The 141,776-nt window shown below is 39.8% G+C and overlaps 9 protein-coding genes and 6 non-coding genes across 16 annotated transcripts in view; 8 read left to right on the top strand and 7 right to left on the bottom strand.

The window, feature by feature from the left end:
* LOC140935881 (zinc finger C3H1 domain-containing protein-like) overlaps positions 1–5,859 on the bottom strand; it is a 33,891-nt gene extending 28,032 nt beyond the window's left edge. The window contains exons 1-2 of the mRNA XM_073385457.1: positions 5,352–5,859; positions 296–1,406 (exon numbers count right to left, since the gene is read on the bottom strand). Of these exons, the coding sequence (XP_073241558.1) occupies positions 296–1,406; positions 5,352–5,745 (1,505 nt within the window). The 5' untranslated portion in view covers positions 5,746–5,859. The remainder of the gene's footprint in view (positions 1–295; positions 1,407–5,351) is intronic.
* Positions 5,860–8,038: 2,179 nt separating this feature from the next.
* On the top strand, positions 8,039–8,151 carry Trnai-uau (transfer RNA isoleucine (anticodon UAU)). Its single transcript has 2 exons — positions 8,039–8,076; positions 8,116–8,151. It is a non-coding gene; the product is annotated as a tRNA-Ile (tRNA).
* A 16,137-nt stretch (positions 8,152–24,288) lies between these two features.
* Positions 24,289–43,481, top strand: LOC140935888 (spondin-2-like). Its single transcript, XM_073385463.1, has 9 exons — positions 24,289–24,571; positions 30,597–30,692; positions 32,129–32,333; positions 33,828–34,033; positions 34,613–34,831; positions 36,939–37,112; positions 38,438–38,641; positions 39,276–39,437; positions 42,213–43,481. Exons 1-9 carry the CDS (start codon positions 24,445–24,447, stop codon positions 42,215–42,217), a joined length of 1,398 nt encoding a protein of 465 aa, XP_073241564.1. The 5' UTR covers positions 24,289–24,444; the 3' UTR covers positions 42,218–43,481.
* Trnah-gug (transfer RNA histidin (anticodon GUG)) lies at positions 37,953–38,024 on the bottom strand. Its single transcript has one exon. It is a non-coding gene; the product is annotated as a tRNA-His (tRNA).
* On the bottom strand, positions 40,711–40,782 carry Trnah-gug (transfer RNA histidin (anticodon GUG)). Its single transcript has one exon. It is a non-coding gene; the product is annotated as a tRNA-His (tRNA).
* On the bottom strand, positions 41,176–41,247 carry Trnah-gug (transfer RNA histidin (anticodon GUG)). Its single transcript has one exon. It is a non-coding gene; the product is annotated as a tRNA-His (tRNA).
* Positions 43,482–46,261: 2,780 nt separating the features above from the next.
* On the top strand, positions 46,262–80,888 carry LOC140935890 (uncharacterized). Of its 2 annotated transcripts, none has more exons than XM_073385465.1 (16): positions 46,262–46,569; positions 47,176–47,306; positions 54,605–54,723; positions 59,764–59,868; positions 62,676–62,727; positions 63,161–63,305; positions 65,137–65,229; positions 66,721–66,779; positions 68,805–69,765; positions 75,014–75,433; positions 76,121–76,243; positions 76,807–76,835; positions 77,009–77,045; positions 77,530–77,640; positions 77,746–77,796; positions 79,031–80,888. In XM_073385465.1, the coding sequence occupies exons 1-16, from the start codon at positions 46,303–46,305 to the stop codon at positions 79,124–79,126; spliced, it is 2,799 nt and encodes a 932-aa protein (XP_073241566.1). In that variant the 5' UTR covers positions 46,262–46,302; the 3' UTR covers positions 79,127–80,888. The 2 variants fall into 2 exon arrangements, with proteins under 2 accessions (XP_073241566.1, XP_073241567.1); XM_073385466.1 differs by having other exon boundaries at positions 68,847–69,765.
* A 5,058-nt stretch (positions 80,889–85,946) lies between these two features.
* On the bottom strand, positions 85,947–91,844 carry LOC140935896 (uncharacterized). Its single transcript, XM_073385471.1, has one exon. It carries the CDS (start codon positions 91,656–91,658, stop codon positions 86,391–86,393), a length of 5,268 nt encoding a protein of 1,755 aa, XP_073241572.1. The 5' UTR covers positions 91,659–91,844; the 3' UTR covers positions 85,947–86,390.
* A 3,692-nt stretch (positions 91,845–95,536) lies between these two features.
* LOC140935898 (uncharacterized) lies at positions 95,537–104,334 on the top strand. Its single transcript, XM_073385473.1, has 6 exons — positions 95,537–96,238; positions 97,454–97,537; positions 99,550–99,569; positions 100,759–100,786; positions 101,728–101,832; positions 102,561–104,334. The coding sequence occupies exons 1-6, from the start codon at positions 95,789–95,791 to the stop codon at positions 102,648–102,650; spliced, it is 777 nt and encodes a 258-aa protein (XP_073241574.1). The 5' UTR covers positions 95,537–95,788; the 3' UTR covers positions 102,651–104,334.
* Positions 104,335–107,389: 3,055 nt separating this feature from the next.
* Positions 107,390–119,256, bottom strand: LOC140934871 (ras-related and estrogen-regulated growth inhibitor-like). Its single transcript, XM_073384434.1, has 5 exons — positions 119,091–119,256; positions 117,953–118,009; positions 116,192–116,265; positions 108,779–108,968; positions 107,390–107,826 (listed from the first exon to the last, which is right to left on the bottom strand). The coding sequence occupies exons 1-5, from the start codon at positions 119,158–119,160 to the stop codon at positions 107,558–107,560; spliced, it is 660 nt and encodes a 219-aa protein (XP_073240535.1). The 5' UTR covers positions 119,161–119,256; the 3' UTR covers positions 107,390–107,557.
* LOC140934870 (kelch-like protein 2) lies at positions 110,568–115,301 on the top strand. The gene is made up of 3 exons (XM_073384433.1): positions 110,568–112,019; positions 112,837–112,965; positions 114,314–115,301. Exons 1-3 carry the CDS (start codon positions 110,965–110,967, stop codon positions 114,885–114,887), a joined length of 1,758 nt encoding a protein of 585 aa, XP_073240534.1. The 5' UTR covers positions 110,568–110,964; the 3' UTR covers positions 114,888–115,301.
* Positions 119,257–120,594: 1,338 nt separating the features above from the next.
* Trnai-uau (transfer RNA isoleucine (anticodon UAU)) lies at positions 120,595–120,707 on the top strand. Its single transcript has 2 exons — positions 120,595–120,632; positions 120,672–120,707. It is a non-coding gene; the product is annotated as a tRNA-Ile (tRNA).
* Positions 120,708–122,867: 2,160 nt separating this feature from the next.
* On the bottom strand, positions 122,868–134,819 carry LOC140934906 (uncharacterized). Its single transcript, XM_073384465.1, has 8 exons — positions 134,636–134,819; positions 132,260–132,374; positions 131,259–131,582; positions 130,006–130,234; positions 127,887–128,145; positions 125,648–125,819; positions 123,926–124,131; positions 122,868–123,303 (listed from the first exon to the last, which is right to left on the bottom strand). Exons 2-8 carry the CDS (start codon positions 132,327–132,329, stop codon positions 122,953–122,955), a joined length of 1,611 nt encoding a protein of 536 aa, XP_073240566.1. The 5' UTR covers positions 132,330–132,374; positions 134,636–134,819; the 3' UTR covers positions 122,868–122,952.
* On the top strand, positions 126,845–126,940 carry Trnai-uau (transfer RNA isoleucine (anticodon UAU)). Its single transcript has 2 exons — positions 126,845–126,882; positions 126,905–126,940. It is a non-coding gene; the product is annotated as a tRNA-Ile (tRNA).
* A 2,373-nt stretch (positions 134,820–137,192) lies between the features above and the next one.
* LOC140934994 (uncharacterized) overlaps positions 137,193–141,776 on the top strand; it is a 7,090-nt gene continuing 2,506 nt past the window's right edge. The window contains exons 1-5 of the mRNA XM_073384543.1: positions 137,193–137,349; positions 139,300–139,467; positions 140,088–140,199; positions 141,309–141,412; positions 141,509–141,733. Coding sequence (XP_073240644.1) covers positions 137,292–137,349; positions 139,300–139,467; positions 140,088–140,199; positions 141,309–141,412; positions 141,509–141,733 — 667 coding nt within the window. The 5' untranslated portion in view covers positions 137,193–137,291. The remainder of the gene's footprint in view (positions 137,350–139,299; positions 139,468–140,087; positions 140,200–141,308; positions 141,413–141,508; positions 141,734–141,776) is intronic.

The raw sequence follows: 141,776 nt of genomic DNA on the forward strand, positions 1-141,776 counted from the left end.
ATTTAATACAATGTCAGAATGGTAGAACAAACACTAACAAACAGTTTTTTTGCATTTCCAGTGTTTACACTGTATTTATTTACAGTTGGGCAAGCTCCCATACGCAGCCTCTTAACCCTTACTTTTCTAGTGGCCTCTAATGAGAACCATTCTTGTAAGCAGCCAGCTCAAGTAACTGACAACTTTCTTGCGTGCCCAGGGTGTCTGCTTACGTGAGCTTCCACTGTATACATGTTAGAGCACCATATGAATCATAAATACTGAAGTAAAAACTTAAAATTTGCTCAGTACAAACCTGTTCTCATCGGTCCCTCCAAGATTTGGAACAGAGCTCCCTGCTAAACTCATCAATCTTGCCTCTAATTCATTATGAGGATCAACGTGTGAATTTTGATTGGAGCCAACTTTTTCCGAAGGTTGATTGTCTATTGCGCTGTTACTTTGATTTCCACCCTGAGAAAAATTTCTTTTTCTTCTCTTTCTATTTTTGCGACCTCTAGAGAGCTTTCCTCTAGTTCTGTTACGATGTTGTGAGGGGGCTTGACTGTTTTCTTTTAAAAGTTGATTCCCTTCATTGATACTGTCTGCGGCAGTTGGGGTGCCTTCCTTAGCTCCCCTCAGCTCCAAGTCTTTTTGGCTCAATTCTTTTATTGATGGAACGCCAGTGTAGCGAGGTTTAATTCTAAATGGCACAAATGGCTTTGGTGAGTTTGAGTTCTCTGGCTTTCCACTCATAAATAGATCATCAATTTGTTCAGAGTTTTCAAGTTCACCAATATTTACAACATTTGTGAGATTTTGATTCAGATTTGATTGCTGAGGATTCATAACCTCATCTCTTTCAGGACTTTCAACAACTGAATAAGTAAAACTTTCAAGGTTTCCTTCATTGACAACAGACTGATCTGGCTGTGTGTCTTCAACTGGAATATCTATAAAAGTGTCATCAATGATGTTTTCCTCTTCCAAAGTTGAACTCTCTTGTTTTTCAAGAGCAGCAAGCTGCTGCTGAATAAGACGATGGCGCTGCAGCAAAATCCGATAATCATCAACTTCTTCTTCATCTAAAGGTGACTCCATTCTTGCAGATTGTTGATCTGGTGCAGGAGCAATTGAATCTACACCTGTGTTATAAGAAGGCCATGACTTCTCATCCAACTCCATGAGAGGCAGCCTTTGTCTTTCGTTCAGAAGCGGATGGGGTAACCTCGGTCTCTCAGTATCAGGGTAGCCGTGACCATGCCACCTTTCATCAAGGTGGGGAGCTCTTGCTTTGTTTTCAGGTTGAGAAGAAGCTTGTCTTAATCTTTCATTGTCAGTATAACCTGGTCCTCGTTTCTGAGGATATGGTCCACGAGATCTCTCCACAGAAGGAGAATGAGGTAAGTTGGGTCTTTGTAAAAAATCTGTTATTAAGTTATTTATGTTAAGAACCATACAAATTACAACAGTATTCATATAATTATCATCAAGAAAAACAGCTTTGAGAATTATTAATATGTTAACCAAGGGGAAAATGCTTTTATCTGTTATCAACTTCTCAAATACCTCTTGAATGAAATGTATGTTGATGTGGGGCTTTAAGGGTCAATAAACCATTCTAAAGTTGGGTATAGTACTCCATCCTTTGGGCTACTGCAAGGCTAGGGCTTGCCTTCTCTTGATAATAACACTTCCCCTCTAGCAGAACTAAATGTACAAACAAAGGCAAGAAGGCAAACAGGAAAAAAACACTAGTCTTTGTTTCTTTCAAAAACTGAAAACCACAAGTTCACAAAAGGGAACTGACAAACACTAGAAAAGCAGGTAAGAGCAAAAAGAGGAAAAATCTTCGAAACTGAAAAACCAAATGTGCCCCTCCTAAACCAGATGTTATGGTAAGATGCTCTTCAAATAACTTTCACTTTTGATCAGTGAAACATGTCTATAATTAACTTTTCCTTTGGGTATACATGTACAGCTGTATGGGACAGAAAGTGATACATGTAGCTTGCTATAGTTTCATAGAGGTATAGAAATCCATGAACAGCAAAATGACGTTACAGTGCTAATTACATCATTTTATTTACAGCAGAACATCGATATAAAAAAAGGGCCAAGGGACTGGCAAAATATGTCTGCTATAACACGGTTTTGTTATTTCAAAGTTTTTTTTCATATATTTTACTATTACTGGGGTAAAGAATATCATTAGTTAGTAAAATCCAACTTGTGGTCTATTATCAATGCTACGTTCTGATTGGTTAAGCTACTACTAGGCTATATGTTATAGCCCATTAGTAGAGAAAACTGCCGGCTTTGAAAACAAAAACAATGGCGGCTGAATCGCATTTTACTAGCCAAAGTTGTTTTGTCTCTATATTTTTGACCAACTAGTTGGATTTTACAAAAAGAATTTTTCCTCGAGCCCCAATGGGCTCTGAGTCAAAAGCCCATGAGGCCGAAGGAATAATTGTTAATTATAAAATGTACTTAGTTATACAGAGGTTCATCAACTCAAGGTTCCACTGTAATACCATTTACAAAAGAAAAACAAAAATAAAAAGTTTTAAGTGACAGGATCTCTTGAGTAATCAAATAGAAGATGGCCAAACTTGAAAGGAGCACAGTGTGCTTTTGAGGAGTAAGGAGTAGCCGCACAATACATGTACCTGGCCACTCCACAACATTTCGTTTACATGTAAAAGAAATTGGTTGAAAAAGAAGGTATAAAATACTTGGCACATTTTATAGTCCTTATGCATGTTTACATCAGATGTGGAAATTTCACCACCAAGCCTGTTTGAAATTGCAAATTTGCAAAGTTTTACAAGAGTTAAAAAGAAACCCCCATGCACAAAGAATACAAATGCAAAGAATTTTGTTTACAAAGTTTGGTTGTGAAATTTGTTCATCTGTTGTAAAGATGCATATACAGCCAATCATGAGTTAAAGACATGTAAGAAAGTGGCTAGGGGTTCATAGCATAAATCTTAATGTAAGATAAAAATGGTCACCTCTAATGTTCAGCCCAAGGAAATTGTACATTGTTTCACACAACTGGCTCTGAGTATTCTGCAATGTGAATTGAAAACAAACTGGAGGAGTAATTCAGCATTGCTTTACCAGTTTTTATGTTGTAGGTCCAAAATTAAATTCAAATTAAAATATGTCAACCAGTTTAACCTACAGCAATAGTTTTGCTGGTTTCGCCCCCTTCACCTCCCTACGACTTCACCCTGTTTGAGTCTGCTCTGCAGCTTAAGTGGAACTGCAGGCTAATATGACCATCTCAGAATCGTGTGATTTTCTACCAGCTTGAAGCTAGCCAGTTCTTAACATTGTGTGCCAAGTTTCAGTTTAGGGTGATCTCATTGAAGCATGTTATAAAAATAAGCAACTAAAGTTTCTTTTCCAAGACCAATTTCGTGGGAAAAATGTGGTAAACTGAGAGCTATAAAAAACACTTGCGGCTAAGAAAATTGTTATATCCCGAAGCAGGCAAATTTGACAGTTTAAATATCCGGTTATGATTGCAAAACAATCAAGCATCACAAACTCTTCTGTTATACAAGCAATTTACTTTGTATTTGCATTTTACAGGACCGTGACTGTGAATGTCTGATGAATTCCTCTATCTAATACGTCATAAAAAAACACGTGCTAGCCATGTAATTAAATACATGATCGTGTTGTCTGACGCTTTGTACAGTTTTGCAAACTGCAGATTTTCCTTCTTTGATCATTTGCCATAACGTTAGTTATAGATGGAAAAGTTTTTCCTTGCCATAGAAAGGCAAATGTTTCCTTGTACTGTATAGAACTCAAGAAAAATTCCCTATTGAACAGAAACAAACTTGTCAGCACTTTACTCCACAACATTGTTGTGAATCAAAAGGTGTCATTGTTTATACCTGTGCCTGTGATTGGTTTTGCAGGAAAAATACCAGCCAAATAGCGCGATCATGACCGCATATAGGGTAGTATTTTGTGTTTTATGTTAGAAAAGTTTATTACGGGCCTTTCCAAGATGGCGACTAAGTCAACTAACACGAATTTCAGTTTGAGTGCATGTATATCAAAAGAAAACGCAGTTTTTTTCATAAAAAAACTCTTAATTGAAGCTTACTGCTGGCATTTTTGAATAGTTTCCTCTACAGGGATTCATTCAAATGCCACAAATCTTGGCGCATGTTATCTAGACAAGATACTGAAAATTTGCAGTGCAGTGCACCACAGTCCGCTTTGTATTTTGGAAGTGGCAAGGTATTGCATTCACACCAGGTATAACTTTTTTGGTTTTCCGCTAAAATTGTCCAAATTCAATATTTTTTGGTACACTGCAGCGTAAATCTTTCTTTTATGGTTTTGTTTATGTGTGTCTTTTCATTTTGAATATTATTTAATCCTTTTAAATTTAAAGGCAATTTTATTTTGACTGCGTCCTAAATTTTTATAAATTCCACAAATTCCTTAGTAGTAATCCAAAAGAAGATGCAATATTCCAAAACATATACACGTACCTTGCACTTGCATCCATAAAATTTCACTTATTTTTATTAAACCTTTCTAATATTTTCACAAGAATAAAATTTTCAAACAAATGCCCAAATTAGCCTTTGGTACCACATTAACTTTCAAACGGTGTCAAACCAAACAATGAATAAAAGCTTATCATTTTGAGTCATTGCTTAACATTATTTTCAGTACTTAACCCTACCCTAATCAAAATAGCGCTTTGCCCAATTACTATTTATAGACCAGAAACTCAGACAAATGAACTGAAATTAACATTAGCAAATTCCTCACTTTTGTCTGACTTTTGCCATTAACATGTAATATTTGTTTGTCTCTTGTCATTAAAATGAAAAAAAAAGCAAAACTCAGACAAAAATTGTAAATTTGTCACTCTGATGTCATTCGCTTCCTATGCTATTGAGAAAGGGTGCTCAACCTTGAATGCAGCAAGCCCAAAACCAGCTGTCAATCTGTTGAATACTCAGTTTCCTTTGAATCCTAAACCTAAATATTACCCATCATGAATATTACTCGAGTAAGGAGACAAAGACAGTTATGAATAAAACTAATGTAAGATAAAAACTTTAACTATATGCAACTATTACTTTGCTTTAGATTTTTAACTGTTACAGTGGATAACATTCTTGTTCTAGACACCTACAGAACCTAAAGAAATATGCCCGGAATTGCACTAAAACTGAAAGAAGAAAGCGTACGTCTTCCCTTTATTTGCTGAAGAAGCAAATAGTGTATCACTTTTTAAGTTTAATTGTCACGGTAATTTAATTTAATTTAACGCTCTCCACGCGAAAAAATGTTCCATTTTCGCACAGCTTAAAAGAACAAAAGGATACATTGACGTGTATTTTCTCTTTTGGCCGCAAAAGATTTGCCCCGGCCCATCACTTGCCGTCCATTTCCACGATAAGATGATTTTCCCCTTACTCCTCGCAGGACTCCCGGCGGAGTTGCTCGTCCTCTTGGAAATCTCCCCCGTGATGGAGTTATAGGACCACCGTGTGTTTCCCATCTTTCAGATGAAGGACCTAAATTATGATGTACAAAATCTCTCCTGATTGGTCCATAAGAATTAGAATTCTCGGGATATGCATGTTGACGTGGTTCCAAGCGAGAGAAGACATTGTTGTTCGATTCCGTGGGCAGAAGTATATCTTCGTCTATTTCGCCGTCCTCTAAATCATTTATTTCTCCATCTTCTAGTTCTAAGTCACACTCAGCGGACGCCATGACGTTCGTTAAAGGCGTAGAACTGAAGAAAATTCTCTATCTCTGTGGTCCACGAGTTGTGCATTCCTCCGCCGCCATTTTCAACACTCCTGCTACGTAATCCCGTAATGCTTAGCAGCAGTGCATTCAACAGTAAAATATTCGGTTCCAGTCTCCTGTTTGCGCATTGTTGGTCAATAACTGCTACACGGGGGACCCAGCTGTAACGCTACACGTGGGGACTCAAGTCCGGCCTCAACGTAACTCCAATTTCTCTCACCCCCAAAACACATAAATAACGACTGGGTACGAGTCTGGGGGGTGGGGTAGCTCTCTTACTTCGCACCCCAGCTCACTATCCGAATGCCTGGCCTGTAAAGAACCTAACATAGATTTTAGCTAAAACTTGGTACAATAGACCTTGTCACGGTTTTCGACGCCATCTTGACGAGTAGGCAAACGCGTGAGAAATTACAGTGTTTGTATGAGAATCTAATGTCGGATAATTTCCGTAAAACGGCTGTTCTGAAAAAAATATCAGTTGTCAACTAAAGCTACAGTGCAAAGGATTGTCCTAAAACATTTTTGGGGCATATCTGTGCTTAAACTTCTCAAGAGGCTTGCTTTAGATTTTCCATATATTTGTCTGTAATTTTCCCGGGACTTTCTTACAGACAAATGTATAGAAAATTTAAAAAAATGGTTCTAGGTCTTCAAGTGAATGTAACGCCCTCAAATTTTTTCAGGAGAATCCTTAGAAGTGAAGCTTTAGTTTACAAGTCATATTTTTTTCAGAATAGCCGTTCTACGGAAATTATTCGACATTAGATTCTCATACAATCACTGTAATTTTTCACGCGTTTGCCTACTCGTCAAGATGGCGTCGAAAACCGTGACAAGGTCTATGATGTAACAAGTCAAGAAGATGATCAAAAAGTAATAAAAAGCGGGGCTCACCGTGCTCGTTTTGACGTCACAATGCTGACAAATACGGCTATTTAGGACCCTTTTACAAAAACCGCGGGCAGCGCAAAACTAGACAAAAAGGAGAGATTTTTTCGATGATGCATGTGACATCACACAGAATTGACTTTAATGTATTGTTTATCCACTTACGTACCAGAAAAATGCCTTTTAATGCCCTTGTTTTTACTTTACGCTCCAAAGTAGAATTAAATTGGACGCGCGCTTTTCGACCCGTGATGGCTCAATCCGTACAATTTAGTAAAATTGCCAAAAAACTGAACATAGATTTGTGCCATTTTTTTTCTCATCGAAAGGAAGCACTGTCCTTATTAAAATCATGAAATAAAAAATGGGGGTCACCGTACTCGTTCTTGCGGTAGAGCTGCAGAAAGTGCGCACCAAACGCACTTTCTCCAATTTTTGAGAGAGGACTGGGGCGAGTTTCAAAATAGAATGTATGTGAAAGGCGGAAGAAAGTATTAAAAAATCCGTTTTTACAGAATTTACATCGAGATATCACATTTAGGACACAATGTGATAAAGAAAGTGTTTAAATGAAAATCAAAGTGAGTAAGCACAAGTTAAACATCCACTATCGAGGTTCTCCGAGAGGAGGTCGAACTCAGCAACACGCGTACTGCTTACGTTATGCACATTCGCAACACACTGAGTCTCGCCTCGGCAAGAAACAACAGCAAGCAAAAATTCCAATAGCGTTTCTCTTCAGTCAACTTCATTTTAATAATATTACTTCACATGCTCTTTTTTACGGCGGCCATCTTGTTATGCGCAGTAAGAGATGCGCAGTGCAAAACTAGGGAATCACCTTAAGAGCGATTTGTTAAAAAAGAACGAACGTATTTATCATAGCTCGGCGAAGTAACAAAATGTTGTTGAAGTTTTTATGGCGTGGGACACCTCCTTGCCCCCTACAAAACGTCAGTAAAATTTTCGCGACTTTGGAGTGCTAAAAAGTTCCCTCGCTTCCGACGTATGGGTACCCTATGGTCCTTAACGTTCCAGCCCCTTCTCCGTCAGATGACGACCGCAAGACGTAAACAAAGTAAATAATCGTACAGCAACAGGAAAAAGAATAGGAAAACAGTGGAAAAAAACTGAATCGCGATGGAAGGATAATAAATATGTACACCTGATATGAAATTAGACGCTTTTGACACTACCAAATTTGTATTGCTAAGTGTCTTTACTCTTAAAGAGACGATTTGCCCAAGAATTTGTTCAAAATCACGGACGAAGAGTGCAAGGAGCCCACTTCCGGTTGGCTTAAAAACGATTGAGCGTCAGCACAATGAATACGTCAAAACTGCAGTAAGAGCGTTTTCGTCTAGCTCCCGTAGCACAGTCGGTTAGAGCGTCGTACTTATAAGCAGTACCGGCCATATAGCCGCCGAGGGTGCTGAAGCAATGCGAAGGTCGCGGGTTCGAACCCCGCCGGGAGCAGCGCATTTTTTTGTTTTCTTTCTTTTCATGGCTCTGACTTCGGCAAGCTTGAGAGGATAGGTTTCATAGTTTTCAAGTGCGAGTTACGAGTCCTGGACGACTATTTTCCCCTTGCCTTGACTTGAACGCGTTCAAGGCTATTGTGCTGCTGTCACAAAACTAGACTGACTGAGATTTTTAGTTATATATTTTAATAACTTTATTATTTGATTAAATCAACTTAACAGAAATTTCAATAAGAAGAACGATGCTTCGAATCACTCAGTGAATTTCAAGTTTGTTTCCCTAAGACATGAATTGCGGGATCCTGCACGATCTCGAAATGAACGCTACAGCACTAGTCTTCGAGCCTTCCTATGCCAAAGCATAGCCACCTGCGAGCTATATAGGACATATATTAAGGGTTTTTTGTAAATTTTAATGGATTTTCATCCACTATGATACCATACCACATGCTCCGATCAGTATTTTGAACGAATTAATCCTTTCAGCCGATTAAGGAACGCATTTCAAGCATGATGTCCATAATACTCTTAGAAAGTTATTCGTCTCGCGACATTTTCAGTTAGACATTCTCAGTGAATATCAAAATATAAACAGCATCCTATTGAAAAAGTCAAGCCTAGCTTTATCAAGCCCCGAATTGTCAATTTTGAATTTCTGATTTCACTGAGAATCCTAATTTTCTCCCTCATGTGATATGATAGCCTGTGTACAGACGTCCCCCCTCCCTCAGAAAAATCTGAGAGAGGAGACGTCTGTACACAGGCTAGTGATGTGATGGTAATCCGACAATATGAGGCCTTTTTGCCCCGCAGATTTTAGACGGAAAGATGAATTAGGTGTCAGTGCAGTTAAGTGTGCTCACCACGTTTTTCCCCTTAGAGAGCATATCCGGCAAAAGAATTAACAAGTAGGCTGATCTCCGCTAACTTGCAACGTTGATAATATGTGCTTTACAACAAGTTTTATTCAACAATTTATTTTTTACTGAATTAGGATGGGAAACCCGACGTGATGAAAACAAGCTGAAACATGCATGTAATACCAACAAGACCCTCTGCAGGTGTTAAAAGGCTCCATCTAGGATGGTGCTTTTTGTGATGACAGAGGGCAAACAATATCGAAAAAAGTCGAAAGGATACCGTCGTTGGAGAGTTTTTCAAGTTTCAAGTTAAAACTTCGCAACGTGATAGGACAGATAAGCCTTGCGAAAATTTAAAAAAACAAACTATGTGCCGTAGACGTACCACTCAAAAGCGATGCAGTAGGTTTTCCTGTTAGGCTGTCTAGTTTCTGGGCCACCCTGAAGGCTCTTGAAAGAGAAACCAAATTACTCCACTAAATTGCTTTCAAAGTCTAGAAAAATTAAGCTATCATTAGCTCTCTCTACGAACTGATCTCCCAGGGAGCAAGCTTCAGTGACACCCCTGTCTTAATTAAGGACACTCAGAGCTATTCTAAGTATTAGTGGAACACGCAGGGAGGAAGATAGACCTCACACCCTCTACAATGCGGGCATAACTTTCGTTCTTTGTCCCGAAAATGACAGTAGAATTTCTGGGAAATAGTTTAGTCTGTTACCGTGGAACATCGGAGTACGTGCCTTGAAAACCATCATAGTTGAAAAGAAAAGGAAATTGTGGCAAGTAAAAGTGGGACACACAGAACTGAATATTGAATGTTTGACACAAGGTTTACAAACAGGATCTTCAGTTAATTTTTTTCCCAACTGATCCTGAGCATTACGGACCCATTCATCCGTACGCTGGCTCAATTAACCCACAATCGGCGTCAAAATTAGTTGAGACACTTTGTCCTAAAGAGCCTTTCTGTCGTTTTTCCGACTTATAAAGGGGGAAATGACGCTTTCCCTCCTCCCCTCCACAAAATGTTTTACCGCTGTTCGATCCTGTAGAAAACAACATACATGACAACTTTGAATGGATGAAGGGAGACCTTGGGGAGGGGTATGGATTGTTTTGTTCTCCAAAGATCATTTGAGGGCAATGTCTCAACAATTTTGACGCCGATTTTAGATATAGACATTGAGGATCCGATCACTAGATTAGCATGTTGAAGGTAAGACATAATAAACGCATAGAGGAATGACTCAGCAAGGCTTAATAAAACAATAGCTAACTTCACCCAAAACATCCACAATGCAAACACATATACCAGAAAAGATGAACTGCATCCTGATAATTACTCTCTTCTCTTTCTCTCTAGAATACTCAAAACTTCAATCTAAGACACAAATCAGTGCTACTATGTGAGAGTACTATCATGATATTAGAAAATTTTCACTTGAATGGCTATATCACTTGGTTTACCACAAAGGACTGCCGTCAAGGTTTCCCGTTTCCGAAAGGTGACCCCAGATGATTTGCCCACAGACCATTATAGGATCATACTTCCACGGCGTTTTTTAAACAGAGGAGGCAGCGTTGATGAGGGGTTAGAACGTTGGACTTGCAATTCGGAGGCCCGAGTTCAAGTCCCATGATAATTTTTCAAATTTACATAGTGTTCCAGTCAGCATCAATGGGAAAACCAAGATCGCTGAGTAACAGAGCAGCGATACCAATCAATGAACGTAAATGCAGTCCATGGTTGTAAGGATAGGTCAAATCCTGCGGGGAGATGTTGGATTTTAGAGATTGTGTCAGAGGTTGCTCGAGCTGGAGCTTACAGTGTAGCAGTTTTTAATCCACTGCAATAGAATTCTAAACGCTATAGCTTATAATCAGCTTTCTTGTTCCCTTAATGCTTCACCCTGTTTCCCTGTTTCTCACTGGATACAAAAACCTAACTATGTTCTCTTGTTACTCCATACTGCCAGTAGAACGACCTCTCAGTAATTTTCATTCGGAGGAGTTGGTAATATAATAATTCCGTTATTTACCCTTGGCAGTATTTATAGCACTAATGCTAGTGGGGCCAAGCAAACATCAAACATAACAGAGTTAAGAATCCCAATTGGGCGAAGGCAAACTAACGCTATTTATAGGCCCGGTAGAGGATTTGAACGCAGGACTACCGTCAAATCCAGCTAGCGGTCAGAGTAAACAGCCGTTGTGGAGATGTTACTAGAAGCCTTTCGATTCGTATCGACTGCGGCGACAAGATTCAACACTGAAATTTTTTTCTTTTGGGAAGCCTCAATGTGCTTTTTTTAAACCAAAAATGTTAGCACGCCGGTTATGTTATTGATCGCAAAATGAGAAAACTTCTAATATTCGATAACTTGCTTCCCCCTACTACGACATTCCCGCAGATTATAACCTGCGATCAGGCGGTTCTTCGAGCCATCGCAGGTGCTGCTGAATGAGTACAGAGTACATACCGGGGGTTCTAGCACGTGACAGTAACTCATTGTTGCTGTTATGAGGCATCGTAGACGGAAAGACTTCTAGCGGTGTTCCTGTCTCATGTAGGTAGTCCAAGTTTCACTGCTGTAGAGCAAGGTACCGAGAACGCATTCCTGGTAGATGTGCTTTTTGATACTTTCAGTGAGGTAAATGTTTTCCCAGGCTGTGTTGGTCAATTTGGACATGCCCGCCGGTGTGTTTGCCGATTCTTTTGGAGATTCTGTGTCAAGGCCCGAGTTCATGGAGATGGTGGAACCGAGGTAGGTAAATTCGTCGACTACCACGAGAGTGTGGTGGCTGATTTTGATTTCAGGGGCATGGCTGACATCTTGGGCACTCACATTGGTTTTCTCGAGGCTGATTTTGAGGCCAAAGTTTATACATGCGCTGGCGAGTTTGGTGATGAGCCTCTGCAATGCTGCCTCGAAATGCGTTGCGAAGGCAGTATCGTCAGCGAAGAGCAAGTCACGCACAAGTACAGTTTTGACTTTGGTTTTGGTGCGGAGGCGAACCACGTTGAAGAGTTTACCGTCGGGCAAGTATGGAGGTACACTCCGTCAGGAATCAAAGGCGTAGGACAGGAGGAGAGAGGAGAAGATTCCAAAAAGTGTCGGGGATAAGAGACAGCCCTGTTTCCCGCCGCTCGATCTTAAGTAAATCCTTCAAAGGACACGTTGCCTCTCACGCTTTCGTGGTGCTTGGGGGACATCCAATCAGTTCTCCAGGAGCTGGATCAGACCCTTTCCGGTCACGAGGTCAAACGCCTTGGTCAGGTCAAAAAAGGCTAGATAGAGCGGCTTGCCCTGTTCTCGTGACTTCTGGTGTAACTGACGCACAGTGAAAATCATGTCCGTGGTGGATCTCGCCGCCCGGAAACAGTGCTTGCCGTCTAGTGAGGAACAGGCGGGCGATCACCTCGATCACCTCGGGTGGGATGCTATCGCTGCTTGGACTTTAGCCGTTTAAGAGAGCGTCTATGGCCTGGCCGAACTCCTTAACGGTGGGCTCAGCGCTAAGCTCGTCCATGACTGGGAGAGGGATGATTGAGTTGAGGGCAGCGTTGGTAACAACTGTCTCTCGCAGATAGAATTCAGAGTCAAGTGTCCCACCAATCTTACCATTTGTTCCTTGGGATCTGTAATGGGATCGGCGGATTTTATTTTGAGGGTGGCAGTTTTCTTTTCAGAAGGACCTAAAGCTTTCTTGATAAGTCCGCGGCTAGCTGTATTTCGTTGCAAAGCTGACGCCAATAGTCTTTGGCACGTGCCAAAGATTTCTCCCCAGGAGCGTTTGTCAGGATCTCTATATCAAGGTCATTTTGCTCTCAGTGACCTATGGTCTTATACTGTGGAGTTCTTGCTGCAACTCTGACTGATTTCAATCTTTGGAACTGCTTCATTGCAGGGCAGCGAGACTTAATTTTAATTTTCCTAAAGGCATGGCATCCGATGAAGTCCTACAACAGGCCCGAATGGCCAATCCTCTCTTTTTATTATAAATTTTCTATTTCTGGTTGTTTTCAAGAAGTTTTTCATGAAAAGTTACCTGTCACACTGATAGGGCCACAAGTTGTTCAACCTGTGCATGCGTTTACCTTATAGTTCCGGGTTTCAACACTTGCTACATGAAAGACCCCGTCGCGTATAGAGGATCAGTCCTATAATTAGTGACCTATAATTATAGTGCCTTGGCAAAAGATATTCCATATCGTGACCTCGGGCTAAGGCTGAAATCTTTTATGAATTTAGCTTTAAGATAACATCCGCATCTACTTGTAGTTTTAGAAAAGATGATTTTGTATACACTGGACTTCATGTTAACAATCTCATAATTTGTAAATATTTCTATTGTACATTCTAAAATGTTTTTGTAAATATCGTAAGCTTTTAGTTTTTCTCATTCATTAGTTAGCTGTAAACGACCCCACAATATCTTAGAGCTTCAACACTCATCGTTTTCAAATAAAGGATTTAAAGGCTAAAGGCTATCTAACGTCTGGCAGAGTGTTGTCAGAGTTTCGTCAAGTGGTTCTTTTTGAAGTTCAAGAGGGCTTGTCGTTTGGCCTCAAAAAGGGGCTCCATGATCCAAAGGCTGGAGTTGAACTAGTCGCGACTTGGCCTCTCCTCTCTGCCGAAGGCCGACATGGCCGAAGGGTGGATGGCCTCCCTCAAGACGTACCACCCGGAAGTGGCATCTTGACCCAGGGGGTCCTCGAGGAATACCCCCAGATATTTTCGCTGACGCTCAGAGTCAAAAGGCCTGGCAGTGTTTATGCGTGGACGACGTTTTTAGTTTCTTTGCCTGCAGTCTGACTAGACTGCACACCAGGGTATGATCAGTATCGCAATCGGCGCTGTGGTAACTGAGAGTGGAAAGAACGTTGGGCTGGCTGCGTCGTCTGGTGATAACTTGATCAAGCTTGAGCGTACGTGGCGTGTCAAGTGGCATAATAGGGGCGTAGGGGATACAAGGAGAAAGCTGGTGAAAGGGTGGGGCTGATACGGCAGCCTAGCTGGTGCCATCTGCGGGACTGGTGGTGTTTGTATGAAACATGATGTCGCGGCTTGCCTTCAACGAAGGTGATAGTTATACATAAATTGCGCATGGAGAGAGTACCAAAATTAAAGTGGAAAGCACACAGACGGAATTAACTTAGAATTTACTTTTATTTATAATAGGATAAAGAGTGAACTATGCCTTTTTTACACGAACAACGGCGATGTCTCTCAATATGCAAGAAAACAATCTGATTAGAAAAGAAAGCACACCCATCACAATAATCAGGTAAGAAAAAAGATTGACGACAAAGTGTTCCACAGAAAACAAAACAAAACAAAAAACATCCAAGACCATCTAATTTCTCTAGAGTGACCTAACTAAAACAAAATGAACATTCTTTTCACAATGGTCTGCTATTTTTTATTGTTCTTCATGTTTATTACTCATAGCAAAAATAAGAGGAATTGAGTAAGTGTTCGGCTTTGCTATAATCGTCTCCCCTATACTCAGGGTGGCAAAGGGGGAGGGGGGAGGGAGTACCAATTACGCATCACGCCGATTATTTTTAAGCATTCACGCATCACGCGCATCACGGAAAAAAAAATTAACTACAATAACAAGTATCCTATTATCATTTGATCTGAGGAAATCAGAGGTGGAGGAACGAAAAAAAGGGTAGAAGTTGGTGTCATAGCTATGTATTTTTAATGTCTCTGCTTCTAGTTTCACATGATCTTAACCATTACGGAAATTTCAAAGGAAAATCATGAGTCACGCGCTGTGAAAATAGCAAATCACGCAACAAGCTGCTACGCCCAATCACGCCTCTCGCGGCTAATTTGGGCCCGATCACGCATCATGCTGATGGGTCCCATCAAGCGTCACGGAAAACCCCTTTACCACCCCTGTATACTATCATTTTGGGTAGGTTTGATGTTTTTTTTTTTCACTCTTACAGCTTATCATATGTTCAAACTAGGGGCAGCCTTTTTGTTCAGCCTTTCAGTGATTTCTTAGTACGAGCTGTAGGTTCAGGAGGAAAAAGCAATGACTGGCCACGTGTTGCGATATAGCTAAACTGATGTGCATGTTAGATGTAACTAGTATCAATTGAAAAGCGAACACCGTTTTATCTGTTCAGTTAGAAAAATCCTTCAGAGTATGGAGAAGTCTACGACCGCGACAACAAATTATCAAAATCGTGGCCGAATTAAAAAGGGTACAATCTGAAGAAATGGTATAAACCTGAATAATCAAATTTTTGCCGACGCTTTCTTTCGCGCATCAAAAAGGTGGAAAATCCGCCTCTCCAAAAGAAGAAACAAACAAAGCAAAACGAAGATAACAAAAACAATCGCGGGCCATGGTCAATTTAAACAGAAGACAAAGGGCAAGGCTATTTCCAGGATTTTTTCTGATGTAAGAAGATTACCTAAACTTGTGACTACAAATACTTAATGCGCCGATAGAGAAAGTTATGATGGGGATTATAATCGGGATTTACGGCAGTAAGTCCTTTTTGTCTTTTTTGGCAGATAAAACGTAACCAATTTTTCAAAACACACTGAAAACCGGAAACAGATTGAAAGAGGCAGGCTTCACATAATTTTCGCTGTAATTTATACGCTTGGTGAGGCACGAAAGGGCCACTGAACAACAGGAGGAGGTACGCGAATTAGTCTCGAGCAAACAATAATCTGTGAGGGATTCTCACAAATTCTACTTCCAAACTTGAAAAAGGCGACCCGTCATCTTCCGAAGTTTCAGCCCTCTAGCTCCTTTCCCAACAGACCTTGATGAAAGCAAAGAAACGTTTCAACATTTTTCATGGACAAGTATAGTTATTTTTGGCAAGACAAGGCCACTTAGTGGATCTTTACTGATACAGGTACTCATGTAGGATTTGCAAGTAGCACTTTGTCTTAGCGACATAAACTGCCTCTTTGAGAAAACAGCGGAAACGAGGAAACTACTGGAGAATGTCGGTCTGTTCAAATTGGGACAAGCATAGGCTCCCACGCAGACGTTCTTAGGGCAACGCGTGACGAACTCCTATGAACGTCTGGAGGCTAGGACAAGCACCCCTTCCGCTAACTACATGTACTAGAATATCTGCTTGTAAGCCGTGCAAGTGGGAGGAAATGAATGAAAATGCCCGTTGACCTTGTGACTTTTAGGAGGAAGTTATTGGTAGTGATAAACAATTAAAACACGATTTCTTGTAGGTTGTAACGATGTTAAACTTTCCTGCTCTATTTAAAGTCTTGTAAACTAAGTCACGTTCACACGAATGGCCAGTATTATACTTAGCTAGTGAATCTATCATTTTTTAAACTTTTGGCAAAAGGCCATATCGTAAGGAGCAAAGTAATGAATAAAAAAATTAAGGGCATTTGGCAATCACCAATTTAGTAGAGGTCACACAGTCTCTTAAGCCTGTGTTATTGGGAAGACTAAGAGCGACGTATGTACAAGAGCTGATAAGTGTTATCAGAAAAACCTTTGTCGTCCTTGAGTGAGATTCAAATTTCCCATTATCCATTATGGAAAGATCCTCATCTGGCAAACCCTCCTCTCTTCGGTATGCAAAGAACAGTAACTTCTTCACGCATTGGCGCATGATACAGATTAGCTTCGCTCGTAATTCAGTGAATGATTTGAAGTATGCTCTTGCAGCTTAAGAGGTAGGGGGGCGACAGTTTAATTTGTACGACAAATTGTCGGCTTAAGTAATTTTATTTGACTTCTGTTCGCTTCTACCTTTGCCAAATTTTATATATTAAATTTTTCGGCATTTTAAAGATGCAAAGATCTGAAGACGCCGAAAACTTGCTAAGAGGATAAGGAAGAACTAACTGATTCCAAGAGAGACATTAAATTAACTGGAGAAAAAAAATTGACGTTTGCATGATTATTTTTCGTTCTAGAGCTGTTAGATCTAGGGATTAGCATAAATCGGATTTATTTTAAATTAGTTCGTAATTTTTCTAAGGGTATGGTCAGAAGTTTAGCATTGCACTAATTCATGGACAACCGCAACATTTTGGCCTAAAGTAGTATTATACAAGACCCCAGGACGCCTTACTGAACAAACTGAAAGGAAAAGTTTTAGATGCCTGTATGGAAAGAATTCAGAACCGGTTGAATGGGTCGCAAAGCGTGCCATTGATTTAGAAGGGGGCCTTGTAACGAGAATATTGCAGTTTTAGGTCAATTCCTGTAGAGTTATGAAAAGATATCAAAACGAATTCCACCAGGGAGCACTAAACCATAATACAGTATTTTCTGGTGATTTTTGCAGACATAGCATTAAAAGTTGGCGCAACTTTTTCAAGTTTAAATGCATGTCCATCCTTGCCATCCGCAAAAGTATATTAGGCAACACGGGAAATAGTTGCAGTACCTAAATATAAGTAGTCTTATTAAACTAACAAACTGGACCATTATTTTTGGAAGTCAATTGATAAAATTAGGACACGTTTTAGTTTGCAAATGGCTTGACGTAGCTCCTTTAAGAGGCGACATTCTATGATGGACTTATACCAACTAAGGCCAACTGAAGTCTAACTGAACATTGAGGTCTCGTGAAAGGTGAACGGAGTTATGCTGCGGCCTTGTAAACACTCAACATCCTGTTCATCAGACAGTCTGCGCTGAAGCTGCTCCTTTAAGAGGGGACATTCTATGATGGACTTATACCAACTACAAGGCCAACTGAACATTGAGGTCTCGTGAAAGGTGAACGGAGATATGCTGTGGCCTTGTAAACACTCAACATCCCGCACTTAACTTTCATCAGACAGTCTGCGCTGAGGCTGTATGGATCAGTTTTTACCGATCTTCATGTGTTATACCCTTAATGTGTAAAAGGTTCTGAATGCTGCTTCTCTCGGACATGTACTAATTAAGACGTATAATTGTAGCGTAAGTGTGTTCTCTGTGATTCATGTCGACTGTTTTATAAATAACCGTAAATACGTGTCTCATAAAATCTCATAAATCTCGGGAGGGTGTCGAATTTTATAATAAAAGGTTGTTGTGGAGAAGACGGCTGTATTCAGATAGATTTAGACTGAAATTGATGCCATCATTCACTTTTGTGGTCGAAATTCGGACTCTACACGAAGTTAAACTATTTCAAAACTATGGGCCCTTCAGAGAAATCGGGCCAGGGCCAAGAACTAATCAATTGGCAAATGTAGGTGCTTAGAAACGACTTAAAATAACAAGAAGATTATGGCTAAGTATCGCCTACATTCTCCATTAAGTGATTTTAAAATATGTTCGTCCGCCATTTAGTCATTAATCCTCTGACACCTATTTCTCAACCCACACACGTTTGAATACTTTCTTACTTTCGATAATTTTAAGTATACACCCCCCATTTCTTTCATCCAAAGTAAATCAAAGATTGTTTTTGAAGAACATGTCAAACATTTATTGGTGTCAACGACCCGGCAAAACGTTATCAAAGAACACGGTTCATGTGGAATGGTATCTCAAAGAAACTTGAAGTAAAAACTACTATGGCATATCTCAAAAGTTGTACGTGGTTGTCTCAAACTAAAAAACGAGTCTTTTGCACCGGAATACCCCTGTTAATGACGCAAAGATGCAAAGTTAAATTGTTTTCCTTCAGAGCACTCAGCTCTCTTTTTAATTCTACGTTTCAGCTGACGTTTTAATCCCCGGCCGTCGGGTCGACCTCTCGTTAGCAGTTGCCACCCACATTTAGCAATTATTGGCAAGATATCCAAAATGTCGCAACTTGGAAACAAAGACGGTTCATATATCAATACAGTCAAAATAGAGATTTAGAGTTATAAGCCTTCTTAATGTGATTAAATGAAAATGGTTGTCCCAATACGTTGATTGTTCATTGCGACTAGAGACAGTGACAATGCTAGAATCTACGTTGTCTAAACCTATTTCGGAGACTGACATAACGTCATTCGAGTCATGCCAGCCCCCCATGTAAGAATTGTATACGGCGGATACTTATATCTTGCTTCCTGAAACTAGATCTTTCTCAGAATTCTCAGTTCTTGTGAATTGAGATTTCTGCATGCACCCATCTTCAAACCTGACGTACCATTTACCGTTTGTTCAATCTTCGTTGCAAATTCAGAAGAAAACCATGCCCAGCTCAACCTGAAACAAACTACCTATGCATGCAATTTATACTTGCAACCTTGGTCTTTCTTCCTGCTCTTTAGTGACGTCCATGAGAACATGCGGAGTGGGAAATTTTCTTTAACCGAAGTCCCAGTTTTCAGATTAAAGCTTATCGTCGAATCGACCCGCACTCGTCTGGGAGTTGAGTGGCGACCCCACACATAACTATATTTAATTCTTATTTTTTTAAGTCAAGAAACACTTGAAGTTTCGAATTCACTGTGCCATGGTTTGGAAGTTACCACGGCGCGCGAAAAAAGAAAAATACATATATTTTTTTTAATTGGGAAAAAAGGTATACTGTATGTTAGAACCAGATTTATTGAACACTCTTAGGAGCACTGAGCACTTAAAAGTTTTAGCCCATCACTCCCGAACTGGTTTTCCTTTTCCAGGGACGAGTGGAGTAATTTTTAACTGACTTAGTACATCACAGCAATACATGTGGCGTTCAGTACCCAGTCAACTCATGATCTCAACATTAGATGTTAGAAGACACGGCTAACATTAGGTCTCCATCCCCTTGAATTGATAGCCAGTTCCAGGCTCTCAGACAGCTGGGATGACGCGTCAGTGAAAGGCACCCGAAAATATCAGCGCGAGTTGTTCGCGCTTTCTCTCTTTGCATGCGGACCCGACTATCTCGGAACAGGCTAGTTGTTCGTAGGTCCATTATTGCGCTAAACCCCGAGTTGAATTTTAACCTGGGTTTATATTTCTTTTATTCAAAATCATTTTCTCACATAGTTTTCTCTATTCGTGTTCTTTTTACCCGGAGCATCCTACAATTATCAAATTGTACACAACAAGAATCCAACTTGATTTTCTATCAAAACTTGCATATCTGAATTCTAATTTCGCACTAACCTACCCTGGGTTATCATAACCCCGCTTTGAACAACCCGATCCATCATGAAAATATTTGGGGACAGTTTGTCTGCGTCGGAATAAAATTTAACTCTTATTTTTTGGATTTGTCATCTTTGAAATCTCCAAATACCACTAAAAATAGATGACATTTTTATTTTCCCTTTAAAACAAGAAAAGGCGTTTCTTTCCGCTTAGACGAAGTTATTAGGTTAAAAAAATCAAATTAATTGTCGCGGTTCGTTAACAGCGGCTTAGAACGTAAGAATTCTCTGCGGTTGTTTACACATGAAAATACGTTCCACCATGCCAGGCCAGCTATTAAAGACTAACCTTGAGAGTCAACAAGAAAAGTAAATTTAAGTCTCTCAGAAATTAATGTTTTCAGAAAGAGATAAATAAATAATATAATGTAAAACATCGCGCTTAGTGTTTTGCACACTTAGGTGCTGGGGTGGGGTAATGTTACTCTCCCTCAGTTAATAGTACTAGGGTTTTGTTCAATGTAAATGTGCTCTTTTAATTGCCAAGAATTTGTTAGCAATAAAATGGAAATTACTCATCATGTGTTAATAGTTGTGTGTAATCAGGGATTCATGAAAAGAAACTGATATTATTTGAATTATGTTCATTTATGTTCATGTTTCTGTAATTCTCAGACGCTCATTGATGGATCTTTTGTGGGATTTTGCCCTGGAAGAGCTCTGTCAGTTGACGGGATACAAAATTATGAAACATCCGTGTACGTGGGAACGGGTGTGGCCGTTTTTATAGCGGAGAAAATAGCGAAAACCCCACCAGTTGAACAATAAAATTATAACTGGGTAAAAGCGAGAGCAAAAACGCCATTCATTTCTTTAGAAAATCATCAGCGATACAGGCCTAGAGAACAAACTTGAAAATAGTATGGGGAATACAGAGAGAATTTCTCTTCTCTGATTTTCTGTCAACTAGTGCAGTTTTTATGGTAAAATCTCGGATTAACGAAAATCAGCTTACCGGTTCGGAAAAAGTTATTTGCGGACTTTTAATTGGGGTCAAAGCTCATACTGTCTAAAATCTTATGTTATTTTCCGACTTTTGAACAAAACAAAAGCCATGGATAATGTAAAACGTTAAGTCATTTATGATAATGATTTATAGGTGCTTATAACAACAACGAAATTTCTTTGTTCTCATTTTCACTACTCAACTGAACAATAAATAAATGAGCCATGAATCATTTGTTTTTCATCGTTCAGCTGAACGTTTGCCTTTTTGCTTTTTCCAGTTCGTGAAAGATGTGACTGGACCACGTATTCAATAATTTTTCATTATTTGTGGTTCCCACAGTAATTGGCTTTACGCTGCGCGCTCTTTTCTCTTAGACCATTTGCCTTACTTTGTTAATTTTATGTAGGTTTCATATAAAACTGTTTTATACGAAACCTACATAAATCACGGACAGTCATTGAGTAGTCTTATCTTACTAAGTTACACAACATGTATTTAATAGAAATTTAAACGAAAATGAAATATTTCTAGCTAAAAGCGGCGTGCCTGCAATTCTGCAAATGTTTGCCCTACGCCTGAAAAGAAAAGTGTTGACCGAAGAGACAGTCATTGCCAGGGTTTGCTAAGCATATTCATGTCAACTTGCACGATAATAACCTGCTTTCAGTTTCTCTCCATTTTCCATCCACTTATTCTGTTCTTAGGCAAGACCAAATCAGTTTCACTGCAATGCAAAATCGACACAGAACTAGCCGGCAAATACAGCCACCTCTCCTCGCTCCTCGTCCCGTAACGTCGTAACGAGAGACAGAGGAGAGAGGCTGTATTCGCACGCTACCTCAGAAGATCGGCACTTGTTCTATGACTGATACTGACTTCCAAACATACCGTTTGTTAATTTCGATGGCGTTACTTTTATTTATTTCTATTTCTTTCGCGAATGAGAACATTGCAGTTGTTGTTGCTGACTCAACGTAGCAGTACTAGTAGACAGGCGTCGAGGTTGAAGTCCCCCAGATTTTTCATTGCGTCATATCTTATGATTGTTCTAAAACTCTTGGGTCAAGTCTGATGACATTCTAAAGTTACAAATTGTCCATTTGCACGTTAGATTCGAAGAATATATTTGTACTTGTTTACTTTGTTTCTTTTAATCGTATTAACTCTAAAACTTCTCAAAACTTATGGCCATCCGGCTAAACTCGAGCTTTATATTTTGCGACAATCTGCACGTCGTGCCAAAATTTTTAGGTCAGGGTGGCAACCGGGAAAAAAACAACTTGAGTGAAGATTATGCATGTAGTCTAACGACGTTTTCAACCTCGGTAAAACACAGCTGGTGTCTCTCTACTTAACATTTTTTGAAAAAGATTGCGTACCACATCTAACTTGATTTAACAGTGGGTAATGTTAAGCAGCGAATCAAAGCAAGGCTGCTTAGCCGAATAAACTCAAAAGAGCTACAAGGAAATGGACGTCAGAGGGATTATATTTATGGGCTAACAGAAATTCCTGCTGCACGATGCATGCGATATAATAACAACATGTAACAAGCTTCTTATTATCATTTCCTTCCATTTCTTCTTTTATAAAGACTTTGCATAGATCCGCTAGAACGATTTTTGTGAACTCCAAATAGTTACTTAGTAGTTTCAGCAGAAAAAGCGTCTCAAAACATTTGCAACAACTTTTCCGACCACGGGCTATATTACCATGTATTACCACCATCAGAGGAAAGGAATTTTAAGAGCTCAAACCCTTTAATTTTTTAAGATCAAAACTATTTCATTACCTCTGTTTGAGAAAACTAAACGCCCTCGTGTTTAGGTTGATTTTTAGCTGCCTAAAAAACTACGTGAGCGATTTACGCCATTAGTTACCTCCTGAACAACAAGTTATGCCTGCGTTAATTTCAGCGCGATTTTTCGAACGCAATGTAAAATGGGTTAAGTCATATCCGGCGCTAATTAGCAATGCATTTAATTAGCGGGAAAGACATAAATCGCCCCCCAGAGGATTAACAGTATTATACAGTATATTCTACCCCTTCCCATTTCCGGATTTGCGGTTAATTTGTAACCAACCTGAGGTTGTGTTCTTGTTAGTTCTTCATCTTTCGGTTTAGCAACCCAAAAAGGGGTAAAATAATGGAATCTAATTATCTTGATCAAACAACGCTACAATGCCTTAATTTGTGCTTCTGTGCAAATTAAATTAAGTTTTGCTTAGTTTAAACTGATATAGGCGATGACAAAGACAGCGGTGAATGGCCGCATGCTTCGTTTTCTTTCTGGTAGGATTAACATTGAACTGTAAAGATTGTCTGACCGAGAAAAAGGTGCCTACGTGAAAATGTACCAAAAGCAGGAACTTGAGCCATGGTGGGTGGAAAAACGTCTATATGCTCTCAGGGATTTAGGTAAACCACATCTGAAAACACAACCCCTGTTTCGCTTGCCACTCGCTTCGAAAGATTTCCGCCGCACGAAGTTTTACACAACTCCTGCAACCCACCATTTTCTAATGAAATACACTGTCAGCTTATTGGGTTCTTGAGCGTTTTATAATAACGAAGACAATTCAAAAGCTCTTTAAAATTTACGACTTGCAATTTAACCTCCTGTCTTTCATCAGATCTTTAGCACTGCCGACACGAGCTAGCTTATCGAACAAAAATATTTTATTATTCACCCTTGCTTATCTTTACCTTCTTGACACACTTCATATTTTAAAAAATTATCAAAAAGAAAACAACAAAAATTTCTCGAATGAGATTTCCTGAATGCCATCGATCAAAAACTTGTACGAAATTTTGTAGTACAAAAATTCCAGATATTTTTGTTGGATTACGTTCACTCAGCTTGAAAACGTGCGTATTTTTTTCCTAGTAAAAATATTTACGCAAATGCTTGTATATTGTTGGCTGAGATTTTAAGAAAACCAAAACTATTGCCCTTGGTAAAACCTAATAACACTAAGTCACATCCGGTTCACTGTTCAATGTGTTGAAATTGCATTAAGGGTTTTTTGCTAATTTATTGCTTGGTGAAAGTGTTTTTTTTAAGTTTGCCGGTCTTTCAATACAAGCTCGCAAAATGACGCGGCACAGAGCTAGAGGAATGCGTCTAAAATCGATTCTTTAAGTTAAAGTGTGTATAGGGTATAAATAGCCTCTTCCGGTATGCATCTATGTAATTACTCAGATTTCCGTCACTGTGTTATAAAAACAGTTACGTTCGACCGGGAGAGCCATACATCAGGTCATTGCTTGTAAAGTTGACTGGCTCTGAGTCGTACAACTGCAATACCACGGCAAACTGCACTTCTATTTCAGTCCGTCATAATATCAGTACTCAGACTCCCTTGGGATTTATTCTGTACTGAGGCTATGAAGCCGATAGCAATATTTGTGCTGTACATTGAGATTTACGTAGGTCTTCGTGTCGTAGCCGAGACCAAGTGTGGAAATGCTAAGTGTTCCTCAGTTTCCTTGCAGCAGCAAGGAAAAAGCCTTGGTAAGTTTTATGACGTATTGTTATTCCTAAGAAAATATGCACTATACATAGGTCTGCGTACAACGTGTTGATCAGATGACTCTCAAGATTGGATGTGATTCGTAAAAAAGTATGTACTATAAAATCTTCGATGTCCACAAGCAAGAGCTTTAGTAAAATCATTCATAGGACAAACAATACAAGCCCGATATGATCTAAGATTAATGTATAAAATCCAAGGAGTCAAAAATCGCAATTAAAATGTAGCGACATGACCAAGTAATCTCATATCTATTCAATCATGCCACTTCATTCTGTAAACTTCTGAAGATACTGAAATTATCAATATGCAATAGACCCTAAGCAGTGACAGCAAAGGAAAAAGTTCCAGCTATAAACAGTTACGATATTTAAGCAAAATGTCGCAGCACAGAAATAAGTGAAAATGCTAAAAGTCCTGAGATGGCATCTTTGAATTGGTTCCGTATATTGCGGTGTAGAGAAGCGTCGAGTTCACGGGTCACAAGTGATCCCACTCCAAAATATCTTAAAGGAAAAAAATGTCTTTTCTCAATTCAGTCAGTGGCGATTGTTTAGAAAAAGCCAGTCGTCGAAGAGGAAAGGCCTTGAGCTAAAAATATTCTGCTGGAAAATTTTTTATATTGTTGCTACAGAAGTGAGAATAGCCATGCTGTTATCTGTCAACAGTTGTTGTCTTTGCTGTGATGTATTAAGCTCGCCTCCTCTTACCAGTTTATAAGCAAGCGTGCGGTTAGCCATGGTTATCTATGATGAGCTTTAAATGATCGATCGTTTACAAACTCTTTGATAAGTGCTTAAAATATTCTTTGGGCTACCTGGCGAGGAAATTGTGGTCTTACTGGGATCAAATACACACCATTTCAATCAGCACAATTCTACATCAAACCACTACGATCGGACCAACTGACTGTCGTTGGGCGGTTTACACAACTGGCCCAATAATGTATTATTTACGCAAGGAAGGTTTTGGAAATATAAGGTGGCACTTAATATTCAGGACATTTGATGTTAAAATTTTTTTAACCGGGAAAATTCCAACCTTAAGATTCTCCGCCATGATTTAATCTCAATTACGTTTGGTGTGTTTGGTTCAACTGGGTATGCCTTGGGGCATATTCAACCGTCATATTTTACAAGATGACGCAGAGAGAGCTCGCGTGCTTGGAGCTACCTGCTATTTGTTAGTCGAGAAATCGAGAAATATCGTGACCTCGTAAGTTTTAACCCATGAACATAACGCCTTGCGGCTCGTCTGTAGTGGTGAGCTCGTAAAGGCAACGAGCGAGAGAAACGTGCACAATGAAGTACCAACTTTAGATTTTAATGCAAGGTTGACAATTGTCGAAAAATTCGCTTTGAATTGCTTTTTAAGTCTCACCGTTTAGCACTTGAAAAAATAGTTTGATTATCCCAGATTAAACACGCGCTAGCCTTATCTCAGGATCGAAGGAAATGTTGGCTGTTTCATTTGCTGTTTTCGGGCAGCACATATTGGATAAGTCTTCATTTTCGGAGTTCTCGTATTACTGACTAGAAACAGGTAGGTCTTTCCGATAGCCGTTAACTTAAAAATGTTACGAAGACTTTAGAACAACACATGTGTACACATTTTACTTCCCTCGCTATGCAAGAGTACGCAATTCGATACAAGGTCGGCTTTTTTCACAACGGCGGGCGAGCTTTGAAAAGGTCTAAAGTTTCTAGTCCAATATTCCGCCTTTCGGATAACTTTGAGAGTGCTGCTCCACCTACCGCAGACAAAGGAATTGCGAACATTTCGGGTTGACATCCTTATACAAGATGATCTTACATTTAAACAGTAATATCTAAGATGATGTCATAAAACTGTTTTTTTCCTTTTCAGAGGAAACGTCTATACTATAAACGGAACTGGTTCATATGTTTTCTCAGCAGATTCTTGTCTTTCCTGCATATAGAAAAAAAGTACTAGTGGTCTCCAAGTTTTGAACACGCCATTTTTTCGTCCACGCGGAGACTTCCGACAAAACTAAGCCTTAAAAAGGGATTTGTTTGTTTTCTTAACCGCTTCTTTTCGTTACAAATTGGAACCTTGGTTGGTTTTAGCCGAAAAAATGCGCTTAGCGTTAAGAGTTTTTCTTGCTTTTGTTTGAAAAAAACAAAAACTGATTAACACATTTTTAATGGCAGATTTGAATTCTCACAGTAGGCGAGATTGTCATAACGTTCGTTGTTCAAAGGGAGTAGAACACATCCTAGCAACACTACTTCCTCTCCTCTCGAAAAAGGAGTATCGGCGACTTTTCAGGCAAATCTGATTAAAGCAAAACCTGTTTGACAGAAACAAAGGACCCTTCTATAAGCAAGTAACCAAGCATTATCGTAATTAATCAAATGTTTCGGACCATTACGAAGAATTCTCGGCAAAGTTTTTCTTTGGTTCGATTACAGTTGTCTTTTCTAGCCTGCTTAGATTTAATATCTTTTTGGAACAATTGTTGAAAAAGCTATGCCTGACTCATCTTTAAAAGAGGCCAGTTTTAGTATTACATTTGTTTTGTTTGCTAGTTTAATCCGCTGTTTGCGGCTACTGCTCAGCGGAAAATGGTACATATAGTTGATCCAGGTTCTATATATTCTTTGATTATTTACTCAGATTAAGTGTATTTAATCTATATTTAAAGTTCACTATGTGGATAATGGCCGATATCGCAGAGCAAACAAAAACCCTGACATCGTTGTCTTTTCTTAGTAATCACACATATATTAGATTAATCACATGAGGTGGTATCAATTTTTATTCCCCTCGTATCCTTAATGAATATTAGATGATAGATATATACTGATGGCCGAGGCGTCGAGAACCTTTGTTTATCACTAAAGACTATCTATACAGATCATCACGAAAAATATAAAATAAGGTCATGTGTGCGGAATGTTATGCTTTCAAGCAAAATCGATCTATCGTTCTCACTCATTCGCTTTAGATTCAGCACATGCAATGTTAAGTTTAACGTTTGAACAAGTCGGAAAGTAACTGAGAAATTTTCAAAACACCAGCCAGGTCTGCCTGTAGATCTCATCTTTTTTTGTCAGCTTTAAATTTCTTTGGCTACAAACAGGAAAAACGAAATGTGCACTCCCCGGCGAGAGTTCATTCAAGGATGGTTTGACCTTTATATATGAGCTCACATGGATTGAGGAAATGATTGAAGAAAGATAGGGACCAACTCAAGGTGTCTGTATTAGAGAGTTATCCGTTAAGAAAGAGTCGACGTTAAGATTAGAGACGCACTGGGCAACAGGGTGGAGTCGTTCTAGAGTTTTGATTGGTTATCTGGGCTGATAAGAAAAAGCTGTCTTTTCCGTTCGGAACTGCCCGCCTAATGTTACAGTATTGAAAATTTTTCACTCCGCGGTGGAGTCAATACTTTAAATACTTTATTAAACAAGTTTGTTCGTTCAAGTAAGTGTTAAATTTGGTGGTAAGAGCAAATCCTCGAAACCGTACACCTAGCGTTGGTCCCTAACTTTCTTCAGTCCTTTCCAAGACTTCTATGACGCAGACACCTTGAGACACCTCTTCAAAAGTGTCTAAGAGACAGCTAATTTCAGACTGTTCTTTGAATTTTGATTGTTGACGTTTTGTAGGGATAAAACAATCGCCATTAACCAAGTAATTTACATTGTGGCCCACAAACTAAGGACAGAAAAAATTGAAATAAACAAGTAAGAATCCGAGTTGCCTGGAGGCAAACCAGTCAGCTACTTACGAGCATGGACTATGAGTTAATTAAAACTGGGGACAACCCTGAACAAATCCAGCCATAGCGCTCAGTCCTAGACTTGAACTCAAAGCCTTGGGGTTGCCAGTCTAGCGCTCTAACGAACCTTTCCGTAAGCCACGTTGTCCCCCTTCGTGCCTGCAATGGAGTTGATTAAGAGTGTATAGACCACCGCAAAGAGCGGTTTCGATTGCAGACATTCCGAGCTCGTGGCCTTTGTTATTCTAACGCTACTCTTTTCAAAACGTATATTTACAACCTACAAAAAAGGACATCTCGTAATGTATTATGTTTAGAACGTATAGATAAGTTCATGGGTATATTTTAATGTACATATCTTCTTTTTGTGATCCCTATAATTTCTGAAGAAAATATTTCGTTGATTTTCTTCTTGCTATAATGAATGGCTGCTTTCCATATCCACCTACGCATTACACATTAGTTACAAACGTTTTTATCTCTTTGAAAGCTTTAAGTATTGGCCTGGTTCCTGTTTTTGTATTTTCATTGTCATTGGTAAAATGCGGATTTATATTTATTTAGGGCAATGATGACCGAATATCCATACGCCCTGACCTAATGTGCGGTTAATAACGCATGCATGTCGTCCTGGCCACTCCCTGTTTTGTATATCTCTTTTCGTGTCATGAGGCGTTGGAAAAGCAAATATCAGGTCTGTTGTCTTAAGTCTGGATAAGGTCTAATATTATCATACTAAATATATCGCTATTTAGTGTTTTTGTCAACAACCATCATCAACTCGAATAGACTGAAAAAAAAGGAAAAAAAAGAAAAGAAGAAAAAAAACAAGAGATCCTTTACCTGGGAGACATCGCAGACTCTTGGTATTTTCCTGCTTGGGAGATAACACACTGGAATAAATATTCATGTGGTAGAAACTGAGAGACTGAGAAGAAAATAGAGTGCTATAAGAAAGTAACGACAAGCTTTCGTTATTTAAATATCCCTGTGTACCTCAAAAGCTACATTGTAGTTCAAGTTAAATAATAATTCTCGTTATACGCACTTAAATCGTCGTCTCTAATACACGAAAAATTATCCCGCGGGCACTTTTTAAAAGTGTAAGCAATAAAGTTCTTGCTCGCAAGCTTCGCATTTTCAGCTTCATTTGAAGTTAACGAAGTCAAGCTTGAGTGTCAGATTCACGGTTTCATTTGCAACAGAATGAACAAAGATAGTAAAGTCGAAAAGAATTGTAGGTCGGAACATCAGTATAGGTAAACTAGATTAATTAATAGCTTTCCTGTTTACTTGGGAAAAAAGCGGGTTATTTGTAGTTTCGAACATTAGAAAAATAATGAAAAAAAGAAAAAAAAAGGTAACAAAATGCGGATTTCTCTTTGGAGAAAGTGATGTCGAAGGAACTGTCTTTACTTTCACTTTCAAAGCTCTTTTTTGTTTCATGGGTACCCCGCAACTTAAGCAAGTCTACTTATGTATAAGCCAACATAATCTAAGTATAAAAATTTTTTACATAACTTGGGTCTTTGTTAGTGTTGCGGAAACTTTTTTAAGCTAGCTATTGTGTTGTCGTGTGGGCATTCTTCAGATGTCTTTTAATTTCAATGTTTCATATTACGTCATTTGGTGATCGCACTCGTCCGCAATATCAATTAATTATTATCGGGCAGGCAAAACAAACAACCAACGAGCTTAATGTTCGCTCCCCAATAGGGTTCTTCAATCCCGTAATCCCGACCCAAAATTCCGTGCAATCCCGTAATCCCGATGGTTATTTTGACATCCAACTTCACGGGCATACTTTCAATCCCGAAACTTGCCTCGATTTTGCTTTATAATCCCGAATCTCGAGCCTCCAAAAGCGAAAGGGCTTGCTGGGGACATCTCATCATCGTGCATTTATTTAGAGTATATGCACATCGAACGTATGCACCTCAATGAATGTACAAGTTTACACGATGCAGTGAATGGGCTCTGAACATTACGTTAAATTCGCAAGGAGACATACTGTTTTCAACGCATTATTCTTTTTTGATCTCAAAACTCAAACGAAAAATTACCATAATTAAATCTTTTCTTGGGTACTTGTCTTTAATTCGGAACACCTGCTCTTTGTAAATAGATCGCAAAATTTGGACTTTTCCCGTCAATTTTGTGTCCATCAATTCAGCGCAGATGTAGAGCGTCACGAGGTGGCGCTACAGAGCCGTAAACTAAATTTGGAATTTTTAAGAATTTGTTATTGTGTTTCTTTCTAGATGAAGTAAAGAAACAGAAAGTAGCAGACCACCTGGAGGATGACAAGTATACTTGCTGTGCTTGTGGTGGAGCAACGTATGACATCACTTTCACTGGTAAAGTTATTATAGATGAATTTAGGTTTCTGGGAAACTGCCCACCTTCCCCTCCCCTAAGCCATCATTTTGCCCTAAGTGAAAAGTAATTGTTGATGTTGGCTCAGGGGTGGGGTGGGTTGGCAGTTTCCCAGAAACCTGATGATCTGTTTGAATGTATCCAACACCATTATTGAACAAATTAAATCTCGCTAATCGTGGAATAAATTTTATCCCACGATTAGATTCTGTTCCTGAAAGCACGATTAAGACTAATCTAGGAAAAAACTACGTGTTAAATTTAACCCACTTAGTAAGTCGATTAACTCACTAATCGGGGGAAAAAGTTTGTAAAAGCAAACAAAATGGCGGACTTTCCGTTGGCACAAATACGTGAAAAAAAGTTCCGACAGCAAGAAATTGATCTCGACCAATTCACTGACGAAAAGCTTCGCAGTAGATACAGGTTTGGCCAAGAGTCAAAAAAATGTTTGGTAGAAATCCTCAAGAACGACCTCGAGAGACAGACGAGGAGAAAACATAAGCTGTTCCCAACGTGGTTACTACTTCATGCAATAAATTTGGTCAGTATAAAACATGGACTGCGGACTGTGTTCTGAATAAGGACTATGTTATAAAAACTCTTTCTAGGTACCCATGAAACAAAAAAGAGCTTTGAAAGTGAAAGTAAAGACAGTTCCTTCGACATCACTTTCTCCAAAGAGAAATCCGCATTTTGTTACCTTTTTCTTTCTTTTTTTCATTATTTTTCTAATGTTCGAAACTACAAATAACCCGCTTTTTTCCCAAGTAAACAGGAAAACTATTAATTAATCCAGTTTACCTATACTGATGTTCCGACCTACAATTCTTTTCGACTTTACTATCTTTGTGTTCTGAATATAAGGACTATGTTATAAATACTCTTTCTAGGTAGATGAAGAATTTCGGTTTCCTCTTCTTCTCCTTTGGTTTAACCTCGACCACTTCATTTCCCGCCATTTTCCCTTTACTTAACCCGTGCTTAAACATGTTTCGCCCCATATTTTTTGAAAGCAATCACCCGGAAAACTAATTAAACCGGTCTATTTTAACACTAATCTCGGATTAGTTAATCGTGGGTTTATTTCGGTTTCAGGAACTCCTTTTTAACCCTCGATTATTTATCCGAGGAATAAAAAATTTAGTCGTGGATTTGACGCTAATCGGAGGATAGCTTAATCGGCTTTTCAGGAACCTGGGCCTGTAGAGATAGGCCACAGCTATTCAGTGATTACAGTTTCAAGCCTACACGGACCATTCATTTTTTATCTGTAAGCTAATGAGCGGCAGTCCAACTCCACCAAATTTTCCGCGACAGACTACATAAACTACTTTTCATAAACTCAGATAACTCAGAATTCTTAAAAGCGCACAAAAAAACACAACAATAATAACAAATTATTTTTTATTTAAAGGTAAATGGAGAGAATCCACACATCCTCGGCATTTTCCAGGGATTATGGCACGCTGGTCTCCATTGATTGGTGCTTCACACAGCAAAGATTACATCATTTGGGAGTATGGGGGAATGGCCTCCGCCGGAGTGACCATGGTCAGCGAGTGGGGAGCTGTTTATAAACTAATAAAGGAGATGAAAAGTCAGGGGGGAAATGTTTACAGGTATACATTACGAAAAAAGGCTTTTCACCAGCTCTGCTGGCGAAGACGATTATTAAAGAATTTCAAGACCCGGAGCAAAATTTGAGACGAAAACGAATATTTCGTCCAAATCGCTCGAACTTTATCAGCGATGGGAAGTGTCAAGCTGCGTTTTTTTCTCAAATTTTGCTCACCTGAGTCTTGAAATTTCTGTACTAAATACAGGTATATAGTTTTACACTAGAGCTAATCATTGATTACGGATCCGCGTTCGTCACTTACGGAAAAATTGCGGAAACGAAATTGAGTCGAAACGAGTCCAGTTTCCCGGCCGAGGTGCCCCTGATAAAATTAATAGGGGCAGCTAATTTGCAGTCACCCGTGATGTAGCTCGAAACTTTCTGCCTTAGTGCCACAGGAACACCAGATTAGGATGCGTTCTTAAGAACGCAAAAATGCTCAATGTTTTTTCACAGTGGATGCGCACTTGCTTTACTTACAGTACTGCTTACTGTACTCTAGCCACTTTAAGGGTACTCCTCTGAAATAATCAGTAAAACAAATAACCAATTTGAACATTGGAATATGGTTTAAAAACCCAACTGGTCGCAAGCAGTTTAAAATTGGCCATTTTCTTGTATGGTGGACGACTTGAGCGCGGTACTCAAACTCGCGGCTTCCTGAATCCAAATTTTATATGAAGTGTTCTAGGCACCAAATCCAAAGTAATAAATTTGACCAGTTACATTAGACTTAGTCCGTCCAAAGAACAAATTGGAACTAGAAGCAAACTTCGGCTGCATAAAAAGACTCGCAATCAAACTTAGAGAAAAGACACCTTGCTACTTGCGGTAACGCCTCTACCTTCTCCTTTTGGTGTTAAGAACACCACTTATAACCTGCGTCGCATATTTAACTTCTTCTTTTCTTGTTAAGACCCAAAAATACCCGGTGTAATATTGCCTGCAACATTACGCGCAACATCTTCTAAACAGCTACCAAGTCTGACGCACTATTCAGCGCAATAAGGCCAGGAAGACATGAAAAAGGAAATTCTACTGTTGCAATATTGTCAGCAATGCTGCGCACAACAATTTTAGGAATTGAGAAATGATGCAATTTAGCCATTGCACCCAACATAGCACTCTGTACGTTTGTTTTCTCCTCGTTTCAGTGTTCCTTAATTAGGCAATTAGGTCAGATAAAACCAGGGCCGGGTTTAAGCTGGGTCAAAGATAACCGAGAGAGTGCAAAATTTTAATTTAGATAGGAGAACCTAGAAAGCGAGTTCAGATTAATCCTTTTTGTCTCTAATTTTATGATTGGATGCACTGAAAATAAAAGAGAAAATTATCCGAGAAAATGCTTTTGAAGAAAAGAAAAAGAAACCCGGATTAAAATTTAACCCTGGGTTTGTGCTAATCGGGGTTCGAACAACTGGGTCGTATTTCTGTAAAAGTCTTTTTAGAGCGCTGACCTTAAGTTTATGGGCTAAGGTGTTTGCACTTATTCCAGCATCATCCAGACTCGAATGCTATACACAAGTCTTGGTCAGGTGTCCTCTACCTTCAAAGCAGACAACAGACGCAATCTTGTGTCGGTGCTGGCAAAGATAACACCAAGCCCGGACTGGAGCGTGGGCGTTGATCGAATTAATCTGTGCGACGGAAATTGCACTTGGAAAAAACAAATCGTTCAGGATCTCTACCCATGGGATGCAGGTAAAACATACAACAACAAAGCAATTATTTTACTGCGCAAAGTAACAATATGATATATATGAGCAGGTAAATTTGAGCAAGACGTGTCAGAGAGAGGGGGTCCCAATAGCTCATAATGCAATGTTTGCAGCTTAATTAGATTTTTCCACGGGGCGAGGGGGTTGTTAGAAAAGACTGGAAAAATAAATCTCTTCGCAGTGTTAAAAAAGGGTGAATTTGAGGAAAACAGGTTAGCGACAGTGGGGTGGGTCTTAACGACACAAAAATCTAATGCAGACTCGTGTATTAAGCTTAATTGTAATTTCCACGGGGTGAGGGAACTGTAACAAAGATCCCTTCTGTAGTGGCGAGGGGACATAAAACAAATCCCTTCAGTATGAACGGGGCATTATTTATGGATGTTTATTATCTCGTACTACACTATGCCTTATAACCCTTAAAGTCCTATCCAGCCCTTGGCGATAGCACACTAGGTCCAGAAATCGTAGCTTTCTACACGGATTCCAAGAAAGAGACCGACGATATAAGTACATATTTTCCCCGGCATCTGACATCTAATGTGTCAATCAATCACTATAGGTACCGATGACGGCATAACATTCATCTCCGCCAATAGGAAAACAAATCCTCAGCAACCGATACAGAAGATCACCAGATACACGCATAAGCATTCTCAAGGAACATTCCCTAACAATAAGGACGGCGATATTACTCGTCCCTTTGGTCAGATCAAACTACAGCTTATGCATACTTCCGGATCATGTGGTGAGCCGCAACCTCTGCCCTTTCCTGAAAAACGTGAGTAAATTTGGTATAATACATGTTGGCGTCCCTTTGAGAGATCTTGTAGTTATCCTCATCCGTTTATCCCCAGAATATAACTAAACAGGGGCACCCAAAAAGAATATAGTTCAAAACCACTAAAACATAGCATTGTTGAAAGTATTTTAGTATTTAAACGGTAGATATAGGTGTATTTTTATCCCCTAAAATTTTTTATCTGTTTGGATTTCCTAGCTGAAAGTCTAGTGATCCGAAAAATTGCCTTTTCGAAATTTTCAACCAGAAAAAAGGCTCCCGAAAATTCTGGGTGACCTTTTCAGCGTAAAAATCCTTTTAACAATGGGCAATTATACCATTTTTTCGATGTTCAAGAATCCTAGGAGAGGCAAGCAAGCAAGAAATTTTACAACAAAAATTCTAGATCTCAAATCTTCTTCCGAACAGATATTTTCCAAAAATTGACGTTGGGTGCCCCCTGGACTAAATAAAGTCAAACTCCGTTAATACGGACACTGGTGGAGGGGGGGGGGGGGGGGGGCATATAAAGTGTCCGTATTAAGGGGGTTGAATTTAGAGAACGTGTAAGAGCTTTCTTTCCCCAGGGATAAGCAAACTGTCTGCAATAATGAGGTGTCCGTATTTAGCGGGTGTCGGTAAATCGGGATTTGACTGTATATCTACAAAAACAGGCAGACCAAAGTTGATGTAACCCAAGTATTCGACGCGCTTTCCTTGCCGAAAAATGTCAGGCATGTCATAGTTTCCATAGTTTAGTTCAGTTCATTTGATAAATTCTTTATATTCAGTTCTTACAAAAAGGTGCACTTCATTAAGTCCCTGGAATAACCCATCGAGGAAATTGATTTTGTAATTTTCTTCAGTCTTCATGAATTAATCACCTGTATAACTGTATATGAATGAAAACAAGCTTGAGGAGTGTGAATGTATTAGATTTTTTAGGAAGTGATCATAATCAAAATAACAACCGATTTAGAGAAGTTCCAAACCAAGAATACTAGTAGAAACGAAGTTAGGAACTGCTTGAGATCTGTGGTCACAGAACTGCATTAAGTGGAGGGATGGTTTGGAAGAATTTGGATTTTGTTTTTGCAGATTTTGGAAGCTTGACCGCACACAGCTATGCCAAACAATAAATAGCCCTGGATAAGCCGCCTGTCCACAATCGTTCTTTTCTTTTCTATTCTTTTACGTTTTTTAAGAACTTTGCGTGCATTGCTGGAAGAAACTCGAGGCGCGCGAAAAAAAAAAAAAGGAAAAAGAAACCACCATCAACCCACCTCCTTGCGCTAGCAGTCAATAAACCGCTCGCAGTTTTAATTTTCATGCAGGCACGAGTGTCTGGGCGCTTTCAACGATCTCTAACGAGAAAATAGAGACCTTTAGATTCTAAGATGAGGACCAACTAATAAGACGAACTACGAGTACGAGGTTTTCTAGTGCGCGCGCGTGAACCAGTGTCATTTTGGCGGGAAAACGTGATAGCCGATGTCAATCTAATACGAGTTTTAGCCAGAATGTCGTAATGGCGGAAACAAGTTATCAAATATTAGAAGAGTTTCATCATTTCGGAGTCAGGAGAGGGCTTAACCTCCTTCAATAAAGATAACAGTGCTAACTTTTCTGGTGAAAAAAAAAAGTGCAATGAGCTTTTCGGTGTGTATATTTTTTGCAATACACGACAAAAACTTTCAGTCAAATTTCGTCTTCTTAGTCGTCCTAGTTCTTGAAAATTTTTTTAAAAAATTCTTAAGACTACTGCAAAGCTGACCAGAACAACGTGTATTGTTTTTTAATATGAAGAAGGCTGCCCAGCCGAAATATTGTTATGAAAAAACAATACAAGTTTTTCTGATCAGCTTTGCAGTAGTCTTCAGACTTTTTTGAAAATTCTTAACATTTTGGCTGATTAGATCTCTTTTCTAGACATCCAAAGTTTATAAAAAGCAGGATCTTCGTCCACGGTTTTTGCAGTTAATTTAATTCCAAGTTGAATCTAAAGGTCTCTAATAAATAGAACGTCTGAGCTGCCTAATTTGGGTACCTCTCAGCCGAGTATCGGTTGACATGTCGGCGACTCCTAATTTTTCTTTTTACGTTTTAGCGCAACGAGTACATTGTAAAGTATCTCGATGGACGAAATGGACTGCGTGCTCAGTCACATGCGGTCGAGGCATTCAGCTTAGGGGCCGAGCAATACTCAAGCAGCCAATGAATGACGGCTTACCGTGTCCAACATTGAGAGAATCCAGGTCTTGCTTTATCCGCAACTGTTCCAGTAAGTTGCTCATGAATTGACAATTTCCCAGTGCCAAAAACTCTCACTTTCAAACGAGGCTCAGTGCAAAACCTTTCTTGAAAAACTGAATTTTATTTGCATGAGAATAAGAACTCATTTTCGTATAAATGGCTTCGCACTTAGCCTGGCTTTGAAACAGAGGCCCAGAGTAACTCGAATGACCTATTGCCAACCCTATTGCCATGTTTTGATCAGGTTTTATGGTGAACGCGGAGGTGAAAAGTATGCAATGCGGCTAGGCTGCTAACCAGCCTTAACTTCTAATGGACTTTTTAAAGAGGAATAAAACCTAATCAAATTTCTCTCAGAAATTATTTCTTCGAACAAGTGGATCAATAAATGAACTTAAGTACCTCAAACGAACGTTTGCCATCAGTTTCATGCTTTTATATTTTCTATAAAAAATTCTTCCTTTACCATCTTCTCTTTCAAAAGCAAAATGATAATGATGATACTCCCAGTCTCCGAGTTGTGTTACGTTCACTTAATTTGCTGGTGCCGTTGTGGCACCGTTTTTGTACAAGAAACCTCGAGGTTGCAGCCTCACCGTTCTTGTTCGACCTTTGGCCAGCCCTGGCCCAAAGGGTTCTATTGATGACGAATGCATTGCTAGCGAGTGGCTGGCGACATCTTTGGTCATAATAAGAACAGCAGCACTGTTGACAACTTTTTCGAAGAAGAAAGCAGGCGCCTTTGCGGCCCTTGGTGTCTTAACCTATATTTCTGAAGCCCAAAATGACATTTTTCTCAAATCTTTTTAAACATAATTGAATGGAAATAGAAATTAAAAACAAATTAAAAACAAAAACAAAATAATACTGCCGAGACCAGGATTCGAACCTGGGTTACTGCGGCCACAACGCAGTGTCCTAACCACTAGACGATCACGGCGAGCCACGCCTCACGCGGGCTGAGATAAAGGGAAAATTTAAAAGGCTATCTCCGAGTTGCCTTAAACCGCTGTTTAAAACGAGGCTTAGTGCGAAGCCAATGGCAGGAATGAATGGGTTTCAATTGCTATTCAAGTCACATTTTCACAAGAAATGTTTTGCACTTGGCCTTGATTTGAAATTAAGTGAGGATTTTTGAAACTCGAAAGTAGACTGGAGACGAGTGAAAATAGACTGGAGATTAGTGAGAAGTCTTTGTAGACCTTATCATCTTAATTTTATCATCTTATAGCCCCTTTAGTAAAAAGAGCAAACACGAGTGATAAGATATCGATTTGATTAAGAAACCCTGTTTTTGTCTCGTATGTTTATACTCTTAGAATTGTGTTTTGTTGTCGATATTTCTCCCGCCAGATTTTCGCCCTCCGAAACGAAACTGCAGGCTGTCTTCATGGTCGTCCTGGACTGATTGTTGGGGCACTTGTACCCGAGGTGGCAAATTTCGGACGCGGACAATACTTCAAAAAGCAGGACCAGGAGGGAAATCTTGTAGAGACTTCGAGCTCATAAAATTCAGAAAGTGCAAACTTGAGAAATGCCCTTTAGAGAAAAGCAACGGTAAGGACATTATTTTTAAGTTTAAACACTGAACAAGTTAACAACTTATGGGTGTTCGCCATTTACATGAGTTCCATTGTACGTTTGCCCCTTCTCAAACCAAAACTGGTGGTAATGTTTTCAGTTTAAAACGCAAACGTTTCTTTATGTTCGCCCCCTGAGAATTCATTAATTGGAATTCTCTTGAGCATAGACTAGGTTTTGAAATTGGCCCGCACAATGGAAGACAGTAATGTGACTCTTGACTATTTGGTTTTAATAGCATGGTCCTTATTTATGGATGAATAGCTAGACAGATTCAGTGCCACGTGATTCTAAATCTCTCAAATATCGCTTTAAATAACCTCTAAAAAGACATTTATTGGTGTAAAAAATAAGCCACTCTGTAGTATTTCTAACATGTACTCCGCGCCACTTTTTTGAATGCAGAGAGGTTCTTGCTTGAAACTAGGCTGCTTTCTTTAATTTGCTCATTCTCTGCGAAATTATTTGAGGACAACCGTGCGGGTCGGATAGCTTTCTTTTTAACCCCAAAGCGCAAACGTTTGAATTGTTTGAGATACCAAACACAGTTACTCTTGAAGAAAAATCCAAGTAAAAAGTACATTGATTCGGCTTCATCTTATCTTTTCAGATTGCATTGTATCCGGTTGGTCGCCCTGGTCGCCATGTTCTAAGAAGTGTAACAGAGGTAGACAGCATCGACTAAGGAAAATAATAAAACGTGAAACGACTGGCGGGGCCAGCTGCCCTTCAAAGCTAAGAGAGAGGAGGAAATGTGCCAATAAATGTCCTGGTAAGATTTATGGTGTTTTGACTGTTTTTCACCAGAGGCCCATGCACTTGCGGAAGTTCTAATTTTGGTGCCTAATCCTCCACCTTAAACAACGGCGACGGCTACGAAAACGTCACTAAAAAAGTGAAGTCGCGGTGCATTAAAATTTATCGCGCTTATTCCATTCCGTTCAATTCATCAAATGTTAACAATTTTTTCTGGCGTTGAATTCTAAAACACTGTATCGAAGTTGACGTCACGCCCTCCACAAAACGTGAAAATAGGCATTTTCACGTCGTAGTCGTGCAGCTACGGCAAAGAAATGTACAAAAAAGCGTGATGCACGAGCAGAGTTGTTGTTTTGCCAATCTAAACCTATTGCTTTTTTCCCTTTCTTGTTGACTTCGTCGTCGTCTTTAATTTGCTTGAGCTCCCCACCAAACTGGTGACGCCCTTTAAAAAGATACTTTCCTCGCGGCATGGCTAGCTGGCAAGGACGGCCAGTCTTCATTCTATATGTAAATCCACATAAAGTAGCTTTGTCGGGAGCGCTGGAATTTCCCATTCCAGAAACTATGAGGCCCGGTTCAGATGCCGAACTTTTCGTTAGCTAAACCTAAGACATTGAATTAAGTACATGAAAAGTTCGGCATCTGAATCAATTAGGAACGTCTGTTTTAATTTGGGACGGCTTAGCCGTTCTTTCCGCCTAGCGGGGCCGGGAATTTCCACTTTTAATCGACTTTTGAACAGCTTACGCCGAACTTTTCATGAACCGAACCTAATGCATAAATTATTATAACGCATTTTGTACGCAATTTGACCGAAATGAGCATTTTTCTCCTGTTGAATTTAGTTCGGCTGGAATTAATATCGGCCTCTGAATCAATTCAACCGGTCTAAATAATTTGTGTCGGTCTTAATTCGAATTAGGTTCAGCTCAAAAAGTTCGGTGTCTGAACCGGGCCTAAGGGGAATGGCTAAAAGCGCAACGATTTCCGAGACTGTTTAGGTGGACAAGCGTTACGTACGATTGGTTAGTGGTTCCCTCGAATACCACTGACGAATCGTAAATAACGCATGTCCACCCAAGCGATCCCAGAAATCACTGCACGAAAAGCTTGAACACACGCCCTAGAGTTTGTGAAGTGGTGAACGTTTCAGAGAAAATTCCATGCGTTTGATTTCAAGAAGCGCAAATTAAATGATATTCACCTCAATTTTTTCTTTGAAAACATAAGTGGATGTCCGGAAAAAAAAAAAACAAAACAAAACAAAACAGCCAAAATTATTCTGCCGTAACCAGGATTCGAACCTGGGTTACTGCGGCCACAACGCAGTGTCCTAACCACTAGACGATCACGGCGAGCCACGCCTCACGCGGTATCAGAAAAACGAAAAAAATAATTTTTGGTGCTAATCCCCTTGAATGGTTTTCAGTTGAGACCCATGCACTTGCGGACGTTTTAATTTTCATTTCGCTTTCCTCTACCTAGTATTGTCAAATTCCGATCCATCAAACTAGTGACGCTTTTGAAAGAAATACTTTTCTCGCGGCATGGCCAGTATTGCCAGCTTACAGCTTATAAATAAATCTACTTGAAAGTTCTTCGTCAAGATCGCTGAAAATATTATTGACGAAATATTCTCATTCATCTGATCTCGTAGCACGAACATGACATTTACCTTAAATCTTTCCTTAAAAAAAATTAAGTAGATGCAAAATAAAATGAAACGTAAAAACAACAAAAGATAATAGTGCCGAGACCAGGATTCGAACCTGGGTTACTGCGGCCACAACGCAGTGTCCTAACCTCTAGACGATCACGGCGAGCCGCGCCTCAAGCGGTGTGAGTGATTGGGAAAATGTGATTTTTGTTGTTACTGTCTTGTACCCAAATCACCCTCTGAAGATGAGGCAAAAGGAATCTCACGAACCAACGGGAGTGAGATCTGGGTGCGAGATTGGTAAAGTTCGAGATTCCGAAATCCGGGAAAATTTTGCTTGTGAAATCCGGAATCCGCATAATTTTTGCTTGTAGAACCCGAATCCTGGGTTTTGGTATCCGAAATACAGGTCAAGGAATGCGAAATCCCTTGACGCCGGTCATCTCGGGCTAGATGCGGGTATCGAGTTAAATAAGAGGCTTCCTATCAACTTCATATATAGACCCTAGGGACGAGGTTGGCTACTCCGGTCGATCCATTTCCTAGGTGCAATGATTTGTCGCATCCTGTTTCGGCTGAGCAAGAGTGCTGGATACGACCAGGAAAAGAGAAAATGAGAGGCTAAGCTTAGCTCATTCTCTCTTGATTAGGATAAGTTTCCCTTTAATCATGCCGCCTCTCTCGTTCTTGAAACTGACTTGTCTCCCGACAGTTTCATCGATCATGAGATCAAACTTAAGTGTTTTACGCCTCCACCCTTTTAAGGCTTTTCGATAAGGAGGCGCATACTCCACCTGGAGGGATTTTATTTTACTAAGATCCTTACTTTCAGACTGTTTGCCCTCTGCCCGGTAGTGCCCGAACAAAACCTTTAATTCATTGTCTTTGGGGACAGCCCAAGGGATATACCGTTACTTCCTAGGTCCCTGGGATAACCTTTTGTTTTAAACGGCTGCGCCTTGGAAAGGTAGTTAGGTGACCGGTCAGAGCATAGAGATAAATTACCCCTGGCACCCGGCTCTTTAACATGTTCCCTGTCTTTTTTTCTTGACTAAGAAAGACATGAGGGCCTGTTTCAAGATCAATCTAGCTAAAGTTTTGCTGACCATAATTCTAATTTTCTTGCAGTGTGATGAGGGACTCGGTGAGACACTTAGCTGGACCCGCGGCAAAAGCTGTGTCAGCTGTAGCTCTGGCTAGTGAAGCAGCGATGACTATGACAGGCGGAAGATATTCATATAGTTTATTTATTATTGGTCGGTTTTTAAGCGAGTTAGGCTCTCCTAGCGTGCAGGACTTCAGTCTGTCTGACGATGTATATACTCTATAACATCTAGAAGCAGGACTTTGCGCAATGAGTTGTTTCTCTCTGTTTTTCTTCAAGGAATTTACAGCGAGACGGTGTGCTAAAAGATTCACGAATTTCGTTTTTACGTTCTGTCGTTGTGTGTGTTGCTATTTGACCCAAGTCTTTAATTTCCGGCTGCATTTACACGGCACCGGACGAATCATTTTCTACCGGCTGAAAAATTTGACCAGATACTCCGTCCACACGGGACTATTTGATATTTTAACTCTGTTCACATGGAAATTTGAGAGGCTTAGCGTCTAAATTTTGAGCCGTGTGAACGGAACGCCCAAACGAACGAATTTTGAACCAGTCGAAACTTCGTCCGGTTCCCTGTGAACGTAGCCTTAATAGAACGATTTTCTCATGACCTTGAAAAAAAAACGCGCGAACAAAGAAACAGAAACAACAAACGAACGGAAATAGAGCGATTTGATTGGTTTATCGAACGGATACAAACGCACGTGGCTTTTGGTTGGTTAATCGAACGCTCGGGTGAAAAAACTTCATGCCCAAGAACTTTCTAGAATTAAATCATTCGATACTTCGCTTTGACGTCATACTGCAACGCGACTGGCCTATCGAACAATGCCTTCTCCATATTAGGGTTTTCTTTGGCGGGAAAACGAAGAATCCATGTTTTGATCTTTTCATCCATTGGCTGATAAAACAAATAACGAACATTTACCGAAACCATTTTTCAAGGTCATACAAAAATCGCTCTAACCCCTCTTTGCTAGTAATCTCCTAGTATAAGGTGTCAGCCTGGCAGCCTCTCATGACTCTCATCCCCGAAGGTGTGTTTCCGCTAGAAAGAAAATAAAGGTAAAATGTCTCAGGGGCACATAATCGAACTTGAGTCGTGATAGTGACGACGACATACTAGATGTACAAATGGCGTCATTAAAACTGGACGTTGAAAAGTGTAATTGCAGAGTTCTTTTTGCCAAAGGTGACCTAATATATTGAATCGTTTTCGATTCTTGTCGTTCTTGATGAAAGTTGGCAATTCCTCCTGCTTATTTTTAATAAAGCGATTATTCTCTGTATGACTCGCGATTGTTGCATACAGTATAAGAACCCGCGACTAAGAATCGGGTTTTTAAGAACCTGTTAGGCTAAAATTTGTCAGTTAATTAGCCCCCCTCTGTACAAGAATTTGTTGGTATTAAATTTGAAGCAGGTAGTTAGTTTCTAAAATCAATTTAAAAAGTCTGTACACTTGGGCAAACAAGATAAGTCAACTTTCAGGATCGATCCTCTTTGGAGACGTGTCTTGTTCCTCCAACTGCAATGTAATGGTATGCGGATAACATGCAAGGAATGAGCTGGATACCCCTAAATACCCTTAGCTATAGACATGTATTTTTGCCTTCAGAGAAGAAGAACCTATTTAAGAACCTAAATATCCTAAATTTGTGCTATACCATTTATGTAACAACCCGTGTAGGCTAATGGGAAAACGCATGTTAGTTGTGGGTTTTTCTATGTAGTATAAGATGATTATAGCCAAGTCGGCGCTACAAGCACTTTGTTCGCTTGTGCCATTGTAACACGCTCCTTGGAATAATCGTTAATGATACTGAGACGGCAAACTGATAAGGCTGTTTGCCAGCCTGGTAGATAGAATGAATTGGTTAGTTATAGGTGAGTTTCCTCCTCCAATGAACTGTTTTGTTATGCGAACATTCGATTCGTTTAATATTGCTGAATGTTGTAATCATTTTCTCGGCATTAAAGACAGCAAAAAATGAAAATTTGTTAATCTTCGACGTCCTAATAAGTTTCCCAAGAACTACAACTGAATACTGAAAATGTTTACTTAGCAGATGGAAAACGGTAGTTTCGCTTAATTGTTGAAGAGAATGAGGAAAATGAACAGTAAAAACCCGCGACTAAAACTGCCCTGGCCTTCTTAGTCGCAGGTTTTTAAACAAACCTGTTAGGCTAAAGCCCACTCTATACAAGAACCTGTTAAGCCTAAAATTTGAAGCAGGTTCTTATTTTCTAAAATCTATATAAAAAACTGTATTATGTACTCTTGGGTAAATAAGTCAAGTTTAATTTCAGAATCCTCTTTGGAGACATGTAAAGGTGTGCAGTTTTTATTTAAAATAAGGAATAAGCTGAATATACCCTCTAAAATACTCTTAAGCTGCGCGCAAACGGACGCAACAACTCCCAACATTGTTGCGCCGACAATGTTGGGAGTTCAGGGTTCGTGTTGGCAGTGGTGTGCAAACGGATGCAACAACTCCCAACAATGTTAGGACCTGCAGTGCAACGTGGGAAGGATGCACCCCATAAGTCTTTGTAAACCATGCGTAATGGGCGTGCGTGGCCCCAACATTGTTGGAAGAGCTGTGCAAACGAATCCAACATTGTTGTGCTACGCTTCGGCGATCAAGGAACAAAAGAAATGTGGGTGTGTAAACGGACGCAACATGTAACATCCAACAATGTTGGGAGTTGTTGGCCAACAATGTTGCGTCCGTTTGCGCGGGGCTTAACACCCTCCTCGATCTCCATAATTTTTCATAAGATACTCAGCCTCATTCATTAATTGTTAAATAACAAATAGAAGAAATAAAGAATGTATTACACAAAAAGAGGTCTGCAGGCAGTTTGTAACTGGGTCTTGTTTGATCCTGCAGTCAGGAGGAAAAAAATTCCCCCCGTGATCTTACCATGGAACCAAATTTGTTTTAAAAAAGAACACGAATCAAAGAGCTACCAGGGAAACTCCCGTTTGTGACGTCGTGGTTGCTTCGGCTAGAAGTCCGCTGACCTAAGCTTGACAAGCATTTAAATGATTCCAAAAATGTGCCTCATTCACTACCAATAACTTCAGCAAACGAAGCTGTTTTTATGCTAGCCATTTCAAGCATTTTTTGCGAGAAAGACGGGTCACCGACACACGAATATTTGCGCTGTCAAACTTGCAAACCTTCACGCCAAAATATTTACTCTTACAGGAACGCGACCTTGTAAGGCGGTAGTGGTCACGACTGTTCCCGGATGAGGAGATGTTCTGTCCTTGAAATGGCTAATTCAGCTGGGCTGTGAATTTGCTAGAACGTCTACTTTGATAGGAGTATGTCTACCGCGAGTCATTCGCTGTGGCATTTGCAGAATGTAAACCGCAGTAGAGGGATAATTTTCTCATTAATTTTCATTGAAAGCTCGCTTCCAAGCGCAGAGAGCTCACAGAAGCAGCAGGCTTATGTTATGTTGTTCACACACTAAGCACTTTCCTTAAAAGGAGAACAATACACTTGACCCTGAAGGGCTTGCGGATTGACTAGATACTGGGCAATTCCCGCTGAAATGTGCGGAGAAAAATTAACGAGGGGGAGTGAGAAATGTGATGCAGCTTTCCGGTTAAAATTCTCTGGGTGCAACGTGTTTTACATACCAGTTTAAGGCAGAAAGAAAAGAGAACGCGTGAAATGTTAAAACAGGGTTCGCGAGCGTTGGTCTGCTTTGTATTTTTATTTTGTGGAATTTGTTTTACTAACTAGACTTAGAGGTTTAATTTTAATTGGATGAATAACGCTCTTCGTAACATGGAGGAATATTAAAATTTTGTATGATTCAATGATAGATTGCCACTATTTATTATGGCAAAGGAATAAATAATAATGACATTTGTCTTACAAAGATAACAAATCGCCGACCTACATCACGTTTTGTATGGAAAAAGGAAAAGCCTTTCGTAAATCTTTTTCCTTCTCAAAGTGACGTCACGGTTGCGTGGCAACGTTATTGACAATTCCTAGGGGTCGCCATTGGCTCTCGTTGCGCCTACGAGCTGGTCACGTGGTCTCATACTCGGTCCACGGGCTGGTCGCTCTGTAACGTCATGGGAAGATGGCGGACCCTTTTACGGGTGGCCAAGCATCCAGAGCAAGCAACGCTTTACAGAAGCGTCAAGAATCCCTAAAACGATGGACTAAGAGCGAGACAGCACTAGAGTCTGCGGACAGGTCAAGAAAGAAAACTAAAATTCAATTCTCCCTCGGAACTGTGTTCCTTTCAGCGGTATCGAGCGGTGACGTGGATGAGGTGAAGAAACTTCTGGCCAAAGGCGCTGATATAAATCACCAAAATGTCGATGGACTTACCGCCTTACATCAGGTACGGTATCTGGCATTCTTGCTGCAGATCGTAAAATTGTGTTGGAAGCGAGAGCAGTTTGTGCGAGAGCGTTTTGTGGACCAGGTCTGGGGTCCTAGCCAGAACCCAAAACAATAGCCTAATTAACGAATCACTCGCTCCTTAAAACATGGAGCGATTATAGAGCTTGCCCTCGTCAAGCTGAACTTTGAGGTCTCTCTTCCATTAAAGCGATACCTGGCTAGAGTTAGGTAGTAAGCTACCATCAATAGTGATGTAGATGCTTTGCTTTAGCAAGGCAATTCACCAACTGTTTGTTAACGCCTTGAACTATTTAGGCCTCGGCCAATGGATACAAGGAAATCTATGCCGGGTTTTGAGCTTAAATTATAACTTTGCTTTCAGCATTTCTTTTCGGATTTTCATTACTGTATATTATTGGGAAATAAAACCTTTCTGTAAGGAACATTGCTTGTAGTTTTCGAAATCTTATACCATCAAGAGAACAGTTTGGAAGCGAAGCTAGTATAGCGGCTGGGATGATTTTAGAAACTAATGCTTTCTAGCGTCTATATTTACATCTGTTGCCAGTAATGGAGGCTTTTAACCATTGTTTGTGTTCGACAGGCTTGCATCGACGAAAGTTATGATCTTGTTAAATTTTTGGTTGATCATGGGGCTCGAATGGACGTACGAGACAATGAAGGTTGGACGGCTTTACATGCTGCAGCTAGTTGCGGCAGCGTCGAAATAGCACAGTAAGTTCATGTTTGCTTTGCACATTTTATTGTAATCATTCCTCAAATCAGCCTTGCATTGATTTTGAACTATGCTGGCTAAAACAGTCGCCCTAGAAGCGGCATTTCATAGACATTTAACTCTTACTCACCTAAATTTCGATCCATAGTAGCCAGTTTGGATCGTGTTTCAAAACATGCAAGGAACTCAGGAGTCAATGTTGAAAGGCTTCTTCTTCAATGTGTGAATTTTAAGGGGTTTGTTATATAGGGTTACCTTTTTCTCTTTTTCCTCGGTGCTTTTTCTGCTCGAAATGAGGTAGTTAATTTGTTTTTCTAGCAGGGAAAAAAGGCCATTAAGTTGGCAACTCTTTAATCAAAATGCAATCTCTTGTCCATCGGAGATTTTTATATCAAATAACCGAGGCTGTGTAAAATGCCATTGAAGCGCTGTATCTCGGATCACGTTGTACATTCAAGAGTTTGAACGTTCCATTATTATTGGGCACTTTTCTGTAATTGTAAAGAAGGAAAATGTTTTGTTAAATCGATTTGTCAAACGGAGTTCGGTATCAGTTTTGAATGCCTTAAGAAATGTTTGGAAGTGGTATATGACATAAATTCATTGAAGTTAATTTGGTATGATTTTTCGCGTCTGAGTTTTTTCTTGCTTGTAGTTTGAAGAGATCAGGGTGTTGATACTCTTCAAAAGCATTGTTGTGTATCGGGAAGGTTTCACTTTAACCAAGTAATGTGTCAATTTTTTAGTGAATGTTGCAAGATATTAGGAGCGTGACTTGCTTCGAAAGTACCAAACGATGTACATATCATCGGTTTCTTGACGGTCATCAAAATCATACCGATCTTGAAACTACTGTTATTCATGTTGTCAATTTTTGAATCGTCTTTGATTTTTTCTCAGATCCATTACTTTGCTCGAGAGCTTCGAGTTCATCTTGAACTTTTATTTATGGTCAATGATTATCTGTGTGCAAAATCTTCTTGCATGAGTGACTTTCTGAGCCAAAAAACACCAAATACTAAGCTGTTTCCTTTGGCAAATCTATTGTCATATTATTAGCCAATCTTTCCAAAGAAGTTTACAGAGGAAATCTTGATTGTAATTTTGGTTATGATATATTTTTTCGGCAGAATTCCAATTGTGATTGTAACAGCATGTTCCCAAAGTGAAATTGTGTATATGAGAGCATATTGTCTTTCCCTATAAATTTTGATAAGCTGTGTTTCATTGTGTTTACTGTACCTCTACATTTTGCACCAGAGCTGTAGAAACAAATATTTGTCATGGACAGAACTAAATGTGGCTTTGATCGCTGTCCAAAAACAGACTGGATGACCTAAATACATGCACCTAATCAGCCATGTGTTTTTAGTTGATCTAGGAAATACCATAGTTAACTTGCTTGTCATTGGCTTCCTGCCTTTCGAGCTGCTTATTTGACCAAATTGCACTCTTCTTGGGGATTTATTCTCTGTTTTTTGCCTAATACTTATCCTTTTTGTTGGTAAACATACAGTTGTAAACATGTGAACTGCTTTTTGAGAAAATAAAATTATTATATCTTTTTAGTTTAGACTTACTTGGAAGCAGGTTTACCAATTTTGCATTCATGACAATATAGATGGCTAAAATAAATTTTTTGGAATTTGAGAAAAAAAATCTCTTAACTCAGTTGTAGCCATTTATCTGCTGTAGAAAAGATCATTATTGTCTTGTTGAAGTTTTCCTTCTTATTTTGTTTTTTTATAGCTTATGCAACAGTCATTCCTCATTTTCTGTACAGTTGCATAAGCTGGCATGACCTAAACTGAATATATGACCAACAGTGGACTCCTACAAACTCTTGAAATGTGAAATCTACAGGTGGTGATTATTATTGTTATTATTATTATTATTATTATTTGTATGAAAAATATAAGATTTTCTAGTTGCCCAAGAGCAAAAGTTTGGCACCAGGGGCCAACAGGCTCTGCTAGAGCATGGCCCTGATTCTTGTAGTTTTTTGTTTCTTTTTATAAAGATTGCTTTCAATGAAAAATCACATTGTTTTGTAGGTTAAGCTATCTCACACACTCTGGTATCATCCAAAGGGGATTTCTTCAGTCTTTGTTGATCTGATAACTGTCTGTTGTCAAGGTAGTCAGACATCCTCGTATGCAATGACCAGTGGCTTGTAATCTATATAATAGTGGATAATCCTTAGATACAATAGGCAAGGCTAGGGTCATTGCTTAAAATTCTTAAAGTTTATCTTACATCAGCAACTCCATACAGTACTTACAGCTGCATAATTATTATGAATGTTCATGTTGTGTGCAGAAGTCTGTTAACTATGTAGTTACATGTACACTGTAAGTGTGTTGAGGTACAATAACACTGAATATGAACCTTATTAACTTGGACGCTGAGATGACTGTGGACAGTGTCTGTATTAATTTTTTAAGGTTGTTCATACTAAGTATTATTTGGGGTGTCATGTTCATTAATTCATAAATATTTATACCTTTTATTGGAACAAAATACAAAGAAATATGAAAGAAATAAAACAGTGCATTCAAACAAACCTCTTCAACTCACAAGAAGCTATATATTATTCTGTGGACTATGTCCATAAAAACACTCAGAGGTTTCTCATTTACACTTTGACTCAACTTTGAATCAAGACTTGGCAGAACTCATTTGTTGCCGAAACTGAAGGAATTGATGTCTAGTCATTGTCATGTCTTGTCTAGTTAGTGCTATTAGGCTGATTTAACAACAGAATAGGAACATCATTTGACAAGGGGAAAGTGCACAGAAAGGACTAAACTCGACTTCTTGTGCCCAATTTGCTGCTCCGCCATTGGTCAAGCCAGTTGTTTGATCTGCGTGCGCCATCATCAACTGACGTTTCCTTTCTGTTGCTAAATCAGCCTATTAAAGGGACTGGTTCACGATAATGTGCATGTGTGAGTTCTGACAGTAGCTGATTGTTTTTCAACCAATGGGAAGCAAGTTAGATGCACGCAAGTAAATTTACAAAATTCAAATTAATTGTTCGCGACGCGAGAGTATTTCCGGGCATTTGGTTTGATTTTATTTATCCCCATAATTCAAGTTTGTTCTTTGCTACTCCTCAGATATATGTTGCTGCCGATAAGAATAAGATTTACAGCCCTGTCCTGCTTTGAAACAAACATTTACCAACGTGTATTTTTACGAGGTCGTACACACGCTAACAAAACAGTCACCGATCGGCAAACAAAATTTGTAAACAAACATCTTATTACTGTTCTCTCAGTTTGCCTTATATAAACCCAGAAATACCTACAAATAGCGCCTGACCGGTGACAAAAACACACAACGTATGAGTATACAGATTATCCTTAACTGAGGATAAAATTTCAATTGATTATCAGCAAATGAACAAATTCATTCGTGTTGCATCAGGTCAGTGTTCCGCAAAACAAATGTTATCGAGTAGCACACATTTCAAGTGTACCAGATCGGTGAAGATCGCGCGGCCTGTTGCGGTATAACTACAGGTCGGAGTCAAGAATCAAATCAAAGTTGAACGAACTCATGCCTTTAACCACTTTCCGAGTGTCGTGTATTCTTTTCGTATGCCACACAGTACTCCTAGAACCATACCAGATCGATAGGCTAAGCTTCTCTATCTCCAGGGACTCTTGAGAACGTCCTGTTGCTGGACGGCCACGATGCCCTTCTGAACCTCCATGATCAAAACATTATTTTTTGCGTCTTCTTAAAATGTAACCAGTCAAACGACACAACCACACGTTAATCACCACTACTGAAGTATAACTAGACCAGCCAAAGCGACAGATGTCCGAATAAAACGAAGGATTTTCAATGATTGTACCGGTAATGGCAATTTCGAATTAAGTGTTGACCCGACAAATTTATTCTGAAGAGACAAATGGCGCGCATGCGCATTATCGTGAACCAGTCCCTTTAACATCGATGCGCACTGTACTGACACCTGAAGGTTTGTTTTACCTTGAGAAAAAGTAAAGATTGTTACTGCAGGCAGTTAACAAAGAAGTGTACAAGAAAAATCTATCTGTTGTCTGCATAAACAAGTGTAGACCTATATTAAGCAGGTTTATTATGAAAGGGTTTTCCTCAGAGGGGATGAAAACTGTCTGTATCAACAAGATGTCAGTACAGTAAAGCAGTTGGCTGTGAAGCAGGGTTTTTCTGTATCCATGGCAATTTTATAGGTCCCCTGGAGTCTACAAATCTGTTTTTGTTTTGGGTACCACTAAGTTTTATTATGATGAACATGAATTAAATTTCTTGGAATGGCAGCATTGGCATTCTTATCAATGGCAATTTGGCTTCATCTTAGTATGAATAATAAACTCTTAAAGGAGGAGTTAGAATGAAGGCAGGAATCGTCAAGGCCAAAGTTTTTTACACAAAGTGTTCTTTTTTCTAGTGACCAGTATTTTTTGTCTGGCGACAGTTGCCCAAAGGTGACTTAAAAAAAAATTAAGCTTGGAGCACTGTGAGGCAATAACACAATAAGAGGCCACTAAATTTCTCCCTAAATCCACATTGTTAAGTTTTTATTAAGCAGCCACAGCAATGGTTTTCCATTGTTTTTTTGAATAACAAGAATGCTCTAAAAGCGTTTAAGTCTCGCTTGCTTGGAGATAGATGACAAGTGAGGAGGTGATTTATTCTACACAAAACAGGATTTCCTTGCTAAGAGTTTTTCACTTCCTTGGTGATGATTGAGTTGTGTATAAATAAACCAAAATCAAGAGAAATTACATAACTGCAATAGAGAAAAAATAGTCCTCTGGGAGGACATGAGCTTACTGGCAATGAATAGTCTGTACTAAGAAAAGGGCAATGCAATGATGGGTACCTATGGTGCGAAGCATAAATGCGTAATGTCATTTGCTATGAGGACAATTATTTTCTCAAGAGACAATTTGAATTATTCAATAGTTTGTATCACTTACAATCTTTACTTTGTATTACTCTGTGTACCTTGGTTTTTTCAACACCTTTGCCTTCTATTGCCAATATGTTTGCCTTGCGTTATCTGTGGAAAACATATGTAATGAAACATCGCGACAAGTGAGAATGGACGGAATGTCCATAAAAAAACCATGTGCTTGCAAAACAAAATCGTCATTCTTCAAGGCAGTCACATCGTGTAGTGACTGCTATATTGCATGTGCACTGTAGCACGTAAGGTTGATTCGGCGGCTGCAGGCAGAAATGTTCAAATTGAGTTTGGCCAGATTAATTTCTTTGCTATTTCTGTCCATTCATAATTGCTTTATGTGTTGATTGAGTTCTACTAGTAATGAATATTTTTTTAATTGTTTGTAGTATTAATTGTTGAAAGTCACAATGTGGGAAAATGCAAACATGAATCTGTCGTTTTTACTATGTAAACATTCAATTAAAATGTCACAAATTCGTGTAAATTCAAAACATTTCATCTTTGTTATGGTAGTATGGTAATTGCATGCTTAATCTTGGACAGAAATCACAATAGTCCCAGAACCGGCCAATTCTCACGAATGCAAACTAAACTAAGGGAGCATATTAAAATATCCCTAAGAATGATCAGTATCAAATTCCTCCTTGTCATAAAAATGCTTTATAAAACAAAGAATGGGAGACAGCAGGTATCAAACACAGTCCCTTCGGCGCTTTACCGCATGTATGGGAACAATAGAACATGGTGCATCATTTCAATCGTCGCAGAAAATAAACCGCATGCTTATCACGAAACTCATTTGCATACAATGAAAGTCGTGACGATTCTTATCCCCAGTTTTTATGGTCACTGCTAGGAATGCCTGGGACTGCAGCTGTTGTTTTGTGTACTAAATATGAAGAAAATAAAACAACTTGCAGATTATGAGTCTCGCTGCTTACTCCAGCGAGATTAATAAAGCATGATAAAGCCAGTTATTCTTGCTCAAAAATACCATGTAGCCTTTTGGAAAGAGATTGTACCAAGTATGACTTCTAACCTTTCTGTATTAAAGCAACACCCTTTCCTAGTCAATCCACTTTGTGGGTGTGAGAAAACTTGAACCGGGGCGAGTTCCAAACTGGGATGACTGCTTGATTTCTTATTGGATTTGCATTTTTTTTTCTGTATTCTTCTCATCCCACATCCAATATGATGAAAAATAACACAGTATGCATGTACGTGTACTACCTGTTCTTGTCCAGTAGGAGGCCAATTTGATATGGAAATGATTGTAAATGTTCGCTGGTATGATATGGTCTTTTTTACTTGATGCTGTCTTTTGTGAGGGTTTTTACTGGAATGTGTGGTTCTAGAAAATATCCATCCATATCCCTGCCACAGAAGATCATTGGAAATTCCTAGGTGGGGGGGGGGGGGGGGGTTCAAAGGCAGTAATTTCCGAGGAGAAGGGGGGGTTCATGGAAAACTAGTTTTTCAAAGGGTGACGAACAATGTACAAAACATTGAAAGCAACGTATGATCGATCTGAAGCAAAAAAACTTACTTAGGTTCCGGTATGTTGTTTTGCAACAAAAGTCAGTAATCCTGGCCATAGAGATGATGAATTCACAAGCGAGGCAGTTACGACATTTCTGCCAGCTCATTTCCCTGAATTTGATGTCAATGTCTTCTAAGAAATTTAATCCATTCAAAGATTTTCAGTCTGACCAAATATAGAGGAGTTCTTGTAAAATATTGTATTGTATTCATGGCTTGTTCCAGTATGATATTTTCTGGTGACATCATGTAAAGGAATACAAAGCCAAGAGGGGGAACTGGGGATTACGAAAGTCAACTGGTACTATGTACATTTGTAAAGTCCTCGTAACTTTGGACATCCTAAGTGCTAGTAGGGCTCTGTTCATGGCCATCACAGGGTTTGAATGGGTCATTTCCAGGCCTGGAAGGTCATGGAATTTAATTGTCAGTACTGGAAGGTCATGGAAACTTAAGGCTATGTTTGCTGTAGATTAGTTACTGCAGTTGTCAAGGCGGAGGCTGTGAGATAGTGACACATACAAGTAGTGTAGTTAAACAGTATGAACGGCAGGCATTTTGGTGAACACCAGAGTTGGTGTCTGTGAACTAAGTTAGGTCAAAAATTACCCTGAAGCAGGGAAAGTTTTGAAAAATTTTGAAAGTGACAGGACCATGGAAAAGTTGAAAAAGTTATGGAGTTTGATGAGCTCAAAAGAATATGAACCCTGCATCAGGGCTCTATGAATACACATGCCCAGACACAAAACCCTTTAGAACCATCTTCAACATGCTAATTTTTTTCTTCTTCTTCAGATATTTACTTGACAATGGAGCAGATGTTGCAGCTGTCAATAATGAGGGGGAATTGCCCCTGGATCTTGCAGAAGAAGAAGACATGGAAGATCTTTTAACAGATGAAATTGAGAGATTAGGTATGTTGACGTGCTTTTTACCATGATACGATACTAGCTCCCAATTGACTTGTGCTTTGTTTTGCTGGTAGTGTTGTTATAACACCATCCTGTAAATGCAAGAGAGCGAGTCTTGTTTGAGCTTCTTGCTGTCTATTAATTTTTACATGTACATTACTGAGCTGGGTTGAGAAGTTGGGAATTTTGTAGTATAATGTGGAACATCTGTAATTCAGGATTGAGGATTATTAGCAAAAGTGTTTTATATTTAATTTGTTCCTTTTGTCATCAGTGTTGTTTGAAAGCATGTTGACTTCTCATGTCTGGCATAAAACCAACTAGTTTTGCGTAGCATTACATCACAGACTAAAGAAAACAGGCTTTGGATTTTTTGTAATTTTAAGTGTCTTTTAGGAAATTTTCTTGAGTTTCTCACCATTGCACTATTTAAATGGAATTTCTGAGTTTATAAACTTTTCGTAGTGTTTGACTTTAAAAGATTTAACAACTATCTGTACAATTTACAGTTTTATTGAGATTGTGAATGAACAAACCACTGTAAAAAGAACCAAATATTCTGGGTTTTTACCATGTAAATCACTAGTGGCAAGTTTCTCCATAAAAAGGCCAGCCCCTCTTTAATGTGCGCAGTTATCAACATCGTATGTATTACAGAACTCTGCGTACAATCACAAAATAATGCCTAAGATTCATGAGTGGAAGTTTTCATGAATTTAACAAATTACAGTGGCCAAATAGGACAACAGTGGTTTTGCTGAAGTACAGTTTTAGCTTAATTAACAGCAAGCACATCACAAATTTGCAAGTGTCAAAACAAGGGTGAAGGCTACTTCTCAAGTATTTGCATGTCCATGAAAGATATGCTTTTTGGCATTTTGATCATTGCATTAAACTTTAAAAGCACTTCCTTCAACTCATAGGTTTCTAAATGTTCAATGTAAATTTTCATCCATTAGAGTTCACTGGCACATCCATTTATTGTCAAAAACTCAAGCCATGATAGTGCTTTGGAAAGCATTGCTGATTATTTAAATAATGTATACTACTTGCATGGGGCAGCCTGAAATAATGGTTTGTGTCAGCTTGAACATTTAACAAAATCTGCGGGCATGTATAAGCAAAGCTGTTACCTCTTACATTCTGTACTTTTTTTTAAAAAAAGGTAGGCATAGTGTTTGTAAAGTTTACGAATACAGTCAAACAAACAAAAATAACATTAGACTTGCTAAGTCACTCTCAATTCTGGCCTGATTTTCTTCGAGAACACACCCAGACAAACATATTTTTTGTTGGACCTCTCCAGTGAGACAAACTGGAGTCTCACTATGCCTTGTTTAATTCACACTGTAAAAATATCTCTGTGGCCCCCTCCACAAAAGCTCTTGTTTTTCTTCTAGCACACCTCTTGACCTTTTTAACTTTGATTGTCGACTCTTTGCTTGCACATTCAGTTGGCCTGGAAAACTTTGCATCTCCATTTGATCCAAGTAATCTCCATTTCTTAAAAACATTTGGGGGTCAATTAAGTTGAACTTTACAAGTGTAATTTACAAGTGTAGCTTTTGTTTCAGACTCTAAAACTATGGCCACACTTTTTTAATTACGCTTGGAAAAGTTTTACTTGACTTTGGATACTGCTTGTTGCAGTTGTTTTTACCAGTTATCCTGCCTTGTCGGTAAGGACATTGCAAACCTTTCTGCTTTTAGTCTCTCACTAATGGGCTGTCATTCTAGAAGAGCTGCTTGCTTCATCTGCAATAAGGGCTTCACTGCTTGAATGTGCATCAACTTTTCCACATTAAAGTATATGTATAACTAAGCCCTTGCATTCCCCCTTATGTCCTGAGGTATTTCATCTGCCGTTGTCATGCTAAGGATAACCAAATCCCAGTCCTGTTTTTCCTTGGTAACTTACAGACATTCATGCTCCTAAACAGATAAAGTGGAACCCCACTTTACGAACATCTGCTTCATACGCACACTCATATATAACAGACAATTTCTTTTGTCCTGGCGAAAGCTCATATAAGCTCATATATTTGCCCTAATCAACCCACTTAGTAGGGACACCAGTTACTGTGGACAACAGACACTTTTTGTGTCCCAAGTCACATACTCTTATATATCATCAACAGTACTTTACGGACTTTGGTTATCTGCGCATTGTGTATTTAAATTGTCACAATCATGTGCTAATTGTAGACATTGTACCCTGTTTAAATGATGACATATTTCTATGGGTTTATACAGTTTCACTACTTTAAAAAAGAAACAATAGCATGCCATGTTTGATTTTGATAAGTCCGTTTCTCTTCCTGTGTTTGGCCCTTGCACTATAACGCCCTTTAAGGTGATTCCATAGTAAAAGAACCTAACATAGATTGTAGCTGAAACTTGGTACACTGATGTAACAAGTCAAGAAGATGATAAAAAAGTAATAAAAAGTGGGGGTCACCGTGCTCATTTTGACGTCACAATGCTGACAAATACGGCTATTTAGGACCCTTTTACAAAAACCGCAGGCAGCCCAAAACTAGACAAAAAGGAGAGATTTTTTCGATGATGCATGTGGCATCACACAGAATTTGACTTTAATGTATTGTTTATCCACTTACGTACCAGAAAAATGCCTTTTAATGCTCTTGTTTTTACTTTACGCTCCAAAGTAGAATTAAATTGGACCCGCGCTTTTCGACCCGTGATGGCTCAATCCGTACAATTTAGTAAAATTGCCAAAAAACTGAACATAGATTTGTGCCAATTTTTTTCTCATCGAAAGGAAGCACTGTCCTTATTAAAATCATGAAATAAAAAATGGGGGTCACCGTACTCGTTTTTGCGGTAGAGCTGCAGAAAGTGCGCACCAAATGCATTTTCTCCGATTTTTGAGAGAGGACTGGGGCGAGTTTCAAAATAGAATGTATGCGAAAAGGGGGAGGAAAGTATTAAAAAATCCGTTTTTACAGAATTTATATCGAGATATCACATTTAGGACACAATGTAATAAACAAAGTGATTAAATGAAAATCAAAGTGAGTAAGCACAAGTTAAACATCCACTATCGAGGTTCTCTGAGAGGAAGTCGAACTCAACAACACGCGTGATGCTTACGTTACGCACATTCCCAACACATTGAGTCTCACCTCGGCAAGAAACAACAGCGAGCAAAAATTCCAATAGCTTTCTCTTCAGTCAGCTTCATTTTAATAATGTTACTTCACATGCTCTTTTTTACGGCGGCCATCTTGTTATGCGCAGTAAGAGATGCGCAGTGCAAAACTAGGGAATCACCTTAATAAAGTTTTGTGACTTCTTTGTCACAACTTCCGCCTCCTTGGCTTTCTGCTGCAGTGATTGTTCCTACCCTTCTTTCTCTTTGTCTGCTTTGTCTTTATATCATTAAATCATGTGTCTGTGACATTTTCCTGAGAGCTTGCTTAATATGGATGCTCAGATAATGTGGACATCCGGATAATGCAGACACTATGGCATGTCCCCTTGTTGTCGTATTAACCGGGTTCTACTGTATCAGGTTGGGGTCCTCGAAAACTCTGGTTCAAGCTCCTGACTCCCCGAGATGGACTGTCATTTGGAGCTGTCATGGTGCCAGGGGGCTGGACCCCAGGTTCTTGTAAAAAGTGTATCCACAGTCTCAGTAACAAGATGGTGTTTTTCTGGATTGGTTTGTTAACCCCATGCCTAATCCAGGCCTGTCATTAAGAGGTGGGGGCTGAGGATTTTCCCTAGCTACTAAGAACGTGGCCCCTGGCTACTTTTATAGGAAAATAGAAAAAAAATAGAACCAAAACAAATCCCTAGCTGTTTGATTCCCCGCCTACTTGTTGTATTTGCCCAGCAAATTGAAATCTTAGTGACAGCCCTGCCAATCCCCCAACTTATATAAGAGCAGGTGCCACTTTTCATCTGATCTCTCCCTGCTAACGTGCTGAGAGCTTCATCCTTTGTCACCATAGCGCATAGGGTTCTTGGGGCACATGTTCATTAACATGGTCTTTGAGGTGGCATTTGGTTTCCCCAATATATTGCAAATTACAAAGGACTGTTTTAATGAACATAGATGCCCTATACTTAACCCCTCTGGTAGTTACATCCAAATGGCAATTTCAGAACACTTTATCAGCAATAGCCACTCTGTCTCCCATATGTTACTTATCCCAATTGAAACACTCACATGTAGATATAAACATGATTGTCTTATAAGGAAAGCACAAGAGGCACACCTCATTCATAAAGCCAAAACCATCGAGCCTCTGGGAATGAGAAAACGTGACGAGCTATAATCATTATGTAATCTTTATCTTTTTCTCGGTTTATTTTTTTTAGCAGCCACACCTTACCACGTCATACCATGTAACTTCTTCAGTAGTACAGTATATATTCTGTTTATTTGTGGTTTTTCCTAATAAACCTGATGAAGACTGGTATTAGCCAGTCGAAATATTGTAAACCTCAGCCTTTTTCATGTTGTTTGATCAGTCTTTGCAGTAGTCTTTTAAAAATTAATTCTATTTTTCTCTTTTTCGACTGATCACAATCTTGTTTGATCCATTGTTGAGGTACATTGATTGTTCATGGTTTTTGCAGTGGCTCTTTAAGCCTTAGTTTACATTATTTGTAAACGTTAAGTTCCATAGTGCATAAACGGAAATGACTGAATTTACACAAATTAGCGCCGGAGGACTTATTAACTTTTTTTCCAAAAATGCGGCGCTTATTTGAGGGTAGTGCTCAATACCATAGTAATACTGCTTAGTACCGTATTTATGTGAATTAGCACTGCGGCACTTATCAACTTTTCTCTCCCAAATGTATAGCTTATTTGAGGGCAGGGCTTATTCGAGTAATTACTGTAATTGGCAACTTAAGAGTTTATTACATTTAAGGCAAATTGTTATTACATTTAGGACAAAATGTTATTGCATTTAGGACTGTATTACATTAGGGTCATTTATTACATTTAGGCCTTTTAGATATGGCAGTGTTAGGATTGTTCATGTTGTGTTTGTTTTTGTGTTTTAGGAATTGATGTAGAACTAGCAAGAAGTATAGAAGAAAGAATAATGTTAGAGGATGCACAGAGTTGGATGAATGGTAGAACAATACATGAAATAAAGGATAAATCAGGTATGGTGTATGTGGATGAGTTCACATGTCTTAAGGTGCGGAAAAATGGACAACAAAACACGTGCAACTTGTCTTGCAACATTCCAGCAAAACGAGTTGAATAGCGATGTTGCTTGTTTTACCGTTCACATTGAAACCTGTTAACAACCTGATTTGTTGCAAGACAGGTTTGATGTGGGTGGTAAAACGTGCAACATTACTATTCAACTTGAAGCAAAAGTGTTACTATCATTGCAAAACTGAAACGACATGTAACAACCCAGTCTTTGACAAGTATCTATTATGCACTTGTGCCAAAAGTGGAAACCCCTGGATACTACACGCACCCAACCTCCATTTAGCAATGCAGTCTTTAACCACATGACTTGTGTTACACCAGTTAACCAAAGAAGAGATTACACACAGGTATTAGAGGTATATCAGTGATCATTTGTGCGCGTGCCAGTGATGCTACACCAGTCTGCTTCAAAAAATTTTAACAGCCTTTCTTGTTAATTTTTTTTTACATTTGACAAAATTATGGCCCATATCCTTGTCATTTTTTAAAAATATTTTTGTCATGTTTGGTAACAATGAGAAAGTGCATGTGCAGTTGAACCCTACCTCATGGTTACCTTGTTCTCTCAGCCCACAAGGGGGCCATACATTTTCTTATAAAAAACTCTCATTAAAGCCGTCACTCTTTGATATGGCCAAAAGCCACATTTTATAATCCGAAACAGTGGAATCTTTTATATTAGTCCCCCCCCCCCCCCCCCCCGGCCACTTGTTTGAAATTTAGACAATTCATTAATATGCCTGTGGTGACACACGCGAGGCAAAACCAAGTTTTTAACAATGACTTTGAGGTGTCTGGAAATTGATTGAAACAGTTTCAAGTGTTAGATAGGGTTTCCAGAGTGTATAATTTAGTGCATAGAATTCATCTTGGCTCCCTCAACATTACCGGGCCAATGACAGGTATGCTTACCACAAAGATGTGTGTACATTGTTTGCCACAGTGTGTAAAGAAAGCCATTCGGGTAAGCAGTAGCTAGAGTGTACTAGCCCAAAAGTCATATCAACTAGCCCTCAAAAAATTTTTGATGAACAGGATTCATTCATTACAGTTCTTCTTTAAATATTTGAATTCCCCGAACAACTTCACATGCCCATCAGGCAAGTTAAGAACAGAATTCAGCAGCCCAATAGCAAAATCCACTAGCCCCCAGGCTTTTGGGCACTACTTTCTTTGCCTACTGAGCCAGTCGAAAGCAAGAACATGTATTTAAATTTCAATTTTGTTGGTGGCCCCAGTTGCATTTGTTGCGATGTTATTGTTTGTTTGAATTTATTCAAAGTTTGCTTGATAACAAGGTTCACATTTCAAGGTTTAAGCTTCTAAAAATAGATTATTTTCGTACTTAAACAAAAGGGTACCTTTTTCATTATCCTGGAGATGATGAATTAGTTTTCCTTTATCATAATATTATAGTCCTGCAAGTGGGCCAGATGAATCAATGCTGTGTTCTAGTTGGCTACCTGAGTAGACTGCCCTTGGGTAGCAGCATTGGCCTGAGAGCAACTTTTGTACAATTTGTTGGTTGAAGACTTGACTGATTGATGCCACTAAAACCTGATACTTGTATGCCATACGATTTCTCCTGATTTCACTGCCAAAAATGCCAGTGTTTTCCATGTTTAATTTGATTGTGTTAAGCCTGGTTTCCATATGATTTTCCTGATCTTCCTAATCGCCCAAGTAATCTCAAATAATGTTCAGGCTTTTGGGAGGATTATGTGGAAACACTAGCTGGATTATCGCGAAAGAGCCAGATGATTGGGACAACCTTGATCGTTTGAATAGAATTGAGTTATATCTGGACGATTGTGTATCGTGTATTATAAGGTACTGGGTACTGTGTGACACCGTGCTGCTGATATTTTTGTTGAAAGCTGGGATGTTTTTTAGTTATTCACTGGGAAATAGTGTTTAATATGATATTCCTGGCAAAGTAAAATTTTATATTGTTGATGTGTTACTGGAGTGGCTGTTAAGAATATACCAGGTTTTGTTGGTCGCCTTTCAGCGTACGCTACCATGAACATGCCATGCCACATTGAACGTGTCATTTCGTAACAAACTTGAAGCTCAATTTTGTAATAGGAGGATTGAATTCAATTCAATTTTATTTACACTTTTATAAAATATTTACATTACATATAGTAAGGTAGGAATACACGAGTAAAGGAGAAGAAGAGTGAAAAAAGAGAATTGATGGCTTGGATAGAACTGTACAGTGGTCAAAGAAGCTTGGCTTTTGAGTTAACTACCAAAATTTTATATTATGCAAATTGTGATGATTGGAACACTTCTAAACATAATGGAAAATTTTTGAACAACAACCACTCCAAGCCTAAAGACATGGTTAGATTGAAAAAAAATCAGTTTGGAGGGAATAAAAAACATCTGAATTAGGCAAGCAGCTCAAAAAATTTTGCTTGTCCGGGGCCAAATCTTGCTATACTTAGTTAATGATTTTGTTGCAGTTTGACTTGCCTGGACCCTAAAAATTACTTGCCCAGCAAGAAAATCTAGTTTTGCCTGGACTACCCAATGGGACGTTTTACAAGCCCTGTATGTTGACACATTGAAATTGTGATTCAAAAAGCTCCAGCTGTTGCTTCTTCTTGCATCTTCTTGAAGTACAGTATATATAGTAGATTTTACATACATTAAAGTACAATGTAATACTTTCTCTTATTACATTTTAGTGCAATTATAATGTTTGCATTCTGTGTATGTTTCTTTTGTATTAATTTTTTAGGTGCAACTGCATTACATGTTGCTGCATCAAAAGGTTATTTACAAGTTATAAGGTACGTTGTGAGGATTTGTGGATTAATTATGCAAACATAAGCACCAGTTTAGCACATGTTTCATCTAAAGGAGACTTTAGACGCACGTTTGAGGAAAGGTAAAATCTTTTTTCTTGTGTAGTTAATTTTTGTTCTTGTGTCAAACATCCAGTCACATAGATATTACTGTACTGTATGTAGATCATGCCCTGCTAGAATCAACTATTTTCTTTATTGGGAAAAACAAGTAATGAATAGTGTCCTAGTTGGCATCAGTGTCAACTGAAAGTTTGTCGGGACAAATGGTTATCTTGGCCAGACGTTGTCCATTGACTGGCCGTTATTTTGAGCCGTGCGTACTAGAACCACTTTGATATTAGCTACATTCTTATTACTTAAAAATTTGTAAGCGTTGTTGGTGACAATATTATTGGTGGCATTACTTTCTTCCTAGTCTTTTACTTCAACTTGGTGTCGACATCAATGCAAAAGATTCTGATGGCTGGACACCACTACACGCAGCAGTTCACTGGGGACAGAATGATGCCTGTGAAGTGCTAGCTGAGCATGGAGCTAACTTTAGTGCTAGGAATAGTACGGTAAGATTGCCCCCTCCTGTCATATGTAGTACCTGTTTGACACAAGTAGGAGGAAAGGGCTGTCTCTAAGAGCCGTGGGCTGGGGATTTCCCTTGCTGCTATGAGCGTGAACCCCAGCTACACTCATAGAAGGCAAAAGGAAAATAGAACCAAAACAACTTCCTAGCTGTACAATTCCCCTCCTACTAATCACATACCGTGTGGCACGAAATTTTTGCGGGTTCTAATTTTTGCGATTTTCCCAGTGATCTACAATAAATAAGTTCCTGCAAATAAAAACTACCACAAACATTTTTCCCGCAAACATTTACTCCAGAGTAAATATTCTCCAACGTAAATTTGCTACACAAAACTACAGTACTAAGAAATCGTGTCCGTTCAATTACAATTTGTCTCTTTCAATCAGAACAAAGCGGTATACAATGAAATACTGGTTTTACACTGGTTTTACATAGAATAGGGTATGCACACCGTAGTATTGTTTAAAAATATGTATCTGTATTGCATGTACTCAATAAATTCCAAAATATTATCAATACTGGGTACTGGGTACTTTCTGAAAATTGCAAACATTAATTGTTAGCAAGAAAAACCAATCTGTCCTAATCACAAAAACTAGCTCCCACAAAACACAAACAATCGCTAATCCGCAAAAATTTAGTGTCACACGGTATACCCGGCAACTTGAAATGTTAGTGACAGCCCTGGGAGGGTCTCAGTGGGGTTAACCATCGGCCATCAAGTGGCCTAAAATTTAACTCTCAGCTGTCAAAAAAAATAAATTTTTTACCATCAACTGTCTAAAATGCAGATTAATATCAACTGTCAAAAAGTTTCAAGTTGCTTCAAATCTGACTATTTTGTTTGGTCTTTGTGGAATTGTGGCTACTGGAGAATTTCAAAACTGGAAAAACCAGTTCCCATCTTCTCAGAAACGTTCTCTCTAGACATTACAAGACCTAACATTATGGTAGCCCACTTTTTCTGTTGTCCAAACTGAGATATGCTTTCTCTGCACAGAAATATCGTTGTATTTGATAACATCATCACTTCCTGTTTATAGTGGCTTGCCTCTGCAACAAGCAGAATGCCAGCCATTTTAAGTTGGCCATGCACCATTGTTCGTACAATCATGAAAAGGTCTTGAATTTTAGTAGTTGTCTTGAAATGTCCTTGAATTCGGTTAAGGTCCTTGAAAAGTACTTGATTTCTTTCTTAGGTGTTGAAAAGTCCTGGAAATTCACTACCTTGGTTATGCTACACCACTTTCTGTGAAATTAGATTATTTTGCCAAAGAAATTGTGGCTCATCCTCTGTGCAAAAACCTGTAAAACTCATGGGTAATGTAAAAAGATTTTTGGGCATGAACAATATTCTATTTCTGTATCTTTACATACCCAGTGACTGTTGACATTTTGTAAAGTGTTTTTGTGGAACCTAGTGTAAAACAATGTGATCAGCCATGGCTGAAGACGTAAAAATTGTGAATGGCTCCATTAAGTGTTTTAGCCAATAAGGTATTCAAGGGAAGGGGGGGGGGGGGAGGGGTTAAAGAATAAATCTTAGTCCTTGAAAACTGTAGTTTGTCGTTAAAAAGTCTTTGAAAAGTCCTTGAAATTTGTTTCTCTGAGGTCATACAAACCATGATGCACTTACTTTAGCCAAGCAGACATTATGTCAATCATCTATTGCATCACCCAGTCAAACAGGCAGTCAGCTATTCACTGGCCAGCAGCCCAATTGCCTTCTATTTATATTTTTAATGTGCAGTGTGATAGCTACCTTGATACCAGCAAAAGAAATAGTACTGACTGCAATATATTTGCTCTAGGGTTCAACGCCAATTGACATGGCAGAACCTGATATGGTTAAAATGCTCGAAGAGCTTAAGAAAAGGCAAAATGATAAGCCAAAGATCAATGCGGTGAGTATGTGCAGGTTGTTTTGGGTCTGGTTATTGTTCTTTGAAACACGTAGATAATTAAAACCCTTTCATGCCCAATAATGCAATATGCCACAAGATATAATCACATAATCAATATTTAATCCTTTTGTTTAAATTTCCCCAACTAAAAGGTCAGCCAATTGAAGGAATGCAGTAGTGTACCCTTCCTACACAAGACTTGATTTACACTTCATTGCAACTTCTGGAACTTTCTATATTTGTATTTTATTGGTCATGAATTAGGGTTATAGTTATATCCTAGAGAAAGAATCTTTATTTTGTACTTTGGACAATCTTTTCAGTGGCTTCCTTTACACCTGTTTGTGTTAGTTATAGGTTGCTCCAATATATACCGTTAAAAGGGAATATCATTTTGTTGTCTAATGGTTCATAGTTCTGACTGTAAGGAAACTTTTGCATTTAAGGGTTAAGGAGGCTACTATAAGGCGTTTTTGCATTGTCTCATGATAATAAAAATGAAGAATGCCTCACGTTTTCCACGGTTATCGCACCAAATCATTGTTACATTACACTTTATGGCCGATTCTTAACCCAACAGTGGTCATAATTTGTTGCATTGCTTCTGTTTCAAGTTATGTTGTGGACAATGCATCTCTCAAGTTGTTTTTAACCATAATATTATACAGGACCTTCCCAAAGTGCCATGCATGAATCCAAACCAAAAGACTTCAGGGTTCAATGATACAGTGATACAGAGAAAATTGGACCCCATCTTAGGGTGCCTTCCATTTGTCACAACCGACCGTCCAGGGCATTCCCGTCGTAATGAGAATTTTACTTTTAATCAAAGCTATCTAGCCAGATCAGTCAAACCCTGAATAGTTTGCATGAAGGAAGTAGTTTTGCATCGAAAACTCTGCTGATCACTCTTAGGGTTTAAAGGGTTAAATAAGATGGAAGGAAAGGTAAGAGTGGAGAGTATACCATATAATTATTATTCTTTCCAGGCACAAACATGTGCACTCCTTGATAAGGTGATAATATTGAAATACTAATTACTCCTGTCAAAGATGGGCTGGAGAAGTCCAAAACAGTTAGAGCTATGAGACTTGTTTGGAAGGCAGAGATGGGGTATGCGGCTTGTGGCTGCTTCTAGGGACGAGTTGTTGGCATGGTTACGAAGTGTAGATTTGCAGCAATTGGGGAGCTTGAGCAAAGACATTTTTTAGTGATGCACATCAACTGGACTCTTCGTATTCTTGGGCTGTGTTTTTGCCCAAATTTCGGGCAAATCGTCTCTGTAACAGTGAAAAGGCTTGGAAGTACGAATTTGGTACTGTCAAGGCATTAAACAGAAAAAGGCCTCAATTCTGATTGACGTACATTACTCAAAAACCCTTTTCTTAAGTTCCTTATTAACATGTACATCTCCACGACTTGGCGCAGGATGTGGCATACAGCTTTTTTTTGTTGAACTTGTTTTGTTTCCATATTTTTTGTCCCACTCAGTCAACAACACCAGTTATTAAAAGTAATATGGAGTCTGGGCCAGCCCCATTGAAAAGACGGTGAGTGCGGTTTTAAGGTTTTTTTTCCTCAGTTGTTTGATTTTTATTTGCCACAGTGTTGTGTGCAGTTTGTCCATTAGTGAGTATATCGGGCATGCTGTACAGAACAGCTAACGTGGTCACCACTTGAGGCAAGCTTGTCTTTGTTGATTTTTAAATATGTTGCATGCTATGTTTCTGCGATGTTCATCAACAAGCACCGAGCATATGCTACCTACCATGTTTCCTTGAATAGGTGTATGGGTTCCCATTTAAAACTTAGCCAAAAGTGGGGTCAGTTATTCAAAAAAAGTATGCATGACTAAGGGAAGTACTTAGTTTTTTTTTTTTACTTAGACAAACTAATGAAGAAAACGTGTTTTCCTTTATAATGATAGTGTAGTGGGTAAAACAATTATTATTGTCAGTATATTGAAAAAGTGAGGGGTTAAGGGGGGAGGGGAGGGGCACTCATTGAGTTGAGCTGCGGGGGATATTCATGTGCTATTTTGGCAATGGGATAAGTTGTTTCTTGGGGGGAGCGCACTTATCATTTTATTAGAACATGGGAACTTATTCAAGGAAATATGCTAAGCTTTTAATCATACAGACTCCGCATCACCACAGGAGAGTATTGCGTTGTCTCACTCTAAGATTTCACCAACAGACTTAGGTTATCACCACCACCAAGTTCATTAATTTAGCATTACTACAGGAAGAACTGCTCGGTAAGCGTTTTTGAAAGCTCACAAAGAACCACTTGATAAACTGAATCACAGGAAAGTGCTGCTTGGCAGCCTTCGCTCATTTCATCCTTGGACGCTCAAGTTGTAAGCACCTTGTACACAATAAACAGACAGCGTGGCAGTTAGCAGGGTATAGATGGATGTATTAGCAGACGCACTTAGGGTGTGTCCCACTGAGATGATCTTGATCAGCATAGCACATCACATAAACCGACAAATCCACTTGGAAAAGGATTCATCTGTTGATTTGATGTACCATGAACTGAGTGATCTCAGATCACTGCTCCTGATCCAGATCATCCCAAAGGAACACACCCTTAGTTCCACTCGTTTATTATACACGACTTTGCCTGCCTTAACCTTCTCACCTCATACGTACGTAGCGTTTGTGTTGAATGTTAAATTTTGTGGCCTTCTTCCAAAGTGCGTAACTGATTTGACTTGACCTAACAGCACGTGTTTGTGAAATAAGTGTTTTCTTGGTAATAAACTGAGTTTGCATTACATGTGTGTCAGTTCACAAGAGCTCTCGTGCGCTGTTAAAATTCATTCTTGCTGGTAAGGTGTTTATGTTCCCTTTTAACCTTCATTCTTCTTTCTTTTCAGTCTTTCTGGTTCATCTAGAGCTCGGTTGCTGCGTACTTTACCCTCTACTAACACTCCAGGACTTCTGTATGTAAAGTAAACTGATGCTAACAATGTATACTAACGCTTACATCTCATCCAACGCTAAGATCTCCCTCTCTTTCTCTCTTAATAAACGTACGCTCAAACTTGCTCGCACTTTCTGCTTTTCTTTTGTTCTTGCTGTGTAAATATCTTAATAATGTAAGACGCCCAACCCTCTGGTTGTCTAAAGGGGCTTCTCGGTTTTCCTGTTGTATCTTCTTTTCTTTTCCTTGCGGACTGGCACGCAACGGAACAAAAGCAAAACCAAAACAAACTAACTGATGACAGTTTCGTATCTTGGCGTGAACATAGCGTCGTCAAATTTCACCGCTCATTACCATGTTTTGAGACAATTGGTCAATCGTAACGTTTCAGCGTAACTCCGGTAGTTTGCCTGTGTTTGCAGCTGGCTCTCATGGCTCGTAGTGCCTTTTTAGGCTACAAGAGAAGCCTGAGAGCTGGCTTTAATCGCAGTCCGCATGAACACGGTTGTCGGTCGGACACTGAGCTTAAACTGATCCTTCTGTGAGCTCAGCAGAGGGATGAGTTGAATGCTCGGTGGGGGCTATGCCAGTGCCAGTCCTGCAACACTTCTATTCAATGCAACCTCTGTGGCTTCTTCATTTCTCAGGAGCTCCATAACCAGAATAAAGGACCAAAACCTTTTTCTCAGGGACATCAATCAGGAGAGGGCGCAGATGGAAGCAAGCAGGGAGCAGATATCCCCAAAGAGTAAGCTCTCCCGGCCACCAAGCTTCACTGAATCGCCCAAAGAGGACAAGGAAAACGAGAGGGAGAAGAGGGATGGCTACAGCAAGGAGGACAGCGGATCAGAGTCTGATACTGAGGACAGCTCTGAAGAGGACAGTGAAGAGGACTCGGAGGAGGAGGAGCAACCTTCTAAGCCGTCCGTGAACTCTGTTGCTCCCAGAGCAAATGTCACGGTCAATTCTCTACCCTCTAAACCTACGGTAAATTCAGTTAAAAAACAACCAGCGGATGAATCCGAGGAAGAATCCGAAGAGGAAACTGGTTCCGAAACTGAAGAGTCCTCCGAAGAGGAGGAGGAGGAGGAAGTAGAACCTGTCAAACCCGATACGCGAACAAGCGCAACCAGTTCAACAAGAACGCCTTTTTCACGTGATCAGACCGCGCCTGCTAGTGCGTCAAAACCAGGGGTAGGAAGCACGTCGAGGCTTCTAAAATCCCCATTTTTAGACAATGATAAGAAGGCAAATCCGCCTTCTTCACCTGTTTCAAAAACTGAATCCTCTTGGACTTCTAGTTTAGCTGGTAGGGAAGAAACCAGGGATGATGCAAAGTCACGGTTGGGAAATTATCCAACGCGTACGACGGCCTCTACAACGAGTAACTCCACCAGCACTACTACTACTAGCACGAGGGGTAGAATAAGCTCTACCCCGAGCGAGGACGCTCGAACTAGGACAACAAGAGCTAAGAGGGTCACTCAGAGAGCCGCTACATCCTATGTAGGGAGCAAGAGAGAAGGGGACGATGATCAAGAGGAGGAGGAAGACAGGAAAAGCAATGATATCACTCATCGGAGAACTGGTGGAGACGACGAACGAAAGGTAATACAGTGAAACCCCGCGTATAAGAACCTGGATTTTTTTAATTTAGCCTTAACAGGTTCTTATATAAATGGTACTTAAAGCAAATTTAGACCACCGAGATTCTTAAAACAGGTTCTTATATTTTCATATGAATTTCATGTAAGTGTATTATAAATATCATCTCATAATACAATATAAATCATTTATACCATAATGCCTAATGGCAGTATAGTGCAGGTATGTCCTTAACAAAACATAACAAACAAACTCATGGTCAGTTCTCTGAAATGCCATTTCAAAGTTGATACACTTTTACAGCAACTCCACTGATAAGAACCTAACTTAAAATTTTAACCTTAATAGGTTCTTATGGGGAGGGGGCTTTCGGCGTGGTTATGCCCAGCATTCTTGCATAGACGAGGCGAGATCTGCGATCTCCGAAGGCGCGAGTATAAAGGGAATTAGGGGCGTGCCTTTCTGAAAATGGCTGAAAGAACCCAGCACGAAGGAAAACTGAACGCGCCAATGAATCACATGATCGATGTTGCCAGCTACTGGGCATGCCCATGCCAAAGACTGCTGACCTCAGGCACTTAAGGCGCTCTTAGTTTTTAACTACTTTAAATTGCATTTAAATGCATAAAATTGTGACTCTGGGAGCTTGGAGACGCTATTTTCATTTCTTCCAAAAAAAAAAATAGATCTATTTTGTTCAACTAAGATGATAATTTTTTTCGAAATTGCGGGTTAAAATCTAAAGAAGGCAAGTGCCTTGTCATGCCTTTTGCCAGCTATGGCCTTACTTCAGCTTACTTAAGAACGCTTCGAGGCTAGGATGGGCCCAAATTTTCGTCTTTGGTACTGGTACCAGCGTGCGTACGCTGATTCCATGTCAGTGGTGGCCAAATGCTCATACTCTTTCTATGAGTGTATGGTGTCGATTCATATGGTGTTTATTTACCCTGTTGAGGTCCTGTTCAAAATCCCTTATTTGCCGTGTGATAGCTGTAATTTATGTTATATTTTTCTTCGAGACGTACGCTGTTTGGGCCAGTATGTCTACCAATTCTCCTTCCTAGACAGATTTCCGCCTCATAGAAAAATCTGATCAGGGCGCAAAGAAAGTCAGTTTTACAGCCTGCCATTCGGGCAAACTGTAGCTAACATGTACTAGCCCACAAGTCATTTCATCTAGTCCAAAACCCTTTTTGATTAGCAGGATTGTTTACAATCCTTCTGTAACTTGAATTTCTCCAAAAAACAGCAGTTGCCCGTTGGGCAAGTTAAGAACAAAAATCACTAGCCCGATAGCAAAATCCACTAGCCCTAGGCTATCGGACACGACTTTCTTTGCACGCTGCTGATAAAGGTAGGGGCAAGGATGGCAAGGCTCCTGGTGACCATTTTAGAGAGGTGTGCGTGAGAGAAGAGTTAGAGCCAAGACCACGGTCAAACGAGAGAAATTTGCTATACTATTGGTGCAAACTGCCAACAAAATTTTTCTCGGCCGCGAAGCGTTTTCAGCGAAAAAACGAAAAAAAAAAGCTCACTATGTTGAGAAAAGTGGAAAGCTATTGCAATGACTGTTTTATACATGTTTTTTCTTAACGTTGAATAAAACCCAACGAAATACTAAAGCACCTTAGGTGTCTCACCACCGAAGGGAGGTGTTCACCTACAGGTTGTTGCCCTCTCTAAACGGATACCTGGAGCAGTCAATTTTTTTTTGGCCGTTTATAAGACCAGCACCAGCCTTAAGTTGACTCTTACTGTGGGTGTCTTCAGTTCTTCATTCTGTTTTTGGCTTTCTAGTAGGGGGATGTATGGTGCCAGTCCCAATGGTAAGCTAACGGGCTGGCTGTCTTGTAGGGGAGCGAGCTGGAGTAGGTGGCGTATCCAGTGCGAAATCCGGCGAGAAGGCCCACTAACAACATGTGATCCTGCTCGCACGCTATAAGTCTAGTTTTTCAAAGTAATTACATCAAAATCCTTGAATGAAAAATAGATGGAAATATAAAACATTAGGAAATAAAAACCATTATATTCAGAAGATTTTTAACAAGATATTTACATCACAGCCTCCAATTCTTTCCGTTGCAAAGACAAATATAAGAAACCCTTAGGTACTTTTAAAAGTGATTCTTGAAACAAAATTGGGCCATTTTAAATTATTTTAATTGCCATGGCCAAAAAGCAACAACAAAACCAGTAGATTTTGTTCTGTACTGAAAGTGAAATTTGTTAAGTAAAAATCAATATGACATTAATAATCAATATGATATGAAATTATGCAAGAGAAAGTTATATTTTCCAATTTATGGGTTATCCCTCCAATCCTTTTATTTGGCTCCCTAACTTGAAAATCGGTTTTCCTTGTGAAATAGTTGTTTTGCCAGCTTTAATTGATATTGCCCTTGATATTGGCATTGTAGAGCTTTTGACAGTTTGTTTTGCATCTGCGTGAACTTTAACTCTAACACTTATTATTCTGTCTCGTTTTAATTATTTGAATCGAAAAGGGAGCACAAATGTCTTGAAAAACACAAGGGCGGTGTAAAAATAGGACGAAAATCGAAACAGATTAAGTTTCGGCACTGTTAACAAAGAATCGTGCAGCTGACCAAATCGTCCATAAATGTAATGTTCAGTCGAGCGAAGAGGATTATGACAGCTAGCAGTGTCAACTAAAGAAAAAACTGAATCGAATTGTCATAGTTTCATTACAGTCATGCAGGTATGCACACTGCTACAGATAACTGAGAGATTTACTAGCTGATTGTGTTGACAAGGTGTCTTTGAGGCAATTGTTCATTTTAATAGCGTCTGTGGAAATTCTAAAGGAGTCGCTTTGGGGAGGGAGGTTTGCTTCTGTAATTAGCCGTGCAAATCATTAATTATTCATTTGAGGGCCTGAGCACTGGGCCTGTTTCGTGGTTTGCTACACGCCATTAAAATAATAATAATAATAAAAAATGGCGAAACTGTAATCTGATCTAGGCCAAGAAGCTGTTGAACGCAATTTCTCTGTGAAGACCTGTTGTTTCGCAGTGGATGTTTTTCCACTAGTGTCTCGTTTCTGACACTGTGTTGTGCATGTGAAGCGGTTCTCAACTCATGTCGTACCTCGCACGCCGCTTCGATCAACCGAGTGATGGAGGTTACAAAAACTATACAGGGAGAACGCAGGTAACATATATGCGAAGGTTTTTGTAAGGTTAAACACAATAATAGTGGCGGGATTATAATGAAAATTCCTTGTTTGGACGTTTCCTTGATGTAATTAATCGACGCAGCTATCGGCAAAGCTGATTTACATTTTGCAGTGTCCGCACTCGTGGCTGTTTGTCAACACAACGCTGCTCTAACATATTCCGAGCTTGCTATCTAAAGCGTCAGCTTGGTTTGACGAGATATCGACTCGTCGCCCCTAAGTTCTATTAAATATCATTCGCATGAAAGTTCCTCGTGATGTGTGCGAATTCTATCGGGTCTGTAACACTAAAAACAAAGTTATCGAACTACCCGGCGGGGTCAAGCTGAAGTTAAACCCACGAGGATCAACTTCTTTGTGTATCGCGGTGCCGTGTTGCTTTTGAAAAAGTTACTTTATTTATTGACAACGAGTTTCATTATTCAATTCACCGATGTCATTTGCAATTGCATGGCTAGGTTTATGGGCTATTGAGAAACGGAAACTTTTATTTGAATTCCGAGGTAATCTCTTCAGGTCATAAACACCTTCTGCACAGCAGGGCGTAATAAAACACAGAGTGTGAGTCCGTTTAAACGTTTTATCTCGTGCGCTCTTCGTATCGGCAAAGTCTTGTTTTGCAGAACTTGACATCATTTTGTTAATGAAATAGCCTTGAAATGCCAACAATTGTTCACGGTCGGACAAGCTATTCATGCTCAAATGCTGAACGTAGATCTCTTGTATGATAGCGCGCGAGAATGAACACTTAAGTGGATAATTAGCTTATCGTGTTAAAATGGTGTAACGTGTTTCATTGACACCCATTTTGCAAGAAGCCCGGGGCGTCTGTTACACTTTGCTAAGATGAATTTCAATTATTTGCGCCTTTTGGATTCATCTAAATCCAAATTCAGTTTCCAGTAAGCTCTATGACGTCTCACAAGGGTACTGTTTGGCGAGTTTTGCTTGTTTTAACCATCAGACGTCAAGCCTTCTTCGTCACCTGAGGTTGATTTAAGTCAGCAAGATAATTACCTCAAGTCGCGTTGGGAATGTAAACTTGATAGCGCTTTACCTTAGCCTGTTTGGAAATGCGGCCCGTTAGAATAAGTAGAACTTAACTCCATAGTAAACAGATCATTCTACAGGATTTTATGTATGTTGTTATTCGCAAAGCGGCATCAACGAAGCAGGCCCACTGGCAGCACTCGAAACAGACACTTAGTTACAATAAACGCCCGTCGTGCATGCCAGAAAGATTTTCTTTAGGGCGTTCACGTAATTTGACGCTTACTCAGGGTTTTTAACCTCCAGAATATGCATCATGTTGCATCGTTTAGGTCCTTGCGTAACGTTGATGTTTTGGAAGCCAACTGTTTACTTTGCAGCACATTAAATTAATTAAACGCCAATGGAATGTTAAGTTGTCAATCAATCTGGGCTTCCTGTGCTAACAAATCCATTCCATGGAGATCTTGTTGTTCGGATTAACAGTGTGTAGTTTTATAGACAGCCCTTTTAGCTGTTCTTGCCACCAATTAATTTGAGGTGTTCAACGAATTTGTCCATCGAGTAATCAACCCTTAATTACCTGATCCCTAAGTAGTCCTTATTAGTACCCTTGAAGTTATTAGCTTAAATGGTAGGTTTGCTACCATTCCCTAAAATGCGTATTTATAAATAAAGTGGCGTGCTTTCAGCCAGTAAGAGCTATCCCAGTGAAAATGTAACAAGCCGGTGTTGGTTTCATCTGTAAAACACTGACAAAATTCTAGGGAGTAGCATCTTATGATATTTGACGTATTATGTGTAAGTACCGTTTTAGTGCTGTTGTGAATCATGGGGCAAAAAGAGGAGTTTGACTTCACTGATTTTTGGAGGTTGAAAGCAACTGTTAGACATCGCTTACTAGCCGGAATAAAACAGGCACCTTTCATCGGGAGGATCGTTTCATCTTCCGTTCAAGCGGTTTTATAGTAGAGTTACTTTGTACGAACAGTAAGTATAGAGTAAGACCATATCATTCCCTAGCAATCAATGGAGAGATTTTTCTTATTTTTGTTGCTTGTTTAGGACTCTTCGGGCGGCCGAAGCTCCCGAGACGAAACTAAATCGTCATCGACAAGACCCTCATCCACAACGGACTCCTTACTTAGTCGACGGAACAGGTTAAGCGGCACCGCCGACGACCGGAACGAATTGGACGGCAGGAAGGCTGGGCGCAACAAGGAGAACGAAGAGGCGGAGCTCCCTGCCTGGAAAAGGAGGCTACTAGAGCGAGAGAAGGAAAAAGAGAAAGAGAAGGAGAGGGAAAGACAGCGAGAACGGGAGAAGGAAAAAGAGAAGGAGAGTGAGATGCCCAGCTATCGTCGCTCCAGGTTTGACAAAGAAAAGGAAAAAGAGAAAGAGGAGAAGGAAAAAGAGGATGACGACTCATCATTAACAGCTGCAGCGCGTTTACGGAGGGCAAGGAGACTAAAACGCCGCGGAGGGGTGAGTACTTGAACCTCACTCGAGGGGTAGCGGGTAAAGTGGGGCAAGGAGCGGTAGCTTTTTAAGCCTGGAGATTGGGAGCTCCGTTTATCCGCCAGGGAAGTGGGAGAAGGGGGGGGGGGGGGGGTGGGGGTGTATAAAAGGCCCCAGCTTCTCGTCAGAAAAAGCCACAGGATGTTAGTCAGGGGTGGTAGCTTTTTCAGCTTTTAAAGCCCGTGGGTGCCCAGATAATTATCTCTATCTGCAAGGGAAGGGGGATGTTCATTTAAGCCCTAGCTACAATAGGTAGAGGATGGGCTAGCCAGAGAGCTCCACATGTACAGCATTCTACAGCATAAGTTCCAAAGGGATGTCGAGTTGAAGCAGAATCAAGCGAATAGACTATGCGGGCCTCCTTTTGTCAGCACCCATTCGTTGCCCAAATCTGAAAAATGACACTTACCCAGCTTCTCCCCCGAAGGTAAAGGGTAGGATAGCCAGAGAGCTCCACATATACAGCATTCTATAGCACAAGTTCCAAAGAGATGTCCAGGTGAAACTGGATCAAGTAACTAGACTATCTGGGCTTCCTCCTGTTCGCACTCAAGGCCATTCGTTGCTCAAAACTGTAAAACAAAACTAAACCCTCCAGTGAATATATAAATGCAACCTTTTCTTGGCTTGAATAGTTTGGTGTTTCCTTTTTAGAGCGACGAGGAAGAAACCGAGGAGGTCAAAGATACCAAGAAGAACACCAATCTAGACAATGATGAAAAAGGGCCTGTAAGCGGCAGACGAAGATCCCAGGAAACAAGACACGAAGATACAAAGGTAACGGGCGTCATCTTCATGCAGGAGTGCTGGTGTAATGACCCAGCTGCAGTATCCCTGTCGTTGTAAGATATTTAACCCATTTGTTCCTCCGACAGCACAAAGTCAATAAGAAGTCTAGGATGTCTTTTTTTGTAGAGTTTTTGATAAAGAAATAAAACCATTCTCAAGTGCTGCTATAAAGTTTAATTTGATTGGTCATAGCATAGCATTTCCATCCACAGACTCAAACAGTTGTCTTCTTTATTTGACTATGGGCGTTAACTGGTTAATTTTTTTTTTCATTGTTGTGAGTGCTTTGTAAAATGTCCAGAGTTAAAGGGTCATAGTAGACACTAACGTTCAGTTGGTTATTTTATTTTAGTGGTCATTCCTTTGTAAAGACTGCAGGGGATAGATTCTTGCATAAGTCGGTTTTTAAGATGAGTACTATAGGATAGAAGTATTGTCAAAAATTTCTGTAATAATTTGATTCCCCGGCTTTCGAAACGACCTTTTTCTCGCTGGCCTTGTACCGTACAAAGAATTTAACTGATGTGTATTTTGTTTCTTGCTTCTTGCAGAGTTCTACAGACAGAATAAGAAGTGGCAGGTTTGTTCAATTTCCTGGCGTTTAATATATTGTAGTTTGTTTGTCATCCTACTTTGTCTTGCAAGCGTCCATGATGGACGAGCGAGCGGTCTGTATTTCCACTGTGTTAACTTAAGAGCGTAGGCATTTGTCACTGATAAGTTTCTTAATATTACTTTGTCTTTCTTCCTTAGGACCAGTGACTCTAAAGGACCATTTGGTACCTCTAAGGTAGGTACAACGTTACTACATATCTCAGTTATCGTATTTCGTTCATTGCTGCCGGCCGCCTAGTTATCTCAGTTGGTTAGCCGCAGGCTTGCTGAGGAAGTTGCGGAATCACACCCGAGTGGGTCACTAGTAAACTGGTGCTGACCTTACACTGCACCTTTTGACGTTTTGACATTTGACGTTTTGAATCGAGAAACGGTTTTTCGGGAAGTGGGCGGATTTAAAAAGTTGTTTTGAGAAGGGCTCCCCCCGTCTCTCTTCCTGCCGTTTTTCTCTCGTTTTTTTATTTCATTGCTCGCGTGGTTAGTTCGCTTATCCGCACTGACCGAGAGCCTTGCACAGGCTACTAAATAGTCAGATGGCAGAACCGAGAAACCTGCGGTACCCTTTATGCTGACGTCCAAGCGCAGTGCAAATACGCAACGAGTTTCTATATTTCATCTCTGTTCATTCAAGGTTACTAACAATTTGTTTTGTGTTGCAGGCAAACGCAACTACGATAACAGAAACGGATCCACAGAAGTTGAAAGAAAGGCTACAAGAGGCACAATTAGAACTTCAAGAGTATAAGATTAAATTAGAAAAGGCCTTACAAGTACGTCACGATCATATTTTATTTAATCTGTAATTTGTTTTGCGCCTGTTCAAGGACGACACGTGGCAAATTCTCCCAGTCTAATTTTTCTCGTTTTCCTTCTAGGCAAAAGAGGAGCTTGAAAGAAAATACGCTAATGTAGATGACGATCTGAAGGTATGTCAGCCTGGTATTTATTCCACCGCGAAGTTAAAGATTTCATAGCCATCCTCCAGTGTTAGAACCACGCTGGGTTCTTCGGACTGAGAGCGATTTTTAGTGCAACACAGCAACATCGTTGCGACATTGTTTCGAATAGTTACAATATTGTTCCAACATTTTAACGCTGTGTTGCGCTCAAAATCGTCGTTGTCAATCGTCTCGTGTAACATCACCTTTTCTCTCTGTTGATTCAATTAACCATAAATCTTTGTCCGCGGTATTATTAACCTCTACGTATACGGAAATAGGGAGCTTAAACAACAAGGACGGCGACGGCTGTGAAAACGTTACTTAAAACGTGAATTCGCGCTGCCTCAAACTTTATCGCGTTTATTCCATCTCGTTCAATTCGTCAAATGATGGCAATTGTTTCTGGAGTTGAATTCTGTAAGGATATCGAAGTTCAGGAAAACAAAAAGTAAGTCGTTGTCTAGTGTTCACGTCCTCCAAAAAACGTGAAATTAGGCATTTTACGTCGTAGTCGTGCTGTGAAGGCAAAGAAATGTACAGTAAAGCGTGATGCACGTGCAAAGTTGTGTTTCGCTAATCTAAACCAATTGCTTTTTTGCCGTTCTCGTTGTTGTAGCCGTCGTAATTGCTTAAGCTCCCTACTAATGGACAGTAGTTACCGTGGAGTTGGCATCAGGGAAAGGCGACTGTCTTCTTGGCAACAAAGATCCGTTTTAACTCTTGACCACAGCTCATGTCCGTGCACCCCCTCTACCAGGGAAGGTGGAGAGAATGGCTATTTCCTTTAATTATAATAATAATAATAGTGATGATGATGATGACGTTGATGGTGCTATATTTTTTATTTTTATTATTATTATTTTTTTCATTTCCATTGATGTCCAATGGCGCTTTACAATAAATTTTTGATAACAAATATTGTTCATAAAAATATTACATTAATTGTGAAATAACATTACACTGAAACAAAATAAACAAATTAAATATAACAGAACTACTAGATTAAAAAAAAAAGCTTTTCATCAAAACGACTAAAACACAAAAGGACTAATTTGATAAAAACGCTTCCCTAAAAAGATAAGTCTTGAACTTTTTCTTGCCCTTGTCATTTTTTGTTAAGTGAGCAGGGCCTTCATGCGCACGTCCATTTTGTTTTATTTCTGATTTCATCACCCGAAGGAGAATTCGTGTAGACTGATCATCGTTTTGTATTCCACAGCAACTGTCGGACTTGAAAGCGGACAACCAGCGGCTTAAAGATGAGAACGGTGCGTTAATCCGCGTCATAAGCAAGTTATCGCGACCTCCAACTTGACCATCATCTCTGGGACATAATAGCAATGACTGAAAAAGATTACTTAGGTTAATATCCACAGCAAAGGCTATGGTAGCTGTTTTTCTTGGTCTTTAAAACTGTACCTATTTATCCAGTACGAGACCACTACCCAGAGGTTCGTAATAATTACATTAGGTGGAGGGGGTGGCAGGTCGCTGCGTACTTCTTCTTCTTCTTTTGTAGATATGTGTATGTTTTGTAATTGAGAGTAAGTGAAGTAGCCGAAGAAACAAAGTCAAAACTGTCGCTGGCAAAAGTGAACTAAGAAAGATAAAAAAGATTTTACAATTAAATAATTTGTGAATGTCTTCGAAAAGCTTTCGTTTTCTGCATATTATTTTGCAGTTTTCTATAGGTGTATATCCAGGGTTTTTCGAACCAAGTACCTTTCGTTAGCTATCCGCAGAATTTTCCTCTGCCGGGAGCTTTTCTATTTTGTTACATTGTTTAGGGTTTAGTGTTGTAATGATCAATAAAACGAATGGCGAAGATTCGACTTCTGTAGTAAAGTGTAGTTTTGTACAACTTTTTTGCATAGACGATTCAGTCAAAATAAAGCAGTTGCTTGATGTAGAAAGAAATGAATGAGTACGATTAAACCTTTTCCCTGTGTCGCGATTCAGTAATGATTGATTGATTGCAAATTGAATTTAGCAAATGAAAAAAGGAAGAAAAAAAGAGGAATTTAATAGCAGTCAAAGCAACTTGTTATCTCGAAATGGTCCGCGCCGTTGCAAATATAATTGTATTGAAATTAACATTTATTATATTGTATCTTTGTTATTGTGCTCATAAATTCCGATGATATGAAGTAGTTAGGGTTAGGTGTAGTTGCTGATTGGTTCTTTCAAAAGCAGTCGGGGACCCGAGCAACGTTGTCAGTCACAGAACACAGTTCTTGTCGGTCGTTGCTAAGTAACGTGTGGTAGAAACAGTTCTGATTGGTTAATAAGAAAAATAAATTCTAGTCGGGTCCTGAACGAGGATTTTACGAAGTCATTGCTCGAGTCCCTGAGACTGAAGGTACTGAAACCTTATACAATTAAAGCGAGGAGGTAGAGCCAAAATATCCTAATTGAAAAACGCCATTTAAGGCACTTCGACAAATTTTAGTCGCCTTGTAACTGTAAATCAGATGCATTTGAGAAAAAGAATTTGGGTGGTTTTTCTCCGGAGCGGAAACGTCATTCAGTTCTTTCCTTCTCAACAGTAAGCTGGTTTAGTTATACCTTTAGGAAAGCCATCCCTCATAGCGTGGTTTTTATTCACCTTTCAACGGCATAGAAACTTTCTCTTAGGTGATATATCTAGTACAAATACTGCGCTTACAAAACTCATTAATGTACACGTCATTCGTTAGCAATTGTGGTGTGCGCTGACGAATCATTGCCACCTATTTTTGATGTTGCAATCGTATTGAAATTACAAATTGAAATATTCCTTTCGCTGTTTAGTGGAATCCACTCGTAACAAAGGACTGCATTGGCTCTGCCCCAGATAGAAGCTTTTTGTTTCCTGTTGCCCAACGAGGCTGGTTTCTAAATGTGTATTTGACACTACGCAACTTTAATATATAACTTTACAAGTAGAAGGACTTGCTATGTCTTTGTATTTTAGTACATAATTAATGGACAAAACTAATAGCCTTGTATTAATTATTCTGTCCCATCTGTTGGTTCTGTGTTGATGAAGACACTGTTATGGAACCCTAACTGCTATAAATATACAAGTCTCCTTTAAATGTGTTATAGTGTGTTTTAGTATCTGATTTTACCAGTCCTTATTAAGAGAGATTTGAAAATGGGAGAGAGGGGGGAACGCCTAGTCTAGCCCTTGGGATATGTGAATTTCACCAGAGTTATTTCTAGGTCAATTACACGCTTGAAATTAATGGAAAGTTTGTTACCGCAGAGGTCCGCCAACTTTTATTCAGTTTTGTCAAAACGCCACTTGCACATCTCCCATAATGCACCTTATTAGCCCCCCCAAATTTTGCATAACCTTTGTTTTTCATTTCTCCTGGGTATTACAGCCGTCCCAAGAGAAATTGAAAAACAATGCTTATGCAAAATGTTTGGGGGGCAAATAAGGTGCATTATGGGAGATGTGCAAGTGGCTTAAAGAGAATTCAACAGTCGCCATTACAGTATTCTGCATTGTTTGCTTTAAATGCAGTCGCGCTTGGACTTGATGACGTTTCAAATTCAAATAAAATCTACGGAATAGTACTTCCGTTTAATAGACCATTCCCGAGTACCAAGAACTCACTTTCAAAACGAGGCTGAGTGCGAAACCTTTCTTGTGCAAAAGAGTTACATTTGCATGAGAATAAAAAAATTGTTTTCATATCAATGATTTCGCACTTGGCCTCGCATTGAAACAGAGGCTTGGAGCAACTCGAAAATGGCCTATTACAACCTCTAAATAAAAATAACATACGTGGCATTCAGATATCCTGGCAAACACTCTAAGATTCCCTCTCAGTCAAATTACTCTCTCTTGAATAACTGTCATTTCTCTCTACATTTAGGTTTCTGGGAAACTGACTACCCACCCCTCCCCTAAGCCAACGTTTTGCCCTAAGTTAGAAGGAAGTGATGGCTTAGGGGAGGGGTAGGTGGTCAGTTTCCCTGAAACCTAAATTGATCCCAACAAACACCATTGGGATCGGTACAAAGTGTCTCTTTTAGGGCACTTCCCATTTGTCAGAACTGACCGTCTAGACCATTCCCGTCATAATGAGAATTTCACCTTAAATCAAAACTTATCCAGCCAGATTAGACAAATCCTAAATAGTATGCACGAAGAAGATGGTTTTTGCGCAAAACCCTTAGAAAAAGCATATTTCATTTGCTAACTGACTGGTCTGGCAATGGTCGGCTAGTTCTGACAAATGGAAAGCACCCAAAGATTGATGTTTCTGTTGTGGTTCAATTTTATTTTTGGTTTAAATTTTTATTTTTTGTTGTTTCAAACTTATAGTACATTAGTAATAGCCCTGTCATGTTTGTTTGAAGGAAATGTTTTACTGCCCTCTTCTTCCTACCGTCCTGTTTCGTGAACCCACCAATAAAGAACGTGGGACTATCAATTTGATCTCCTTTCATGGAAAGAATGCAAAACCTCCATAGGCGTTGGCCGAACAGTGCATCCTTCCGACAACACCGGTCCACTACCGCACCCCGCATAAGAGCAAGAAGGGACAACTAAAACTTATGACCAACGACCATGAAGCTTGGATGCGTTCTTCCCTATTCTACCCCGCCCCCATGCTTAATGAGCTCGGGGGCAAGGGAACTCCCATATGAAAAAGACCGGGATGCACATTTCAGTACAGAGAACCAATATTTTTACCCACAAATTGGGCAAACTGGGAGGAAAATAAAAGGAAAATTAAAGAACTATATTTTATCATATCAGTAGTGAAAATGCGCCTATTAAAACATATTATCATTCATTCAAAATATTCCCCAATTCTGATTGGCTAAAAGCACTCGCGTAATTCACCATAACCAGTTACTGATGACCAAATTTGGAAGAATTTTGTGTTTAACGAGGAAATGACGTCAAAAATGCAGCCTTCTACAGGTTAATGCACCGGTAACCGAGAAGACTTGGGGACGAGGTTGAGTTGTTTTCGTTGTGAAAACTAAAATGACGGACACTTTTCTCGTTTCAAGAGTAAGAACTAAGCTGGAACTAGGCGAAATAATGGCTAAAAACATAGCAAAAACAGCAAGAAGCCAACTCGGAGGGCGACATCTGCTATTTGGAGAATATTTGCGGAGCTGGACAAACCTAAAAGTACGCTATCGAAGATAAACTTAACATCGATGCAGGTAAGCATGTTTTAGCTATGTTTTTAAACTAGGAATTATTTAGAATGAATAATAAAGCAATTTATGAACTCGGCTTTTGTAGGATGTGAAGAATTATGCAGATCTCGGAGGATGTTATCCACCTCGACCTTCGGCCTCTGTGGATAACACCCTCCTCGATCTGCTTAATTCTTCATATCCTACTCAGCCTCATTCATAACTGCTAATTAAATTTAAATACTTAGTAATCCTCCTTTCTTATACATGGGGCTTTTCAGGGATAATGGAACAAAATGGAACAAAACAAAGGGTAGACTTTAAAATGGCATAACCAACCAGGAAAATAAAATAAAGGACTTTAAGAAAGTCCAACTGGTTTCCTTAAATAAGCCAAGAAAGCTTAGTGCCAAAAGCTGGTGCTCAGTTCCCAAAAAGACTCTGGGATGATTACTGAATTTACATGTATGAGTTCTTCTCCACGCCGGGTATCTCTTCATAATTAGTTAATGGTGCGATCACGTTTCATTCCTGCATCGTTGATTTACAAAGCCAACATGGGTTATGGCACGAGCTTTACTCTGCATGTGCACGGCCATCGCGCACACAGTGATAGCTATAGATACAACTCAGAAAAACTCTGAATACAGCTGTTAGGTCCACAAAAATGTACATGATACTCGCTGAGTGTTGAGTGGGGCTCTGCTGTGACGAGTCTAAAAGGACCTATAAAAGGCACTTACAGCTACCACACACTGGATGAAATGGACGCGCCCATGCGTAATACGCTGGCAGTGTTTGTGTCCCTTGAAGTTGTAATGAAGTAATCTGCATAAGGAGTCATAGCACACATGAACCTTAGTGGTCAGCATTATTCCACAGTTTCTTGTGGGGACATCTGATAAAATCTTCCCTTCCGTCTTGTGTTGGACATTTCTGGTTGCACATTTCTCCGTCTTTTTAACACACGTAATATGAAAATCAGATATAAATTATGCAAGTTGAAATCTACTCATAAAATTCGAGCCGATTGGGAGGCGGAAGTGGGGGGAGAGGAAAATTTGATGGGCTGGGAAAAAAGTGAAAATACAAATCTAGGTACGTATTTTCCTCCTAGTTAGGAAATACTTCTACCAAAAGCCTTTTAAGAATTTCTGAAATACCAGTAACTTGAAAAACACCGCGCTTGAAAACGTAAGCAAAATTTCCGTGACTCACCTGGAATAAGATATAAAAGATCTTAATAAAGAGAATCAAATTTTTTCCGGTTTTGCTGGTTGGGTTGTATGGTATATTAAGATCTATATTAGAGAGGTGAATTGGATACCCAAAGGCCACCCAAAGGTATCTATCTCGATTGACCAAATGAAACTTGTTTAAAGAACTGGATCGTAATTGCCGCACCTATAACTAATTTCATATTCCAATATCTAATGGAAACAAAGAGAAAATGATCTTGGTTTGTCTTAATTATGTTATGGCTAAAAATAAACCTACCGCAGGTTTTCTATTAAGGCCCCCAGAAGGCCGTTTTTCTTTGTCACTTATTCCCTCTCATCAAAATACGTTTGATAGTGGGAGAGGAGCCTCACTCGGAGAGGAAACTCATTTTATTTCAGGACTTAGCTTATCGCAGTATCTAGTATTGAGAAAGAAAGAAAACTTAAGTATGTAAACCGGTTTTCTACTTCCTGACTTGGATAAGGCTATATGGCATCATTCTGGCTGCAGGGAATACATTTTGTAACGTTGTCTATACCCGATACTATAGGCATTGTACCATACTTTGAATTTTCAATTCAATCTGTCCTTCGTCACTGTGATTGTGAATGTCTAGGGAAAATATGGTTTAAGACCTTGGTTGCTTTAAGAAAGAGAGAGGACTACGTTAATTATTGACATAAAGAGGAGCATGGTTTCTTTTCATGAATTCCCTGGTGGGCCCGGAGAATCGTCCATAAGTATCATTACGCAAATTATTTATAATTGACTGGTTTCTTCGATCGATTATTCGTCGGTCCCAGTACGGCCAATTGTAATCAGTCTTCACTCAATGTAACTAAACCATTTTCATCCCCTGAGGATCAACATTCGTCAGTTGCTGGTCTGGTTTACCCTGTCCCAGTTGTTCAAAAGTTAGACTGCAAAACAGTCCGTAGTTTTACGTACTTACGCGCGAACAGTCAAACAAAAGATCTGGAGCGACGCTGAAAAACGGAGAGCGAGAAAGGGGTTTTTCGCGCGCTTCGGCTCTTATGCTACTCTTAGGCTACACTAAACTGACTTTGAGAAAAATACGACTGTTTTGCAGTCTATTCAAAAGGTGGATGATAATGCTATCCTCCAACGGATAAATCTGTCCTATGGTTAAAATAATTGGTTTCCCTCATACTTATTATTCGCTGGATAGTGATTTTATCAGATGGATAAGGCTATCCAACTTTTGAAAAACCGGGGCCTGAAGTGATTCGACACAGACTGAATTGAGATACCTTTTGCCTGTAAACGAAGTGAATGGTCATCGTTTTTGGTTCAGTTAGATAAGCATACCTCATCGCGAGCGGCAAAACTCTTGAACCCTTGGGTATTAATAAGAAAAATGAAATGTAATACATTCCTTATTTCTTCCATTTTTATTCATTCATACTATTTTTACATTTCAAATTTCTTTTATATAACGACTTCAACGGTTTTTGTTTTCCTATTTTGGCTTTCAACGTTCACTTTTTCCTTATTTAATTTCTACATGTTATTGGACGCTACCCGTTCATTTTAAATTGTAACGTCTTAGCTTAACCTAGTCATCTGTATTAAAAACCCTGAAGAAGGAAGGCCGCGCCGTGCCTTCCGAAATATTGATAACAAAAATATATTTATTCCCGACTGTAAAATCAGCCTTGCTTCTTTCAGTGGTTCAGTTACATGCTTGGTACTTTTCTTTGCATTGTTCATGATTCATATTTACTATATCCTACAGTTGTTGAGAACTTTGCCCCGTTCACTAGGGTTTCCAGATCAACGAAAGCTACACTAAGACAATCAGTAGAGTCGATTGTCTTTAATCACTTGGCTCACTTGTATTCACTCGTTACAGCAGTTGTGCAAGAGCTACTCTCTGGCATGGAAAAGAACGCTCGATTTCATACTAGTATACATTAGATATGATTGGTTGTTGCTAGGCGATAATCAGAAAAAGGTCAATCAATTCCTGCAGCTAAAGTGTTCATTGTCTCGTAAAATCCAGACCTAATTTAAACATCCGTGTCACTATATTGTCACGTAACATGAAGTCTCCGACACACTCCCCCATGCAGCATTGCATACAAGGGTGCATTCAATACTCAGGAGGCTGAAACATCTATTTCTACGATTCCGAAAATAATCAAAGGCTAGATCGAAAACTTTTCTAGTAATCACTCTGTTCAAGTTCAAAATTGTTCAATTTCTTCATTATAAGCAATCTCCTTTATTCTGGCAGCTGCCGCAGCCGCAGCGGTTCTTCTCGGTCTGAAAATTGGCGCGTTATGGTTTAACCGCTGTTCTGTTCCTGCTGGCACTGTGGGTTCGCACTGCAACTCCAACGGGTACAGGTGCTGAACAGGACGCTCTATAACTCCTTTACTGGTTCTTAGCTGCACTGCACGGATGTGGCCGTCACGTCCTGGGTAGGTCTGTTGAACAATAGCTAGTGGCCACTTCCCTCGATTCTTGCTGTCTGATCGTACTAGCACAGTGTCGCCAACCCTGACTCGATAATTTGCCGTTTTGTGTACAAGGTTGTGGCGCTCTCTCAGGGCGGTTAGGTACTCACGTCGCCATCGGTTCCACATATGGTCTTTGCAGGTCTGCAAATATTTAGCTCGTCTGCGCAAATTCGGGTCTTGAATTCTCCAGGCCTGTTCCTCAGGAAGCTGGTTGGTTCGTTGGAACATAAGGCTAGCCGGCGTCAGGATGGGCAGCTCAACATCGTCTTCAACGTAACCGAGTGGGCGACGATTAACCTGAGTCTCTACGTCCAGGATTACTTCATTCAATTCGCTCCAGGACAGTGTAGCTCCGCCTATGACCTTGTACATCGCTGTCTTCACAATTCCGATCAGGCGTTCGAATTGGCCGCCCCACCAAGGGGCGCGACTTAGGTTGAATTTCCACTGAATGTCATGGGACTCCAGGAATCCTTGCAACTGCTCGTCGCTTCGTACTTGCTTCAACCACTTGGCAGCTTTGACAAACGTGCTACCATTATCAGAGTAAATGACAGCCGGACGTCCTCGTCTGGCTATGAGGCGTTTGAGACACGGCAGGAACGTACTAGTTTCCAGGTTGGGAACCAGCTCTAGGTGTACTGCTCTCGACAGACTGCAAGAGAATATCACCAGGTATGCTTTCCCTTCTCGTTTCTGGCTCAGTCTGTAGTAGATTGGTCCCGCAAAGTCTGTTCCGATGACTTCAAAGGGAGCTCTGCCATGGGTGCGGTCTGTAGGCAGCGGTCCAGGGGGTGGTACTGTTAAAGGTAAAGCTCTGAAACGTTTACAGCCCCAACACGCGGATCGCACAGACTTAACTAGCTGTCTCAGAGTTGGGATCCAGTATTCTTCACGGATTGCTGCCATGGTGAGGGATACACCCCCATGTAAGGTTTCGGCGTGCGTACGCTGTACAAGCTTTCTGGTAAATAGGCTACCAGCTGGCAAGTAGATTGGGTACTGTCCTTGAACTCTGCCATGACATTCGAGTACCCCGTCAGAATTTGGAACGAGGTTGAGTTCACGCCTGGTCTGTTCAAAGTGAGGCTTTTGCGCGTCTTGGGACTGGACCCTTCTTATCCACCAATTCTTCGACTCTTGTATGTCTTCGCTAGTTAGTGGTCCTTTGCGCGCTCTGTGAGTTGTGAAACGTCGCACCCAAGCTTGGATGCGTAGAGTTCGACGGAGATCATGTCGCTCGAGGAGTTCGTCGAACACGTTTCGTTCTTGTTTAGGTTGTACGTTTGCTAGGCCAAGCACTTCTCTGATTACTTTCGCCTCTTCTTCAGAAGCTTGAGTTTTTTCTGTAACTGGGTTCTCTGGCCAATTCTCCGGATGACGCAGCCATGCTGGGCCATTCCACCAGAGCTCTGCATTAGTAACCTGGCCTCCTCGGCTCGCTAAGTCTGCTGGGTTATCGCTAGTGGGCACGTGTCTCCACTGAATCTGTGGGTGTTGTTTTATCTTCTGCACGCGGTTAGCGACGAACTGTCGGTACAGACCATTTCCTAGTATCCAGTGGAGGGCGACGGTGCTGTCCAGCCAACCGTAGACCGTGGGCTCAGGTAAGTCTTTCAGCGCGTTTCTCACGTTCACAACTAAATTTGTAGCCATGTGGGCGCTGACCAACTCCAACCTTGGTACCGTTAGGTTTCTTTTGGCCAATCTTGCTTTCGCTACTACAAGGGTTTGTGTGATTCCATCTTCTTGGCGTACGACCGAGTACACCGCTGCTCCGACTCCATGGGTCGATGCGTCTCCGAAGACATGTAGCTCGAATGAGAGAACTGGTTGCTGATGTGGTGCAATAGGTCTTCGTATGGTTACTTCGTCTGGGAGTGAGTGTTCCCACTTAAGCCATCGTACTCTGAGATTCTCTGGGATAGGTGCGTCCCATGCTGCTTTGTAGTCGCACACTTCGCGGTAGATTTGTTTGCCTTGCAATGTCACAGGGCTAACCAGGCCGAGAGGGTCATACACTTTTGCTAGTTTGGCCAATACTTCGCGTTTTGATATTGCGCTACTTGTGTTTACGACAGGAAACTGTACAGCGATAGTGTCCTCAACCTTGTTCCATTTGACTCCTAATAGTTTTGATTCACTTGGCTTGACTTGCAACTGTTGCTTGGCGTACGACTGCTCTTCGGTTTCTGCGGGACAGTTGGCGCTCTTTCCACGCGTTTTAAGCTGGGTACTTTGTATTTCTGTTTCTTGTTGGTGGCTATCTTCTTCAAGCTCTTGACAGTTGGAATGCCACTTGTGTAGCTTGAATGTGGCGTCACTCATGATCTCTTGCGCTATCTCTTTCCGCGCTTTAGTTTGCTGCTCGTTTTGACCGCCTGTTAACAAGTCGTCTACGTAGAAACTTCGGCGCAACCGTTCAGCCTCTTCTGGGTATCTCTGAGCCCAGCTATCGAAGTGGTATTCAAGCACACCGCCCAGCAGAAAAGGCGAAGGGCCAAGCCCAAAGAGCACGCGTGTGAACCTGTAAGTCTCCACTTCAGAGGTGCCATCTGTCTGCCAATGGAATCGGAGTGCATCTCGTTCGCTCTCATGGATTCGAATCTGTAGGAAAGCTTTCTGTATATCTCCCGCTAAGACTACTGGGTAGGCTCTCTGTTGGACGAGCACGTCCCATAGTCTGTTCTGAAGTGGGGGTCCTGAGTACAAACAGTCGTTCAGGGACGGGGAATTGGGTGTCGCTCGGGCAGAGGCGTCATAAACAATTCTCATCTTTGTGGTTTCAGCGGACTTGCGAATTACGCACTTGTGAGGGATGTAGAACTCCTTTTCTGGCTGGGAAACCGGGGGTGCCTTTTCGATAACTCCTTCAGTCAGCTGCTCCTGAATAATACCATTGTATTCGACAGTAAGATCTTCACGTTGGAGTTTTCTGGTTAGGTTCTTAAGTCGCTTGAGGCTGCCTTCCTTGTTTGAGGGTAGTGGTGAGTGATTTGCCTTCCACGGCAAGGTAGTCTCGTACCAGCCCTCTTGCGAACGCGTTAATTGCTCTTTAAATTCTTCGTACACCATTGCCTGGTCATGATCGGCCACGTCACGTAATCCCAAGACGTCTAGTTTGCACAATTCTTCATAGTCGCTTTGACTTGTTTGGGTAAACAGCATGATGTTTTTGTCGAACTCCTTTCCAGGGGACATAAGGAACCATCCGAACTTGGTAAGCTCCGCTACGGGGCCATTTTCTCGTCCGATTCTCGGTTTCGTTTCAGTTTTGATTCTGGCGTACTCTCCGCTGCCAAGCACCACGTGGACCGGAAGAGATGCTTTCGTGTCATCATCGTTGACATGTACGCCTTTCAAATGTGAGTACTTTTCAATTAGCGTGCGATAATTAGGGTTGTCAATAGACAACAGTTCTGTCTTGTTTACTTTGGTCGCTTTGACTGACAGCGAATATTGATGGTCAACAGATTGTAATTCCAGATCGTAGACTTCTAGTCTGGCAACTTTTGAAGACATTAGCATATCGATTGTTTTTGTCTGGACATCAGCAGGCTTCAGGTGAAGTAATTCGATCAGTTTCGCTGATACGTATGAGCTCCCAGCTCCTGAATCGATGAGTGCTCGACATTTAATGCCATTGACTTCTATCACGATGACAGGAAACAAACCTTCTCCGACTTGGTTTGTAGTCAAGGCAACCCCTCTCGTAGGTGTTGGCTGATTAGTTTCTTGCCTGGGTGCCTCACAAATGGACGTGTGGTGACGCTTGCGGCAGTGTTGACAGGCGGATTTGCTGGGACAATAGACGGCGCGATGGTTTCCGGCGGTGCAGTTGAAACACAGACGTTTGTTGAGGAGAATTTGTCTGCGATCAGAGATATCTGTCACTTTTGTACATTCGACGGCTTTGTGATCTTCGCCGCAGTACACGCAAGGCCAACAGCGGGGTTTTAAATCGGACCCACGACGCGTGTGGTAAATTCTTGCCTGCTGGCGTAAGTTCTGTTTTGCTGTTTGTTGTTCTGTTTGTTCGCGCTGGTTTGTATCTGCCGGATTCCTCCTGGTCCACAAGCGAACTGCCTCTGAAAGTTTCGCAAGGTCCCAGCTTTCCCAGCTTGGGTCGATCCGGACGAGATCTCCACGGATCGCTGGCAATTTGTCTAAAGTCATGGAGGCCGCTCCATTGACCTGTTCCAGTTTGTTTAATGTCTGCAGAGCTTGCACGCAATACGTTAGCTTTTCGCTAAATTCACCAATTTTCCTCGGGTTTGCGCTTGAAATTGAGGGGAGATCCAGATTCTCTTTGATGTAGGCTTTGACGATTTCTGACTCCTTTCCGAACCTCTCGTTTAGGATACTCTTCGCCCGATTGTATCCCTCTGCTGTGAAGGGCAACGCCTCTATTGTTCTTTTTACTTTGAAGTCCAATAGTTCTCGAAGGTAGGAAAATTTCGTGATCGGTGGAACGCTCGTTTTATCGATTGTTTCAGTGAACTGTCCCCAAAATCGTGGCCAGTCTTTGTAGGTACCGTCGAACTTCGTTATCGTCAGTTTAGGCAGCTTAGCTTGTATGTCGCTTGGCGTCGTCATCGCTTCTTGGGGGTGTGACGTAGCTTGGATTTCTGCCTGCATTTGTATCTTCGCTTTGTGGAACTTAAGTTCTTCTTGTTTGACAACTGCTTCTGCTTCTCTTTTTCGGTCATCGACCCATGTGCGCATTTTATCCACTTCGTAATCTGCCTTTTCCAGTTGTGCGTCAATCCCGCTATTCCACGCCTCGATGTCGGCAGTCTCTTCCTTCGCTCCTAGTTTTGTCGCCTCTACTTCTAGCCGCATTCGATTAATTTCTGTAGTGAGGGACCGTAAGGTGGAAAGATGTCTCTCGATCGCTTCTGCCTTCCCTGCTTCTACGATGGTGTTCGTTTTTCCAATGCTCATTTGCAGCTGTGTGACCTTGATATCCAGATTTGCTTGGGTCGCTTCCATCTTCGCACGGGCAGAAAATCAGGACTAATTATACTTACAACAGTTGTTCTTATCCTTCTACAGTGCCGTTGCCGGAGGTGCCACTTGTTGAGAACTTTGCCCCGTTCACTAGGGTTTCCAGATCAACGAAAGCTACACTAAGACAATCAGTAGAGTCGATTGTCTTTAATCACTTGGCTCACTTGTATTCACTCGTTATAGCAGTTGTGCAAGAGCTACTCTCTGGCATGGAAAAGAACGCTCGATTTCATACTAGTATACATTAGATATGATTGGTTGTTGCTAGGCGATAATCAGAAAAAGGTCAATCAATTCCTGCAGCTAAAGTGTTCATTGTCTCGTAAAATCCAGACCTAATTTAAACATCCGTGTCACTATATTGTCACGTAACATGAAGTCTCCGACACAGTCACCCAAAAAATTTAACTGTGTGAACAACAGTGCATATTTCGTAAACGCCATCCAATTTGGATAAGTTTGCAAATGGTAAGCGCATGCTCGATACCTATTAACATATTATCTATTCTCGTCGTCAGAGCCTCACTTGACCCTCCGACCTGTTTTCGTGTATGATCTGAGTCAAGAATAGGGAGATTAAGCAACGGCAACGGCGACGTCAACGAGAACGGTAAAGAAGCAATAGGTTTACATTGGCAAAACAATAACTTTTCACGTACATCACGTTTTTTTGTATTTTTCCTAGCCGTCACTGCACGACTATGACGTGAAACTTCGTAATTTCACGTTTTATGGACTGGCGTGAACACAAGACAATGATTTTCATTTTGTTTTTCTGAACTTAGATACAGTCCTTTAGAATTCAACTCCTGAAAGATCGCCAACATTTGACACATTAAAGGAGTTGGAATAAGAGCGATGAAGTTTGAAACAGCGCGAATTCACTTTTTGGGCGACGTTTTTGCTGCCGTTGCCTGTCTAAGCTCCCTATGTCTCCCCTCTTCATGCCTATTACATGACGTATTGTCTTTTAATTCATGAGCACTGCCACGAAACATATTATAAGCGTTTAGGTGTTCAATAAAATGTGATGACATGGAATTTATTTATGCGCGTACAACTTGGTGGAATTAAAATTCCGAGAAAATAATTTGGTTGTTGGTGGGCCCTCTATTAAAAGTTGTGGCCATTTAGAATAAAGAAAAGATTGAAAAAGCTAAGCAAATTTTTCTCCTCGAAACGTTTAAAAAGCTTTTTTTTCTACTCTGCTTACATCCCGACACTGAAGATTCTTGGTTGCAGCCACGTGACAAGGCGGCCATGTTGGGGATTAATACAACATGAAAATAGAAGCATTTTGATGTTTAATTAAAACTCTCTTTAACGCGCAGTCACGGCGCAAGGGGCTTAAAGTGATTCGCCAGTTTTGCACCGCGCATCTCTTACTGCGCATAACAAGATGACCGCCGTAAAAAAGAGCATCTAAAGTAACATTATTAAAATGAAGTTGACTGAAGAGAAACGCTATTGGAATTTTCGCGCGCTTGTGGTTGTTTCTTGTCAAAACAAACGTGGTGACTCCCACTTTTTATTACTTTTTAAAATCATCTTCTTGACTTGTTACATCAGTGTAACAAGTTTCATGTGCAATCTATGTGGCCTGGGTCAAAGGTGTGTTCGGAGCATATGATTGATTGGTAATATCTCCGGCTAGGAGACGATTTTTCCCAAAAAGTAAATCTTGAGGTCGTCTTTTCCCTTAGCGTTTCATTGTGGTCACGTGACATGTCATGAGACCAAAAATTGAAAACGATGGAAATTAGGGAATTAGTGGCGAATTTACTTTGTTTGGATAAATAAATTAGCATTTCTGATAGAGTAAACATACCTAGCTTGTTACGTTTGAAATGAATGAAACGCGAAGTTTGAAATTAAAGTTCTTAAATAATTCATGATGAAATTAGGACATTTAAAATAATGTTTACCCTTATAACTTTTAATTGAAGTGCGATGGACGGTCATTCCAAAGTGAAGTGTTAGAAATATTTGATATGAATAAAAAAATATATATATTACTCGATTTCTTCTCTTAAACCAGCTACCAATTTGTCAAATATTTACTATTTTTAGCAAAATGGTCACCTGACATATCATGTGACTAACCTTTATCTTTGTATATATTTTCGAATTTTATCCTTTTTATCTTTGAATTCTTATTTTATTTTATTCCATTACTTGAGTCTATCACAATTTCGATGATATATCTTATGTATCTGTCAGAGATCTGGAATTGAAAACATATACCCTCAAGCAAGGGATTGGAGGTCTCTTCCAAATAGGCCATTTGAAAAAAAAAGTACTTTCCATGCTTCAGGGTTTTGCTTTCTCGAGCATATTAGGGCGTTTGTTATCTGTGTTATCTATGTTTGTTATCTGGGATTACTAAATTTAAATCTTAAAGAAATTACGAGATGAGTCTGGTCTTAGCAGTAAAAAGACGTCACCTTGAAAATGACCATAAAACACTAAAACAAAGACTAAGACCCGTAAGATACCATAAAACACATAAAATAGAATAAGTTTTCGTCTATTCTGTTTCCCCACCAACCACATTTTATTTTATATTTGTATTATGCTGGAACCTTAGTATTCTATTCTCACTTAGCTTTTACTATTTTTAACAAAATGGTCACCTGACATATCATGTGACTAACTTTTATCTTTGTATCTTCAATATATTTTCTAATTTTATCCTTTTTTATCTTTGAATTCTTATTTTATTTTATTCCATTACTTGAGTCTATCACAATTTCGATGATATATCTTATGTATCTGTCAGAGATCTAGAATTGAAATTGAAAACATATACCCTAGTCGAAATATTGGGAAAATAAATTTGTAAATTACCAACTCTTAGCTGTCCGATCAGCCCTACCTTCAATTAAAAAAAAAAAAATGTCGGTTCCATGTCGCTCAATTCTGTCCCTCAGTGTAAAACTTTGTTTTCAGTGGACATTTCTTGAAGCTTCTTGACATCAATCAACATCAATCATGTGTTACTGACAGATGATGAGGCCACCAGAGAAAAATAAATCGTGTATGGTCCCTTCGATCTTCATTTTTGATAATTATTAAAGTTAAATCATATAAATCATATAAAAGTACTTAGTCTTGCTTCCTTTACTCTGTCATTCTGAATGTGACTGGCCCAATTAACGAAGTCGACAGCGACGTAGTTCAGTGTACTTTTTTGTGTTTATTTGTCAGTTGTCTGTGCCAAACACTTGTTTCCATCTTTCCTGTCTAACAAGCAGCAGGAAGCAGGGATCTCAGAATGCTGAATCATTTCCCTTTCTATTATTGTATTGTCTTTAACATATCACATCTTTTTTTAGGCTTGTCCTTGTTACACACTGATCTACTGTTCAGACAATCACAGCTAGATCGAGTGGAAATCATTTCTAAATGTAAGAAGTATAAACTTTGAAAAAAAAAGTCAGAAACAATACTATCAAGACAAATGTCAGAATAATTTTATACTCAAAGTAAACAAAAAAGATTAAATTCAATTACTGCCGTCCGGGTTCACTCAGATATGCTCCAGTGCATTCTAATGAAATCATAGACCATGACATTCTGGTTTGGAGCAGTTCCCGATTCACCTATTCGCCTTGTTTTACGTGGCAGCTCCTTCGATATGCTTAGAATAGAAAAATATCTCGGGCATTTCCAGAAGCATGCATCTGATTGACCGATAGAAATGTGTTTATTGGTGGAATGTGGTTTTCACTAGTCTCCAATTACATCTTTGGTGTGTCAGTTGGTGAGGTTTATACGAGCTATATTGTCTTCCAGGGCAACCAATCACAGCTCGCGGGTGGAATTGGGTCACGGTCGCTCTGCGCATGTCCGCTGTACCCAATCACAAAATTCTGGGTAAATTTGATGCACGCTGGCTGCTTGCTTGGGTTGTTTTCAAGAATTTTTACGCCATTGTGACCTAAATTCCTCCACAGAAACTCACCAAACCAAGACGGAAAAGCTTGCAATCCCGAGTTGAGATTTTTCTGTGCTACCTAATGACATAACGGACACAATTGAGGGGTTTCTTCGCCAAGCAACATCGCGGGAAGTTGAGCTGTCGCCTTGCACGGCTTCTCTTGTTAGCAATTATGGCGGACGTCTCGGATGAAAGTTATCCTACTGAACCTCACAAGACTAAACACAAGAGAGACAGGAATGAAAGAAGGGCAAGAGACAGAGCTAATCGATATGGCGATGGTATGGACGGAACTTCATCGCCAGCGAAGGAACGGAACAATCCAGGTTTAGATGATAGCGGAGTCGCAAATGACCTCGCAAGCACTGGCGATCGGGTAGAATCTGCGAGACGAGACAGAAGAGAAAGGCGGAAACCTAAAGAAGAGGTTGAAACACATGCCAACGACGAGGCACCCGTAGAAGGGGCCACAGCAGCCACGGAAGAAACATCGCCAAAGAAAAGCCTCAAGAAAGACAGAAAGAGCGAAAACAGCGCGCATAAGAGACAGGCAAAGAGACATTTGAGAGAAAAACGGCGGTCAACGGGGGTTGTTATTATGCCCGGTGGTGCCGATGGAGATGTGAGTAACTATTTTATAATGTTCTCTAGTTATGTCTGTTTACCAGTACGTTTTTTCTTTGAGGTTCCCTCGCCCAAGAGAACAGCTAAGAAAATGAACTTTGCCGATTTGTTCGCGCGAGTAATTGCAGTAAGATTCCGGCGTCACGAACAATGTACATTTCTATATAAGCTTAACTGTTCACACGAATTATTCGCGAGATTGTGCAGTTTTAACTATCTTCCGTTCTTTACATCATCCTCCATTTTGTGAGATGTGTTGCTTTTGAATTTTTGTAATCCCTACCGGGGATTATTGTCGCAAAAGTCAGTTTAGACTAGTAGAAATTGACCTTTTGTTGTTGAGTGAATTTCGCCAAAGATGGATAATTTTATTTGCAATTCGACATCAGCAAATCTAAACAATAAATTAAAATCAATCCAGCTGTAGTGTTATTTAAGGAAAAGTGGAAATTAATAAGTCTACGAAAATATAACAGATGGTGGCAAATTTCCTCGGTGTTTCTTATAATTGCCATTGTTATGGGACGAATTTAAGTGTTAAATTTTTGTACATGTTTCGCTAAATACCTGTCTACCTACAGGGCAAGATGTTTTCTGTACTTTTAGAGACATCATGATTTAAGTATTCCAATTATCGTGAAGTTAGTCGTAGCATTAGTCGTTTTAACAAAGAAACGAAGTTGTATGAAGTACGGCATCTCAACACGTGAAGTTCAAACGAATGTCAGTAATTAATCCTGAACAGTTGAGGTAAATCTTACCTTTCATGTACATTGTGTGAGGATTGTATTCTTTTGCGACATAAGACTTTTCTTCACAACGTAGTTCTGACTAAACTGCATTCGATACTTTGATATAAGATGACTCAAACTTGCATAAAATTAAACTTTCCAATGTGCTCCTTTAATCGAAACACTTATTCGCCTCTTTGAGCGTAAACATGTACATGTATGTGTTGGACTTTTTTTTTTAATTATATTTTCTTTCGATAACGTGTTATGCTTTTTATTTGCGTGCACATTTCTTCACTCACCCATTTCTTGAAATTACGAGAAACTTCGCTTCAACTTCGTCCTCATTATAACTCAATACGATTATATTGATCCGAGAAATGCCTTTATACAGTACAATACCGTGAGGCGTTCTTTCTGATTTCTTTATGCTATCAATCATTGAACTGACGTTGGAAACGTAAATGTTGTTTTGCATTTAGAGCGAAGAAGACGACCTAACAAAGCAAGTGAAAACCAACACACAACAAAACGAACAAGCGAACGACGACGAAGTTCAATCTGAGGTATGCTTAGTGAAATCCTGTTAGAAATTCAATGATCTGTTGTTTTTAGTGTGTAGAGAATAAGTCTTGGTGCTGTATACTGCTATGTGTGTTTTGGGGTTTTCCACACATACTTTGTTGATATAGAAGAAGTTACTTTTGCAAGATGAAAATGTTACTTTAATTTCCTTGTTTGAATTGTGCAAAAATATGGGTACCAAGTGTGTCAATGCCCATAGTTAGTGAAATTCCTAGTGTATATCTAAATTAGGGCATTTAAACACCCTTGAAATGTCGCGTTTATGAGGTTCTCCCATCAGACAAGTTGTTTTAGACAACAAAGGCTTGTTTTATCATATCTTAATATTATTTAATTACAAGAATTGTTTCTCAATAAATTAATAAAAACATTTGCTCTAATCTTTTGTGCTGTCCTTCAAGTTGATGAAAATATAAGACAAAGTATGGCTTAGCAGAAATTGAAAAGGGATATGAAGAAATGTGATAGTTTATCGCAAATGACAAAACATAACAAGGTTATTTGACTGTTTTACATGCATATAAATGGGACTCCTGAAAATTATCACATTTCTTAAGCTTTAAAAGAAGTCTGCTTATCAGTTATCCAGAAAGCTGAAGTTTGGCAGGAGTTTATATTTTTTTTTCCATTTCAAAACCTTGTTAAAAGTCTAGTTTGAGCAGATAATCTGAAGTCTACAATAGCAACTGTGGATGTTTGGCAGAAATGGTAAACATTACTTTTTTCATCTGTGATGTCTTTGATTGAAGCTTTTTTTTCACACTTTTGATCGCATTTCCATTCGTACATACAATTCTGATTAGTTTTTTTTTCTCAATTCTTGACATTTTTTCTGGATTTGTCCTTAAAGTGTGCTTGTATTCATATTTTTACTTTTATTTTGTTCATTTTTGTTAGTGTTATTTTGGATGTCTCTCACAAAAATGTACACATTGTGTTTATGTTTATCTTTGTTTTTATAGCTCAAGGTTTACCCGATCAGTAACATTTGCCTTTATAATATTATTTTCTAGGACATTGCCTTATTTAGAAATTACCTTTAGAGTACTCACAGACAAAAAAAACTACTGGAAAACTACTTAAAAAGGCAATGATATTTGTATCAATGTTATTTTTTTTGTTTTCTAGTAAAGTCGTTTGAAAGAGAATTATTAATAGTAGGGTAAATTCAATTCCCTGTTGTCTGGCTATTTTTATATATTTGTCAAGCGGAAAATAGACTCAAGTTGATGGATTGAAGGTTTATTAACCGGATTGGTTTTGGCATAATAACAATGCTTGGCTTGTGAGATATGATAACAAAACTTTAAAAGTGTCTACTTGAAGCTCATCTTAGGTTCCCTCCAATTTTTTTTAACCCAAAATTTCATGTGAATTATTGCTTAGAGACTCTGCATCTGACTTTTAGTATTTTTTGGTATCATAAAATAGGAAAAGTTTTCTTCTTGTAATCCCTCTCTCCAACGTTTTGGTAGAATTATAATTATGGAGCAAAGATTGACAGTAAGAGAAAAGCACATGAAAATCACATGTAGTTATCCTCCAAGAGTTTTATCCAGTCTACACTATTTTGCAAAAACAGATCAACAAAACTTAGGTATTTTCAGACATGGCAAATGCACTTGTGTGTTTGATGTTTTTTGTTTGTGTTTCAAGTAAGGTAAAGGAAACTTGTGCAGATAAGCTTTCAATTTTGCTTGAAAATATCCAAACCAAAATGGTACAGTGTATAGATCAGACATGGTTAATACCTTGTATTTTTAATCACCGTTGAAAGGAAAGTGTTCCTCTGAGGAACCGTCACATGCTGCATGTAAATAGCAAGTTAGCACTAGTCACTTAGAATTGCTGAAATCCAATTTGGTAAATTAATTAATCACGTGTGAAATTTGGTGATAACAGGGCGGGTTATACCAACTAGAGGTGTTGTATTAAGTGAGGGCAGATAATATTAAGTTGACTAAAATCATTCTCTTTTCCTTCTATCTTGCAGGATACTCCAAGAAGTAAAGGGTGTGTTTCATTTTTTCATGATTTTTACTTCTGCAATTTATTTACCTTTACATGCGCTTGTTTACTATAAGCGTAGATTAGAGATGTACACTGTTACCAACTCTTGTCCCCATGGCTGTGATCCTTCTGGTCAGGGCCACAGATCGAGAGCTCTCACTGGCACTAGGATAATGTGCAAGTGCTGTAGTTCCTCTTTTGTAACTACTGAAAACCATTAGTGTTTCAATTTCTGAGGCTGCGCAGAAAGGTGGAAGTCGTATAGTGCACACTTCTTGCTTAAGCTCCCGTCAGAGCTCTGGGTCAGTGGTGTTGCAGCTCTGGGGATGAGAATGACTGTTACTCAATCAAACTAAGCAACCCACTTAAAGACCTGCTTGCCTCATGGACATCACATTAGAACTGTCATCCATCATTGAATTCAGCATATCAACTTGAGCTGAGAGAGGCGTAACTTGCCAGTTATTTGAAATGCGCTGATTAACAAATTGGGGAGCCACTGTGGTAAAGCTGTGATTTAGATCTAAAGATTTACAGTTAAACTGTGGTTATTTTCAGGGCTGTCACTAAGGGCCAGATGTTGGGGGCTGATGGCCGGGGAAATCCCCGGCTACTATGAGTGCGAGCCCCAGCTACTTCCATAAGAAAATAAAGCAAAATGGAACCAAAAGAACTTCCTAGCTGGACAATTCCCCTCCTACTTAAGTCAACTCCTTTTATAGTGAACACCATAGGGACCTTGAGTTAGTGTCCTTGATTGCCAGAGTCCGTAACTGCAGGAGTTTATTTCAGTCAAACATCTGTAATATCTTTTTGCCTGGAATTTACTGCTGTCTGGATTGTCGGGGTGTGTGTAACAGCAGGGTGTTATTGCATATACCCGGCAAATTGACATTTTAGTGACAGCCCTGTATTTATTAAGACGCTATGCTGTGCATCGTCTTTCCCATAAAAATAATTATTAGATTAAGTGAACTGTCCTTGAATTTCTGCTAAAAGTGGGTGTCTAAGGAATGCTTGGACACCATTCTGGCTTGAAGCGTGTTCCCTGGTGTAGTGTAGTAACAGTAGCTTTCTGTAATTGCTGGCTTCTTTAGACGTATTTTAACTCACAAGGGCTCTGTAAATCCATGCCTGGATTCGCAGACGTGCCATTAATTCTTGCTCTCTAAAATAAATTTCATTTTTTTAGATCAAACAGAAGAATAGAGCAGAAAGCAGTAAGTGAACTTTTTGTTGTCTTTGTGAAAAGTTAACCAGACTATCTGTTTTGTCAGTCAATACTGTGTAGATTACCATGAAACACAGGTCATCAAATTAGTGACTTTTGCTCCATTGTTAGTTGCCAAATGTTTCTATATTCGCCTTGGCAAAGGTAAACAGTTTATGAAACCTTGGGAGTTTGCCATTTACCCAAACCACACGAGTGGAAGTCTTGTGCATAAACGTAAAACTATAAAATTTGATGCGCAGGGAGAATGACCCGCTACAAAATACATGTATATCCAAATCAGCTGAACATAACTTGTCTAAAAGAATGGGAAATTGCATCACCTCAATTCACAGTCCATGTTTTCTGAAGCTTCTCAAAGAGAATGGTGCAAACCATTTGATTTTCCCATGAGAATTTCTAGTTTTCCAGTGTAAATGGTATTGTGAAAGGTTGAGTTGGATCGTCCGGGTGACCGTAGTCCTCAATAGGACTGTTGTTGTTGACAGTGACTGACAACAATAGACGACTGTTTAACTGTGACAATAGATGGATCGAAACGCACCAATTACTGATTATGAGTCTTCATAGCCAATAACATCAAGGCTTAACTGACAGATGACCAATAACATCGCAACGTAACTGACCAATCAGAGCAATAACCAGAGTATAATACCATCAACTGACGTGATACAACTCACTTTGACTCTGAAGATGACTGCTGCACAGGTTGTCGAAACGTGAGGCACTGTCAACAACATCAGTCCTAATCAGGACTACGTTCACCCGGACGATCAAACTCAAGCTTTTTTTGTAAATGGTGTTCTAAGTACCCCTGGTCAGTTTGGCACGAAGGGATCTGCCGACAGTAGAGTTATCCTTGCAATATTGGTGTTGATAAGGTGAGTGTCAACTGTAATAAATACCGGTATGAACTTTTGATATTTTCAGCAAAAAGATAGTGAAACTATTCAGACACAACAACTGCTTGAAAAGATAGATGATTATGAAACGCAGATAGAAGACTACAAATCAGAACTTGATAAAGTCAACAAGGTAGGAGACACTTTAGTCTATATAATTTTTCATTCCCTTACATGTTCATGACAAAAAAAAATAAAATGAAAAAATGAGTAAAAAGTACATGTACTTAATTAAATTGTCCCTCCTTATGGGGCTTTTCAGGTATGCTAAAACAAATTATTTAAATGGAAGATAACAGGGTTGCGTGTCCCATCTGGTGGGGGGTGATCTGTTGGCTGTTTACAAGCGTGGCCAAGAATATGAACTTGGAACTATGCAAACAAATCCAGCTAGTGGTCAGGGTGGGACTTGAACGTGGGGCCCTCCAATTACAAGTCAAGTGCTCTTACCGCTTGGCCACACTGCCTCCTTACAAAAGAAGTGAGTGAGTTTATGAAGCTTTCCATCCGATGGACCAGAGATGAAAGAGCTATGCCATCACTGATGACAAGAGTGAGAAAAGAAGGCTCTTCCTGTGATATCCTTCCTGATTAAGAAAGTGAGGTAGGGGGCAGGGGACACACATGTGTTATTTATTTATACACCTGTACAGCCTGCAAATACGGCCATCTCCTCTTGCTCCTTGCCGCTAAGGAGATTTTGCAGTGCTGACCTCCCTCCTGGTGAAATGTCCTTTGTGGCAAGGAGCCAGGGTAGACAGCTGCTTTCACAGGCTATTGACTGTTTACTCTGAAGATTCTGTTCTTCTTTCACTCTTAGTGTCAAAATGTACCAACTTTTTTGCCTGTTTCATCTTGTAGGAGCTGGAGCAACTACGCTTAGATAACCAGCGGCTGAAAATCGAAAACAGCTCTTTATTACGTGTTATATCGGTAATGAAACCAAAGTAGTCTTCACCATGGTGTATTACTCATTTCTTTGCTGGGCTGCTGTAGAATTATTTTTGTTAACTGATTTAGTGAAATGGACGGCCCTTCTGCCAGAACTGACTAATTTGCCACAGTATCAGGAAGACAAGATGGAATTCTGCTTAAGAAAGCACTTTGCTAGACTGTTTTACTGTCATGTACAGTAATGACTTGCTGCAGAAGAGGCATCGAGTTGCTGTTGTGAATTATTTTCTGTGGTTTGCACATATATAACTTTAAAAGTTATAGGATGGATTTTTTATGAAGTATATAATAATCTTTAGTTTGACTTATATGTAGGTAACCTTCTGTAGGGAGAGAAAACACAATTACTTTAGCTGAAATCCAAAGAAATACCAGAGATATTCCATGCTGTGGTCTGTGAGACTTGCACTGTTCTGTTTTCTTGAATGTAGATAGATTTAGTAACAGCGTGTCCTGTTAGGTCAGTAGATACACTTTAAAACGGACTCTACAAAAGCAGCGCCCGTCAGAAGGGTAAGCGTTGTCTTACTGAAATTCTGACTCATGAGACTGAATTTTATTTCTCGTGGGATTGACAAGGCATGGTAAATGCTAAAAGAACATGGCAAAGTACTGCTTTGTGTTCACACGGTTGTAGTTCTTTGTTGATGTAAAGAATTATATCAGTGACCCTTTGGTCCACGCACAACTGTTCTTCGTGTTTCAGTTCCGTGCAATGTTTGAAGTGTTCATTTTACTGACCAGAATTCAGAGCAGTCTGTTATTTCTTCTCAGGCTTTCATGGTTCTTAGAAATGTTTTAGACGACAGCTCCTCGCAGCTGCGTAGAGTGTGTGTTTGTACATGTACATGTATGTGTTGTCTACCCCCTGTGCAAGTCTGAAAGTTTATTCCTACATTGTAATTGAATAATTCACGGACTATGAAAAAATATATATTACTTAAAATATTGCCCGCCTTTGTTGAATTACGGGCAGTTTACTTCGTAGAAAGTGGAGGTTTTTTAATGCTGTAGGGTTTCGAAAATCGATTTATCAGTGCGTAAAGAGATTTGAATTGAGATGTTGAATGGCTTGTTTGGGAAAAACAAAAAGATGCTGGCATTTGTTTATAAACAGCTCTGGCTTTGTCACTTTGTATAAAATAGAGTCTTTCATTTGCGTACTCTTTCGTTGCTCTTGTTTCAGTGGGCGCGCAATGCCATTATTGCGTGAGATGCACATCGAGGGTCACTTTTACCAATGTAATTTACAAGTGTAACTATTGTTTGAAAATAATAATTGCACTTGTAAGAGTTTTTCTGAGATGACCTCAGGATAGATTCTGTTACCAACAGCTCGTAGCATTTCGAATTTAAAAGTTTTGAGAACTTAGAAAGCGCAAGTGGAAAAAAGCCTTTAGAAAAAGAATTTTTTATTAAAAGTTTTAGGCGGATGCTTGTCAAGCTTCGTCATTTGCCGTTGCAGCGATTTCTTGATCGTGTGTGGCAAATTGATCTCCTTCAAACCACATCTTTGGTTCCATTGTCTTTTTATTTTATTTCACCCTGAAGCAATCTTTTTTGAGCTCTTCCTTTGTCCTCGTTTCTCCAGTTTCAGTTATTTTAACAATGACTCTTTAATGTTATATTTTTGTATTATGTTAGTAAATACAATTTCAGTGATTAAACAAAGGAAACTTGATATTGTCGTCTTTGAGTTTTGAAAGGTCTGGCTAGCAAACCAGGAAACTTGGTTTAAATTAAAGCTTCGATCTTGACATTCTCTGAACGAAACCGACGCTTAACACAAAAAGGAATGGATAATTAGCAGTTATCTGATGAGGCTGAGTATGATCTGAACAATTATCCTTCGAGATCAGCATGATTCTTTAGATCATATTAAGAAAGCGGAATCTAATAACTGTTGTATTGGTCACTCCAAATAAATCTTACTCAAATTTGTCTGTTCCTTGGCAATGTTTATAGTTAAGCTGATATTCCTCAAATTGCAGTTGGCATACGTCGAGTTGAAGTTTTGTTGCTCTTGTTATATTTTCAGGTAAAAATCTCGCTATTTCTTCCTCCGAAAACGTAAGCAACTTTCCGCCATATTCTCCAAGTCAACCAAAACAACTGAACTCGCACAACCCCGTCCCCAGTGTTTCTCGGTTGCTTATGCGCAATGTCGTCCAACTGTGTTTGGCCAAGTGTTTGGCTGAGGTGTTCGGCTGCAAAAATATTCTGCTGATGCGTAAAAGAAACCACGCCTTTCTCCCTATTGCGATCGATCTTACGTAAAAATGGCAGCTTCCCGAGGATATTTATCAAAAACAAACTCGGTGACTGAATGATAAAGCAATTATTGAACTCGGTTATCGAAAAATGTCGTGATTTATTAGTGTCTCTTCAATCTGCTCGCCACTGACAAATCACGATATTTTGCTCAACCTCGTCCTTTCTTGTTTTGACGCCATTTGGAGGATATCGCAATCGTCTTCCGTATACTGCTGGCTATGAAGGATTAGGGGATTTGAGCCAACTGGAAACGGCGAAATATTTTGAGTGACTAGTAATGTTTATTAATTATTCAAAGTTTCTCCGGTACTGACTGGCTTAATCCGCTGGTTAATTCTAATTCTGAACAACCAGTCACTCGCTAAATTTGGAAGCTATGACAAAATTATTCTATCATTTTACGATTGACGTCAATCGTAAAATGACAAAAATTCTTGGACGGTTGACGTCACGTTATGACAGCGTCTTTTCAGCAGCTCGGGAAAATAGCGCTCTACGTAGACGAAAAAGTCGAGATTTTCCGCATAAAGAATCGTGGAGGTTCTTATAATTGGTAACCTTTCGTGCACCTTGTGTTGCAACCATGCCCGGTGCAACAAAACTGCGACATGATGCACATTCAGCACAAGTAAAATTAATTGGTCGTTACAAGGCATTGTACACCAAATTTGGATCGGATAGTATGAACCTCCGCACGTGGATAAATCTCTATCCAGTGTATAAAGCAACTGATCTCCCTAACAGACCTAATACGTATCCAGTGGACAGTGATTGATCCGATTGATCCGATGGATCAGGCGCTATCCAATGTTTGAAGGGAGAGGAGATTTTAAAAACGAAAGGGGCTTGGCTCTTTCTCCCATTTCTCCTTTCAAAATCCTCATGCTTGGGATAGTCTGCGTCTTAGATGTTTATTTTTCCTAAGTTCACAACCATTGAATGGGAAAAACAAGAAAGAATGACAGAAAGAATGAGGAAATGCGCTGAAAGGCCGACTGTTATCTGAGTGTTAATGTTAAGGGCTGTTCTAAACGTGGAAACACTTTTGCGGAAATGTTTGTTTAATACAGTCCCCAATATACTATACAGTTTGTGGAATGCCGTTAGCAAGCAATTCAGTGATAGTGGCTGTCGCTAAAACTAAAACTAAAACCTCAACCTTGACGTGTCCAGTCATTCTCGCGATCCTTCGACTGCGCCCACAAACCACATTTGGACGCGGTTTTCTTTTCATCGAGAACCGCAAAATTACATTCAGTAAGGGTTAAGTGGAACATGCCTATCCATCCGCTTTCCGCAATACTTTAATAAATCTTCTTTGAGAGCAGGTTCTCCTGGTATTCATGCATGATACCTCAACAGCTATAAATAGACTTTGTTAGTTTACTTCGTACTGTGATGCTATTTAGACTATGCACTATAAACGAAATCTCGCACAAAACACGCGCTTTTCTCAGCTGTTGCATCCTTTCAATAATTATTACTTGTTCAAAGTTTTCGGCTGAAAAGATAGTACGGATGATTTCTAGGTTAGTTTTATCTGAGTCGTTTACTTTTTGTCTGAGTAGTTTTTGTCTGTAACAGTTTCGTGACCCATGCGAAGCCGATCTTTTTGAGAACAGTGAATGTGAAGTGACTGGTTAAATACTTACATGTAGTTAGTCATAATGACGTAAATGACTATCCTTGTGTTTTGATCACCACCAGGGGTAGATCTAGGGGTAAGGTGCGGGGGGGGGGGGATGCGCACTCCTCCCTCCCCCCGAGATAACGTGCGTCCAAAACCACCATATATACCATGACCGTGTCGAACCGAAAAAGTTTCGTTTCCCATCGTCCGATCGACCCACCCATTGTTTGGAAAATAATGATAATGACAAACAAAACCTGAATTATTTCCTAAATCCAAGAGCACAACATCCTCAGTTATTCTGCGAAAATAACTGGCGGCTACTTTACGTTAAAACGGGTTCCACATGCACTGGGCACGTGTAGTGCTGGCGTTGTTTTGTAGACAAACCGGCGTGGTGTTAAACAGCACTTACAGGAATTTCTTAAACCTTTAAGTCCCAAAAGTGAACAACATCAATTTTCTACCAACAATTATATCAATTCACATCAAGAGAATTTTTACTTATGAGAATTTATGAAAAGATCACCTAAGGGGAAATGCTTTAAATTTTTTGGCCAAATTTTCCATACGAGAATGGAGAATTTGTATTAGGATACTGGTGCTTAAAGAGTTGAAACTTTCTCGGCCATTAGCAAGGATATAGTTTTAGCCGTTGAACTACATCGACCACTGATTATAAACCGGATGATAACTTTACTTTAGTGAGTGCTTAAACAGAAATTCGTCACGGGCCACTATGATAAAGTTTTAACCTGCCTGCAGCCCGAAGGACTTAATTATTACAAGTGTTCAAAGAAATCTAAATGTACAGTTAGACAAGTTAAATTTTCTTTCTTTTGCCACTCACTCTGGTTCCCATGCTCATCATAAACTACACGTCTAAAGCAAACATTGTTCTCAATGATTAGGTAAGGAACGGTACATATCTGCCTTAGCCGACTGGGACCTTCAAATCTGCTGCTCATTTAACTACGTAACGTGAAACTCTTCATCGAACTTAAGGCGTCTCTGCACGTCTTGGACTTCTCTTTTTCTCATTTTTCCAATTAAACAGGGAATTTCCAAACTTTTGTTTCTTTTTCTCTATCTGTGGGTTAGAGTTCTTTCGTTTTTCCTTCTCTTGTCTCAAGTATTTCTTGTGGAGAGAAACTTTACGGAACACCACGTTCAACGCTTGCTGAACATTGTCATAGTTTTCTGCAGCAGAAACTTCGAAAAACATACAACCAAGCTGCTCGGCAGCCGACTTTCCTTCTTTTGTGGTTACTGAAAATAAAGCAAAATAGATAAATAAGTAAATAAATGAAAAATAAATCAATATAAATCAATAAATAGATGAACGTATGGACGGATGGAGGGTAGACAGATCGACAGATTGATAAATAGTAGAGCTAACTTAAGGTCAGGCCGAATTTCAGAAGCCCCTTAAAAATGATTTTCATTATTCTGTCTTGTAAAAAAATACCCTCATTTTTAAAGGTAACATTGTTTTATCACGAAGTACAAATCGGGACCACCGTTTTGGCGGCAAAACAGTCGTTTTTTCCCCTGAAAATCGGTTTAGTGTAGCGTAAGAGTAGCGTTGCGCGTACTTGAATACGCAAAAATACCGCGGACTGTTTTGCAGTCTACGTTTTTACGTGCTGTAGATCGGACGGCCATTTCTGCATGGTCATCCGAGCCACGTCATCTAGCCTGCCGTCTGCGAGAGAAAATAAGTAACTTGTCTCAGCGAGCGTAACAAAGGAGGGTAGTGGTTGCCTGGTTGGCTGCTTTTGGGAATGTACGAAAAACTTGATCACGTGAAACACCGCGGGACTGTCTGGAACGATTTCTCATAAGTGTTTACTGAGTACTATACAGGAGTACTATACCATATGGTCATTTGGTGTGTCGATTACCTTAGGTACAGCTCTATCTTACGCTTTATTTTTCAACTTAGTTTCAAACAATTCGATTTCTGCTCAGGCGCCAAGTGATCTGTTTTAATTAGCCAGACCCTGATTTCGTCATACGCGTCTGAAGAATCGCTGATATTGGTGTTGTGAAATGACTCTGGGCCGTTTTTGAGTCCACGATATGGGGTTGCTATGACGTCCAATATGGTGGATTAAAGCATATTTTTAATAGCTTAAAATATTGTTGTTTGTAATGGCTTCTTTTCCGCTCTCTTCGACGGTCGGCGATGTCTACTTTCTCAACAAGTTGATAACGATACCTTTCCTGAAGTGCTCCAAGTCTTTTTTGTTTCCCACTAAAGCAACATGAAGTTCATCCGTTCCTTTGCCATCGTAAATTGCCTCCACTAACTGTATTGCGTTATTAAAGCTTTTTTTATCCGTAATAGAGTAAACTACGAGAAATGCGTCTGCCCATCTGATGTCCTTGTCAACTTGAGAGACATCACCCTGCAGTAAAACGTTCAAAATATCAGTGTCAAACGTCTTCTAACATTGGTCTTTTTATGCCGAATACGATCGTAATGGACGGAATCCTCTATCGTTGGTACAAACTTTTGGAACTCCGAGGCATCGACACTCATGAAACCTGTATTCCGAAATAGTTTTATCAGGCTGATTTGCATACGACCCACGGCGAGCAAGCAAGAAATATTTAAAAATATATATGCTGGATAGTGTTACTTGAATTTAAATAGATTGTCCAGGGAAAACCAACCTTAAATTTTCCACCACGTTCGCACCCGGCAAAAAGGACTAATATCGAAAGAGCTAATATCAAGAGATGATTCTCATAAAAAGCTTTTAAAATGAATTAATTATGTTTTTTGAGCTTCTTTTGAGGAATGGTAATAACAACCTAATATTAGGCGGTCGTAGAGTTATTCAAATGCTTGCTCTTTCTCAGTTTTAGAGCTCTCCCACCTATTTTAAAGCCAGCCGGCTGCCGTTCACCTTAATTTTTATGAGTTCCTCAATCTCGTGACAACATTGTCCCAGACGCCCGAGCTGAATGCAAAAGAAGAAATTTATAATAATTATTTATAAAAACTAATTCACATGTTTGACGAGCCGGGCCAGAAGATATTGCTGTAACTTTTAATCGTTGAAACAACTATATACACTGACTGCCTCTGAGCGGTAATACCATATTCTGATTTGCTACTCCTCAAAAAAGTTTCTGGAAAGGAGGACTTTCTCTTCTTCATTTTACGTGTGGGAAGCTCGATTTGATAGAAAATTTGACAGTTCGCAGTTACTTTATAATCGGCCTTTGTAAGTTAATTTTTCCGGCTTTATTATTTTTCCCTTGGTTTCAACAGATCGGAGGGGAGATAGCAGGAATGGGGTAGTCGTGTGATTAGGGGGTCTTCTCTAAGGAAATAACAAGAAATTGTAGTACTTCAAAATTACCTCGATTTCAGTCAGGCTCATATACTGGAAATAACTCCGCCAAATTAGTATAGACCCGACATAATAGGCCTCTTAAAATAGTCCCCGATGCTTTGAACAACCGAAGAGTTAATTTTAGAGCATAACAAAACATGTTCAGAGTAAAAGTAAATAGATTAAAAAAATCTACTGAACAAGAGATCTATTTCATCAACCAACCAAAAATGCGCGATATTCTCCAGAAAACCTTCCCAAATTTTTATATTGAACAAATGCTTCTGAAAGGCGGGTTGAATCTAGTCAAAGATAAATACCGGTAGTAGTTATTTTCTTGACGTTAAGAATATTAATGTAAAACTGTGACTGATGAACTGTCAAATGCTTCCAAATTAGTTTTGATATCGTTTTGATTGTTTTTTCCATTTATTTCCTGTTGCAATTTCATGAAATTCTCTAATACCAGTGTCTGATTCATCCGTTACTACACCAGTTCACAAGCAAAAGAGTTACTGAACATGTAGATGAGTCGGTAATGAAGGTGATAGTTAAGTGAAAATGAGCTACAAACCAAAGACTGTGATTATACAGTGATTATAATATCATTCATATCGAAAATACCTCTTATTTGCATATTTTGATTATACAATTCGTTGTCTTGTTTTCATTTTCTGCTTTGAGTCAAGTCGTGATTTGCTATTTTGGGTTACAACTTTTCGCTCTTCGCCGGTTTTTTCAACTTCTTCCAAGCTTTAAATCCTGGCTACACAACGATTATTTAAACCAGATGAAATCAAGGACTCCTTTCCATATAAGGAGAATATAAGACACCTGCGACGTGTCACAGTGAAGACAGCACATGTTTTGAAATGTTTTTCTAGACCAACGCGAACGCATCATCGCCGACGGCCAGTGAAAAAAATTCACGAGTATTGCACTGAATTTTGTTTTGAGAAGGAATGTTCTAAAGAATTAGACGACGTTGTACTGTAATCGCGTGGGGAAAGCGGATTTAACGAACAAAGGCAGATTCTGATATAAATTTTTAGCGAAAATAATGGATCTGGAAACAAATCGAAAGCCTCCAGGCGAAAATTATCAAGGAAATTTGTACAAAAGGATGGACGAGTTTCGTCGCCAAGGAGTGCTTTGCAATACGATTCTCGTGGTTGAAGGCGAAGGATTTCCAGTCCATAAAAATATTCTAGCGGCAAGCAGTGCTTATTTTCTCAGTTTGTTTACATCGGACATGAGGGAAAAACGGCAAAATGAGGTGAAACTTGAAGGCTTTAAATCATTTGTTATGAACGACTTGCTCAATTATATTTATACCGGTGAGGTTGAAATTACCGAGGAAAACGTTAAAGAGCTGGTGTTCGCCGGCGACTACCTGTTAATTGATAGCCTGAAGGACAAAGGGAGTTTCTTCTTAGAAAAAACACTCAGTCCGTCCAATTGCCTGTCTGTCAGGGCTTTCTCTGAGAAATTTGACTGCGAAGATCTTATGGATAAATCTGAAAGGTTTATTCTGGATAATTTTGTGGCTGTTTCAAAGTCTGAGGAATTTCTCCATCTCGGTTTTTCCGAGATAGAGAAACTTATTTCACTGGATGACGTCATCGTGGAGTCCGAAGAACAGGTTTACGAGGCTGTCATTTCGTGGGTCAAACATGACGCGGAGAGCAGAAAAGAAGAGTTCGCTGCTTTGCTTTCCAAGGTCCGACTGGGTTGCATGTCTAAATATTACATCGCAGAATACGTTGAAACGGAAGAACTGGTAACTGGCAGTCTGGACTGCACGAAGTTGCTTTATGAAGCCATGAAGTCATTTGCCTTATTTGGAGCACAGAGCAGGTCAGACAGCGACATTTGTAAATTGCGTCGCTGCTTGGACTCAAATGTAGAGGCGATTATCACGATTTGGGGTCCTGGGGACGAGCTTCGTTCCTCCACTCAGTGTTATGTACCGGCTGTAAATCAATGGTTCAATTTGGCGCCAATGCTGATTCCTCGCTTCAGTCACGGGGCAGTGTCGTGTGAAGGGTTTATTTACACCGTGGGTGGAGTATCTCTGAATGGACATTTGTCAAGTATGGAGAGATACGACTTCAGGTAGGAAGATATACCATTTAACTTGATTAACTTGGTACAGGCCACTTGCAGATCTCCCATAACGCACCTTTTTGCCCCACAAAGTTTTGCATAAGCATCGTTTTCAATTTCGCTTAGGAAAGCTGTAATACCCAGGAGAAATGAAAAACAAAGGTTATGCAAAAATTTTGGGGGAAAATAACAAGGTGCATTATGGGAATTGTGCAAGTTTCGTTTATGCGATTTATCTTGGCATTCGGTCAGTATTCATAGCGATCCTATAGCAAGGGCGACGACCAAATTTTGTGAAATCTGATAATTCCTCTGTTATACACTTAACATTTATTCAGAGAATTATTGAGCAAATTTCTTGATTCTTGCTGTATGAGGAAGTTTTTTAAATTTTCAGAAAACAGTGCGGGAATTCGAAGGTAACGCTTCTAAAAAAATTGAAATGACAGAAGGAAGTGCAAAAAAACCAAATAAAATTACATTTGCATCTTGTTTCCTTATATATTCCTTTAATTAACCTTTGTTATGCACTGTATTTCCCGAAAATTCCATTTCTCTTAGATTGTGATTACCTACCTCGCAACGGGTTCAGGAGTACGTTGTTACAAGTGATAACCAGCTGCTTTCGCCAAATTTGGAATAAAATAAAGCTGTCGACAATAGTCAGTTTTTACTAGTCATCCTACTGACTAGTAATTTAGTGGTAGTAAGTGAATTAGTAAAGGCGAGTTTGTGTGGAGCTGCTACTTTAGGTCATGCTTTAATAAGAGGCCATAATAATCAAATACTCGCCGCTTTAAATGTCGTTGTTCTTTTTTAATCACAGGACTAATACGTGGGCTGGAGTAGCCCCCATGGCTAAGGAGATCTCTGCGCTTGGTGTCGCTGAACTCAATGGCTTTTTATATGCAGTGGGTGGTTGGCACAGAGGGAGACCGCTGAACACCGTACTAAGGTGAGTAGAATATTCGCACTGCACACCTATTTGGGAACTCAAGCACCAGACATTCTTGATTCACGAACGGCATGGCTGGCCGCGCAGAACTGGATCGGGGACGCGGTTTGCGTGCCAAATGCAAATCATTAAGCAAAAACAACGTGAAAACATCACGAAAACCGACAGAATAGTTCAGTTGAAAATGCCTTTCAAAGATTTCCGTTAAGTTTTGTTGCTTTGTTACGAAGAAAACATGATTTCAGATGAAGAATTTCTACTCTTGTATAACGAATACTCTTCGAAGAACCCAGACTTTGCTGTTGACCAGAACCTCTTTAGAACCTCTAATTTGATAGGTTCTTGTTGGCCCGAAGCTTTATTGTTTCAGAGTTGGGGTTCATTGTTAGTTTTGTTTGGGTTAGGGATATCTATTGTTTATTAAACCATTCCTGTGAGCCGTTCTTAGAGCTTCCGGCCCACCCAGAATTTGAACCTCTGGTTTCAACCTGAGAACTCGCGTTTTGAAGTCCTTGACCACAGCTCCAGAACGTCTTGACATGCGCAGTGGCTGTCATGCTGCAAAAAATACTTTCGGTTGGCGTCCGTGGTACTAAGAACGTCTGGTGCTTAAGTTTCCTATTATTCTGTCACGGCCGTGAAGTTATGGGAGGAAACCGTGACTGCCAGGACAATAGGCATGCCGAATAATGAGGGTATGCGACATGAACCACCACCAGGGGAGGTGGAAGGGGCGAAACTTCTAAGTCAGGTCGACTGAAGCCCGTTGACCTGGCCAAGGGGCAGGCAAAAATCGAGCAATTTCTAAGATAGAAAGGGCAGCAATGCATCATGTCACTACTGCGCAGTCTCGACACTAAGGAATTTAAAGAAGTTTCTTTTTCCCGCCTTACGGGCCAATTATGTATACAGTGAGAATAGCGAAAAGAATGATTTCAAAATGTTGTTATTTTCTCCAAAATAAGTAACTTCAAATAAATGAAAAAACAATTGGAGTAACAATCGGCGGTGTAAAAATTGCTTTCACAGCACGTTAAAAACCGAGATTCTAGAAAAGAGCTCATATGGATCATTGTTATTACCTTGTGAGCAGAATACCTGTAAAGACATGTCATTAATGAGACGAAAAACAATCGAGGAATGCCAAGGTCACCCAAGGGGCTTCTCAGGGTTTTCAAAATGGTGTCAGAATCCTGCAAATTGCCTACTGGAAAACAAGAAGATTCTGGGAACGAGGTTGAGATGGATCAATGACAAGAAGGATGGTTAGGATAAGCAATTCTTAGATAACCAGAACATAACTAGAAATTTCGTCATCATAATGATTAGATCGTTGGTTTCTTTATAGGTACTATCCTTCCACGAACGTCTGGGAAGCGGTGACTCCCATGACAACCAACAGAGGAGGGCCATGTGTTGTGTCCGATAAATACCTCTACGCCATTGGTGGAAAAACAGAAAACGATAACGCAAACGACCCCTTTAAGTACTTGAGCACGGTGGAAAGATACGATCCCAAAACAAATACGTGGCAAGAGACGGCGCCCATGCATGTGCGACGCGCTTACGCATGCGGAGTAGCAGTTGGAGGCAGGCTTTACGTGGTGGGAGGGACACAGGATGACTTGTATTCATCGCATAGTTCGTGTGAAGCATTTAACAGCGCAGATGAAACATGGGTGTACATAGCCAGTTTGTGCATTTCGAGAGCGCTAGCGGGCATAGCTTACGTAGGAGACAAGATCTTCGTCCTTGGAGGGAAGAAGAATTCTCGAGAACGGACAGACAAAGTCGAGTTTTATGACAAAGAGTTGGACGTGTGGAAGGTTGTGGGGTCAGTGCCTAACTGTATGGGTGGAATACAGTGCTGCTCTGTTTCGCTTTCAAAGGAATTCCTTAATTCCTTAACGAAAATAACTTAATGAATAACTTGAAATAGTCGCAGAGTAAATTCGGTGTGAGACAACTAAATAACTACCCTTTACAATAGTCAATATAAAGTTAATACAAAGAAAAAAGAGATAAAAAGGACTCCATAAAGTGCTTTCATTCCTTACGAAACCGTAGATATTTTAAATGTTTTTCTGAAAAAATTGTTGTCAAATGCAAATATTATTAGAGTTATTGTTGACTAGTCGCTAAAGATAACAAATCATTGATGGCATAGATCCAGCCCCAGATAAGTATATTTTAAAACGTGACTAGAAAAACGAGCTTTAAACCCGAAAATATAAAGTGGCTTGAATATACATATATATGACGCAAATAGATCATATAATTACACATAAATCCCAACGGAGTAACTCAAAATTCGTCAAAGATCAGTGAAATGTCTCTCATGATCCTCTTATGCATTCAAGTTCTTTGTCGGCAAGCTCACTTGGTTAAAAAAGCACTTTTCTAGATATATTCATATTCTTCGCATGTGCTCTAAGTCATTGTAGAGTGATGGCAGGTTACTATGTGACATTGATCCAGAAATATTGCCTGAAAAGCGTTTGCAACTTTAAAGTGACTCGGTTCCACCAAGAGAGGATTCCACTTAATTTTGCTTTTGGAATTGGCACTTATTCAACTGAGATATATAGTTGGGTGAAAAAAAAAAAAGAGATGTATCAAAGGTGCAACAGAAGAATACAACTACCGGAGAATAAACGTCCTCGGCGGATCCAGAAGGAGGAGAGTCTGGAACCCGAAAAACTCCCGCTTTCCCCCTCTTCATCAATCCCGCTGACCAGAAAGCCCAAGGACTCTGGGTACAAGATTGCCTCCTCATCCCTCTCAACCAAATGCACCCATTTCATGGGCAAGATAAAGATGGATGTTTCCCTAATAATTTGACGCAAGAGAGAGAGTTCATACTCTCTTGTTTGACCCATGTATCCAAAAGGTGGATAATACTACCCCAATCGATAGATCTTTGTCCAGTTGATAACGAAAATTTTAGTTTCCAAATCAGTGGATAGCGCTATCCAACATTTGAACATCCGGGCCTTGGTGGTTGGGTGCTTAAAAATTGAAATTGCCACTGAAGAATAGCAAATGAGGACCTATCTAGATAACGTTTAAAAAAAAATGATATGTAGTGGCCAAAGTGTGCACTCGATCAGCTCCTTTACGTTCACTGTAGTTATATGTTCGGTTTAAGCATAAAAGAATAAAGAAAGCAAAGATAAATTAAAACTCTAATTAAACACAAACAAAGGAAGAACATCAAAATTCTTACCTTTTCAACGGCGTCTCGTATATCGAACGTAAGATTTTCATCGTCCAGCTTAATTGTATGATTATAAGTTAATTCTGAAACAAGAAAGATTAAATCATTCTGTCATTAATCTCAATAGTAAAACGACAATTCAGTTTGAAGAACTTTATAGTAGGCGTGAAATGTATCGTGTTGAATAAAGTGATTCTGACGGTCTCTAGTCGTGTAGATGTTGTTGCGTTTCTCAGCACATAACGTCTTGATTCACAGGAGAACAAGATGCGACGTAATCACAGTTTATTAATAGCATATATATCTAAAACTATTAGTCTTTGTTGGTTTCTTTTCTACCCTTGTGTAATTAGTGACATAAGTGTGCCGTGCACTGTATGCTAAGATGTTGGATACCACTGAGGGCCCATTGCAGAAATTCCCTTCTTTCACTAAAACGTTACAGATAAGCAAATCAGTTTTCATCATTCGCGAACCCTAAATGAAGGTCAATGAACCTTATCTTTTACTGACAAATGCCGTGCGCGGCCTTGCAACGGACAATCGGGTACATCTCCAAAACCGAATTCAAGTTGTTTAATGAAGACTTGTAAGTAACGTAATGGGTCTCGATCTGTGTTAGTTAATCTAGAGTGATTAACTTGGATTTGTTTTAGGCATTTATTAACTCCTTGGTATTTTAGAAGCGTTCATCATTATTTTGGGACAAGTAGACAAATTCTGATGCCCTTGAGGAGGAACAAATTAGAGGTTGCTCAATTACACATGGCTGCCCTCTTCTTGTTTTTAAGTTAATGCAACATAAGAAGCCTTTATATTTCATTTATAAGACGTTATACAAATCAGAACCCTTACATTGGCGAGAACTGCACGCTACAGCGTAGAGATTGCTTTGTACGTCTACTATAACATCGTCAAAAGTTGTTACTTCGACAAAACCTTTACCCGTGATCTGCAAACGCATCTCTTGTTGGCCCATATATACCAAACGTAACAGCTTTGTTAGCTTGCTTTGTTTCCCAGTGATTTTCAAATAAAGTAATGAAAACTCACCACTTGAGCCTCAAGGCGTGAAATATAACCACTTAGTGTCGAATTTTACTAACTGAACTAAACTATGAACTTAACTTAATTATGAGAATCGACAAGAAGCGCAGGCAGTTTAGGGAACATGGGTTTTTGAAGATCCCAGCACCAGAATGCTCACCAGATTTTTATTTTCGTCTCTCCCTCGGAGGCTGACTTGGCGATTGCCAGCTCTCCACTTAACTTATAACTTTTACGATGCTTTTCTTCCCACCGTGAAAAAATGTAAACTGTGTTTATCTTTGGTGCCTTGTGTTTTTAGGGGTTTTAAAATCAAATTCTGTCACCGCTCCTTTAAATTGTCCTGTTACTATGGTAACCTTTACGTCACAAATATGTCTATGTCTTGTTCTCCAATGAATGTCTTTTATTAATTAATGCTATTAGTGTAATAGCATCGCTTAATTAGTGGAACTATTATACCACCAATTAAAAGTAGTAGTGCATGTCGAAAAGCGCTGCAAACTATTGCCATTCTGCTTGATTTAAATTTTCAAGTGCCCTCTTGTCCTCCACAATACAAAAGGTGTTGCTTCAATTTCTAGATCTATTTCCGTCGCTTTGTCAAATCGAAAAAGTGGTCCTTTAAAACGTAAAGGACATAGATGACAACACAAAAGGCCAAATGATTTAATAAGAAGGCTCCAAAAGTTATTAATACGATGAAATATACACACAACTTACGCATAAGCGATTGATACTCGCCGATGAATCTCTTCGTCAGGAAACGAACAGTTAAGGCTAAAAAAGCGAATCAAAAGAAGGGTTATAATTTAATTTTGAAACGATAAGATAAGCTTATTGTACTGTGCAGAGGTAGAAATTAAATTAGTATGTCCATTAGACTGATTACTCAGAATAAGTTGAGATGGATCTGATCGATCGCCCTATATTAGATAAATGCATGTAGATCAGTATTCCCGAAAGGACTGTCAACCTGCAACCTGAACTAAAGAGGGGAGCTAGTTTAGACTGTGACTCTTGTCGAATTTAAATCCTGACGTAAACAAATGTATGAAAACAGTTCATATTTTTCAGAAACAATAACGGAATGACCCTGCCAGACACTCCAGCTTATTGTTCAACTAGCACATTAACTCAAACGTTATAGAAACTGCCCTAGGCATTGACTGTATAGAATTTATTAAGTTAATATGACCCCCTAAGATGACGTATTTTACTTACAAAATAATGCTTTTAATATATTGTTAGAGAGTATTACAATACATCTGATCTCGCAACTAAAGAATTGGTCGTGAGATGGGTGATCGCTGGGGTTTTTTCTGCTCCTAAGTTTTCTACTTTTCGCCGCGTTTTTGTAAGATGAACAACATGGTTTGCTTTTGTTTTACGTAATATTTGAATTTTATGCTGCGTAAATGTTTAAAAAATGTTGACAGTGAAACTGTTATTTAGAAAACTGTTCCTTGATTTTGGAACGTTTTAATGAAAACCACAGTCTTCGCCATTATAATGCGATTTCAAGATTGGACTATTCTAATCACTGCCCCTGTACAACTGTGTTGGCTTTATGAGCGGGCAAGATGAACGCCACTGCCGGCTATGATTATTGTCGGTTGCGGTTTTTCACGGAGTTTACCGTCATCTAAAAGGAATTGCCACAAAAGCCGTGAAGATCCGGCATTACTTCCTCGTCAGAGATTTATAGCAACGTTGAATTAAAGTTTCAAACTTAATAACTCTGTAGGAATGTTTCGCGGGTAATCAGCGACAAGTTTTCATGTCGATCAAAACTTTGAAAAACCCTACCAGTGACTGCATTCACGCATGATCTAATCACAAAGAGTATAAATTCTCTTACCCGATTTCCCGACGGCTTTACTTCCAAGCACCAAGAACCTGGCCTCAGCGGGTACTATAAACGAATTCATTTATAATTATGAAAAATCATGACAAACGATTTTCACTTCGACGCTTTGATTTCGGCGTTAGAAGAGCTTTTAAATCGCATTCCTCTTCAAACTCTCAGCATGGCTCATGCCCGGCAGCTATGCATTGAAAGCATTTTTTGAAAACTTTATTATCAGAAACAATATATCTGTGTCAGTTTCTATGTTTTGGGTACTGCTCTAATGACGGGGGGCACGCGGAAAAATGGAATTTTTTGATAGTTGTTACCATAAACATTTCCATTTGAAAAGAATTCCTTGCAATGAAGTACGTGCGTGTTTGAAGGCTCTTTCTCAAGATAATAAGGTCAATTGACCGCACTAATCCTTAATTTTGTTTTGAGATCCCGTTTAGTTGAGTGGCGTTTAAAATTTGGTTTATTTTCAGGGACACCCGATAACATCTTAATTGATTACATAGTGTGTTAGCTATTTCATTTATAGCGTGAAAAATAAAAGAAAGAGAGAGAGAGAGATAGACACGGTGTTGCTTTGAGTGAAAAAATTAATAATATTAAGTTCTTTGTTGCAATTAAAAGTTAACGCTAAAGTATATTTTTTAAGTCATGGCCTCTAGCCCCAGTTCTACATCTTATTTTCATGACCTAAGAGACCTGGGGACTAGACTGGTTCCCATCAACGTTACTTGTACTATTGAAGTATCTAGTTTGCAAAACGAGAGTTTTATAGTAATATTTCGAATATTAACTTTCCCCCTTTGGTGGAAGCAAGCAGCAGTAATCATCTGTTCGTAATAGGCGGTTTCATGGACAGATTGGCCGTAACAAGTTAACGCGGTGGATTCACATCGAATGGCTTTGGAGAAAACAACAAAAAAGTGACTTGTCCCTTCCTTTGCAGCTTAATTTTCCTTTTAAAAATTATTTGCGTATACTTATCAAGAAAAAATAAACTGTGGGGGAAGGGGAGGAAGATGGGGGAGGGGTTGGGTGCGTGGGGTGGAGTTTTGAAGCGTTTTAATTATAAGTGGCTATTCACATGATCGCGTAATGACTTTCATTTAGGGACGTGTTCATTCCATTCTCTCTGTATTTTTCTGTATTTGTTTACATAAATGACGACATTTCATTCCCGTACAAGTCATTCCGGAATTAGTTCATTCCCGTTTTCACTCAGAATGAAATTCTCGTTCTGGTACGAAATTTCATCCTGGTATCATTGCAAATCGTGTCATACGTAGTCTGGAGCGAGTGGCGCATGCGTATCTGGTCTGGCGCAAAAACGACGGGAGCGAGGACACCTTAGGCTGGGCAGTTCGATTTTATCACGTGAATGCAGCACGAACTTCATTCTTGAACGAAACTCATTCTGGAACTTAAGTCATTCCGGTATCATATAAATAGCCCCGTTACTTTACTGATATAGTACGAATTTTACTTCTCCCTCTCTTGTCTTGCTCCCGTAGCACAGTCGGTTAGAGCGTCGTACTTATAAGCAGTACCGGCCTTGTAGCCGCCGAGGGTGCTGAAGCAATGCGAAGGTCGCGGGTTCGAACCCCGCCGGGAGCATTTTTCCTTTTTTAAAAGAGACATAGTTTTTGTTTTTTACGTTATTAATTGAACTCGCATACCTTTTTGCAAGTCTGCACAAAGAAAAAAACAACAAACACAGTTGAGGTTTGTATTAGGTTTTCTTCCCAGTTTGCGGCCTAAGATTCACATCAGCCTTAGCCGGCGCATTACAGTACCTCCCATTAATAAGAAAATAATAGGAATGCACAGTTACGTTCCAAATAAACTTCTAATTGTTTTTGATGGGGCAAATTTTAAATTACACTCTTTATAGAACTGATCCCAACATCGGAGCTTTGAAATGAAACTGATATGACTTTACGCAGCGAAGGTTGTACAGAGACAAGTTTTTTATTAGGAAAATAAACAATAGCGTGAACATAAGGCCTAATTTATCCCAAACGTGAAAAGAGTTTCAGTCGGGTTAAGCGTGAAATCAGAGCACGAGAGCGCAATGAATCTTTGGTCATTTCGCCGTATGATAGTTCACCAGAGCTCCGGCCATGCGATTTTACTGATTTCCAGGAGCCGCTTCTGACATATCCTTATTCAGTTCGTTAACGCGCTCCGACAGACTGCCAGAAACTGAAGTCTGGACAAACTTTTAAAAAGGGAAAAAGAATTTATACTCCCATTTTCTTAGATCCAATCCTTTGCTCTCTCAAAGAAATTAATCTTTGCTATTGACTAAAAATAATCTGTAAAATTTAAACCATAACCTGTACAAACGTTGTGGCCATTTACAACTGAGTAAGAAGTTAACGACTTGGCATTTTACTGTCACTTTTATTTTTTATTTACTTATTTGATTTTCTTTAAAAAGGAATATGGTAATTCTCTCGTAAGGCTTCTTTTTGTTTGCCACCTACAATCATGGACAAACGTCCTTGGGACAGTAATGCAATATTCGTATTTTTCTGTCATTTATGGGGTCCCTCATAAAACAGTGCGCCCTTTTTCGAAGTTTTCTTGCAGTTCTCCATCCTCCCTACCTTATAAAAAATTGAAACTCGGAAAAAAATCTGGATACACGCCTCCAACTTTGTTTGTGGGGTGAGGGGAGGGGTTGGGCCTGTTTGAATTGGGAAACGGCCCAGAAATGTATAAGTGTCCCAAGACTTTTGTCTATGATTGTAGCTAAAACGCATATTTTTAGACCGTGGCTGAGTGGCCGTGAATTAACGAGGTGGCATATGAAGGAGGAAAAGGCTTTGGGATTTCACAATGCGGCCTTTGATTGCATAAATGAAGTTTTCTTATCGTATTGCCACTCAAAATCAATCATCTCCAGTCAACGCTACTTTGAGGGTCCCCAGTCGGTTTCTCGGGAGCCGGGATTTCCCTTACGAACTCCGGGTTTCAGGATTTTTGAGCCAAATAAGGGTGAAATTCGGGGTTGAAACTATGCAAGGGATACGGGAAGCCGGAAATAACCATCGGGATTACGTGATTGAGGGAAAATTTCGGACGGGATAAAGGGATTGAAAAATTCTATTGGGGACCCTCTTCTTTAGCGAGCTAATATGTCGTTTCCGGAATTTTACAAAAAAAATTGAGCTTAGTGTTTTTGAAATATATGGTGTGAGACTACGGTCACAGGGTACCAGACGGGTGTCAGTAAAACGGGGGGCTAGGGTTTGGGTTAGGGTTAGTGTCAACCCTAACCCTAAAACAGCATTCTTTGCAAAAAAAATAATAATAATAATAAGATAGACCCCGAACCCGACCCCGACCCCAACCCCAAACCCGCGTTTTACTGACACCCGCACCAGACGAATTTTCTATCAGTTGAAACTTTTTGCGCCAGTAAGGTGTTCCGTTTACACTGAACCACACTAAAATTTAAACGCCTAACCGTTCATAAATGTGAACGCCAAAATCGAGGTCAAATGTTTTAGCCAGTATGGACGAAAATATAACGAGGGCTTTGTGAATACCATGACTGTCTAAATTTTTGTACCCCAGAGGCGTGGCTGGGTGGATGCGTGGTCACTCCGCTAGAGGATGCCAGTTTGGATTTATTATAGTAGCACTGTGCGCGGAAGGGCATATGGTAAAACTACCAAGGAAAGTTATGAAAGTACTTAGGAAGGGTAAAAATTCAATCTGGTCCGTCAGAATCTAATGAAAAGAGAACAAAAAATTTGACCGGTTCGATTTGAACGACGTATCCTATCAAATTTTTCACCGAAGCTCCAAAATTCGTCTGGTGCCGTCTAAAGGTAGCCTGAGAGTTAAATGGTCAAGGTTTCTTTTTTCTTGTCCAATAATGTCTTTGTTGTTTCAGAAACATGAGTTCCAATCCCGATTTGAGTTCTGAATCAGAGGGTAAATATTGATCCTCAACGAGCTCATCCTCAAAGTCAGCCTCCGTAAGTTCCACTTCATCTTCAGAAGTAGTAAAGCTGCTTCTTCTTGAAGATGCGGAGGCTGTGTATACAGCTTCATCCAGTGAGTCTACCTTGACTCCATCGCGGTTTGTCCTGATGTGTTTAATTACAACGATACCAATCACTACTCCCAGGATTACTATGGCCAGCACTATCCCAGCTGTGGTCACCACTATTGACGTGGTATTTTCACGTTCAGGAACCTGGAGATTCAAAGGAGAGAACTGTATAGATTTGACTGTCGGTAAGTGAATGAACGAGATTACTTAAAAGGTAATTAGTTCAGTGGCCGAAAAGGAACCATATCTACAGAAAAACATGTAACTGATGATTAGGATACTTTTTGGAATACTAGGAAAATGCTTACTAGCCAACCAATTGACCTTACAGTTAGTCAAGGGTCCCTCAATTGAGTTGCTTCTTGACATATAGGCAATGAGATTGCCACTCATTCAAACAGACGCATTGTCAGTCATGGAGACAGCTAGTCAGTGAGGCAATCACTCAGTAAATCAGTTAAACAATCAACCAATCGATCAATCAATCAATCAATCATGAATCAGTCAGTCAATTAATACGTCAGTCAGAAGTAAGGTAGTCAATACGTTGACAGCCGGGAGCTTATAATACAGTAAAGTGATCCATCCATCCATCCATCCATCCATCCATCCATCCATCCATCCATCCATCCATCCATCCATCCATCCATCCATCCATCCATCCATCCATCCATCCATCCATCCATACATCCATCCACCAATCAAAGTCCCTATTTGAGCTCAAGTAAGTTATCAAAAAATTTACTGTGATTTATAACTGACATACCCTGATTGTTTTAATGATGGTCTTTGTTCTCTCGTTTTTATTTGTTTCTTTATTTTGCGGAGCGGTGCTAGCGAGGAACTCATCCATCATTTTTTCAGAATTCCGCAGTTTCTCTAATTCCTCCAGTTTATCGACCTGTTTCTCCTGGAGCTTTGCTTTGTGTTTATGGAATCCATTTTTTTTGGAAGAATTCTTCGTTTGGTCAGCTGAAAAAATATAAAAAAGCATATAAAGCAAGGTATTGAGACACATATTCATATCAAGTTTAACACCAGCCGAACGATTGGCCAGTAATCAAATCTGGTTGTTCAAAGCAGGTTTAAGATAACCCAGGGTTAGTGCGAAATTTAAATTCAGATATCAAAGCTTGAAAAGCAAAATCAGTTTAATTATTCTTTTTGTCTACAGTTTGATGATTAAATGGCCTAAAAAAACACAGAAAATAATCCTGGAAAATTCTTTTCTACAAAAGAAAAAGAAACCCTGTTAAAACTTAACCCTTGGTTAGCGCTAATCGGCCTTCCAACAACTAGGACCAGGAGACCATCCTTCAATCAGATGCTGAACTAGACAGAATTATGAAATATTATGGCTCTTGGAAATAGGCAATAAAAACATAGATTGTCTTGTGCTCATTATGCCAGTCTGGTTCACTTCATCTGTGCCAAATGTAATAACGAATCTACAACTAACCGCAGTAGGTTTCCGGGTGAGTACTTCCCAGTAACAGGCTAATGGGGATGTGCTGCTAGATGGGGTCGCATTTAAATGACTCCTGCTGGATTGACCATAATGGGTTTGCATTTTCATTAGAGTTACTAGAATGGGATCGCACTTTTTCAGGATTTGGGGGATCAGAAAATTCAGGTAGGTAATTTAGGTTTCTGGGAAACTGCCTACCTACCCCTCCCCTAACTCGACGTTAACATTTGCGTCTCACTTGGGGAAAAATGTTGGGTTAGTGGAGGGGTAGATGGGCGGTTTCCCAGAAACTTAAATTTTTCCTTTTAACCAATGTGTCAATTAATTTCAGGATGATTTAGTTAAAAGGCTTTATTAGGTAGATGCATAAACAGAAAGTTACTACGAAGTTGGGATTGCGAAAATCAATTTTCCCAAAAGTGACTAAGATGGGGTCTATATTTGGCCACAAAATAGATTATTATGGGGTAGGGGTTCTGAGAGGCCAGCGGCACATACCTGTTCGCAGCAATTTTAACCCAAGTAAAGGCTGGTTCTCATATGCCGCCAAATTAAAGTGCCTGTGACATAGCCGCCGATACTGCCTGCGATACTACTCCGACATATGAGAAGATAACGCCGCCGGCCGCAAGAAACATCGCAGGTCTTGAGCGCCGTCATGCCTGCGAAGTCGAACTCGTGTCAACTTCGCAGGCATGACGGCGGTCAAGACCTGCGATGGCTTCTGTTGCCGGCGACTTGTGTTCTCATATCGGAACGGTATTGCAGACAGCACCGGCAGACGTGTCGGAGTTATATCGCAGGTAGCTCCGCGGCATATGAGAACCGGACTTAACGCCCGCTCCCCCCCCCCACCTCCAAGAGAAGGTTTCCCAGCGTCAGGTGAGACGCCAGTTACGGAGGTGGCTTTGTATCAAGTTTGTGAGCTTGTTTTGGGAAGACCGACGGGGGCTTGACAGAACAAACACAGTATTAAAATACAACGAGAACTGAATTTGGATCGTTTGCTATTTCCCTCACCTGGAACAACAATGTTATCTTGGTTTTGTGGCGTGTAGTAACAGAGAAAGAACATGTGGTCTTTCTCTGCTCGGTGAATACCGTAAGGGTATTCACCTCCTTCGTAATCTATGTTGCCGCGGTCTTCGTCATCAAATTTGACGAATTCTGTGACCACGTTCATCCCTTTTACCTATTAAAGAAAACATGTAAAAATAAATAATTAGTGTTAGGCTATAAAACTGATCGAAACTCGATCTTTTTTTCGCCTCTCAGGAAGACTGAATCTTAAGAGACTGGCTTGCAGCTCTTGATGGTATGCGTGATCTTGGATTTTTTGTTTATTCAGTATATTTAGTCGATAATTGTTTCGTTACCTTAACAAAATCTTACTGACCGAGGGATAGTGCTAGTGATTTGAGGGTGTTGCCTAAAATAAATGAAGAGGATAACGACATACAAGGATGGCGTTGTGCAAGATCCTCGATGGCGTCCATAGTCATCAATTTTAGTAGCCAAGAGACTACAAAGAGCTTTATCCTCTCTTGTAGTAGCTCATACTGCTGTATACCAAATTATTTCCAAAAAACCCAACGGTGCGGGAGAGAACGGTTGTATGGTGATATGGATTGTAATATACCAAGGAGATTGGCCGTTTTTTCTATTCTTTCGCGTGAGACTGGGTCCGATGTCGTTTCGAATTGCATCATGGGATTGTTTTCCTTTTACTGACTATTACAGTGGAACCCCGATATAAGGAACCTCTATATAGCGAAGCCTTGGTATTACGAACGATTTTTTTAAACCCCAGTAATTATAGTCAAATATATGAAAAAGAACCTCGATATAACGGAACCTATTTATGGCGAACAGATTTTGCCAGTCCCTTGAGCCTTCGTTATATCGAGGTTCCACTGTAGTAGGTTGTGAGGGAAACTTGGTAAAAATTCGTCCCCGTAAACAGTCACATAGAAATAGCCTAAGCAGATAGAAGGGCGGCATAATTCTCATTACAGAAAAATAACAATCAATGGACGGGAGCGCAGTAAAATGCAGCACGTTCTGAGTCCCCCACAAAATTCGAACCTATGACCTCCTAAACATGGGGTGGGGCGGGGCCATATCCAACACGCTACGGAGAGACTTGCGGGGAGCAAGGCCATTTACCATTTACTAGGTTCGTATAAAACCAATGCATCAAGGCTTCCTGCACACCCAGCTCCCGTAGCTCAATCGGTTAGAGCGTCGTACTTATAAGCAGTATTGGCGGCTGATGTGATGCGAAGGTCGGGGGTTCGAGACCCCCCGGGAGCAGGGGTATTTTTTAGTTTTTTTTTTATGGTCACATTTAAATTTAACTTTGCACGATCGACCCTCTCTTATCTTCAAATCGATGTCCATACACTTAGATCACTGTTGTTCAGAGGATCGTTACATTTATCCCAGACTAGTCCAAATTTGAATGTAAAAGATTGTGTCTGTAACTTTTTTCCACCTTTCACTCCAACTGAAATAACTGAAATAATTACAATACCAAATTTCGCCTGTAGTAAAAAAAAAAAAAGAAAGATGAACGAGCCGTAATATTGTTAACCTGCAAGCGTCAGCAGATAGCTGTAAAGGACATGAACAGTCACGATAAATTTCCCTTTTTTGTCATAAAATTTTTCTAAACTTAACGCCGTTATTCGCCTCTATAGAAACGATGAGGGCACTGGAGCTGAAATGCGTCCCGTAATTGCTTCCGGGACGTGCAGGTCAGCTACTGGCCAATTTTTTTTCCCTGTCTCTAGTAATAGTCCCAGAAATCTTTACGTTAACTCGTTCCAGTTTCCTTCTGTTTCTAAAGTGGCGAATAAGAATTGAAAAACGACTAGCCTGCGAGCAAGCTCTCCGGGGCGCTCTGGCGGCGGGAAAAAGAAGGAGAACTTGCAACTACGTCTTCGGAATTTGAATATCTGCATCGCGAAAGTCGATACGAGATGCTGATTGGCGGAGATGACATTAGTAATGACGTCATTACATTTGGCACTTGATTTTCGATGTTTGTTTACATTCGCGCTCGTTTCCGCTTCGCGCTGATTGGCGGAAATCTGACAGCACAGTCGACGGAGAGCCACAGGGTAATTGGAGGTGGAATTCAAATTCCGGAAACGTAGTTGCAAGCTCTCCTTTCTTTTCCCGCCCCGCCGGCAGAGCGCCCGGGAGAGCTTGCTCTCAGGCTAGAAAACGACGTGGTAGCTTGCTTTCAGTTACTTGCCTTTTGACAAAGTATGGACTCGTAGGCAAACAGTAAGAATGGAGACTTGTTCGGTAAAACAATCTCCCTGTTAGCAGATCCAGAGGTACTGCAACAAAAGAATATTTTGGTGTCTTCGTTATAAAGACCTTCGGGTAGGTCGCCAACTTTGGAGTTTTTATTGTCTTTATTCTCGTCATCCCAAATGACGAATCCCTCTTCAAGTCCCGAGGGACAACTGTGACCTTTCTTGTAGATACAGTACTTGCCATCTGGCCATCTGTGAAAGGTTACATACAAAAGTGTATTAGTTAGATGCAAGAGAGGATAAAGGGGACAGAGAAGGCATCCCCCATACACACCCTATTCCATAGGTAACCACGGTCTCGAGTTATTTTTAGAATCGGGATAAAGTTACCTCGCGCGCTGCGTGGATGTTTCGTGGAGGTTTCGCACGACTAAACGCCGTGCAAAACATGTCGGGCGAAAGGCAATGAAAGCGTAAAGAGATCGAGAGCATTCCTGAATATTGAAGCGAAGTGAGTCGGCGCTCACCAGGAAAAGGGAATCGCTGGACTCTTTGACAACCCGTGAAATCAGTTTAACTCGAAGTTGTCGAAACCTCAGATTTCGCCGGTCTATTGAAACCGGTCGTTTGTACAATAAAGCAAGTAGGACGCCAAGAGTTATTTTTGTTGAATAATATAAGACTAATAAAAGAATAAATATCAAACCACAAATTGTTCTCTTCAAACTGTAAATTATAAATGATCCTGAGAGAATATTCAGCGTGTTAAGCATTTCCCTGCTGTACTGTTAGCTCTATACAAGAGTGGAAGCTCGATTCTTTTTCAATTTCCGTTTCGCTGACACAGATTTAGCAGAAATCTCTCTGTAGTCGTTTTCGTCGACAAAACAAATAGCTATAGCTCTCTGCGTCTTCCGCCATTTTGTTCTGCGTCAATTCGTGAAGGACGCGTGGCTCTGAGCGTGGGTCATCCACGCGGGAAACATTCGCGCTATACGATTGGCTGTTGTCTAATCCCCCTTGGGATCTGTGGTGTTAACAATAACTCGAGACGAATTACCTTTGGAATAGGGTGTGTATGGGGGATGCCTTCTCTGTCTCCTTTATTCTCTCTTGTTAGATGTTAGTTTGTCTCTAAAAATGGTCGCTCTTATTGTCCTCGGTCAGATATAAAGTCGACTCTCTCTAAGACGGACGCCTTTAGGACCGGTGTCCGTCTTAGAGAGGTGTCCCTCTAACAGAAAGTCAACTAAGGGACTATTTACATGAAGGTGGGGGACCCCAGGTAGATGAGGTAGCCCGCTTAGGGGTAGCCTGCGAGCAAGCTCTACGGGGCTCTCTGGCGGCGGGGCGGGAAAAGGAATAAGAACTTATACAACTACGTCTCTGGAATTTGAATTCCACCTCCAATTCCCCTGTGGCTCTCCGTCGACTGAGCTGTCAGATTTCCGCCAATCAGCGAGAAGTGGACCACTAGTAGCGAAAAGCGCCAACTTTAAAAGCCAAAATCGCGTTTTGCTAGCCAAAGTTGTTTTTTCTCCTGATTTTTGACTAACTAGTTGGATTTTACTAAAACAATTATTCCTCTCGCCCTTATGGCCTCTGAGTCAATAGCCCATTCGGCCTTCGGCCTCATAGGCTATTGACTTAGAGCCCATTCGGGCTCGAGGAATAATTGTTCATTAGTCAGAAATCGAGGCCGAACGCGGAACGAGGACGACCGTTGCGATCTGTTAGCTTTCGACTGACAAGCGACGAATTCTCATCGGAATCCCACTCTGATTCCTTCACTTGAGAAGGCCAGCCTCATTTTATCCTTATCTTAAAGGCGCTGAGTCAGGAAATTTTCCAAATTCAACTAAAAAAAATTCTTAAAATAGCGAAATAACTTTCACAGCAAATATAAAACGGATTGCAAATTTCAGTCTATCTTCGTTGACTTTGTCGCTTGGAAGACATATTTTTTATATGGAATTCGAAGCGCTGACTATATTTTGCCATTAAGAAGATATTTCTCCTCCATTGTTAATTTTCTTAGCGAAGTAATTGCAAGTTACAAATAAACAGTATGGACAAAACCTCCGTTAAATAATACATCAGCGGTTCCCTTACCTTCCCGCTCCATCCTCTTCACTCTTTATGCAGAATTCATGCCTTATTCCTTCATCGCTGAATTCACCTGCCAAATGAAAGCTGTCTGAATGCTGATTTTCCGTCCCGTCATCCTCAGTATCATGAAATCTGTACCCAGTCTTCCACTCGAATCCATCGGCGGCTGGACAACCGTTCACTGGCTTTGGAAGGCCATAGGTCCCAGATGGCCATTTAGACTCTGTTATAACTGAAATAAATAAATAAATAAATAAATAAATAAATAAATAAATAAATAAATAAATAACGATTTAAAGGGAGTACATTCACATAGTGGTTCTTTGTCTACCATTCCTGGTCGAAGTGAAATCAGGTGGAAATGCTAGTTTTTGAGGAGAGAGAAAATCCGGACAACTCGGAGAAAAACCTCTCGGAACAAAGAAGAAAACCAACAGCAAACTCAACCCGCTTATGGCGTTGACACCGGGATTTAAACCCGAGCCACACTGGTGGGAGGCGAGTACTCTCACCACATGCGCCACCCCTACTTCCCTTGTCAGTCTCTCTTCTTATGATGAAAAGCATAATCATAGTTTCCTCCCTCAAGTCTTAGTCATTGAAATAAATTTCAAATCAAATGACCGCGGCAGGCTTTAGTTTTGTTTATCTCTTCTCTGTTTATTTTTCCCAGATTTGCCATAGATAATTAACTAAATCGAAGGTTGTACATCCGATAACGGCCACTCACCTGATCTCTCATTTAGTGGATTATATGTGTCCATTAATCATTGCCAGTAGCCCAAATCCCGGAGCAAACAACTTCCATGCGCTCGTGTTACGGCGTTTTCACGGACCACTTTATTTTTAGAACGGTTTTGGCGCGAATTTTGACTATCTTTTAAATTTCACAAACCAGTCAGTAAAATCTACAGACCTAAAAATGATATTTTTTGCCTTTTAATGACGTTTAGGTTTCCTTTTTGATATCTTATACTTCGAATGCGCAAATAGACATGGCGGCGATTCATTTTTGCGGGAAATAGTGCCCTAAGATGTGTCTAAAAAGAAACTGATCCGTAAAAACAACGTGACATAGGCCTAGTATGGGAGTTGCTCGCTTCGGGGTTATGGGCTCCTGGCATTGCAATCTGGATGATGAAAGAGACTTTTAAAACCCTGTAGATGTTTACTCATTAGTAGTCGATGATGTTTTTCTATTGAGAAAGAATTCACTGTTGCCACGGACAAAACTAGTCTAACAATGACTTACTTACCTGTTGCAGTCGAGGAAAACGATTTTTTTTGTGACTTGATTCTAGTCTTTAAGTGATTTTCCCCTTCTACGCTCTTTTTGTTTTTATTTCCTTCTTTGCTACCATCACTCAAGAGTTCCTCAAGACTCACATCTCTTTTGCTTTCCTCGACATTCCTTTCCGAGTCAGTTCTTTCAGGTTTGATAGCTGTTTCTGAACTTATGACAAAGTCGCTGACCGGTGGAGCATTTGTAGATTCTGGGCTTCTCTCTTGACGTAGACTTGCAACTGTGCCGATAATCCGAATCTCTGTGTCCGGTATTCTTTTAATGTAAAAAATTGGCGCTAAAAAATAAGGAAAAGACGTGAGAAAACCTTCACGAACCGGGATTCAAACCCAAAATCTCACGTCAGAGATAAGGCCTTCTACCACCTGAGCTACGGAGAGACTTCGTGTTGAACTGAGTTAGCAATTTACCTACCACGCATTTGACTCTCGCCCTCAGATTGTTCTCGGGACAACCCTCTATATAAATTTCTCTTGTTTTGATTTGTTTTTTTGGTTGATATGCGCCAGTTAAAGTAGAGCTTGAGGGGGTGGGAGAGGAAGCCAGTGACCACTCCCCCGTGCTCGCGTCATACTGTCGTGTTACTGCCAGTTTGCATGAAAAAATTGGATCGCGATAAACTGTCTATGCTAGAATCAGCAGAGAAGAATAAGTCAAGGTTGGGGACCCTATTTTACACTCTCGTCTTGCTGTCTACTATGAATAGTAGCTACTAAATTAAGTATTATAAATCAGAAGGCAGAGGAAACGAGCCCAGCTTCTGCTATTTCAGTGATGACCGTGAGACTATTTACATGGAGGTGGGGGACGTCAAGTAGGTGATGGCCGTGAATCCGTATATGATGCCGCACCAGAATAACGCCGGAAAAGCATGAATCTGTCGCCCCAGTTAAAGTAAAATTTATGAAACAGCAAGCCTTGTTCTGAAATGATTTGTAAACGTCCGAAACTTACCTAGGTCATATTCCACAAAAGCGCATAGTTCTAGTAGCAGCAAAAATACGAATTTGAGAGCAAAAGTCATCTTTCAGGGATCACTGGGATGATATTCATCTCTGCTACATTTGAGCTGAAAAAAAAAGATGTTTTCTATTTAATTGCTCTTGATTTGCCATAGAGCTATGCTGTTTTGGGACAACAAAAGAAAAAATATCGCGAAAATTAGTTGTCTTTGCGAATTCATCTTTTCTAAACGAGGAATGGATAAATAACACTATTGCTGATTTAGTCATTGATCATACTGAAATTAATTCTAATAGCTACCCAGAGCCTCATCTAGACCCGCCTTTCAGGTCAGGAGGGGATGATTTCCAGTCGCAAGTATATATGGTAAAGGGTGCTCTGGGTTAACTAGAAGGTATTTCATTTAAATCGATGACTTCATATGATTTCAGTTAATCGCCATCTTCGATATGCCATATTTGATTATTGTCATGTTTAAAAAGTACCAGAGTGGGGTCAATGTGACGATCGAAGTCCGACATGCTCGGTCACTTTGAACGTAACCCTGCCTCACTCCTTCACTTTTTGCCTGGAAGGAGTTATGAAACTTTTGAAGGGCAAGAGCATTATTTCGGCCCTCTTGTTTAAACACCTTAACCTCATCAACTAAACAAAACCGCTCTTTAATCAAGCAGTCAAGCCGAATGGCATTCTGATCTATTTTGCCCTTCATTTCCACCTCCGCATTTGGAGCTGGGGCACCGAAAGTATCGTCGTGAATTCGTCGGTGAAATCGAGAAAGTGCCAAACAGCTGCTATTTTATTTACTACGATTTTGATCTCCGGCAATACCAGAGTGAAATGGAATCTTCTGGTTAACAAAACGCCTCTGATATGCAGTTGCAGCGAGTCAGCGTGGTTCGCCACCAATTCGCTCACTTCAGGAGGGCCCCTTTTGTCGATGGCCTGGGTACATGCAGGGGCATAAGAAATATTAGCGCCTGCGAAAGGAACATAGAAGAAGATGCATAGACACTGGAAATGGCAGCCAAACTGCAGCGGGCGTTTTAGCATCAAATTCCCGACTACGTATCCGTATTGACAATAAAACATTACAAAAATTTCGAATATATCAGGAATCGAAACTGTCTGTTTGTGATTAAAAAAAATCAAGGAATACTCGAAATGTTCCTAACAAAACTAAAAAACCTGTCTGACGAATTTTCAAACAAGAGTACTACGGTACTGCGAGGACAAATTTGTAAATACACTGACAGCAAAAGATTCTCTACTGCGACAACTTAAAGCCGCAATCTAAAAGCTCCAGCAAAGGCGTTAACGTGTTTTTGGGAGAGAAACGAATGGGAACAAAAATATGAATAGGGAAAAAAATTGCTACAACTCGGAAGCCGTAAACCTTTTCCCGCTACAGCTGTCTTCAGTGAAACCAAACAGAGAACATAAGGAGCAATTTTTTTTCTGTAACGATGTTTCCTGGTTAGGGGGTCCTAACAATTAGAAACACCGGAAAGCCATTTAAAAAGGCATTTCATAATCAGATAAACGGGAGTGTTTAATAGGCATGCGGGTGAAAACCCTCTGGCGAAACGGCAAACAATTACCTTATATCTGCTATAAACAATAGTTGTAGCACGCAAGTGGGCTTATCAACACTCTAGCTGTAGTTGCAGCTGACTTTGAGAAGAAAAGACACGTACATAGCAACTGTCAAATGCCGACTGTTGTAAATTAGTCAGTGATGTATTTATTTCGAGTAGCTTAAACTGATGAGGAACAATTTCCTTAACGTGTTGCTCTTTTTCTCTGGCAGTTTCTGTTTTGGTATGGTAATCACTCACCTGAACAAAAACTTGACGGTTCCCAATTTTGAATGAACTCACGTTGCTTTCGAACTACGCTAAAGCAAAGCTTTAGTCTGAAAAATCAGCTATTTCACAGCTTAAATAAGTGTCATAAACACGGAGAACATCGCTATTTAAAAACCTTAATTTTAGTTAAGATATAAATTATTGGGTGATCGCCGTTTTGCCATATACACAGCTGATTTTACTCGGGCTATAAATCCGTTGCAGACTCAGATTTTTTCAAATACAGATTCGTATATATCTCATAAGTTTTGGCTTAGGTCAAGTATTACAATTCTAAAGAATACGATTTCTTTACCGACCAAAATTAGATGAAATAGCGGTGAAATTTGCAAATTCAAACAAAGCATTATTTTGTGAAAACTATCACCGTTGATGGAACGTAAACTGTCCCAGCCTAAACGTTTATCAACAGCATCATAAATCCGACAGATTTTTGCTAAATCGATAGTGTGATGCAAACCACTTAATAGACTTTGAAAGAACTTCCTTCTTCTCTTACCTTTTAGGGCTTAGGCGCCCGCCATGTTTCTTTTTACAACCTCTTTCTATCAATAAATTAACACGATCCCCTTTCAGTTAGATAATGACCCGAGCTAAATCGAACAACAGACAGGTTCACTCCGATGACGTCAAAGGTTTCCCGCTCTCTTGTTTCCTTTTAACCACTTGCCGAGGGCAACGAATGATTGGACAACAGAGCGATTTCGATATTTCTAAGGGAAGGACAACGTCAAGGGAAGTTAATCACAGATCATTTTCATGGTTGGCTCGGTTGTCACTTTTCTGTAAACGCCATATTCTTTTACAGGTGGGAGTTGGTGGTGAATTGTTAGCAGAATAATAAACTTAACAGAACGATACCACTGTTTATTGTAGCGGGCGCGGATTATAGACCAGCTTTCATTTTTTGAAAGAGACTTGTCAGATTATTAATAGTAAAAGAAAACTTTGTTTTCTAGGGCTAAGATTAAGCTTTTTTTTGGTGGCGTACGCCCAGGCTTCCACTAGATCTCGTGACTTTGAAAATCGTTTGGTCTGAGAGCAACCATTCGGGTTTCGGGTTACCCAAACAGCTTACTCGCATGCTAGAGTTCGGGTGTAGTGAAAAAAAAAAAAAGGACAAAAAACCTCAAAATCTTCACCCTGATACATACGCTACAGACCAGAAAGCTAACAAATTTTAGGATTATTGAAGAGTTGCCGTCAATGATCAGCTTTTCAAACAATATTTAGACGGATGAAATCAATGTCATCTTGGGTTCATTTGTTAAATACTTCATGTAACGTACTCGAACGTGCACGCCTGGGACTTCTGTTAAAAAAACAGTCTTTTGCCGGCTGTCATTTTTGATTTAGGATTAATATCAGCTTTTTAAAACACAAACGCCAAGGTGAACTCACTCGTAGGTAAGATGCTACGCCAAGAGAGTTCGGATCAGCAGTTAAATCATCATATCCTTTGCAGATGTTTTTGTTTATATTATCTCTATACTCATAGGTTCCATCCGCACTCTACTGCACGCTTATGTTTCGTTATCAAATCGGCGTGCAAGTGCTTTGTTTGAGGCGTCACCCTAGTTTCTACTGTAACGGATGGCATTTATTTTGCGTCGTTTTCTCTGTGCCCTGCCAGTAACTGTGCTTACATTGTGGATGGCTCCTCCTTTTTAGGTTCGCCGCACCTCAGTTTGGTCTAAAAATAAGGGCGGGGGGGGGGGGAACGGGCCCCCGGGCCCCTCCCCAGGATCCTCCACTGCTGTCCAAACGACATTTTTGTCTTGGAAATTGACAATTTACTTTATTCGAATGTAGCAGGTGGAAAGCGCGGGAAATTAACTTGACTGGTTTTTATTAGGACTAGCTGAGAAAGTAACGCGAAGCTAATCTCATACACAGATCTCACTAGGCGAGATCGAGTACTCTGAGATTAATCACCAACTTGCTCTAGACTGGAGTTCAAAGGATCGCTTAACTTCTTCTCCCCTACAAAACCTACAAATGTAGCACTGAATGGGAAGTAGATTACGTAGTGAACTCCTCTCAAAGTAGAAAACGTTATCGTGACCCCATGTTGTGACACTATAGTGTTCGACTGATTCTGACAAAACTTTACCCACTTGATTTCGTCTAGATCCCTTAAGGTAGGCAGACGGACGGTGATCTATGAGTGTGTGGCTTAGGTAGACTATATATCCCGCATTTTGTGTCCCAATAATTTAGAGTTGATTAAAGGGAGCGTAGTTTTTCAGTGCACTACTGTAGTTTGTGTTTTTTCAATCATAATGATTCCTGCAACTACAAGACTGTTGGCAGAGGCCACTTGCAGAGAACAATAGAAAACTGGTGTTCGCATCGAATCAGTGAGTCGCGAAAAAGACACAAGTGAGATAATGCTCTCGCCTCAAAAAACATCGGCTACATGGAGAGAAAAGATATTGTAATCTGGCCAAACTAATTTTAAACAGAAGGTATTCTGTGTACATGTTGTGCTGCAAGATTTGTGAGTAACTACTCATGCTTTGGATCAAGAGTATATTTACACTTTAAGGTAAGGCTTTTGTTTAGCCTTCATTTTTTTGAAAGAGTCCAATTGCATAGGCTAATCTGCTCTTTTCTGCTCATCTAAGTTCCACTTTTATTTCAATCAATGACTTGAAATCCGGCCTCATAGGTCTTCAGTTAGTGAGGCTTTCCAAAAATGTTTACCTGGTTAATAAATCTTATAATATCTTGACAGAATGCAGCGAATTTCGACAAATAATTTTGATGTAGAGGGTTTGAAAAAAAAAAAATTCCTCAAAAGTATTTTGCGTCCTATAATTTTGTTTATAAAAGATTATGGATCGAGAGAGGAAATGAAACAGTAATGAACGAAATCACGCGTTTTTTTATCCTGCGAGATTTATGTATAACGAGACATTACCTAATCGGCAGGTACATCTTGTGAAACTCGGTCACTTAAAAATAGCATCTCAGTTTCCAATTTGGATATCGATCCTTATATATTTATCTTATTGATATACATCTCAACTTTCTTTGTGTCAAGTCTAAAACAAAAGCTTGATTTTTGATGCGTTGAACAGGAAAATGAAGAACTGAAAGGCGATCAAAAGCGTCGAGTGAAGTCAAGATATAGGGACACAACAAATTCTGCCATGTTTTGGTTATCGTTGATTTTAACACTGGTGGTCTTCTGGTGTCACTCTGCAAAAGGTAAATTTCTTGTGATTTTCAGCGGAGCGAATTATTCACAAGTCTTCCAAGTTAGTGCTTTTTTGACTAAATTAAGGACCTACACCATTTTTCTGGGTTTACAGATAATTGTTCAATGTGTTATGCGCAGTAGTTCGTATGTTTGATAATCTCTTCATGGTGTTTCTTGCCCAATTCTCTCAGAAAAAGAGAGGTTACTGAGAAGGACAAAAATATCGATCATTGATAGCTATAATTATCATAATAGATGGACTGTTTGAATATGAGTGAATGAATCCGGTGCGTTTGTTAAAACAGAAAATCAAACTTTTCTGTTGTACTTCAGAGTAGAGTCTTCGACTACGATACTTAAATGCTTTGAGTGAAAACAAGAGCTTAAGTGTAGACAAGTGTTTCTTTGTTATGTTTCGCAGGTATGTAAAATCTGTTATTTGTAATGCTAGAATCACAGTGAAACTGGTCATTTACCCGTAACGCTTTTCATGTTTTTAATGACAGCAGCCAAATAAATCATATGACCGTTCCCTTTAGCTACTTGCAGCTGCTTTTTGAAATATTCCAAACGTTTTTCTTATAGGTGAGAATGCGAATCTTAGAGACTTGAAAATATTTTATGGAAACAATCGTTTCCACTTGTACTAGGGATAGAATAAGAAATGTTCATAGCAATCGTCTGTACCTTTACATTTCTTCTGATTTATTACGGTAAATTCAATCTTTTTTATGGTGCTTAACCCCTAAAGAGCGATCAACAACAATTTTCTCCTTACGATAACAATGCTTAATCAAGAGAAAACGTGACAAGAATGAATAAAGTGATCACTAAAGGGAAAATACTTTGATCTCAACTATTTGTTTAAGAAAATGTATGGGGATCAGTCTAGAGAATTTGTACTGATTTCAGTGAATATTGGGTCGTGCCCCAAGCGAGGGGGCGGGGAACTCCCATATAAACGTAACGGGGATGCTCGTCGACTCGCTTTGGGGTGTAAATTGCAGCTTTTGGTCTCACTTAGGGTGTTTGGGATTGAAAGTCACTACATTTGCCCATTCAGGTATCGCTTAGTGCTTTGCATAAAGAAATTTACCAAAAATGCCCTGACAGTGACCACACAGAAATCTCCCTTAGGGTTCAGTTTAAGATTGGGCCACACCCACATTGGTCTTCCTTAATTAGAGGTTTATTTTGAATTTGCTGACGGGCATCCCCGTCACTTTTACATCGGAGTCTCCCCCGAGGGCCGTGCTTGGATGCATATAAGAGGCTATAAGACTGTTAAAAGTAAATTTTCGTCTGCCAAAGAGTTTCAACAATTTCTTGTTCAGCAAATTAAATAAAAAATCATGTTTAAATCAACAGACATGCATTTTAGTCAATCTTATGTCTGTTATGCAATTTCAACGTGTGACTCCCCAGGTAAAAGCTGTTCTTTTGATCGGAACTCAGGTCTGGCAGGGTATTTTCGGGATTCGGGATTCGGGATTTGACCAAAATACGGTGCGGGATTCGGGAAAACGCGAGCTATATCATATCTTAACTGATAACGCGACTTTACAACTACCTGGGAAGCCGGATTCGCGGGATGCGGGATTTTTTTTTACCTGAATGTTGGGAATTCGGGGGACCGTACGTTTGAGCGGCAAATGCGAATCATTCAGTAGCGCGTTAAGTGTGTCTTGCTAGATTTTTTTATGTTATTGTTTTTGATAACAAAAGAGGAATTCGGGATTTTCGCGGGAAAAAGAAGCTGTAATGCGGGGTCAGGGCCCCCCTCCAGATTGATTACTTGCATAAATAATCCTTGCTAAATGTCGCAATGTTAAGATTGTGATACGACGACAAAAATAGACTGTGCATGGAATAAGTTGCTTTAAAAACGTTTTGTAAGTTTCCATGAATAAAACTATCTGTCGCTACTAATTATGAATGAATTTTTTTTATACTAACAGGAAAGGCTGGCCTTTGGCCTACCGGCCAATATGGCCTTCCTATGCCTAAGGCCGGATGTCCGAATAACTGGTTTGATGGCCGACGATTTCGCGATGTCGACAGCGGCAACCTCATAGACCGTAAGATATACGACTCCCTTCATTTGGCTGGCTGGATCAGCAAGGAAGGTATATAATTGATTCTAATCGACCAACACTCTGTTTTAATAGTTTAAAAACTGTCCATAACAAGAACGCTCTAAAAATATTGTGAGAAACGTAATGCCTTAGTACAGTTCGAAACAGGATTTCTCCGCTGTAATATTTTCACGTCCGACCACGCGTGTATGAATACACGAAAATCCGGGGTGCTTCGGGGAAAATTACATCATGGCCAAAAAGCCATACTAGATCTTAATCAACTACGCGCATCACCTCATTCATCGCCGAAAATAATCCACTTGCTCATCACGAGTCTCATTTGCATACAATGAAAGTCGTCACGATTCTTATTCCCAGTTCCCACATAGCGAAAAAAATTTGCCAGTTCCTTGGGCTTTCGTTGTATTGAGGTTCCACTGTAGTTTCATGTCAAGTAAATACCCAACCCTTCCTTAAATAAGGATGCACAGGCCACGAAAATGAAAACAAAATAGATAAATTATAATAGTGGAATGAATAATTAAAAAATAAAAATAAAACGGCACGGCTTTTTCCTTGCTGCAACTTTCGATAGAGGGACAGGAAACAATTTTCTTGTTTACAGGTGAAACTTTTTAAACATAAACTTGGACAATTTTTTTCCAAAGGTATTGAACAAGATTTCTGTATTAAGACAAGCAAAGATGTATCTTATAACTGGCCAGAAGGGAAATATTGCATTTTAAAGCACGATGCCTGTCCTTATGGACTATCCGGTGGGTAAGTAAACCTTGTTGCTGACTGCTGACATTTTAATTCTCCACAGTATCGTGGTTACATATTAATAGTTATCAAGAGAGGATAAAGGAGACAGAGAAGGCATCCCCCATACACACCCTATTCCATAGGTAATTCGTCTCGAGTTATTTTTAGAATCGGGATAAAGTTACCTCGCGCGTTGCGTGGATGTTTCGTGGAGGTTTCGCATGACTAAACACCGTGCAAAACATGTCGGGCGAAAGGCAATGAAAGCGTAAAGAGATCGAGAGCATTCCTGAATATTGAAGCGAAACGAGTCGACGCTCATCTGGGAAAAGGGAATCGCTCCATCTCTTCTTCCGAAAGACTCTCGTTTCGTTTATTTGATTTCTTCGGCGCCTTTTTGCTTGATTTGGTGACGGTCGAACTCGAAGGCGCAGGTTTAGGCTTCCCTGCACTTTTCCTCCTCTTTGTTTCATCTGCTGACCTATCATCGGAATAGGGGCTTTCTATGTTTTCTTGTATTTCATTGGCACTCTCCGTTTCGGTTACAGCTTCCTCCTCGTTTGCACTGACTTTTTCACCTCAGTCTTTGCTAGAACTCTCAGCTTCGCTCGAATCAAAGTCGTAACAATGCTTAGAAACAAGGCAGGAAGGGCGATTCTTTTTTAATTTCCGTTTCGCTGAGACAGCTTTGGCAGAAATCTCTCTGTAGTCGTTTTCATTGACAAAACGAATAGCAATATCGCTCTCCGCGTCTTCCCCCATTTTGTTCGGCGTCAGTTCGTGAAAGACGCGTGGCTCTGAGCGTGGGTCATCCCCGCGGAACACATTCGCGCTATGTGATTGGCTGTTGTCTAATCCCCCTTGGGATCTGTGGTCTTAAAAATAACTCAAGACGAATTACCTATGGAATAGGGTGTGTATGGGGGATGCCTTCTCTGTCCCCTTTATCCTCTCTTGTAGTTATTCGGTGAGGTGTGCATCTGAGAATATCAAAAATATATAATAATAATCTAGTTACTAAACAGCATTGGCATTAACTTTTAATAGGAAAGACTATCCCTTATTGAGAGGCACTGTCTAGTAAACAATTTTTAATTCACTCATATTTCTTAATATATTTGCAGGTCGGTTAGCTGGCTTCCAATGCCGAGTTCCAAGTTTCAAGACGCAACTGTGAATGGAAAACCATTGAAAAACGTAACGATAAGCTATTGCTGTAGCTCAAAAGGTAAGGCAGGTATAATTCCCTTCAGAATTAGAAGCGTTAACTCAGTTTAATATTTGAAAAAGTAATAAAACAAAGTCTCTTTCATCTATTTACTAGGTGACACGAGCCATTCCATGACATTGCCACTTGAGAAACCTTTCTATTTATACTCTCTCAACGGCGCAAGGTGTCAGATCGTCAAAGGAGCAACATTGAAGGAGGAGAGCGTAAATTTCGATAAAAAAGATAGAAGATATCATACAACCATTCAGGGAGAAACTCCATTTGGCCCGGTAAAGGATGGTTCCCAGATGAAATTAACCTATTGCTACTATACTCCTGGTAAGGTTTTACTCTGACTTTTCAATTACGCCTTTCGGAAACC

This window comes from Porites lutea, chromosome 4 (assembly GCF_958299795.1).
Source record: "Porites lutea chromosome 4, jaPorLute2.1, whole genome shotgun sequence".
NCBI classification, from domain to species: Eukaryota; Metazoa; Cnidaria; class Anthozoa; order Scleractinia; family Poritidae; genus Porites; species Porites lutea.

What these genes read in the sequence shown, in the direction of transcription:
- LOC140935888 (XM_073385463.1), top strand. Translation starts at nt 24,445, where the DNA reads ATGAAGCCGATAGCAATATTTGTGCTGTACATTGAGATTTACGTAGGT. An exon ending in TCTCTACCCATGGGATGCAG is followed by an intron (nt 34,034 to 34,612) that starts GTAAAACATACA and finishes CAATCACTATAG; the next exon opens with GTACCGATGACGGCATAACA. An exon ending in CTTTATCCGCAACTGTTCCA is followed by an intron (nt 37,113 to 38,437) that starts GTAAGTTGCTCA and finishes TTCTCCCGCCAG; the next exon opens with ATTTTCGCCCTCCGAAACGA.
- LOC140935890 (XM_073385465.1), top strand. Translation starts at nt 46,303, where the DNA reads ATGGCGGACCCTTTTACGGGTGGCCAAGCATCCAGAGCAAGCAACGCT. An exon ending in GGTTATTTACAAGTTATAAG is followed by an intron (nt 62,728 to 63,160) that starts GTACGTTGTGAG and finishes CTTTCTTCCTAG; the next exon opens with TCTTTTACTTCAACTTGGTG. An exon ending in GACAGAATAAGAAGTGGCAG is followed by an intron (nt 76,836 to 77,008) that starts GTTTGTTCAATT and finishes TTTCTTCCTTAG; the next exon opens with GACCAGTGACTCTAAAGGAC.
- LOC140935896 (XM_073385471.1), bottom strand. Translation starts at nt 91,658, where the DNA reads ATGGAAGCGACCCAAGCAAATCTGGATATCAAGGTCACACAGCTGCAA.
- LOC140935898 (XM_073385473.1), top strand. Translation starts at nt 95,789, where the DNA reads ATGGCGGACGTCTCGGATGAAAGTTATCCTACTGAACCTCACAAGACT. An exon ending in CCGGTGGTGCCGATGGAGAT is followed by an intron (nt 96,239 to 97,453) that starts GTGAGTAACTAT and finishes TTTTGCATTTAG; the next exon opens with AGCGAAGAAGACGACCTAAC. An exon ending in GAAGAATAGAGCAGAAAGCA is followed by an intron (nt 100,787 to 101,727) that starts GTAAGTGAACTT and finishes TGATATTTTCAG; the next exon opens with CAAAAAGATAGTGAAACTAT.
- LOC140934870 (XM_073384433.1), top strand. Translation starts at nt 110,965, where the DNA reads ATGGATCTGGAAACAAATCGAAAGCCTCCAGGCGAAAATTATCAAGGA. An exon ending in ATGGAGAGATACGACTTCAG is followed by an intron (nt 112,020 to 112,836) that starts GTAGGAAGATAT and finishes TTTTAATCACAG; the next exon opens with GACTAATACGTGGGCTGGAG. An exon ending in CCGCTGAACACCGTACTAAG is followed by an intron (nt 112,966 to 114,313) that starts GTGAGTAGAATA and finishes GTTTCTTTATAG; the next exon opens with GTACTATCCTTCCACGAACG.
- LOC140934871 (XM_073384434.1), bottom strand. Translation starts at nt 119,160, where the DNA reads ATGAATTCGTTTATAGTACCCGCTGAGGCCAGGTTCTTGGTGCTTGGA. An exon ending in TAAAGCCGTCGGGAAATCGG is followed by an intron (nt 118,010 to 119,090) that starts GTAAGAGAATTT and finishes TCGCTTTTTTAG; the next exon opens with CCTTAACTGTTCGTTTCCTG. An exon ending in TACGAGACGCCGTTGAAAAG is followed by an intron (nt 108,969 to 116,191) that starts GTAAGAATTTTG and finishes GTTTTACTGCAG; the next exon opens with GGTGATGTCTCTCAAGTTGA.
- LOC140934906 (XM_073384465.1), bottom strand. Translation starts at nt 132,329, where the DNA reads ATGACTTTTGCTCTCAAATTCGTATTTTTGCTGCTACTAGAACTATGC. An exon ending in GTTTTCCTCGACTGCAACAG is followed by an intron (nt 130,235 to 131,258) that starts GTAAGTAAGTCA and finishes TATTTATTTCAG; the next exon opens with TTATAACAGAGTCTAAATGG. An exon ending in CCATCATTAAAACAATCAGG is followed by an intron (nt 123,304 to 123,925) that starts GTATGTCAGTTA and finishes TTGAATCTCCAG; the next exon opens with GTTCCTGAACGTGAAAATAC.